Source organism: Petaurus breviceps, unplaced genomic scaffold (assembly GCF_028583685.1).
Source record: "Petaurus breviceps papuanus isolate PSGF00001 unplaced genomic scaffold, PetGlider_PUasm1.0 174, whole genome shotgun sequence".
NCBI classification, from domain to species: Eukaryota; Metazoa; Chordata; class Mammalia; order Diprotodontia; family Petauridae; genus Petaurus; species Petaurus breviceps.
The window spans coordinates 62,792,207-62,917,896 of NW_027185761.1; the positions used below are offsets into that span (position 1 = coordinate 62,792,207).

Sequence of the window (125,690 nt, forward strand, 5' to 3'; positions counted from 1 at the left end):
GAAACTTATCAAAGATGAACTACATTTACATTTCTACATGGAAAAACAATAATTGTAACTTATGAAACTTTTCTCAGTATGAGAATAGTTAAAGGGAATATAAATGTGTGTATATATATGTGTGTGTGTATACATACATGTATGTCTATATAGGAGGGTATATGGGGGTGTGAATATATATGTGAGTGTGTGTATATATGTTTACAGGTATGCATAGACAGAGGGCACGGGACCAAGTTAACAGGAAGGGATGATAATTATGAGGTGTAACTGAGAGGTGAGAGGAATATAATGAGAGGAGATGGGGTAAATGATCTCATATAGAAGAGGCAAGGGAAAACTGTTACAATGGAGGGGAAGAACAGGAAGGCAAAGGGGAATGAGTCAACCTCACTCTCACTGAATTTGGCTTAGGGAGGGAATGACATACACACTAAATAGGGTATCTCACCCTACAGGAGAGTAGGGGGGAAGGGGATGAGAGGGGGGATGATGGAAGGGAGGGCAGGCTGGGGAGGGAGGGAAGTTGGAAGCACCCACTTTTGAAAAGGGACAGGGTCAAAGCAGAGAACAGAACAAGTGCGGGGTGGGATAGGATGAAGGGAAATATAGTCAGTCTTTTACAACATATCCACTATGGAAATGTTTTGCATAGCTACACATGTTCAACCTATATTGAATTGCTTATCTTCCCAGTAAGGGTGGGTAATGAGGGAGGAAGGGAAAGAATCTGGAATTCAAAGTTTTTAAAATCAAATGTTTAAAATATATATATATAATTATTATTATTATTTTTTACCTTCAACTGAGAAATAAGATATACAGGCACTGGGGCATAGAGATCCATCTTGCCCTACTGGAAAGTCGAAGGGGGGATGGGTGAGGATATAGGAGAGTGCAGATTGGGGGAGGGGGTATACATTGGGATCACTGTTTTGGGGTGGTGGGCGGGGGGAGAAATGGGGAGAAAATTAGTAAGTCAAAATCTTGTGGAAATGAATGATGTAAACTAAAAATAAAAATAAAATTTAATTGAAAAAAAAAAAAAAGAAATACTTGTGACTGACTACCTGACTGATTTACTTGCTTAGAACCAGACTTTCAATCCACTTTAGGGACACCATCTCCAAACCATGGTACCATATTCCCCTCTCCCTTTCCAGGTCCCCTTTATATATTGTCTCCTCCCATCAGAATGTAGGATCTATAAAGGCAAGGAAGGACTGTTGTGCTTTCTTGTAATATAGCCCCAGTACGGTGAGCTCAGTGCCTGGCATACAAAAAGTATTTAATAAATGCTTTCCCATTCATTCATTCAACTATAGATGGTAGGGGGAGGGACAGCACTGTAATTCCAGTGATGTGGGAACTCCTTTTACTGATGCAGATATACAACTTATGGTTTTGAACCTTAAAATCTGGGAGAGTTTATTAGTCAAGTGACTTTCCCTGAGGCAGACAGCCTATAGGCATCAGAATCGGGATGTAAACAAACATTTTCTAGATTCAGAGGCTGGCCCTCCATCCAATATGCTACACTCACTCAACTGCCACCATATAAGAGAAGAGAATGAGAATGAAGGGACAAAGAATTCCTCTGCCAACCCGGCAGATGTAACTAAAAAATCATGAGAACACCGTATGTATTGAAATTAAGTATTTTACTGCAGTTACTGAGAAATTCAGCTCACTGTTTTTACACAATAAATATTGTTTTTATTAAAATGCATTGGTTTTATAAGACATTTAGATTTTTACCAAAAGAAGAAAGAGAAATTCTGTCTTACTTGCACAGCACCTACTTGCTCAAGGATTTCAAGGGTTTACAGTGACTTCATCGGTCTCAATCACTGTTTTTCTTTTAAAACTCTGGGACCACAGGCACATTCCAACAGCCATTTTACAGTATCATTACAATGTTTTGCACACTTGTTTGTAATTACAGTTTCCCATTTTGTTCCACTTCATTCATTCACCTTCTTAGCCCTTGGAAGGAAAACAAAAATCCAGATCATTAAACAAATTCAATTCAATAAACATTTATTGAAATGTACCAAACACTGTGCTGGCCCCTATGGGAAATAGGCTATGTAAAGGCACCAATGGGCAAAGTCAGTGACCGGCAATTAGGCTGATCTGGTATAAAATGCATCTGAAAAAACAAGGCTGGAGCCAGATGGGGAAGGACTGGAAACACCAGAAGTGAGTTTAACTTTTATCTCAGAGGCAACAGGGAGCCCCTGAAGATTTCTGAGCAAGGTAGCAATGTGGTCAGACCTGGGCCTTAACAGAATTGTTTTGGCAGCTCTGTGGAGGGCACATTAGTGGTAGAATCCACAGAAGTGGTATGCATGAACTCAGCATCTCCTTCCCCCACTTCACAGCCCAGGCAATCAATTAGGAAGCATTTATTAAGCACCTACTCCATGCCAGGCATTGGGCCAGGATCAGAGGATACAAAGATAAAAATGAAACCCTCCCTGCCCTCAAGCAGCTGACATTCTAGAAGTAATTCACACATTTCCTAGTCTTCCAATCAGTATCTTCCTGACTCCTTTGCCTGACAGCAACTACTTGGCAGCAAGTACCCATTCCCCCCTTGCCCCTTTTGCCAAAGCTCAGGCAGACTGTATTTATCATACCCACCCCACCACAAGGCTGCCTTTCTTCTCTTTAGTGATCTTGATTTGCCCCCAGTTTATGCATGGACTCCTCCCACAATGAGACAACACTGGGTTCCAAATGCATTTTTTCAGCTCTAACCTATTACAAAAAGAGATGAAAAGGTCTCTTTATTTTTTTAAACTTGTGCTCGATTTCTAAACAGTGCTATCAGTTGGACCCTAGGATCTGAGGTTATCTGACCCTGGGGTTCTCTGACTGAAACGGATGTTCAGTTACCACCAAATGGGGTCTCCACCCAAAGGATGAGATAGTTCAATGAGACCTGGATTGAAGTCCTGCCTCCAAAACATTTTCCAACATCTATTTCACTGCCCTTCTCTGCAACCACCTTTTAAATAATAAATCGTTCAAGAGAGAAGTAGAAAAAAATAACAGAATGGCTATAGGATGCAGCCAGAATGGTTCTCAAAAACAAATCTATATCGAGAAGAGATAAAATGAGAAACTAAATTAATCAGGTCTGATCTCAAATACATTAGAAGAGGAACAAAGAAATAAGTCAAATGAAAAGAGTAGATAAAAGAAGAGGAAATATAAGTAGAAAAACAAATCAATTTCTAAAGTTAAATTATCAAACAGAATCAGTTACTTTTGCAAAGACTGAGAAAACTGGAAAAATATTAAGTGTAATCATAAAAATAAAAATCATGAAAAACAGAAATTTTAAGTGATATGACAAAACAAAACCATCATCAGGAAACATTATATTCCACTATTACATTTGAAAACAGTCATTCTAAAAGTGTGGTCTCCTGACCCCTGTAGAGGTCCCAGAGATACTTTTGTGGCATCCATGAGGGCAAAACTATTTTCAAAATAGGAAGATTTTAATTTCTAATATGGTAAATGTCTATTGACATAACCCACACAAAGAAAGGCCCTTTGGGGTGCCCTCAATAATTTTTTAGGAGATAAGGGGCCCTAAAACCAAGGTGCTGAAGAACCAATATGCTAATGAATTTGGAAAAGAAGCATTTACTTGAGTAAGTGAATGTGGATGAACCTTAGCCCAAGGGGTAGGAATACACACAGAAACCAGCACTTTGACCTACTCCTTCCAAAGTCCCTCTTGTTTTCTGGAGGCCTATCGCTTGTTCAGCAGGGGCCCTGGGCAGATGAAAAGGGACAGAGCATCACTTATCTCCCCAGGCTCACAGAGGCATCTCAGCTGGAGGTGCTGACTCACGGGGCCAAGCGAAGGAGGGCATGAGCTGAAGCCAGGGACAAGAAAGGGGTGAATGGAAGTTGGCCATCCTACTGCACTGTAAAGGAGTAAAGGCTGGGGACCTTCAATGGTAAGGTCGAGAGTAACCAAAAGGCCTCAAACGTATTGATGAGTCGGGGGGTGTCTACCCCAAGCATGTGAAGACTTCACCCTATGGAATAAGGAGATGAGAACAATGTGCTCCCACGGCCATGAAGCAGGCACTGTGGGGCACTTAGAGCTCGGTCAGACGTCAAGGACACCAAGGCCATCCGCTGCTTCCCAGGACATCACCAGTTGTCCTGACTCTTGTCTGGCCACTAGGCTTTGATGACTCTGGGAGAGAGTGAGGCTGATTGATGATCTTGCGCAGTTTTGCCTCACTGAAGTACAATTCACACTAAAGTCAAGACATCCCCCAGTGGTGCCACTAGTCCCCTTCAAAACCAAAGAGCAATGCCAGAAACAACTACCAGCCAAGCACTCGGTTGCAGGCTCCAGAGAGAAAGTACCCCGGATGTCAAACCCAAGCTTGACCTCTGGCACAGCAAACTAGCAGTAAGAGAGGGCATTTTCAGGAGAAGGATAAAGTTGGAAGCCAGATTCCAACAGATTGAGAATTGATCCAGAGATGAGGAAGGAAACCCCCTGCCACCTTCTTGATAACCTGTCTGCTACAGTGCCCATCCTCCCCAAACCTCACCCTCTGTTCTCTACATCTTGCTCTGGGAACAATTACCAAATCAACACTACCAATGTTTTTCTGAAAAAAGCACATCAATCAATTCCTCTAGGGCTCCACTCTCCACTCAACATCCCTGCAACTGGACAGACTCAAACAGGCCACTCTGGCAACCTCTCCCTTACACATGTGGGTCCTCCTTTTAGAATGGGAACTCTTTAGGGCAAAGTCTATCTCACTTTTATACTTCTATATGTAGGATTTAGCACAGTGCTTGGTCTCTAGTAAATGTTTAATAAACGCTTTTCATTCATACATGCATTCAAAACAAAGATATCCCACTTTGATTATGTAGTGTTCCAACTCTCAGAGTTGGAAGGGACCATTCATTCCAACTCCTCTCTGACAAGAAATAACCCCCCAACAACTCATCCTACACTTTGTCATCATGACTTTTCTTGAAGACCTCTAGAGAACAGAAAGCTATTAGCACCCAAAGCAGCCTTTCTGAGTAACTAATTTAGGGAGTTTTTCTCATATCAAACATAAATTTGCCTCCCTGCAATTTCTCCTTGCTTAGTCTAGGTCTGGCTTCTGAGATCAAACAGAGAAAGCAAGCTCCACTTCCACCAATATCCTCCAAATAAATAAATCTCCAGTTCCTTCCTTTAACCTGTTATTATCTGATAAGCACCTCTTGGGTTTTAGTATTAAGACAGGGTTAACATTTTAAGCCTTGAAAGCTCTGATTGTTAGGAAGTTTTTCCTTACGTTGGCTGTGGTATCAAATATGCCAACAGTTGTAAGACTGGAAAAAATAAGAAGTTAGAGAAACTAACAAAATGCTTTAATTTGTAGATGTCATAACTATTTCCCTAGAAAATCTATCTGGTAATATCAGTACTCAGATTAACGCAGGGACCAACCATGACCTCAGAGAACACATGATATGGCATATTACCCATCTCTTGCTGGTGTTTCAAAGGTGCAGAAAGAGACATCATTCTTTGGACGTGGCCAATCTAAGGACCTTTTCTGCTTAACCATGCATATCTGATAAAAAGGTTTTGTTTTTGTTTTTTTCTTTTTTTTCAAAGGGAGAAAAGCAAAGTGGGAGGCAGGGAAAATAAATGCTTGTGAATTGAAAAAATAAAGTTCAAATAAATAAATGAATAAATAGTTTTCCTGGTTGTAGCTACTTTATTTTGCGTAAGTTCCTAAGCCATCCCAAGTTTCTCTGAATCTGTCATAATCATTTTTTTATATGGCACAATAATACTTCATTACATTTATCACAATTTGTTAAGCCATTCCCCACTTGATGGGCACCAACTGCATCGTCAATTCTTCACTACAATAAAAATGCTGCTATAAATACTCTGGTGCTGAGATCTTTCCCTCTATCCTTGGCTTCTTTGGACTATGTGACTAATAATAGTATTTTAAATTAAAATAGCACTTTATTTTTTCCATTTACATGTAGAAACTTTTCAGTAATCATTTTTTAAAATTCTGAGTTCCAAATTCTCTTCCTCACTCCCTCTCCTCCCTCCTTCCTGAGACTGCTAACAATTTGATACATGTAATACATGTGAAATCATGAAAAACATATTTCCACATTAGACATGCTGTGAAAGAAAACAAACAAAAAAACACACAAAAAGTGAAAAATAGTTTGCTTCCATCTGCTCTCAGACTCTATCAGTTCTCTTTTTGGAGGTGGATAGCATTTTTCATCATGAGTCCTTGGGAATTGTCTTAGATTACTGTATTGCTGAGAAAAGCTAAGTCTTTCACAATTGAGCACCATTACAATGTTGCTATTACTGTATACCATGTTCTCTGGTTCTGCTCACTTCATTTTTGTATCAGTTATGTGTCTTTCCAGGTTTTTGTAAAAATCACCCTGCTCATCATTTCTCATAGCTTAGTAATATTCCCTCACAAGCATATGCTACAACGTGTTCAGCCATCTCCAATTAATGGGCATCCCCTCAATTTCCAATTCTTTGCCACAACAAAAAGAGCTGTTATAAATATTTTTAAACAAACAGTGACTTTTCCATTTTTTGATCTCTATGGGATACAGACCAACTAGTGGTATTGTTGGATCAAAAAGTATGCACAGTTTTATAGCCCTTTGAGAATAGTTCCCAATTGTACTCCAGAATGACTGGATCAGTTCACATCTCCACTGTCCCAATTTTCCCACATCCCCTTCAACAATTATTAGTTTCCTTTTCTTGGGTCAGCTAGGTGGTACAGTGAATAGAGCACTGGCCCTGGAGTCAGGAGGACCTGGGTTCAAGTCCGGCCTCAAACACTTAACACATACACACAAAAAAAAAACTAGCCGTGTGACCTTGGGCAAGTCGTTTAACCCCAATTGCTCTCCAAAAAAAAAAAAAGTTTCCTTTTCTTCCATATTAGTCAATCTGTTAGGTTGAGGTGGGACCTCAGAGTTGTTTTAACTTGAATTTCTCTAATCAATAGTGATTTAGAGCATTTTCATATGTCTACAGATAGCTTTAATTTCATCTGAAAACTGCTTGTTCATATCCTTTGATTATTTCGTATTTGGCCCTTTTTTTATAAATTCAACTCAATTCTATATATATTTGAGTAATAAGGCTTTTACAGAGACAAGGCATCTATTCTAATTTTATCCAGGTTTCAGCAAAAAAAAAAAAATTCCCAGCTTTCTGCTTTCTTCCTAATCTTGGCTACATTGGTTTTGTTTATGCAAAAACTTCCTAATACCAACATTATCCATTTTTCATCATGTAATGCTCTCTATCTCTTGTTTGGTCATAAATTCTTCATTTATCCATAGATCTGACAGGTTAAGCATTTCATGTTCCTCTATAACCCTTTATGTCTAAATCAGGTACCCATTTTGACTTTATCTTAGTAAATGGAGCGAGATAGTGGCCCATACGTAGTTGCTGCCAAACTGTTTTCCAGTCTTCCCAGTAGTTTTTGTTAGTGAGCTCTTGTCCCAAAAGCTTAGATCTTTGGATTTATCAAACACTAGATTACTATGGTCATTTATTACTACTATATGTTGTATACCTCATCTATTCACTGATCTACCACTCTATTTCTTATCCAGCACCAGATTATTTTGACGACTACTTTATAATGCAGTTTGAGATCTAGTATGACTAGGCTATCTTCCTTCACATTGTTTTTTCATGAATTCCCTTGATACTCCTGACCTTTTGTTCTTCTAGAAGAATTTTGTTATGATTTTTTCTAGCTCTATAAACTAATTTTTGGTAGTTTGATTGGTATGGCACTTAATAAGTAAATTAATTTAGATAATGTTGTCGTTTTTATTATATTGGCTCAGTCTACCCATGAGCAATCAATATTTTTCCAATTGTTTAGCTCTGACTTTATTTGCACAAAAAAGCATTTTGTAATTATGGTCATATAGTTCTTAGGTTTGTCTGGGCTGGTAGATTTCCAAGTATTTTATATTGTCTACAATTATTTTAAGCAGAATTTCTCTATCTCTTGCTACTGGACTTAGAAATACATAAAAATGCTGATGATTTATGTGGGTTTATTTTATATCCTGCAACTTTGCTAAAGTTGTTATTTATTTCAAGTAGTTTTTTAGTTGATTCTCTAGGATTATCTAAGTATAGCATGCTATGATCTGCAAAGTTTTGTTTCCTCATTGACTAATAACAGTATTCCTTGGAGAAAGAGTATATATGTACAGTTTAATGACTTTTTGGTAAAATACTGAATTGCTTTCCAGAACAGTTAGAGTGACACACAGCTCCACCGTGTATCTGCCTGTTCTCTCTCTCCTCCAGCATTGTCATTTTTAATTTTCTCATCTTTACCAATCTGATAGAAATCTCAGAATTTGTAAAGTTTTCATTTTTCTAATTATTAGTGACTGAGCATTTTTTCACATGATTAGTGGTACCTTTCATTTCTTCATTTGGAAACTGTTTATATCCACTGGCCACTTAACTATTGATAAACTTATCTTTTATGTATTTGCATGCATTTCTTATACATCTTGGATACCAGGAATAAATTAGAGAAATTTTTAACAAAGATTTTTTCCTAATTGTTTTCCTTCTAATTTTATCTGAGTTGATTTTTTTGTGCAAAAGTTTTTCAATTTAATGTAACTGAAATTGCCCATTTTATCTTGTATGATCACCTTTATCCTTTGTTTCATTGAGATCTTCCTCCCAACTTCATCCCCATTTCTTTCTTTTAAAAAAAAATAATATAACCTTTTATACTTAAGTCTTGTATTCATTTGGAACTTGACTATATGGTATAAGATCTTGAACTAAACCAAATTTCTGCCAGAGCACTTTCCATTTTTCCTTATAGGTTTTGTAGAATATGAAGTCTTTACCCTAGTAACTTGGCACCCCTGTTTTGCTGAACACTATGCAGCACCACATTCAACTTTTTTTTTTCTTACGTTTACCTCATCTGATCCAGTTTTCCTATTTTTTAACTGTTACCAAAGAGTTTTGATGATTATTGCTCTATAGCATAGTTTGAGATATGGTTACTTCCTCCTTCATTCCTACTTTTTTCATGAGGCTGGGGATTCTATGCCTGGGCTCCCCACTGTAACCCGCCCAACAGATGGGTATTTTAAAACAATTTCATCCACACTCTGCAGAACATTTGGCATCAATTTTGTTACTGAAAAAGTAATCATCAAACATCTTCCATGCAACAGTCAAGGGATGTGGGAGTGAGCCAACACAGACCATCAAAGAAAGCATTAGAACACAGGGAAGGGACACTGCTTTGCATTTCCATAGTCACACTATCATTCATTTAAGGATAACACCAGTACTTTCTAAAATTCATACCTTTTCTAGGGTTTTGAGTGTTCTCAGAAGGCGCATAGACATGGAAACACTTTGATGCGTTAGACAGAACAGCAGGCTCCAATCACATTCTACTGATCATCTTCCAATACCCTTGGCAACATCAGGAACATAAGCATTAAGTGCCCAAGGACGGCTTCCCAATGCCAAAAAGCAGCTCAGTCATCAAAAATGACACAGAACTAAAGGAGGGAGCCATTTGATAAGAAGAGTGGAAGGATACTCGTTAAACTGGCAAAGAAGATGAATAATGGAAAGTCGATGTTGGTGTAGGAAGAAAGCAACAGTAAGCAATATATTCTTGGTTGAGCTATGGATTGGCCAAATTGTTCTGGAAAACCATTGCAAATATGGGAGAAAAGTCCCTAAAGTTCATATCCTTTGACCAGGGGATTACTATTAGATACATACCCAAAGGAGGTCAATGACTAGGAGAAAGACTACATAGTACACGTACACACACACATACACATGCATATGTGTGTGTGTGTGTGTGTGTATACACACACACACACAAATATTTATCCTGGCATTTTTGTAACAATAAATAACTGAACAGTGGGTACCCATCAACTGGGGAACAGGTGAACAAATTTTGGCATATGAATGCAGAGGAAAATTACTGTCAATCAATCAACAAGAATTTATTAAATCTATTATATGCCAAGTACCATATACTGGGTGCTGATGTTACAGAGAGATAAATAAAATGGTCCCTATTCTCAAGATGTTTATAGTATATCAGAGAAAAGAACATATAAACATATAAGTAAACACAAATGTATACAAAGTAAATATAATGTAATCTGGAAGAAGGAAGTACTAAGGGTTAAAGTAAATGAGGAAAGATCCCATGTAGCAGATAGAGTCTAAGCCAAGGTTTGAAGAAAGCTAGTAATTCTAAGAAACCGAGGTAAGGAAGGAATCCATGACAGGCAAGGGTGGGGGCAATGGTGCAAAGGTTTGGTGATCACAGAGGGAATGATGTGTAACAGGTAAAGCAAGAAGGCCAGTTTGGCTGGACTGTAGAGTGTGTGAATGGAGATGATACCTTATATGCTCAGAAAGGTAAAGTGGGGCCACACTATGATGGGCTATAAGGGTCCTAAGAATGTGCTCCAAGAAAGGATGAATATGAAAAATTCAAAGAAATAAGGGAAGACATTTGAACAGATGTCAACTGAAGAAAGAAGAGCAGAGAGAATAAACACAGGGACTATGAGCATGTGAATGGAAACAAGGCTCAAAGGAGGTTGAACTCAAGCTCCAGGATCATGACGCATCCATTGCAAGGACTCACCTCTGGGCAGATAAACAGATTTCCACATCCTGCCTCAATCTCTCTCTAGAGCTCCAGTCACATCAACGGCTGAGGATGTGCTGAACGAGACGCCCCAGAGTCATCTCTGACTCAACCCCAGAAACAAAACTAAACCCACCCCTTTACTGCACTTTCCTATCTGTCAAGGGCACCATGATTTTTCGAACTGAAAGATTACAAACTATACACCAGGCACTGCGCTAACATATTGGGGACACAAAGAAAAACAAACATAGAGTCTGTCCTCAGGGGCCACACGTTCTAACAAGGGAGATGAGAGATAGATCAGACAGATAGGTGGGTAGATATGCAGACAGACACATCTCTTGTCACCCCCATTAGAAGTTTTAAATACATATATGCATATATATACACACACAGAGTATAGATGGAAAGACTTCCAAAGTGGAATTGAAGCTGAGGACTGAAGAAAGCCAGGGAAGCTAAGAGGCAGAGGGGAAGGGAAGGAGTACTCCAGGCCTGGGGAGTCAGGAGATGGAGTGTCCTCTGCAAGGAACCAGGAGGCCAGCACTGCTGGACCACAAAGAATATGGAGGGGAGTATAGTGTAAGGAGACTAGAAAGGTGGAAGGGGGCCAGGTGGTGAAGGGCTTCAAATGCTAAGAAAAGGACTTCATGTTGTCCCTCAAAGGTAACCAGGAGCCACTGGAATTTCTTAAGCAGGTGGGAAGGTGACATGGTCAGCCCTGTGCATTAGGAAGGTGACTTTGGCAGCTGAGTGGAGGGCAGAGTGCAGTGGGGAGAGACTGAGGCAGGAAGCCCTGCCAAAGGGCTACTGCATAGTCCAGACATGGACATGACGCAACGAGGATCTACCCTGAGAGCAGTTGTGTGACTACAGACAGGAGAAGATGTACAAGACATATTGGGAAGATAGAAACGACATCTGACAACAGACTGGCCAGATGAAGTGGGTATGAATGAGAGGCTGAGGAGTGAAGACAGGTACCTAGATGACAAGCCTGGTGACCAGAAGGAGGTTATGTCCTGGACAGTAATAAGGAAGCTCAGAAGCTTCAGAGGGTAAATAACAGTTCTTCTTTGGAAATGTTGAGTTTGAGAGGTCTATCAGACATCCAAGCTCAAGAAGGTCAATAAACGTCCAAGAGGCAACATAAGACCAGAGGTCGGGAGAGAGGTTAGGGTTGGAAAAATTGACCTAAGAATCACTGGTACAGAGATTAATTGAACCCACAAGACCTGATGAAATTACCAGGCAAGACAATAGAGAACAGAATAGACCCTTGAGAAACACCCAAGGAATAGGCATGCACCCATAAATCTAATCAGCTGCCAAATAGTGCTGCTTCTACCTCCACAACTCTGATTCAGTCACAAAAAAAAACTCTGAACACTGCCCACGGCCCAGCACCCAGCACACCTTGGAAAAGCTCCCTCCAGGACAAGCTTGATGGCCCTCCTCCTAGGCCCCCAGGCTCACAAACTGAGCATTAGCCTTGCACCCTCATTCCCAAAGATCCGCCACATGTCCAGTCAGTTGTCACATCTTATCACTGCTACCTCAACATCTCTCCTGTACATATTCCCTATGCTCACACAGCCACCATCTTCGTTCTGACCCTCTTTCCCTCTCACCTGGACAGTGGCCTCCCTACTGGGCACTCTACGTCAAGTCCATCCTCCACTCAGATGCCAAATGATCTTCCTAAAATGTAAGTCTGATCACGTCTTCCCTTCACCCAATAACCTCCAGCGGGACCCTAGAATAAAACATAAACTTTCTTTTGAAAGGGGTTTCCAATCTCGGTATTCAATGTTTCTTGCTATTCTCAGAACTCACAGAACTCCATTTCCCATCCTCAGGCCTTTGCCCTGGCTACATCCCATGCCTAGAATGCTCTCCCTCCTCATCACTGGTTCCTAGAATCCCCTCATTTCCTTCAAGACATAGCTCAAGCAGCTTCAACACAGCCTTTCCTGATTTCTGCCGCTAGTGGCCTTCCTCCCAAATCACCTGGGTTTAGTTTGCCTACATTCTGCATAAATTTATCCTGCGCATACTCACAGGTGTATGTGTTTCAGTATGAAACAAGCCTTTGGGGGGATTAGAAGTTGTTCCCCTTTTTCTCTTCTTGCTCCTTAATATTCAGCACAGCGCCTGAGACAGGGTGACTTCATTCATCTGTGGCCCTCCCAGATGAAGAACTCCCTCCACCAAGGCAGTGAGCAGCTTCTCATGGTTTAGTCTTCACTGCTCAGAGCACTGAGTCAGTCTGTGTCAGAGATCAGACTCAAACACAGGCTTTTTGACTGAGAAGTCAGTTCTCTGTCTAGTACGCCACACTGCCTCTTCCTGGAACACAGTAGGTATTTCATGAATGCTTGATGACTGATCTCATGCCAAGAACAAAGCATTTAACATACATCTCTCAGCTCGGCTGAAAGGCTGGAGGGTTATGGGCATGGAGCATACCGTGTATCAGTAGGCCTGGTTTTGTCATTCCCTCATGCTTAACTGTTTTTCCTTGTTAGGGGGTGGGAGAAGGTCCAGAGGGGCAGAGTATGTCAGTATATTGGTTTGCAACTATAATATAAAAAAGGCATCAATTTTTAAATAGGGGGAAAAGACTGGAAGGAGACTGGTGAACCAATCAATAACCAGATGCGTCAAGTACCTACCATGTGCCAGACACTGTGCCAGGCACTGGAGTTCCAAAGATTCAAGTGAAACAAGCCCTCCCCTCGAGGAGCTCACATCTTAACAAGGGAGACCATCTTTGTCCTGGTCGACAGCCAGATAGAGAGGAGCACACAAGGTGGGCCTGCCAATCCGTGAAACTAAATCATTGCTCCTGCATAGTAACTCAATGCAGAGTACTGAGCCTGCCGTCCGAGGGCCTGGGTTCAAATCCTTACTCTGGAGGTTCCTCACTCCCAGCCCCTTCCAGCTCCAAATCCGTGGTCCTAGGTGCTGAATGTTGTTGGTCTCGGCAGCCAGGGGCCCCAGCCCCATCCAGGCCAACTCCATCATTTTACAGCTGAGAACTAAGGCCCAGAGAGACTCAAGCACTTGTCCCCGGTCATGTAAGCGGAGTGCGTCAGGGGCAGGATCTGAAGCCGGGCCCTTTGATGGCAGTCACCATGCAAGGCTGCTCCTCTTTCCGCCATGCTGCCCTCGCTCCATATGTTCCTGTGCTACTTTGGCACTGCCCTCAGAGCTGGCTCAGGAGTCACCTCAGAAAGCCCATCTCCAAGAGTCTGAAGTGATGCCTTAGAGTGTTAGGAAGATGACGCATCACCCACCCAAGACGCTATTTTCCATTTCATCTCATCTCTTCTGGACAAATTCCCTGTAGATGGGGAGGTTCTTCAGGTGCTCCTGTCTGTGGGTGACATCATACCAAATGCAGTAAGTCCCAGAACCTTACAGAGCCTCCCAGAGTACAATCCATGTGGACTAGAGAGTGGTCAAGTGATCCAGAGAAAAACCAAAATGGATGAACAGCGCCTATTGTCTCGACTATGACATGCAGATGGGTGGGTGGGTGGGCCATGAAGTTAATACATCAGGACATAGACCCGGGAGGCCACTCTGCATGAGCACTGACTTGAGCCCAGAATTAAAAATGAATAAGAGGGAGCTGGATCACATTTGGAAAACAGTCTAAGGCTCCCATGAATTCCCAAGCAGCACAACGGCTCCAAGATCCATCTTGTCAAACACAAATATTGTCCAGGAATGCAGTGCAGGGGTAGGTCAAAGACCACTGTAATCACTGAAGAACCCAAGTTGCTGGTGCCACTGGTGAACAGAGAAAGTCATGGTGGGCTCTGGCAGGCTGTGACACATTTCCAATGATGACCTACAAGAAGAGTTGTCAGGGTCATCATGAGAAAAATAAAGGATCAGAAAAGGCGGGTTGGTCATGGAGCAAGGGGGTGAAGGGTGACAGCCCAAATGCTATACCAGCATCAACAAAAATATGAGAAGTCCAAGGAAGAGCGGCAGTGGCGGTGTGGTGGAAAGTAAACAGGGCCTGCAGGCAGGAAGACCCCAGTTCAAATCCAGGCTCAGACATTTACTAGCTGGTAACCTTAGACGTCCCATCACCTGTTTGCTTCAGTTTCTTCAACTGTAAAACGGGGATAGGAACAGCATCTACCCTCCAAGGTTGCTAGTGCCCGACACAGAGTGTTGTATCAGTGCTAGTTGTTAGGACATCAGGTAAGTCTCTTTTGTTTTTGTATCCTTGGTGCCTGGTACCTCACACAATGGATGTTCAATACATGGTTGTTAATGGAAGAATCCCACAAGATGAGAAAGCACAGAGCAACTGAATTATTAATAGAAGCAGAATTTTGGAATAATGCAGGAAGCAAACAGACTGTGTCAGTGGACCTGGGTTCAAATCCAGCCTAGGCCATTTCTGCCTAGGTGACCTTGGCCCAACAACATCACTCCTCTGGACCTGTTTCCTGCTATAAAAATAAAGGACTAGAAGACTTCTCTGCACAGATGATGCTATGATCCTCTGCTGGCTCATTTTCCTCCCAACCTCCCTCCTTGCACCATCTCTTGGCAAGTCGTTGCTCTACTCAGGCTCTCGCCAAGGAGGGCCAGGCCAAGTGGGAGGTGGGTAACCACCTAGCACATGCAACATAGCATGGCAGAAGGGACACTCCTCTGATCTATAAATTCACTTAGCACATCTTTACTTTGTGAGGTCTTCACATGGGCTACAGTGAAGGCTTCAAGCCTTTAGACTCCGATGGTGCTGGGAGGCCAACACCAGCCCAAACTAAGCAGCAGATGCAAAGGCTTGATCAAAATGTTTTTTTCGTGTAGCAAGAAAAAGGATGACAGAGGAGTATTAGGGGAACAGGCCACATTATCAATGATCATAATAAAGCAAATTTAAAGTCTCATAAAATTTGATGATGAATTATAGTTAAAAATAACAAATTACATCAATAAGCCTATTTTTTTTAATTAAATGTGCTTTTTAACCATTTAAACTCAAGAGAAACTAATTTCAACATGTGAAATGTTATTACACCTCAACCACCTCCTCCAAATCTCCATCAGATTCCATGCTTGGCCCCTCGTTCTTATCAGTGAATGGGAGGGTCAGCAGGGTGTGGAGGGCGGGCAGTAACACTAGGCAGAGAAGGCCTGCTGGCAAGTACTGCCTCTGACAAGGCCCAGCTGTGTGACCCTCACTAAGTCACTCACCCACTCACTGCTGAGCTGCAGAGATAATGTTGGAAAAGTCTCCTGACTGAGGAGTTCTCTGTGGTACCGTAATTCCCTCCTCCCTACGGCTGATGTACTTTTTGATTTACACTCTTTCCCAAAGACGTTAAAGCTTCTTAAAAACATTCTTCCAATTTGTCAGTGATAATTATATCAGTTATTATATGAAGGTACCACAAGTTATTTAATCATTCCCCTATCACTGCTTCTACTTTTTTTTTTTAAAGCAATCGGGGTTAAGTAACTTGCTCAAGATTACACGGCCAGTTATTTCTGGATGTGGTGCTAAGTATCTGAACCCGGGATTCGATTCCAAGGTCATCCCGACACTGGGGCCGGTGGTCTTACTCATTGAGCCACCTGGCCGCCCCTACACAATTGGGGTTAAGTAACTTGCTCGTTACACGGACAGTTATTTCTGGGTGTAGTGCTGAGTTTCTGAGTCCAGATTTGATCCCCAGGTCATCCCGACACTGGAGCCAGTGCTCTTACTCGCTGAGCCACCTGGCCACCCCTGCTTCTACTTTTTTGAAATTAAAAATAAATGCTGCTATGAAACTCCTTTAATAGCTTTTCTATTGGTTTTGGTAAGAATCAGGTTGTATTCCTAATAATAGAATGATTGGGTCAAAAAGCACAATTTGTATTTAACTCTATGCTAACACCAGGTGACTCACCAAGAAAAAAAAATCACATCTGTAATTTCACCAGCAAAGAATGTGTGTATACTTGTCTCATTAACAACATTAACAACATTAATAACCTCATTAACAAATTAAGGCAATTCTGAGGTTTCATCTCCTACCTAACAGAACAGACCAAAACAACCCCCCATGTCCACCCCAAACACGTGGAAACAAACACATATACACCATTGGTACAGCCACAGCAGGGCCTATCCTGTTCACAGTTCGACCCAAGAATCCTATCATTGGACATACACTCCAAAGAGATCTAAGTCAGAAACAAAGGTCAATATATAGAAAAGTATCTATGACACCGGTTCTAATAACAAAGATTTGGAAGCAAAGTGGAGGCCCTTCAGCTGGGGAAACTACAAGCGGGAATGTAATGGAGCTTCATTCATGGGATCACAGACTGAGAGCCAGAAGGAAACTCGGCTTGATAGGCCGAGATATTCCTTTTTACAAATGAGAAAACTAAAGTTCCAAAGGAAGAAGGCATCCAACCAAGGTCCAGCCACTAAACGTCTGAAGTACAATCTGATCTCAGGCCTTCCCAACTCCACATACCCAGATGCCCCTATTGTACCACAAGAAATGACAAAAATATGAGTAACTCAGAGAACATGGGAAGAAGCACAGGAATTATTTATTGTACAGTGATATTAGCAGAACCAAAAGAATATGCTCAGTAGATAAGAAATTTTATTTTATTTAAAAAAAAAAAGAATTCCCCTAGTAATTGAAAAACTAAGAACGGTGCTGAAGAACAAATAAGGAACCTATCACCTCTTCTTGGCAAAGAGACAGGATTCTGCAAGCATAATCCTGCACATGCTGTAGATGTAATCATTACATCAGTCATTTCTGCTTCACTGTTTTCTTTGTCATAAGGTAAAGCTCAGTCTTGGCAGGGGAGAGGACAGAGGTTTCCAGGAATGCTATGTACAAAAAGCAGATAAATTTTTTTCAGACAACATGATGTTCAGTACATAGCCTTACTTATAGAGGGTACTAATTATTTTTAAGAGAATTTCAACTTAGAAACACGGAAAACCAGTGATGAAAAATGCCAGAGAGGCAATGAAATAAATATGAAGAAGGAAACAAATATTTTTGCAAATGGTCAATATGGGGATTTGTTTTGCTTGACTATTCGTATCTGTTATATAAGGATTGATTTCCTTTCTTTACAGAAGGGGAGGGTAGAGAGAGAAAGGGAGCAAGAAAACAAATACTTGATCACAAAATAGAATTTTTTTAAAGAAACACAAACAGGGGGTGGAGCCAAGATGGCAGAGTAAAAGCAGAAATTTGGTTGAGCCCTGGCTCCAAACACCTCCAATACCTGTAAAATATGACTGAACAAATTTTAGAGCTACGGAACCCACAAAATGACAGAGAGAAACAAATCTCCCGCTGAAGGCAGGCCAACAGGAAGGGTCTATCACACCAGGCTGGGAGCAGAGCAGTCCCGCATGAGCAGCATGGGCCCAGACATGGGGCGGCCGGGACCAGCGGCACAGACCAGCCAGAGCAGACTTGGAGAATGAATCATTTGCAGCTGCGGTGGTTTCCAGACTTCTCAACCCATAAACACCAAAAAGAAAGTAAAAGGTCAGTGGGGATCTCTGTTGGAATTGGGTGAGGGAAGAGTGCAGTCCAGCCCCCTGCGGGGCACCCCCCCAAGGGGTGGAGGTGGCACAGCAGCTGCCTCCAGAGCTCCTGGACTGCAGATCACAGGCGGACCAAGAAAGCATTCAGAGGGTAATTGCTCTTGCTTTGACCTGCCAGTATCTGGGTCATAGTTTTGGGTGGTGACCCTGGGGTGAGGAAGCCAGGGTGCCAAAGCTTATGGTAGCTGTAGAGAGGGTGCTCTCCTCTTAACTCTGACAGCAGCTGCGCAAACCCCAGCAATTTGCGACAAAGCTCTCTCCATTCTGGAAGCAGAGTTCTACTGTGTCAAAGAGCTCAAAAGTCAAGTAATGGGCAGGCAATATGAGCAAACAGAGAAAACACCATCAAACCATAGAATCCTTTTTTTGGGAACAAAAAGGATCAAAACATGGAACCAGAAGAAGTCAATGAAGTCAAAACTCCTGCATCAAATGCTTCCAAGAAAAATACCAACTGGTTAAGGAGCTCAAGAAGGATTTTGAAAATCAAGTAAGAGAAATGGAGGAAAAGTTGGGAAGAGAAATGAGGATGCAAGAAAATCATGAAAAGTGAGTCAACAGCCTGCTAAAGGAGATCCAAAAAAATACTGAAGAGAGTAACACCTTAAAAAATAGACTAACTAAAATGGCAAAAGAGGCCCAAAAAGCCAACAAGGAGAATGCCTTAAAAAGTCAAATTGCCCAGATGGAAAAGGAATTTCAAAAATTCACTGGATAGAATAATTCCTTCAAAATGAGACTGGAGCAAATGGAAGCTCACGACTTTATGCGAAATCAAGACACTAAAAAACAATCCAAACAAATGAAAAAATAGAAGGCAATATGAAATATCTCACCGGAAAAACCACTAACCTGGAAAATAGATCCAGGAGAGCCAATTTAAAAATTATTGGACTACCTGAAAGCCATGATCAAAAAAAGAGCCTAGAAATCATCCTTCAAGGAAAATTGCCCTGATATTCTAGAAGCAGAGGGCTAAAGAGAAATTGAAAGAATTCACCGATCCCCTCTTGAAAAAGATGCCCAAAAGAAAACTCCTAGGAATATCATAGCCAAATTCCAGAGTCCCCAGGTCAAGGAGAAAATATTACAAGCTGTGAGAAGAAACATAAATTGTGGAAACAAAATCAGGATAATACAAGATCTAGGAGCTTCTACATTAAGGGATCAAAGGGATTGGAATCTGATATTCCAGAGGTCAAAGAGATAGGATTAAAACCAAGAATCACCTACCCAGCAAAACTGAGTATAATGCTTCAGGGGAAAATATGGTCATTCAATGAAATAAAAGACTTTCAAGTATTCTTGATGAAAAAACCAGAGCGGAACAGAAAATCTGACTTTCAAATACAAGAAGCAAGAGAAGCACGAAAAAGTAAACAGGAAAGAGAAATCATAAGGAACTTATTAAAGTTGAACTATTTACATTCCTACATGGAAAAACGACAACTGTAATTCATGAGACTTTTCTCAGTATAAGGATAGTTGAAGGGAATATATGTGTGTGCATATGTATACACACATATATATGTATGGGGGTGTATGTACGTATAAATACATATGTGTGTATATGTATGTACATGTATACATAGACAAGAGGGCACAGGATCAGTTGAATAGGAAGGGATGATATCTAAAAAAATTAAATTAAGAGGTGAGAGAGTAATATAATGGGAGGAGAAAGGGATAGATAGAATATGGTAAATTATCTCATATAAAAGAGGCAAGAGAAAACTGTTACAATGGAGGGGAAGAGCAGGAAGGTGAAAGGGAATGGGTCAACCTTGCTCTCACTGAATTTGGCTTAAGGATTGGGTATATTACCCTATAGGAAAGTAGGGGGGAAGGGGATAAGAGAGGGAATGATAGAAGAGAGGGCAAATTAGGGGAAAGGGTAGTCAGGAGCAAATACTTTTGAAAAGGGACAGGGTCAAAGGAGAAAATAGAATAAGTGGAGGGCGGGATAGGATGGAGGGAAATATAGTCTTTCACAATATAACTACTATGGAAACATTTTGCTTAACTACATGTATAACGTGTATAACCTATATTGAATTGCTTACCTTCCCAGTGGTAGTGGGTGATAAGGGAAGAAGGGAAAGAATCTGGAAATGAACATTTTAAAAATAAATGTTTAGGGGTGGCTAGGTGGCGCAGTGACTAAAAGCGCTGGCCCCGGAGTCGGGAGGACCAGGGATCGGTTCTAGCCTCAGATACTTAAAACCCACATTAAAAAAACATAAAAAAGCTGGCCTGTAACCTTGGGCAAGTTACTTAACCCCAATTGTTTTAAAAAAACAAACGTTTTTAAAAAAATTTGTTTTTTACATGCAACTTAGAAATAAGAACAGGGACTGGGGTAGAGAAATCCATCTTGCCCTACTAGAAAGTTAGAGGGAGGATATAACAGAGAACAGATTGGGAGAAAGGGTATTCAGTAGGCTCACTATTTGGGGGTGGGGGGTAGGGGAAAGACGGGGAGAAAATTTGTAACTCAAAATCTTGTGGAAATGAATGTTGAAAACTAAAAATAAATAAAAGATTAACTAAAAAAAAAAAAACCATAATAAAAAAAAACCACACACTGAGTTTTATAGAGTAAATAAAATTTTATTTTTTTTCTCTGTTCATCCTAGATTGACATTGCCAACAGTCACAGATCAGCATATGGTACAATTATGTATTAACTATTTACAATTTACAGTATTTTTTTTCCTGGAAAATATAAAAGCGAAGTAAACAAATGAGGTACTGCCATTTGGATTCATCAGAAGCAAAAGCTTAAAGAACTAGTCTTTAGCAAAAACAAAAAAATCAACAAATCAAATTTGGATAATATCGTCAAATTCCTCCAATTCATCAGGAAAAACATCTATCAAATTCCACCTCAAAAACGTATTGCACAAGTCATTTAAAATAAAACAGAACCCCCCCCCAAAAAAAAACCAAAATCACCCTAAAATAAATAAAGAGGCAAACCATCAAGTTCAAATCTTAAAAGGAGGGAGGAAAAAGGGATCAGAGTACTCATGGGCTCATCTCCGGGACGCGTTGGTTCATTAGTCAGTACGTAGTATGCCAGCCCCTCCAAAAGAGCCGCCCCACAGCTGAAGGCAGGAACGAGCTCTCCCTAGCTCGCCCCTCCCTCAGCAGCGCTAGCGGTCTTCATGATCCAGTGTCATCTCGGGCCTCTGCACCGCCTCCCTCTCTAGGGCCCTGAAAAGCAGCTCATCATCCGTCCGCCATGCCTTTTCTCAGAGAAAAACAGAGATGTGGACAGTTTTTTAAGCAGCACGATCAAGGAACATTCTTCCTCCCAATTCAAGATGACAATCGTAGCCATGACTGGAAAAGGATAAAAGGAAAGAAGTAAAATTTTCTGTTAACTTTTGGGACTAAAAAAGAACAAAACATTTTCTAACAGTAGAATTCAAATTATGATATAAAGTCTAGTAATTAGCATAAAGGTCTAGAAAGATTTCAAAGTTAAATCCCACAAATCTTCTAATATTTCTCGTACTCTAAACTCTATAATCTTCCAAAACTATTTGTTCTCTCTCTTTTTTTTTTTTGCTCTTTGGAAAGCAACTGGGGTTAGGTGACTTGCCCAAGGTCACATGGTTAGTTTTTGTGTTAAGTGTCTGAGGCCAAATTTGAACTCAGGTCCTCCTGACTCCAGGGCCGGCGCTCTATTCACTGCGCCACCTCGCCGCCCCTATTTGTTCTCTTTTTGGGAAAAAAAAAATGGATGATCCAAAATTGAAACCAAACACTGTTAAACAAAAAAGATATCAAAAATAATTACTTTTTCTAGCTCCACCACCCAAAAGGTGTTTAATAATGGACCTACTGGGAGGCTAAGTGGTGCAGTGAATAGAGAGCACCAGCCCTGGAGTCAGGAAGACCTGAGTTCAAATGTGGCCTCAGACACTTAACACTTACTAGCCGTGTGGCCTTGGTCAAGTCACTTAACCCCAATCGCCTAGCCTTCCCCACTCCAAAAAGCAAAAATAATTAAATAGAGAATTTTGGACCTATTAACAAGCAAAAAGCCCTTATTTTCCATAGCAAAAGGAGGCCAACAAATCTTTACAATGGCCATTCTCACTCAGTAAATACTGCTTGGCACTTCAGAATTTGAAAAGTTAAATTCTATTTGAAACTAGTGGTCTAGTTTTTAAACCCTTGTGAGAAGAAAAACTAAAACTGAAGCCAATACTCCCCTCACAAGGGCTTCCCAGATTAAAATTATCAAGGAAGTGGATCAGACAGATAAATTTCTAGGCTAAAAAAACTACTGGAGATAAACAACCAAATGAGATTAAGAAATCAAAGGGAAACTTCAAAGACACCAGTCCCAGCGGTCCATCCCCCTCTCCCACCACACTGTACATAATGTAAAATTTAAGAGAAGAGGAAATAATGAAAGAGTTTGTGAAATCACAAAAGAAATGAGCTGATTTTCTAAACCTATTTGCAAAGTGAAAAATATATCCCATACATATATAATTGGCCTTTTCCTTATTACAACTGTATATTCATTATGAAGTTAGGTTAATGATCACATTGGTGTTAAATTAGAAATACTGTCCTACCTTTTCTGCCAACATAAACTGCTCTGACAAAGCTTGGGGACAGCAAGTGTGGAATGATTTTTACAGCCATCCATTTGCTCGCTAAAATTACCTAATAAGAACTTTCTGAAGTTCTTCATTTTACTTCTTATTTGCATAGATATACTATGGACCCCGGGAGGGGGCGGGGAAGAGGGCATGCTGCCTTAGGTTTGCCTTTGCAGTCCCCCCTCCCCCATGCATAAGCAAAGTGTCCACCACATGACAGGTGCTCAAGAAAAAAGACTATTGAACTGAATTGTCAAATTACTGTATTCAAATGAGAATGTCAGTGCCTACAGTAAATAGATTTAATTTTTTTTATTAGAATCTTGTGGGTTATTCACAGGCTATTAAAACTTTTTAAAAGAAAGGCTCGATAAGTAGGAATGATATACATCAAATACAAGAAGAGGGTCAAACATAATCATAGTTATCTTTAAATCAAAAAAGTTTGAAAATGAAAATGTTATGAAAACTCACCAGGATCAAGGTAACACTTGTAACTATAAATACACTTCAATCACTGGTTACTGCCATTAATTCAGACTTTGTGAAAATTCACACATAGATCAGGCTGAACTTTTCAGGGGGGTGGGGGGGGAGAGAGTCTGTCAAGGACTTCAATAGAATGAACAAAATTACAAAGGGAATTTTTAGATACTATAAGAGAACCCACTGGACTAACAAAACATTAAAATAGGTTCTGTCGGGGCAGCCAGGTAGCACAGCAAGTAAGAGCACCGGCTCCAGTGTTGAGAAGACCTGGAGATCGAATCCTGGGCTCAGACACTTAGCACCCACCCAGAAACACCTGGCCGTGTAACCTTGAGCAAGTTACTTAACCCCAATTGCTTAAAAAAAAAAAAAATAGGTTCTGTCAAGTCTCTGATTGGGCAGAATTTGAAGCACATTTAGTATTATTAAAGGTAAAAAGAAAATAGTTCTCAACAAATATTTTGAACATTTTCTCTAATTCAGAATTGACGCCTACAACTATGGGCACATTTTATCAAGTTAAATTTCAGATCTGTGATATTTATAATGTTAATACTCATTTGCCATTTGCTTGGCATTTTTCTCTATTATTATTGTTTCAAAAACACCCTGGGAATTTGGTTGGTGTTGCTGCCATCTTTGAAAGGAGGGAGGGGAGGGGGGCTGGACATTTTTTTACTCCTGTCCTTAAAGGTTTCCAAGAGCACCTTAAAACATCCAATGAGTACCTGAAGTGTTAATGTTTCAGAAAATCAAGTCAATTTAACCAATGTAAAAATGCAGGCCTAAAATCAAGAGGTCTTTCTTAAGATCAGTTCATGATCAAAGGTTTTCATTGGAGAGGAGAGAGTTCCAGGGAAGGGTTCATCTCATGCAGGCCAATCAATGTGGTATAAAAGATTCAGCGTAGAGGGGTCTTCACTCACCCACATGCTAACTATGCACAGACTGACGGCTTATTCAGAAGATACCACTGCGAGCTGAAGCAAACTACAAAGTCAGGAAGAAAAAAGCGCATTGAACGACTTTTAAGAATGAACATTATAAAACACACCTGAGACACACATATAATGTTAACAGGTTGAAATAGCATTCTATTTAACTTAGTCTTCCCCATAAGGAAGTTTAGGCCAATGAGGAACGATTTAAAGCTCCCTATGACTCTCCTGTCCTCGGCACACACCACTGTTTGATTTCTTAGATTCCCTTTACAAATTGTACAGAAAGTTTAACATCCTGATAATGAATATCTATACCAGGGAAGGAGGGCAGTGTAATTCATTTTAAGCAAACCCAAAATACCAAAATTCAGAATTATAAATCAAATCAGATGAATATTTGCTATGCAAAAAAAAATTTCCTTTCTAAGAGTTTTTAAATAGAAGCTCTGCCAGTGCATTTAAAATATGATTTGATTTACAAAATAAAAAATTGCAAAAATTCAATTACAACTCTTTTTTAGAAAACCACAATTTTATAAATTAAGATACATCCCTATTTTGAGATTTCAATGGCACAAATCACATTTAAATTACTATTAGATGAATGTCTTGTATTTAGGGACAAGACAAATGAAACAAAATGAAGTTTTGTCTGAAATAGTTATTAGAAGTGAAATTTCAATTTAATCTCTTGATTTAAAGCCTTAGAATCAAAGAAACATGCCCAGATCACAATACAGTGCTGTACTAAAGTAAACTTGTCTGAATGCAATGCATGTGCTGCATATTCGGGAAGTATCCTAAGTACTGTGTAATTTTACACTTCCAAGTTAGTTTAAAAAGCTGTACATAAACTGTTAATAAAAGTCAAACCCAAGCACTGAAGTGAGTTCAATTCAAGAAGCTTCATTCGATTTACATTCAAATTCAATGGGAGAACTTGGGATGCTCTCAAACCCTTGGATTTAGTGAATGTCAGTAGCAGAGGTTATCACTCCTTCATCCGCTGAGAATACCGATTTTCCTAACCTACAGTCCATGGGCCTAGGCTTCAATTCCCTAGGAGGAATAAAGGCTGATCCTGTCCATTAGGAATCCTTCTATGCAAAAAGGGGCATATCCAACCATCCTGAAAGCCCATGCAGAAGGTTCTACTAAAACAAGGTGAAGGTGCTTTTGTACAAGAGAAAAGGGACAAAGAGGAGGAAGAGCAGCTGCCACATTTTTAAACCTTAAGAGTTTGAAAGTTAGAAATAAAAGTGGATGATTTATTTGTATACAACAAGAAACAGTCTACTGAGAAGTATGCCAATCAACAAAGTAAGAAAGTTATAAACCAAGCTAGGCTTTTCAAACAGGCCTGGACAATGAAAAGTGACAGAGGTTAGACTTCCATTCTTTTATAAAGTTAAATTCTGGCCATCCAAGAATTTGTGAATTTCAATACATGCTATTTTATAGTAGCTAGAAGGATGAACCCAGGGGCCAGAAAATCTGAGTTTGAATCCATCCTCAAACATTTACGAGCTGGGTGAGCCCAGGCAAGTCACTTTGCCTCTGCCTATTTCTTGGTCTGTGAGCTGATGAAGCCAATAGCATCTTCCTCCCAGAGTTGTTGTAAGGATCAGATAAGACCTTATTTCAAAAGTTCTATACAAATGCTAGCTACTGTTATGATTATTAGCTATTATGTTAAAAAAGGATTTTGTATATGAAGAGTACATGTGGTACGGGGCAAAGTCTGAGCTCTGATCCTAACTGGAAAGCTTGTTTTGTAGAACTGAGCTGCAGGATCCTCATCTTTAAAATCAGGTGAGTGGAAAGAACAATTCTGATCATGACAGCTGCTAAGGGTTAGGTTTGTCTGTGGGCTCTCTGGGTGTTCTTGAAGCAACAGAAACATTTTATACCTGCTTGATATTCCTTGAATAGATTGCTCCTTTTTCTTTAACCTGACTAGAGGAAGAGGACGGTGACCAGTGAATTAGGAATTAATTCCTAATCCTTCATCTGCTGAGTGAAGCATCCAACATGCCAGTGACTGACTAGCCGAGGGAGGCTGGTCTGGGGTTCAGAAACTTAGCTGATGCCAGTCTCATGTCTGGGAGAGGAAAGTCTTCTGAGGACCAAGAGCCATTCTTATACAGGACCAAAGCTGATGCAGGTGTCTGAAGATGGACCCCCAGGACCCACACAAATCATGGTAAGCTAAGGATTCAGCCCAAGGATTCTTAGTGGACTACATCAGTTTAGGAGGTGAGAAACAGCTACCTTTTGTAGGGTAGATTTCTTCTCTTCAGGCATTTGTAAAGACTATCAGCTTTACCACTAATATTTCTATATACTACTCTTTTCCTCTGTGAATAAGCCTTGGGAAACCCAATTTATGGTCTGAATGTGCAGTAGAGAGATCAAAAGAGCAGTGGATTAAGAGCCAACAAACAGCCTCTTTACCAATTTTCAGAATTCCACAGAACCTCAAAAGTTGGAAGGGATCACAGAGGATAATCAACCAGTGCAGGCAGGGTTTTTGGCAGATTACAGTACAAAGGAATCCCATGACCAATGTCTGGGGACTGGGGCGGGGGGAAGGATGAAGGTAGTAACGATGACAATAAAAACAGACATTTATGTAGCACTGAAGATTTACAATCACCTTCTAAGCATAAGCTCATTTTATCCTAACAACTCACCAAAGCAGATGCTATGAATATCATCACACCCATTCTACAGATGAGGAAATTGAAGCAGATAAGGAATATGGATGCTAAGGGACTTGCAGCAGGATGCATGCATGTGCACACACGCGGCGCACACGTGCACACACACGGCGCACACATGCACACACACATGCACCCCCCCGCCCCCCAGGTGTCAGCAGCATCTCTTTCCTCCAGGGCCAGGGGTCTCCTGGGTCCCTGCAATGATGGGTTCCTGGCCAGGATATTCCATACAAAGCTCGTAAAGTTTGCAGCTTTAATGTATATAAAAGCATTAGGAAACTTTAAAGGGCTATAAATGAAAACTGGTATTTTCATCATAACAAAGCTACGTCCTAACACAATATCTCCTACATCCATTTTGTGACTTTGCATGACACATTTTCACTGGCTTCCAAGGAAGGACCGGCCCCCACAGCTCTGGAGAAGTGAGGCCTCTGGCAAGCTGCAGGTTAAGTGACCTGCCAAAGGCAAGGCGTCCACTGGGAAATATGCTTCTTCCAGCTGTTGGGTGGAGGGATGGGGGCTGCATTTAGCCAAAGAAAGGATCTAGAAGTTTTCAAAGTAGATGAAAATGAAATAATTTTTGTGGAAAACGAGGTAGACCCACTCCTGAACTCCTTGGCCTTTCTGTGAGGGACAGGATACCCCAGAACATGCTGACCTGGTCTGAGCAATGGCAAGGGAAAAGGCTGAGATGGCAACAGTAGCGCAGCAGGAAAGTCAGGAAAGCACCTGATAAAAATGGAAGCGAACATGGCAACATCCAAGACGTGCAGTCTTGGGAAGGACACAGGATTAACAGGTATCTGAGGTCGGGTCTGAATTCACGCCTTCCTGACCCAGGACAAAGAATCACTCTACCCACCACACCCCCTAGCTGCCCATCAGTGCCCAAGTATAAAAAGTTCTATTAAAGAGACAGGTCCATCAGCTAAAATTTCCCCCACGTAACTAGTCACTGTACATCTAAACAGTACACACAAGACTGACCAGGTCCAAGGTCTCCAAGTTTGCAAAGCAGGCTACAGACAAAGCTGGTGGGCAGGACTGACTGCCACTGCTCTTTAGCCATCAGAGGAAGCCCCATTCATCAGGGGGCCCAGATTCAAGTCCTGTTCTTCCCTTTACCAGCCGATTCACCTCTGAGCCTCAGTTTCCTCCTCTGTTAAGATGGTAAGAATAATGCTTGTACTATCAACCCACAGGGACTGAACAAGCTAACAGTGGCAAAAGCACCATGTAGGTATCAACTAAAGAGGCATGATGGGAAAGAGCACTTGAGACCTGGGTTCAGATCCCCCCTCAGACATCTGACCAACTGTGTCCTCTGAGAATCTCATTTCCTCATGGGCAGGATAGAGCTGCCAACTGGCAGCCACACTGTGATGCAGAAGGCTTATGGGCGGGAGCGGGAGCCACTTCAAACCCCAAATGACAGCTAAGTTTTCAGTGTGAGCATTTACACCCTGGGATTCAGCAAACACCAGTCATAATTTATTGTTTTTCTAGACTTAAGAAAGTGACAGAGCTAAGACCTCAAATTAAACTTAAAAATGTGTCCAGAGGGCTAGTTGCTAGAAAATTACCAGCACATCCTTGGCATATTCTGATCAGGAATATGACCTCGATGATCCAATCATCAACAAGATGAAACAAGGCCCCAAAACAGCTGGCCTAGCACAGGAAAACAGAGGCACAGAGGAGGTTAAGAGTGGCTTTGCTCCACATCCCCAATTTCCACTTGAAATGTCTCTAAACTAATTTTTTCAACATTAGTAGAATTTTAGTCCCAGTCTGACGATGTCAGTGTTGGAAGAGGCCCTGAATGTTCCACTACAGTGAAGTATGGGATAGAAGAGGCATCAGACTGCCTACTCAAATGAAGATCTACAGAGAGCCACTGTGCTGAACTCAGTGTGTGTGCCTGTGAAACCTGGACAGGCTACCGGAGCCAGGCCAGGAGACTGAACCGCTTCCATCTGAATTGTCTTGGGAAGATTCTGAAGATCCCCTGGCAGGTTAAGGTTCCAGACACTAAGGTCCTTACTCGAAATAAACTGCCAAACATTCAAACACTGCTTCAGAGAGCGCAGCTCCCATGGGCTGGCCACGTTGTTCAAATGCAAAATGTACACTTGCCAAAAAGACTGTTTTATGTAGAGCTCACACAGGGTGAGCGTTCACACGGTGGTCAGAAGAGGCAACACAAAGACTCAATCAAGGTCTCTCTCGAGGACTTTGGAATCCACGGTGTGACATGGCAGACAGTGGCACAGGGTTGCTCAGCACGTGTGCCCACATCGGAGAAGGTGCTGTTCTCTAGGAGCAAAGCAGAACTGAAACAGCTCAAAGGAAACGCAGAATGTGCAGATTTAGAGATTGCACCCCAAATGTTCACATAGGCTGTTTGTGCCCAGTCTATGGTAGAGTCTTCTGAGGTTATACTGGTCTGATCGGTCACAGTCAGACACATTAGAACTTGGACTCTAGCACAGTGGTATCATCTGGGTCCTCTCTGAGAATGAAGGACAACAAGCAACCAAGCTCTAACATTGATTACAACTTCCTTGAGGGGAGGCCCTGTGTGCTTTTCAGGATTTCGATTTCATGTATGGTTGTGTTTTCATTTAGTACATACCGTGTTTCCCCGATAATAAGACCTAGCCCTCCCCTTACTGTGTAAGATTCCTCTAAAATAAGCCCTCCCCCCAAAATAAGCCCTATTGAGATTGCTATTGTAGTGAAGGTGATCCCCTGCGCTACACGCTACATTACGGTACCCTCTGTATACAGCGCCACCCCCCCCCGGTGAAACGCACGCCGCGCTCCGAGCTAGCTGCATCCAATCAGAGCTACAGCAGTGAGCGCATCATCCTGTTCTTCCCCAGTGATTTGCTTGCTGGCGCCATTGAGAGCAGTGCCGCGGAGGAGAGCTGAGGCAGGACAACATAATAAGCCCTCCCCTGAAAATAAGCCCTCTGGGGTTTTTCTTTCCAAAAAATTAATAAGACAGTGTCTTATTATCGGGGAAACACGGTATTTACAAAGGCCTTCGTGCAAGGCACTGGGATGAAAACGTGAAGAGGACCCGCCCTATTCTCCACTGAGACACAATCAACAAGCATCTGTGCCAAGCCAAGTGCCAGGCATGGGGATTCAGAGACAACAAAGAAATAATCTCTGCCCTTGACAAACACCCATTCCCCTGGGAGGACCCAGCCACCAGAGAGGCAGCCAGGCACTGGGCCAGAGCATTTGAGCACTGCCCAAGTCCTCCGAGAGAGGATGAACCCCTGTGACCTCTGACAGCACAGAGAGGATTTCCAACCCTTGCCTTCCTCCTTTTGTAGAAGGAGGCTGGCCTCGGGGACTGCCTGGTGCCCGCCTCCCCTGGAGCCCCTGAAGAGAGCACAGATGACAACGCCCATCAGAGAAGGACAGAGACACAAGAGGAAACTACGAGGTCCGGCTCTGGGCCAGGACTGGGGACAGGACCTGGAAGGAAAGGTAGGAGGCAGCAACAAGAGCTTTCTCTAAGAGGGCAAGCAGCATGAGTAAAGAAAGCTTCACGAGTAAAGTCACTTTTTAAAGCCTTTTTTCCAAATAAAAAAATTTTTAATTTCTGAGCGTCAAACATTTTCTTCCTTAATTACATTTAGCAGATAACAGTTCTTTCAGCTATGGAATACACTACCAGAAATGAGTTAAGCTACAAAATTACTTATTAAAAACCAATTTTTTAATATTACAATTAAATTTCTCCAGAGCATAAGATTACATTTACAGGGGATGGGAAGGAAGGAATAGCAGAACTATCTCACAAGCACAAATGGAAAACTTTTCATCAATGCAACAGCACAAAAGTAAACATGCAATTATCAAGGTCATAAAGGCAAGTTTCCAGAATGTATTGCTGCCCAGTAAATAATGCAAGCCCCATTAAAACTTTATTGTCTGCACACTGCACAAGCCAGTCATCGACTACTGATGGAGAGAACAGCTGGCTCCAGGATGTGTCTGGGCTTTCTGGACTATTAGACTAAAATAAGAAGATTGGAGAGGAACAAAGGCCAAGCATTTCTGCCTGACCTTCCCAATCTGCTCATTTTTCCCCTATAGCCTGACACACAGTAGGCACATAAAAAATGTTTATTAACTAACTTTTCAAAATGAGGAATGGCAGACTTATTGAAAACCTAGCTAAAGAACAAGTTAGCCTTCAAAATTCTCTAAAAGACTAAGCATAGGCAATGTCCTTCTGTCAGGGATGCCCCAGAGGGAATTGCTATTCAGGGAGATGCTGGACCACATGGCCTTGAGGAGGAAAAGATAAGAAAAAAAGAGGTGACAGAGAGGCAGAAGATGATGGGCCAAGCCTTCAACTGCATCTAAGGGCTGCCCTGTTGCCTTCACTGATCAGGCACAAAGAAAACGTCTATACTGGTCTTCTTCTCTGACAGCTACGAAGAGAGGCAGCTGAGCTTGGCATGACTTAGGGGGAACTGTTTTTTCCCAACCAGCTGATTTTATATGAAGATTTGTCCAATGATAAGTGGCTACATCTTTCTCCCCTGTAGAGGGTATCCAAAGGCTTGGTAATGTCTGAATTCTATGATCAAGAATTAGTAAACCTTCAAATTGTTTGCTTCTGAATTAGGAAGCATAATCTCTAAAACATTATTTGTACCAGGCTCAAAAGATTACTAATTATACCAGAAAAAATGTCATCCATCCTTTAACTATCCTATTTGTGCTTACACATAACTAAGTATCTAGTCCCAGAAGGAAATATTTTGTCTTCTAAAATACCCACTGACAGCATCTTAGCTCAACCTCCTCAGGGTAAAATCCTTGGCAGTTTTTAGACTTTTGAACAAGAAGGACCAAGGCAAAGTTCACTTATTTGTAACTTAATGAAGTCATTTGCAAAGCCTACCAGTGGTCGGGCATCTTCTCGTTCTAAGATTTTCTGAGTCTGATCAGCAGGAAACTTCAGGACTGTGGTTATGACTTTTGCCATTGTCTAAAAGAAAAATTGAAGAGGATCAATGATAATCATCATAGTAAACAAAGCCCGACAACAACAATTTGATATGCACCAGCTAGAAGTCTGTTAACCAAGCTAAGAGTATTATTCTTTAGAAATCTCAAAGAAAGCCATGACAAATGAAGTATGATGTGAAGATTATCAATCAAGGAAATGAGATACAAAACTGAATAATACATTATTCCAATCAGACGGCAATCCTGAAGTCTTTTGGTCGATCTCATAACAAAAGGGAGCTTCCCGAGAGCAGAAGCTACCTGGCACTACCACATTCAAATACTCTTAGCCCTCTTCATCTTGTTAAGATGAACTTAGGAAAACCACAATAAATGGCTCACCAATTAGTAAGGCCTTTTCCTTTGGAACAATCTATCTGAGAACTGATGCAATGACAAAATATATGTTCAAAGTAATCAGAAACGGATGGTCACCCCAAGCCCAACCGAGACTCTATCACATCATAGATCTCACAAACACTGGCTACTGCATGGACATGAACATGCTCAAGAGGGTTTGGGATTTTTTTTCCCAATACATGCAGCACATCAGCCTACTGGAAATACAACTTAGATTTTTAAATAAACACGGGATGTATTGCTTTGCAGAAGACAGATGAATCAAAACATTATACATGGCAGCTTGCAAAACAAGATCCTAAGTTGTGCAGATCTGAATAAATATACCATAAGTCAGACTGTTACCCATAAGCTCCTGGAAAATTCTCCTCAAAGGATGAAACTTTCCCTATTTGGTTCTCAAGGTGAGGAGTTTTGAGGGAAACAGAGAGGAAAGAAGACACCACTTATGAAAATAAAATAACAAATTCAGTGCTTAAATATAAAATCATGCCCAGCTATCAGGGATGCTATAGAAATTCTTTTTATATTATGCGGGAAGTTGGGAGAACCTTATGAGCATTTTTCCTTTGCCAACTTGCACTTTTGCACATGCAGAGTACATCTCCATGAGTATGTGTTTTGCTGTGTGTGTCCATCTGTGTATGGGGTAGGGGAATGTTTGAAATGAAATGCCGTCTGTCATTAGCTAATTACTTTGGTCACATGTGACAAAAATCAATGCCATAATTCTTTCCCAGTTTAAAAGTTTGTCATCAGAATGCCAGTTTTTACTTACTGTAGAGTCAACATAAGGCCCAGGTACACTAAGAACGTCCCATAAACCAGGAACTAATATCATAAACCATAAATTTTGGTTTTTCCAATTCTCACATCCCTCAAGACTACCATGACAGGCTGGAAAGTAAGACTCAAAAATTATAATTCAGTTCTCAAAAGATTTTTAGAAGCAACTTAGAGAAAGTCTTTATTTTAGCTCTCACCTTACTAATTAGGAGGGCACAGCCCTGCACTAAGTCTAAAATTCAAACATATTAGTTGGTGTCTTAAATATGCCCAAATCAATATTTCATCCTAATTATTTCAGAGTTCATTGCCTAGCATGGTCAAACAAGGTCAACATTCTTAAGAGACCTTAAAGATCCATCTTAAGAAAGATGCTTAAAAAGAGAATTGGTTTGGATGCACTTGACAGGTTGTTCAAGGTCATAGAAATCTACTTGTGCTACTTAAATATAACAAACAGTTTATAAACATGCAACATTAAAGGGCTAGCTAACCTGTTAGGAAGGCACATACTGGACACATGTGTATCCAAAAATCTGTTTGAATAAATGAAATGTAATTAACTATTCTACCATTTGTCAATTTGCTAAACAATTTATTAGACACCACGTGAATAGGAAAAAAAAGCAACATTCACTTCATCAGACTTTTTTTTAATGTACAGTTGGTTAATTCACTATGATGTCCCCTTTTAAAGTTATAGGCTTTGCTGACTGCCCAGTTAGGCAGCCTAAACTCCTGCCAAGAATGACAGAAGATACCATCTTAACAGAGATGCCCAGGCCCACTGCCACAGAACACTGTTCTGACAACACACTCCAGGTACAGTGGGGGAGAAATGGAAAGCTAAAATGGAAGAAACTGTTGCTGATCTCCCTTTCCATTAGGAGAGGTCATTACACAACAGCTGACAGCAGGAAATGCTTTTTTTTAACCCAAATGGGGCAAAGGGAAAGACTTTCTCTATTGACAATAGCTCAGATACTCAGAACTTAAACAAAAAGGAAAGTGAAGGAAGGCACTTTGGATGCTGCTCTCTGTGGCAAACATTTGACTCTTAAAATCACCTACCATAAAAATGAAGGCCATCGCAAGCAATAGCAATAGCAGATGAAGCAACACAGGTCAAGGAAAACGTGCATCCTGCAAAACGTGGCAGAGCCGCGGGCGACGATGACGTCATAAAGGGACAACGCTCCTGGGCGCCAGCATTGGGAATCCTCAGCTAGTGTCTACCAAGTCTGTCAGCACGGTCTGCCGTCTCTCAATACCAACTTGAGGACATTACAGAATTACAACAGATCACCTTTCACTCGTAGTAGCTAGAAAACCATAATAATTAAGCGGAAAAAAAACAGACTTCTTCCTCAACCTCGGGCAGATCGCGAATCAATAAGCTTTCAGAAGAAAGCTCTGCTCATGCAATTCTTGCATCTGCTACAGGGGCTACTGCTCAATGGTACCACATCTTAGACCTTCTCTGTTCATCCTCACACTCCCCATGCTCCCCTTCCCCTCAGGAGGCTGAGGCTCAATCCATCCTGCACAGCAGCAAACTGAGCCAGATCAAGGGGAACCTATGTGTCCAAGCACCAGATTAAACCACAGCCTGCCCTGGGGCACAAACAAGAACTGAGGAGGGGAAGTCAAGGTCTGATGAGAGAGCAGAAGAAAGGCCTGCAAGATAATGAGAGTGGGCACTGGGCAGGGGAGACTGCAGCTTTCTAATATGCAGTCTTCCATCTGTGTCCACGATTGGTAACCGGTGATCCCACAGAGAACTGTGGTGGATCATGGGTCCTACACTGCCGAGCTGTCAAGAGAGGGAAGAGGCTGGGGCGACATGGAGTCCTGGAATCTTGACTGCACTGACCAGCTGCAGTGCTAATCTGAGTTTCATTCCAAGTGTTCCTGTAGGCTGTGTTCTTTTATTTCCAGGTCTCATTAGAGACCAAAACCATGATTTGCCTGAACACCCTGTCCTCTCCTCTTCGAGCTACGTGGCTGAATTCAGGCACAGGGGGAGGAGCATACGCACCCCAAATTTAAAGCATTCAAGCACTTCTCCACATGCCACAGACACGTTATGTGTTCTTCCATTCCTATGACGTGAAACTGTATGTGAGAGGCTGCTCTCAGGAGAAGCCCCCGCCAGCAGTGGCTCTGGACACGTGGACACATGTACACGTGGATGGGCCAGGCCATTCTAAGGTGACATCACCAGTTAATATTCCTGGACACTGGGGATGATTTTTTCTCTTAACCAAAGTAAAAGGTTAGGTTTTCCTAAATGTGTATTCTTTATTCTGGAGCATTTAAAATACTGCTACAATAACCAAAGAAATGGAAAAAAAACATTTTTGTATCTTTAGAAGATCTGAAGTCAAAAAATAAATTATTCATGGCATAATTCAACATAAGTATAACTTCTAGTAATCAGCATTACCAATGGTAATCATAAAAATAATATTTACAGATGTAATGAATCTAAGCAAGATCTGCAAATGTGTTCTGTGCACCAGGAGTGAAATCCTGTATCAAATAATCATCTATGGCCTACAAAGAGCACAGTATGGGATACACCAAAGGAAGCACCATGGTGAGGGCACATGGGCAACACTCTCTTCTAAACTAAAGCACACGATACATCACCAGAAATAGGGTTTCTTCCATACCTTCGTTTCACGACCCATCATGTATTCAAAGAGCACTTTTCTCAAGTACTCAAACTCAGTTGGCTCTCCGAACAGAGAGACATCAGCATGGCACAGATTCCCCCCTGTTGAGAAACAGATCAAGAACAAATGATAAAGAAAATCATGTAAATAAACCGCTTACCACTTAAAAGATTAGCAGACTAAAAACAATCAAGACAATAAAGGAAACAGTAATTTTTGCCTAATGTATTCATGTGGATAAAATCTAGCCAGAGGGTTGGCCTGCCTCTGCTTTATATCAATACTTTTCCTAAAGTTCAGGTTTTCTGGCATGGATTCTCACTTTGGTGCAGAAAGCCTGAGCACTGTGCCTTTTACTTAAAAAAAGACAAAGAATGCCTAGGAGGGCTGCAGTAATTCTCCAAAACTGCTGTTTCTCATTTATTTAATTCATTCTCTTAGCATAGTTTATCTAGCCTAAATGTGTTTGTAGGACCATGACATCAGGAAAACCATGACATGACTTGCAGGTGACTTGGATTTAAGGGAGGGAGGGCTGTGCAGGGTCACCAGCCTCATTTCCTCCTCCAGAGCCATCTGGGGCCAGTGGCCAAATACAGATCAGGATGGTTGGAGATGGCCCTGCACCAGAACTGCAAACCTGGCTGAACAGGAGAGCAAGAGCTTCAACATGAACGGAGAGCTGCAGAATGATTCTCCTTTACCAATCTGTCAGGACTCTTTTTGCCTATGTAATAGTCTAGAATGACAGTCTTTTTACAATAACTTTTTACAAGTTAATAGCTTTCAATTCACAATGACTTCATTTCAAAATATGGGAGAGAATGGAGTTAAGTTTACTGCAATAGCAAATGAACTTTTCTCTTTTACTCAGGTTTTAAACAGGAAATACTGCAGGCTAGACTGAACAAAAAAAACTGCTGACAAAAAATTGTTTATAGATTCTGTGTCATCAAAACTGTATTCTGAATTTGAAACATACAAGAACAAACATCCCAAATACAAAATAAAGAAATCAGCTTTTATCTGGGAACACAAATGTCTATTCACACTGTGGAAATCACCAGGGCCCTTAGTGAAGTGTATCCAATGGAATTCGGTTTCCAGAAAACATGCTTTCCAAAGAAGCGCTTCGACCTGCTCTTTTACAGAATTTTTCCCCATGTGTTGCCTGGGGTTACTGTGTATTTAAAATCTCTTTTACTGCAGTATATGAAAGCTAAAGTTTCAAGTCAGCAAGCATTTGTTAAGTTCTTACGATGGGACAGAAATGCTCACTCTATCGATCTCTCTTGTGTCTGGGTCTCAGCTTTAAGGAACCATCGTGCAAATTATACTCACACAAATAAACATGGTTTGTCAAGAGGCAGCATGACATGACATGCAAAACGCTGTGCCTAAAATAAGCAAAACCTTGGCTCAAATCTTGCCACTAACAATTAGTAGCTGTCCCATAATTATTCCTGGGCTCAGACAACGCCCTAGATCTACTAAACCCATAAAGAGGTTAGGATCTATAGTGTCTCCTCTAATGAAATCACCAAGCCTGTTATTCTTTTCAAGTGTTTAGTCACGAAAAGCCCATCCGCTGCTTCAGATAATTTGAGAATCTCAGAAGTGAAGCAGAAGACTTTAGATCTAATCCATGCCTGAATAAGAATTCCTTATACAATCAACCAAGAAGCATTAATCATTATTCACTGTGTGGTGGGTACTGCTTTAAGTGCTGGGATAACATCCCCCCCACAAGAAGCTGAGATTTGAAGGTAGAAATCAACATGTACAAATGACACACTGAGTAGATTCGGGGTAATAACTTCAGAAGCTGGAAAAAGAATGGTTACCTATGAAAGATGGGGCTTGAGCCAAGCCTCCTGAGATCTGGAGCTGGAGGGGCAGCCAGTGAGTACACAGAGGCACAGGGCTGGGAGCCAACCACTGCAGGAGGAAGAGCAGCTCAGCCACTGTGGCTGGACTACAGAGGGGAGGCAAAAGCCAGAAAGAGGAGAGAGCCCCAGGTGGTGAAGGGCTTGAAATGCCAAAAAGAAGCACTCAGTATTTAACCCTCAAGACAGTGACCTGGGAGCCACCAGCTTCCTGAGTAGGAAGGTGACACTGTCAGACCTGCACTTTAGGAAAGTCACAGATGAGAACCAATTAGAGGCAAGAGACTGATCAGAAGATTACTGCAATGGTCCCTGCTGAGGACTTAAGCTAGGGTGGTGCCTGTAAGCATAAAGAGAAGATGACGAGAGAGAGAAGCTGGAGTAGAAATGACAAGACATGCCAAATGCCTGGAGATCTGGAGACTGGAAATTGTGTGTGTGGTTCATCCTTCATTCCTGAAGAGAACCAAGGCATCAGGAAGGTGGATGCCATGACATGCAAGTGAATTAAATTTGAGCAAAGTCAACAACTGAGTCAACAACTTTCTCCTCCCAGGCCATATGAATCTAGTGGCCAGCTATGGATCAGGATAATGGAAGACAGCCCAGCACCAACACTGTAAACCTGGGTGAGTAAGAGGACAGCGATAGCTTCCACATGAATGGAGGAAATTCTTAAGAAGGGTATGTGGGCAGTGGGGATGATAAGTTCTGTTCTACAGCCAAGAACTGGAAATTAAGGAGAGGTTCATCATTTGGGGAATGGCTGAACAAGTCATAGCATATGAATGTAATATGACGCTGCTATGCCACAAAATGACAAAGGGAACAATTTCAGAGAAACTCGGGAGGACCTGTATGAACTAAAGTGAGCAGAAGCAGAAACTATTTACAAAACAATAACCATGTTAAACCAAGCAACTTTGAAAGCAGTAATGAAACAGCTATCCCTGAATCCAGAGGCCTGATACTGAAGTATGCTACAATGGATTCAGAGTGTCAGATAAGACAGACAGACACACATAAATATATTTTTTGACATGGTCAATGAAAGATTCTGTTTTGCTTGAGTCACCCTAGTCTGTAGATAGACCAGATTTTAAAAAAGTCTACTTGGAGATTCTATCCCAGCAAAGCCTTGATTACCCCATCTGACTGCATAACCTTCGAGACATCTCAGTCTCAGACTGCCTGCCTCAGTTCCCTCATCTGCAAAATGAAGATAACAGCATGCACCTCCCAGGGTTGTTGAGGATGAATCTCAAGTAATATCTGTAAAGTGCTCTGCAAACCACAGCACACTACACAAATGCTGGTTATCATCATTATTGTGCCAAGAAGACCTTCCTTCCTTGTGGCTCTAACACTGCTTGGCTTCCCTCTTGGGTCAGGTCAGGTGCCAGTTCCTACAGGAAGCCTTGCCTGACCCTGCTAGGTGGCAGGCAATTCAACAAGTATTCACTGAGCACCCAATAAACACCAGGCCTGAGTGATGTGCTGAGAATACAAAGAAATGCAAAAAACAGGAGAAAACACACAAACGACTATGTGAAAAAAACAGATCTACAAAAAAATTATCTATAAACAAGAGCCAAGCATAAGAAGGAAGCCTCCCGGGCACAGGGCAAAAGCCAGCACCAATGCCTGGAGTCCAGAGACGAAGGCTGTGTGAGGTCTAGGCACAGGCTCCTATTACCTATGCCAATTTCTGTTGAGTAAAACTAATTTGGGGCCTAGATTTTTGCCTTAATAAATGAAAACTGGGCAAGGAAGGAGAACTTGTCAAAACTGGTGACTACAAATAAGTCAATGTCATAAAGTGTTTTAATGGCTCTTTAAACAAAAACCAATAGAACTAACAGTGTCCCTTGAAATCCTTGAGTGATACACATAAAAAACAAAAGCAATGTCTGTCCTCAACGTGTTTACATTTTTAAAAAATATTCTATTTTTCCCCAATTATATGTTAAAACAATTTTAACATTTTTAAAAAGTGCTGAGCTCCATATTCTATCCCTCTCCTCCCCTCTCCCTGAGCAATCTGATGCAGGTAATATACCTGCAATCATGAAAAACATCACCATATTGTTCATTCGGTACAAGACTCGAACAAAAAAGAGAAAAGCAAACCGCAGTATGCGTCAGTCTGTGTTAAGACAGCATCAGCATCGGTTCCTCCTCTGGAGGCGGAGAGCGTGTGTCCCAAGATGCTTATATTCTGATTCAGGGAACAATGTGGCATGTACTCCACACACACAAAGCACGTCCCACAGGTGATCTGAGAGGGAAGGCACCAGCCAAGGCAACTGCTGAAGAGTCTAAAACAGCAAGTCAGCCAGAGCCTAACCATGTGGAGGGAACAATATGCACGAAGCCTGGGAGGTAAGCGAGGGACAGGTTGTGTGGGTCTCTAAAGGCAAGGGTGACAGCAAGTCAATGCAGTCCTCTGACTGGGGGGTGGTATGGCCATGTCAAAAGCTGGAATGAGTGCAGAGTCCTGAGGCCTGCAGCCCCACCAGCAGGCTACTGTTAGACTTCTGGGCAAGAGGTGAGGAAGGACAGAACAACAGAGATGGCTCCGTGAGTGGAGAGAACAGAGTTTAACTGAAATGATTCAGCTCTTTTTTCTCTTATTCTCAAATCAGAAGGGACTGTGGTGCTTTCAAAACCACAGAAGAATGCTAAGTATCTGTGACTGATGTCACAAAATATTATATTTGAGGAAACAAAAAGGTTGGGGTTTTTTTTAACCTTTTCAGCTACTTTTCATGAAGTCTAGGAATTAAAAAAATCAACTAGAGCTTCCACTGGACCTACAGCAATCTGACTCAAAAGAAAATACTATTTCCAGATCGTAGCAGATTGAATTTAAGGATTACTTTAAGAAACTGCTTTTATTTAATACCTAGTAAAAAATGTTTTTTATTTAATGCCTAATAAAAAATGAGTAATTATCCTCACCTTGGTAAGGCATCCCCCCTGTTGTAACATACATGTTCTTCTCATACTTCTTTAACCGGTCTTCTAACGTATGGATCTAAAAATAACCAACAAAACAGATGAAAAATCTATGGAGAAAAATGAGAGATCTGTCTAAAAGGTCCTAGTGGCTATACAAAGGATTATAAAGAGACTGCCAAGGTAGAAGTCCATGAAAGTTAACGTTACAACAACCTACAACAGACAAGGTGTAAGGACTGGAGACTAAAAGGAGAAGAGTATTCAAAAAGTGCTCCTCCGAACAGAGGTCCAGTGGCACAGAGTCATTAGAAGGCCAAAGACACTGTGGAATCCACACACAGAGAGAGCAATAGGTAATGCCAATGAGAACAGAAGAAACTAACAGAGAGGAGGGAACAAGCAAATCTCTGCAAGTGTCTGCTGAAAACTCAAGTCAATGAACTTGAGGGGAAGCTTCCAAAGACTTTGATGGAATGAAGGTTAAGGCACAGCTGCTCACCCTGGAGCTTTCTTTGGCTACGCTCAAGTCTTAATACTTAGCACATATATATACAAAATGAATTCACCAAGAGAAAAATTAACTTCAATTGATTCATCATTTTTTACTTTATGGGTCAAAAAAAAAAGATTCTTCTGAGAAATGAACCTATAAGCTCAATATTTTATCCAAAGATAAATTATTTTCAAGCACTAAAAACATGTTCTCATCAGTTATATGTAATTAAAGGACCAAACAGGAGATCTAAAAATTATCTTAATCTCAAAATTAAGACACTAAATTTATATTAATCATAGAAAATTATTTTTTTAATTAAAAATGTAATCATTCTGACTTAGAAATAAAATCCATACTACAGTTCAAAAAAATTTCAAGGCCAATTGTTAAGCAGCAAAATTAAAGTCTAGCTAAATGAAAGCCAAGCTCAGATGTTCAATATTCAAAATAAGAAACATAATAGATACCCTTTCCCCTCTTTGTGGAGACAGGTCTCCATACCTTACTCAAGCTAACAGAACATCAACCATGCCTGGGCTGATCCCACCACTGAACTAGCTGGAGGCTTTAAGCCTAGGCCCCTTTGTCCCTCCTTAGGCAGCCAAAAGTCCCTACCCTCCACCATCCCTGATCCCTCAAGTTCACCATACAGTGTGATATTAGTGTGGACACATCAAGGGAGCCACCTGCCTCTGCCTGCCTGGCAGCAGGGATTCCAGGTGGGAATGATTGTGTTCGCCTGTACAATAGACACCCTGCTATGCATTCCTCTTACAGAAATCCAAATCTTCCTCACCTGCTCTCTGAACTCCTGCTCTTTCAACTTGGAATCATTGACTAGAGTAGTTTTCTGGGCCAGCTGGGTCTGAAATAAAAAAGGGACTTTTCAAACAAACATACTGATTGTTAAAACAAGAACACATTTGTGCTGGGGAACATTTTCTTGTTAATAGCCGTCTCTTCCTGGCTCAATTATAACACAAAATTCTCCTAATCTAAAAATCTCTCTAACCTAAGCCAATGAAATTCAGGACTTACCTGGAGATCCATTATTGTTACCTGAAAAATGGAAAAAAGGAAAAATGGTAACGTTCCTGCTTGAAACAAACATCAAAAATGGTAGATGAAAAATGCCAAGAATTAACAAGCCAAGATTCTAGTTATTCAATTAGTCCTCAATTTGTGAGGAAATCAATGTTTAAAAAACTTTCTTAAATTTTCTTCAAAATGCTTATTTCTGTACAAATATTCAGGTGCTCTAAGAATTTTTAAGGCAATATTTCTGCTTATTCTAATTGCCTCTCAAACTTCTCAATGACAGCAAGTAAAATAACTTTTTTTTAATGTCCTGCATTTGAATCAAGGTACAACTAGGCCAAGAATAAATGTCAACAGCTGGAGGAGGGATGAGATTTGGAGGTGAACAAATCTAAAAAGTAAAGAAATAAAACAATTCTAAATGTCACAGATTATGACCAAAAAGGCAGTTGGTGGCACAGTGGATAAGAGGACTAGGTCTGGAGTCAGGAAAACCTAAGTTCAAATCCAGTCTCAGACAATTCCTAGCTGTGTGACCCTGGGTTAGTCACTTCACCCTGTTTGCTTCAGTTTCCTCAACTGTAAAATGAGCTGGAGAAGAAAATAGCAAACCCCTCCAGTATCTTTGCCAAGAGAACCCCAAAATGGGGTCACAAAGAGGCAGCCACAATTGAAACTCCTGAACAACAAAAAAAGACTAAAAAAAACTACAGACAAAATACTCAACTTTATCTATAATAGAATTAAAGTCTAAAATTAAGCCCCGAAAAAGTCTCAGGTAGCGAGAAAACCATCTCAATGTCCAATATTCACTATACCCTCGAGAGAAAGCTTGAGGGTCATGCTATCCTTGCGGACAAGATGAAGAAATATGGGCTGCAAGACAGTACAGTTAAGTAAATACAAAACTGGTGATTGACTGGCTTGAAATAGGTCTTAATCAACTGGAAGGGAGATCTCTAATAGAGAAATCCAAGGAAATGCTGCTGAGTCGGTGCTTTCAACACTTTTATCATGACATGAATGTAGGCCAAAATGGCATGCTTATGAAATCTGCAGAGGACATGAAGCTGAGAGGAAAGCTAATAACAGCAGCTCTTAATCATTTTTTGAGTCATGGGCTCTGGCAGTCTAGGGAAAACTACTGAACCCCTTCTCTAAGTAATTTCTTTAAGTAGTGAAAATAAAATACATAGGATCCAAAGGAAACCAATCATAAAGACACATAAAAATAAACAAACATCACAGACCTTGGTTAAAAACTCCCAGCTAGCAAAAAAAAGCTATTTACCTAGTGATGTCACTACTAGGTCTACACCCCAAAGTGGCCCAAAAAAAAAAAGGAAAAGGAACCATATATACCAAAAAACTTATTGTCGCTCTCTGTGGTGGCAAAGAGTTGGAAACTGAGGAGCTGCCCATCAACTGGGGGATGGCTGAATACGTCATGGCATGTGAACGTGATGGAATACTATTGTGCTATAAGAAATTAGAAGGGAGTGGTTTCAGAAAAACTTGGGAGGACTTGTGTGAACTCATGCAACAGCAAGTAAGCAGATGCAGGAAAATCACTTAGGCAGTAACAACATATGATAAAGACAAACCACTCTAAAAACTTTGGGGCTCTGACTGACACAACAACCGGCCATAACTCCGGAAGACGGTGATGAAGCATGCTACCCACCTCCTGACAGAGGTGAAGTACTCAGAGCATAGACTGAGACAGGGATTGTTCCTGCATGGGGTCAATGTGGGTGTTTGTTTTGCTTTAGTATCTATGTTTGTAACAGGTTTTGTTTTTCTTGATTTCTCAAAGACCGACTGAAGGAAGGTGGAAGGGAGAGAATATGAACCTGAAAATCAAATAAAATAGAATAAAAAAAAATTTCTGATAAAAATGGGGGGAAATCCTTCACTAGAACATTGGGCCAAATCAAATTTTAAAGGAACAAGTATAGTCTCACACTTTGGTTCAAAAATAAAAAATCAACTGTAAAGTACAGGATCAGGAAGGCCTAGATCACAGTTCATGAAAAACAAAACAAAAACACAAAAGTCTAGAGACCTAGTAGGCTAAAAGCTCAATATAAACAGTGGTCACCTGGTGGCAGAGTAGGGAAGAGTGTAAGAGCCTGGGCAAGTCAATTAACCTCTGTCTCCCTCAGTCTGCTCATCTATAAAATGGGGAGATTAACAGCAACTACTTCTCAAATGAGATCTTCTTCTAAGTGTTTAGCGCAGTGCCTGGCACAAGGCAAACATTCACTAAAGGCTCATCCCACCCCTCACACCCCTGCATGTGAGTCAGAAGCGTGGCACGTCACCAGCAAAGAGAACTAATGGGATCTCGGCTTGCAACGAGACACCTCCTATCTAGAATGAAGGAGGCGAGAGCCTTATTCTGCCCTTCCCTAGGCAGGAGCTGCCCAGGAGAGCCAGGCTCCCTTCCACACTCACACAAGTGTTCTCCCAGGGCGCTGGCTCCCATTCTTCCTCATCGAACCCACACACTGGCCCCTGCCCTGCCCCGCCCTGGCACTTTTCACAGAGCAGACTCAGGAAATGGAGGCATTCTCACTTTCTCACTGCTCAGATTCTCCTCCTCTTCTTCCTGGAGTCGATGTTGGCGTTCCTTCTGCAGTTCTTCCAACTGGGTCTGTAGTTCAATGACTTTAGCAGTCATTTCTTCTTCTCGTGCCTTTGAGGTAAGAAAAGCTAATTAACAAGATGTATCAAATAACACATGACTATCTGAGCATGTGGTAATCCTAGATGAGCAAAATGGTCACAATCAGACTGCTGTTCTGCTAACTCCTATGGCAACTTGGCTCAGAATCCTTCTGCTCAAGAAATCTGAAGATACATCCTACTTAACAAATCAGGAAACTGAGGCCCAGACCTGGCCTGATCTGATTCAGGTATTCCTGCACCTGGCTCGGGCTTGGCCCACAGCCTAAAACACATGCTCAGCTGCTTTAAAAATGCTCAATGAGTGATGCAGGCTCCTTAGCAGGCTGAAGCCACGGAAGAATCTAACCAAAATTGTGGAATCTGTCTTGTACAAGTCTCCATTTGGATAGTCAATGGAACCAATGAATATTAGAAAGTGACCCCATAACTTCATCTCTGATTGGGAGGAAATAAACTTAAGCTAAAAGAAACAAACAAAAACAGGGTTACATCAAGGATTTCTTCATATCTTCTGGCTGTTCTTTTTAAATCTTCTTCTTTATCAGCAAGTCTTTTATGCAGATGGTTTGTTTCTGCCTGGTGGCTTTCTAAGAGCTCCGCCTCCACTTCTTGGGCCTTACCTGACAAACACAAGAGAAGGAGTAAGATGAGGAGAGATGGCTCTAGGCCGGCTGCAGGGGAAGGGCCTTCTACTGGCATCACATGGAAGGAGCAGCATTTGTACACACGCACCACTTGTGTATAGAATGATATCCATGTGCAAGGCCACACACACATGCACACACATACACACACAGGTAACATAACGGCTCATTTGTTAACCGTCACAAGGAAAAACAACAGAACACGACACTATGCACTGCCTACAGTCCAACTGCTGAATACACATCAACTTCAGTTTTATTTTCCCTACCTCTGACTCTTACAAAGGCTTGTGGGAATTTTAACTCACACACACACACACACACACACACACAGATACACACACTCACACACATACACAGAGATACACACACTCACACACACAGAGGGGCAGAACAAGGCTCTAGCCTCCTCACACACACACACACACACACACACACACACACACACACACACTCACACACACACACACAGAGATACACACTTTTAATCACCAGAGATTTCCAACCCGAAATCCAGGGCCTTTCCTCACTCAACCACTGTCAGATGACAAGCTTAAAGAGTGTCCTTCTCTCCTAACTATAAAGAGAGCCCAGTTCCCAGGCCACACCACTTCTACCATACAATATCCTAGGGAAAGAACGTTTGGGGTTGTGACTGGGGGCAGTTCGGTTTAGGCAAAGTGCTTCCCATGGTGACAAGAGGACTGGAGCTGAAATTACAAAGGCATTAGGACTCGGGTTTCTCTGGTGACGAGTTTGTAACTTTACTTACTGATGGTTTCTTTGATTGTTGCTTCCAGTTCTTGCTCCTTCTGAGCCAGCTGAGTATTAAACTCCCTCATGAGCTGTTTTAACTTGGAGTTATGCTTGAGCTCGCTGTCTTCCTGTTCCAGTCTATGCAGCAAAATTTAAAAATCAAACATCTCCACATGAAGCAAACAATGTCATTTAACTAACCATCACCTTACGTGAAAGAGAAATGTCATTTTCCCTCAAACGTGAAACATTCCTTAAATTTCTACTTTGCAACTCTTAATATGGCACTTTTAAACTAGAGATAAGAGCCTATCACGTTCGCCGCACTGGCAGCTGCCTTCGACTAGAACGTTCTCTCCCAGGCGGTCGTCGCCTTCTCCCCAATCCCACTGCAGCTCCCCTCTGCTCTGGACTCTTGCCTACGCCCGTGCCCACCACCACCACCACATTGTAAGGGTTATGGGATTTAAAGATCTTCCATGCCCTGTTGGACTTGCTGATGTAGCAGGAAGGGGCGGAGCAAGAGGAAGCGGAAGCCAAGCTAGCGTTCCTGCGTTGGCTGGCGGTGGTGGTGACGGCGGCAGCAGCAGAGGCAGTGGCAGCGCAAAGCCCTTTTTGAGTTAGGACTGCTAAGGACTTTCTGCTAAGGACTCCTGCTGAGGACTGCCAGGGGCCGGAGCTGCTGGGAGCGCGCTTCCAGGACGCTGGGTGGTTGCTGTGAGTGGGGAGAGGAGGACCTTTGCCTGAGGTAGCCTGTTCTGTTTTAAAGGCTTGAGAATGTGGGTGCTTTCTACTTTATCTACCTGTGCCAATATCATAACTACTCTGATGGCTTTCACTTTCTGGTTTTGGGACTCAGTCTTTTGGTATCTTAATAAATTTTCTAGTTTATTTCCTCATATGGCAAACATGACGTATTTTGTAATGGATAATTATATCAGCATATTTGTAATCTCTATAGGCATTGTGAATATGGCATTGCTGATACACACATCTTCTCTCCGGGGTCTCTGCTCTGCTTCACTATCCACAGAGCAGCCACATGCACATCTGTTCCTCAAACACAAGCCTGCCCACATCACTTCCCCATTCAACAGCTCCCTCCTGCCCCTAGGTTAAAATAAGAACAACGGGAGGGACAGTGTTTGAGACCTCGCAGGTTGGTTCCACTGACCTTTCAGTGGGCTGGCCACTTCCCTTTTCCAATCCTCTCCTGGGACCCTCCTGGCTACTACCATCTCTCTGTTTGCTGATTACTCTTGGGGACACTCATGTCTAGCAGGGTCTCTGCACCCAGGAGGCGTGTCATGTTTGCTGACTTTAAGGCATGAACAAAACTTACTTCATTTTCTTTTCCATTTCTTCTTCACATTCCTTCTTGGTTATTTCCAATTCTTGCTGATGCTCCTTCCTCAGAGTCCGCAAATCCCTCTGCAAGCAATTCACTTCCTTGCGCAGCCGCTGTCTGTCCCGCTCGGCCTCCTCTAGCTCAGACCTCAGGTCCTCGCGCTGGCTCTGTGTGCTAGGGCGCACTTGGGCCTGGGCTTCACGAAGCTCCATGCTGCTTCCACCACCATCCCCTACAACTTCCCCAGGCTCCTCTTTCTCCTCCGACTGCTGCTGGGAAGCCTTGATGGGTCCGGGGCTGGATGTCAGCAGCTCTGCCCTCTCCTTTCTCTCTTCTTCTACAAGCTGGTTTGTCTCACCCTTCTCCAGGAGGCTCTCCTGGGCCACTCCGACGTCAGTCTCGCCCTGTTCCGACCCTCTCAAACGCTCCTGCACCTCGGCCAGAGGTGCTTCCTCGATGCCAGTATCCCTGTCTGCTGCCCGTCCCGGGGGCTCTGTGGAGGTGGCCGCCACGGCCGTGGCCTCTCCTTCCTGCTCCAGGGCCCGCTTGCCCACAGACCTGAGCTGCTCCCGAAGCTGCTGAGCCTGGCGCTCTCGCTCCTGCAGCTGCCGGGCCATCACCGTCACCCGGCTGTCTGCTTCTCTCCTGTGCTGCTCCTCCTTTTCTTCCATTTGGGACAGTAGCTGCTTCTTGATGGTGGCGATTTTTTGTTCCGCCTTCTTCTTCAATTCTGCCAACTTGGCAGCATTTTCTGCATCCAGGCGCTCCTGCAGCGCCTTTAACGCGTCTGCTTTGCTTTTGTCGCTGGAAGTGACGGCGCGCTCGGTCTCCCTCTGCTGAGCCTCCAGAGCGGCCTTCATGGAGTCCAGCTGCTTCTGAAGCTGCAGCCGCTGCTCCTCGCCCTGCTCTTGGGTGCGCTGGAGCCGCTCCTCACTTCCACAGAGCCGCTTAAGGTCTTCTGCTAAGCACACGTTTTCTGCTGTTTTCTGGCTAACGTGTTCCTCTAACTCGGCAATTCTTGCCAACCGGACGTTTAACTCAGCTAGTAAGTCACACTCACGTTTCTCCTTCTTGCTCTCTCTTTCTTCACATTCACTCTTCCAACTTTTAAAACTTTCTTTTTCCTGATCAAGGTTCTCTTTTAATGAATTTATCTGCTCATCTTTTTCACTAGATTCCTTTGTTTTTAGCTCCAATTGCATCTGTAAGTCTTTAATAGAATTCTGATTCTGCGTAATCTTCGACTGCGCTTTCTTCTTCCACTCAGAGAATTTATTCATCCAGTGATCTACCTGCTCCAGAGCTGACGCTTTCTCCTTGTTCAAGGTATCGACTGTCACGGATAAGTCTTGGACTTGGGCGAGCAGTTCCCGTTGGGCCTCTTTATGCTGTTTCTTTACCAGAGACACAGCCTCCTCTTTTTCTGTCAGGCTAATACTGTTCTCAAGCTGAACATTCAGATCCCTCACACGTTCGTGAAGGCTGCCAATTTCAGATTTCTTTTCTTGAAGCTCCTCCTTCATCAGGGTGACAGCATTGATGTTTTCGGCTAACTCTTTCTTTAGCTGAGTGATACAAGATTCCTTTTCAGAGGCAGCCTGCTGCTGATGTCCTCCTTCTTTCTGCAACGCTTCTTTTTCTGTGACGAGGCCTTCGATGTCAGTTCTCATGCTCTTAATTTGATTTTCTTTTTCTTCCAACTTATGAACTGAATTCTGTAAAGAGTCACTTAATACATTATGCTGTTCTGTTGCCTGTCTAAGCTTCGCTTCTAGCTCAGGGATTTTATGATTTTGAATTAATATTGCTTCTTTCACTCTGGCTGTCTGAAGCTGGCAATAAGAAACCCGAGACAGAGCAGCCTCAATCTTCTCCATCAGCTCACTGGTTCGGGTCTGCAGCAGGGCTCCGGCCTCCTGGCAGCACATGTGCAGCTGTGCTGCCAGCTTCTCAGAGAGTTGTTGAAAGTGCAAGTGGTTGGCCTCTGCTTTCTTCTCATATCCTTCACATGAAGATTTCAAAGCCTGGAGCTGCTCTTCAGTAGTTTTCAACTGCTCAGTCACATCCAAAAACCTCTGCTTATCTTTCTCTCCCAGTGTCTTCAGCTCAGTTATCTGTTCGTGAAGAGAAGCTCTTTCAGCCTGCAGCGTTTCGAGCTGAGCTCTGGTGTCCGTTCCATCCTGGGTCAGCGCTGCTACCTGTGCGGATTTCTGCTTCAGCTGCTCCTCTAACTGCTCCAGCCGTGCGCCCTGCTCCGCGCCCACTTCCTTCAGCGAGGCCACTTCTCTGCTGGCCTTTTCTCTGACGGCCACCATCTCCTGCCTGAGCTCGGCCACTTCCTGCTCCTTCTCCTGGAGCTCCTCGGCTTGCTGGCTGACCTTCTTTTCCCAGTTTAACACGATGTCGTTCAGTTCTCGCTGATGTGCCGCCGTGAGGCTTTCCACTTGCTCCTGCTGGTTCTTCCTCAGTTCTGAAATGGCATCGTTCATCCCAGCAGAACTAGCCTGGGCCATCTCCATCATTTTGGTATTAAGCTCTTTCTCTTTCTGGCTGAACTCTAAATGTGTGTTTTCAAGTTCTTTCTTCAGCTTAGCTTCCTGATCTGACAGTTTCTTCTTGAAGGTTTCTTGCACTTCCTTTGCTTTCTGTTTAATTTTTTCCATCTTGATTTCTTGATTCTTCAACTTGCTTTCATATTCTTTTTCCAAAGTCTTCATGCTTTCTTCTTGGGCTAACAGTCTCTGCCTGATCCTGTCTATTTCCTGGTTCTGCAGCTCTTTCATGTGTAGCATTTCATTTTCCCTTTCAGTCAAGTTCTGCTTGGTCTGTTCTCGTTCGGTGCTGAGCTCTCTCAGCTGGGACTCGTACTGGTCAGTCAGAGAACGCAGCTTCTGATCCGTCTCATCACTGCGCTGCTCCAGCTGCAGCATTAAGTCCTGCACCCGGGTTCTGTAAGAGCCCAGCTCGGCTTGGAGATGACTCTTCTGTGCCTCAGCTTCTGCCGCTTGCTTCCCAAGATGCTCCTTCTCAGCTTCCACAGCAGCCCATTTCTGGTGCAGTTCGGTCAGCTGCCTTTCATAGGCTTTAACCTGCTCATTCGAGTTATTCTGGTGCGACTGAAACACGTCGATCTTCTCTGACGCTTGCTTCAGCTCGGTCTCGGCCTTCTTCACAGACTCCTCCAATCTCTGCTGCTGCGCCTGCCGCTCTTCCAAACGCCGCTCCTTTTCCTTCAGCAGGAGCCCCATGCGGCTGAGCTCCTCTCTCATCGCCTCCTCGACATCCCGGGCAGACCGCCTGTGCTCTTCTATGACTGCGTCCATGTGCTGCTGGTGCTGAGCTCTCTCTGCATCCAGCTTTGCCTCAAGCTCCCGCATTACCTGCTCCTTCTCAATCTTTAAGGACGAGAGCTCTCGTTCCAGATTCTGGCGACTCTTTGTTATTTCGGACAACTCCGAAGACAGTGCCTCTAGCTCCGTCTGCTTCACATCAAGCTTTTCCAGCGTCTTCTCGTTCATCTCTTCTATGTGCCCACGGAACACGGCCTCCTTCTCTCTCAGCAGCGCCTCCTCTTCCTGTTCATGTTTCTCTCTGAGACTCTCAATTTCTGTCTGGTGCTGCTGCTTCAGGCCCTGAAGCCTCTCCGTCCAAAGCTGCTCCTGCTGTCTCTGCAAACTTTCTAATTCTGCTTTATGCTTTTCAGCCATGAGTGTGATTTCTGTATTGTGCTTGTTTCTCTCAGATTCCATTTGAAAGGACATCTCTTCTACCCGATTCTTGCTATCTTGAGAGCACTTTACCAGGGAGCTTTCCAACTCCAGGATTCTCTATAAGTGAGAGAACACATGTATTTTAATTGAGACACATATTGGCTAGTATGACTAATACTGACGTGCTATTTACAAACTGCTTAGACAAAACAGACTGACAAGAAAAGAGCCATTTTGAATATCAAACCAGATACCAGGAAGGATGTTATACACCTTCACTACGAATTTTATAAGGAAGTCACAAAACAAAAAGGCAAAAAGCTTCTTCCCTAAATCTAATTCATAAAATTTATCAAGACATGGGAGAAAGCTACTACCATAACTATTCAGACATAGACACTTTAAAAGGAATGTGTCTGACTTTTTTATGAAAGCAAAGACATAAAGGAAATATAGTGATGAGAAGTAATAAATATGCAACAATTTGGTTTAAACAGAGACGTGTTAGATAGTGTGTAAGGGCAGTCATTAAGACATACATAGAACAGAAAATACAACTAACTACTGATGAATTAGTCTTTTCAGTCACACCCACATCAGATAATGGAATTATATCAACTTTTGAAAACAAATAGTGATATTAAATTCACATCAAATGAAACACATTCACTAAAAAGTTAGTGAAAAAATTTGTTTCTATTTTAACAATGTATGAATGGATACACGGCACTAGAACTGTATTTGAGAGGTAGGAGGAAGTGTAACCCAGGCTTTAGTAAACTAGGGCTCACAGGACAACCAATCTCCTTTCGTTTATCTGCAGAGTTAAGGATAATTTTTACATTTTTTTAAATAAAAAAAAAAGGTGCTGGGGCCCGGTGTGGCCCACAGGTTGTAGTGTACCAACCCCTACCACAGCCATTACTCAGAACAACACTCTCATCTTACATACTGAGGCCCAGAAACACTGAAGTAACTTACCCGAAGACACATTCCTAGCACTTTTTTTTAACTTACAGTTCTATAGGTCTCTGCTTCTTCTTGTAGGCCCCGAAGCTTATTCTCACTTTCTAACAGTAAAGCTTTTTTCTGCAATTCTAATTCTTCAAGAGCTAAGGATTCTTGCTGCTCCTTTTCTCGAGTGTTCTTCAAATACTCCGTTTGATTATTTTCCTGTGATAAAAAAAACAAAAAGATCAAGTCATACTTCATCATGGTCATGACAAGCACAAGTTAGAATAAAAAAATAAAATCTCATTAACGTGGAAGACAATCATTTGGCTGAGCTGTAGAAATTATGCAGTACAGAATATTTTGAAACAAATACAATTACTTTAATCAGAATTGGTCTGACCAAGAGCTTCAATAACATGAAACATTTACACACATCCAGTATAATAAGGGCTGTGCTTTCAATTTATACTTACATTGCTTATACATAAATAGTCACCACTATGGTGCTGGAAAACAATTTTCCTAAATAGGCTGACACTTCCTTGTGCTCCTGGTCCAAACTGCTAACTGGGGTACTAAGTACCTTTCATTTGCTTAGTAAGGCCTTTTTTCCATTAGGAATCAGAAACTTAAGCTAGATACTGTCCCAATTATCCCAGATTCCAAATTAGTGAAATCCAAATTAATGAGGGTTTAAAGCATAGCAAAATAACTACCAATTAAGAGAGAAGAAATAATGGCACATACATCAAGTACTTTTTAAGAACCCAATAACTGCCGACAATGAAAAAAAGAATGAAGACCTGATAAACAATACACAGAAAAATTAAATTACTTTTCCTTCCACATTCTATTTTGCTGAAACAAGAAAACAGAGCCTTCCCAGTCTATTTCAGCTAATCTTTGTCTAGCAGAATCACTATTAACATGAAGATGACCACCATAGCCCTAAAATAATGGCTTGTTCATAAATTCTCCACACTAGCATAGTTGCTGCCCAATAAATTAAATGGTTTTCAAAAATAGGTCAATGGAAATGTAAGCTCAGTAAGAAGGACACTCCTTGCAAAAGGAGTCACAACACACTGATGGCCTTGTCATCCCAGGTGACTCATCTCCTTTCTTCTGCAGATCACAGAGAATCCACCAAACTGTCGAAAGCTTCCTCTAACCTTCTTAAACACCAAAGCGCCAATGAAGCATCGGGCCATCCCTCTACTATCCCTCATTTACATGATGGAACAGTCTCCTTTACCTGTCATACCTCCTTCCTGAAGAATATCCCCAACACCATTTCTTAAGCATTGGTCATCCTAGAGACACACCAGATTTCACTCCCATCATCATCTTTCCACTGTTTTCTAGACTATCTACAACTTTAATCCCTTAGGGATTGTGATTTTCCAAGATATGCAACAGTAGAAGGTTGCTGAAAGAATATTTATATTGAAAAAGATGGAAGACTGCACCAGGAAGTACACCTTGGGATCATTAAATGATCTCAAAGTCCACTTGGGCACCATGCTGCTTCTTGAAAGCCACATGGTGTTTTAGAGAAAGTGGCAGAGCTAGGTGAAATCGAGTTTTGAATAGTGCATCTGACATTTACTAGCTGTGTAACCTTTGGCAGGTAACTAAGACACTCTGGGCCTCCGTTTCCTCATCTGTACAATAAAATGGTTGAACTAGATAAAATCCAAGGTCCCACTGAGTTCTGAATCCATGGTCTATGACCCTTTCTTCACTGAAAGAGAAAACACAAATTTACAATAGAGATACAAATACAAGGAAATGGAAAGCCTGAAAGGAAGGTTCACAAGTCCAGCCTAAGAGAGGCGTGTTTACATAGCAGCTTTCTAAAAAGATCTGAGGGCTTTAGCAGAATGCAAATTCAAGCAGCTAGGAGTGTGAAGTGGGCCCCCAAAACAAACGTTACCTTAGCACAGGAATTACAGGAATTAAAGCAAGGATATTCTGGCTGTACGTGGCCTTGGTCTGACCACATCTGGAGTCAGGCATTCATGTCTAGATGCTGGAGAGCATCCCACAGAGTGGCAAAAGGCCCTTGAGACCATGCCACATGAACACCAATGGGAAGAAATGGGAATATTTAGCCTAAAGAAGAAGCCTGCAGGGGGCCATGAGAGCTGAGTCCAAGTGTTTGAAGGGCTATCACATAGAGGAGGGACTGGTCTTTTTCTGCTTGGCCCAAGAAGGCAGGGCTACAGGAAGTTACAAAATCACCAACTGAGGCCCAAGTGCCTGACAAGAATATCTGTAAGAAACAGAATGAACCATCTCAAGAAGTGATGGGCTCCCCTTCACTGAAGGTCTTCAAACAGAGGCTAGGATAACCTCCAGTCGAGTATGTCTGTTCCCTTCAGATATGGGACGGCACAGACGGTGTCGAGGACCCTTCCAACTCTCTAATTCTGAGTCTATGACTGAAATGCAGGCTGCCCATAAACAGAAGACACCCTGAGAATCAGAGCTCTCTGAGGGACTCACCAACAGGAATTATGCCTAATTATCACATAAAACACATCTATTTGGGGGAAAGCTGCTATTTTCAATGAAACGATTTTACATGTATAGAAGATGAAGAGTCCCACTGGCAAGTGCTCTGCAGCTTTTCTTTCACCACCTTTCCTGCTGCCCTGAACATCCCCTCCAGAATAGAGATAAAACTGTAGAACATCAAGAGAAGGCAGGGACGTTTACTTTATGTAAAGAACGGTTGTCAGCACTTGCCACCATCCTCCTCCTCCCATGGTCTCTAGACACCTCAGTGACGAAACAGGAGGCAGGGAATTCTCTGTCCTACACCTTTCCATCATCTCTTCATAGTTCCAAAGTCTCCTTTCACTATGTGGCCCAGATCAAAGAAGGCTCCTGACTTTCTCTCCCACACACAAATGATCAAAAAGCTACCCACTGATACTGTTTTAGAAATGGAGGACATTCAGACAGGCATTCACCCCTAGAGCATTTCCTCACTAAATTACAAAGCTCCGATGCCCCAGTACTGAACAGTATCCAACACCACCAGTTCCTCCATCACCTCCACTTGACATCACACTCCATGGAAGCCCCTGTCCAGCAATAAGGAGCTGCCCTGTCCTCATAAATCTATACAAAAAAGAAGTTGAGGCCAGATTGGTCCCTGGCCTCTCAGAGAGACTGCTCCATTTGTCTACAAGCTAAGTTGGGGATAAAAGCGTGGCCAATATCCAACTAATAAGGAAACTGATTCTAATTATCAAATCTATTTGGACTAGTGTTCATTTTTGGTACTGCCTTATTACGTAAAAAATTATTCTATTCTATCTTGTTAACTGAACATTTTAATCTTATCTCTTACTTTTCTCCCTTAAAATTAAGAAAACAGAACTATTACAAGTTCATGAAACATTTAAATAATTTATGCAGAATATTCCATATAAAATAGCTAGCTCATTTATCTAAAATTATTAAGAAATGGAATATTCTACATAAATTAATTTTCTAGATAACTTTACCTTTCTAAGGATTAGGCTTGATTTTAAGCATTTTAAAAATTAAAATTCTTCTAAAATACATCACATACTTCTTGGCTTTATTAAATAATACATCAAAACTAGTTAAAGAAATAGGGGATGATACATCAATTTATCACTGTTCTGATAATTCAGTCTTAATGAATTTATGAAGGAAGGGCTATTTGTCCTTAAATTAAGAAGTCTCAGGTTGCTAACAAAAATTGGAATGTTGCTCGGTCTCTCTCAAAGTCTATTATCACCCATCTCTTTTTTTTTTATAGTATTTTACTCCTTCCCCAATTACATGTAAAAAAAATTTTTTTAACATTCATTTAACAATTTTGAGTTCCAAATTTTCTCCCTCCCTCACTCCTTCCCTAAGACAGTAAGCAATTTGCTAATAGATTACATATGTTCAATCATGTAAAATATTTTCATATTAGTCATGTTAAGAAAGAGGAACAGCCCAAAAGAAAAAACACACGCACAAAAAATTCAGAGAGCAAAAACCAGTCTGCTTCCATCTACATTCAGACCTCATCAGTTCTTCCTCTGGAAGTCTAGAGCATTTTCAATCACAATTCCTTTGGAATTGTCTAGGATCATTGTATCATGGAGAATATACACTATCATTTCTAAGGAGTAAGAGTCCACTGGCACTCTTATGGTAATCTGTTCTCCACTGTGTTAAAAATTATAAAACTTCAGGGAAAATCAAGTAACATAACTTGTAAAATATTGAACTAATTTCCAGACAATTTAAACGAACAGCCTCGGACCTGAGGGCAGAGTTCTGTGAGTTATTCCTGGAGCTCACAGGCTTATTCATTTCCTTCCAGTTCTAGGTGAGGATAAAAAAAGTCTGATTTCTGGATCTGTGATTTCACAGTGTTTTGCAAAACAACCCAAACAAAAAACACGGATGCTATTACACTTAATCAGAAAAACCAACACATCCAAGGCTTACGAGAGCTGCTCTCAGCTGCCTCTGGAGCTCTTCTTCCCGGGCCTGAAACTTCTCGCTGAGCTCCTTCTCCTTGTCAGATAGCTCCCGAGCATACGTCTGCTGCAGCTGAGCAATCCTCTCTTCAGACGTTTTCTGAAAATTCAGTGACATGGGCACAGGTAAGGCCTGGGAAGTAGCATCCGTCGTGTTCAACTACAGCTCCACCAGATGACCCACAAGTCACCAAAGCCCATCAATCACTTCCCACGTCCCTCATGCTATAATCTGCTAAGCAGTGCTGAGCACGTGCTCATGAAAGCTAACCCACGTTTCTATTACACCTCAGCAAATGGTGTAATATATTTTTAAATAGAGGTTACTATTCATTTAAATGTATTAACAATTGATAGTGAGACTCTTCTCAATTTCCCAATTCTTTAACATTACCCCCATGCAACTCTCTCCAGTGGTGACTTAGAAACCACTGAAGTCTTGCTTCTAGGCCCAGACTGCAATCACTACTTCAACAAAGGTGGCTACCGCATTTGGCACATCTCTAAGCCACAGCATGAGCATAAGATGGTGCCACAGAGAGAATTCCAAACATTTTCACAAGTACAAGATAGGAAAGTCCTGGTTAAAAGAGAAGTTTATCATATAAGACACAAAACAGGGGGTTTGTGCACTGCAATCTCCATACCAATCAACATCATGGGAGTCACAAAAGCAGTTACAAACTTGGGCCACACTGAGCAGCAGGGCTTCCAAAAGTAACTGTCCCACTGTCCTCTGTGCCAGTCCTCAGACTGACCTCTCAAGAAGTGTACTCAGCTCTGGGCACTCCATCTTAAAAAGGGCACTGATAAGCTAGAAAGTGTCCAAAGGAGGGCAATCGAGAAGGTAAAGGTCATCATGAGAACTGGTTAAAGAAACAGGGGATGATACATCACGTCCGCAAGCATTTTATTGAGCACTCACACTGTGCCAGGCACTGGACTCAGTGATCACTGCCCTCAAGGGGCACAGAACACATAAAAGGGAGCCTCCCCCTGCTCCTGGGGGCTGTCCTCCTCCTCCACCTCCTCTGCTCAGCTGTCAAACTGATCTTCCTAAAGTACAGGCAGGTCTGACTGTGTCATTCCTCTGACAAACCCCACATTCTATCAACTCCTACGGGTCAAATATAAAACCTTTTGTCTTTTAAAGCCCTCTATAACCTGGACTTCTCCTACCTTACCAGTCTTTCATTTTCCTTCTATTCTAATGTACTCTTTAATGCAATGACACAGCATCCTTACGGCTCCTCAGACTAGACACTTGATTTCCCAACCCCATTCATTTTCTTTTTTTAAAATAATATTCAACTATATTTTTCAATATGCAAAAATCTCCCTTCCCTCTCCCTCTCTGTGGCCAATGAAAGCAAAAAGAAAAACCAGAATCCCTCTTTTGAACATGTATAGTCAAGCAGAACACATTTCAGCACCGGCCTTGTCCAAAAGAGAAAGAGAACGTGTCCCGTTCCGCACCGTGTTCCCCCTCTCTGTCAGGAGGGACAGCCCATTTCCTTACTCGTCCTCTCTCATCGGGGCTGGCATCACACTGAGCAGAACTCTCAATTCTTTCAAAGCTGCCACTGTCATTGGACATAAAATGCTCTCCGGGTTCTGCTCACTTCACACTACATCAGTTCATGTAAGAGTTCCGAAACTTCTCTGAAATCACCTGCTTCATCATTTCTTATAGCACAATATTATTCCATCACATTTATATAGTCTAACTTGTTCAGTCATTCCCCAGTTTATGGGCATACCCTCAGATTTCCATTCTGTGCAAACTCAAAAAGAGCTAGAATTTTTTTTTTTTTACATCTTTAAGAGCTTGTTTTGCTTAGGACTAATTTTTCTCTCAAATGCCCTCTAAATATCCCTTCTTCCCATTCCTATTTTCTCCTAGAGGAAAATGTATTTCCATATTGTGTGTGTGTGTGTGTGTATGTTCTTCTCCCTTTTGACCAGTTCAAATGACAATTATCAGTCACTTACCCAACCCCCACCTCTCTCCCTCTTTTGTAGAGATTTCTACTTGCACACCTTAATCATGAGACATAATTTTCCCTTCCCCATCGCTCTTCACCTGGCCCATGTGTTCCTCTTTCCACTCTTAAGATCAAGACAACAGAGCCACACCCAGGCCTCAAGATCCTGATGATGCCTACAGGGGCACACATTTATCATTCCCCCATATTTGAACGTCCAAGGCTCTGGCCTTCCCATCAGGAATGTTTGGAAGTACTCTATGTCATTAAAGATCCATTTCTAACCCACTATCATTATATTCAGTTTTGCTGGGTAAGTTATTCCTTGCTTTCCAGAATATCCCACTGCCTCCACACTAGGGGCTGCTATGGCTCGCTGGTACTTGAATTCCTTCTGGCTGCTTGCAGTATGCTCTGGATTTTGGTCATGACGTTACTGGGAGTTTTCATTTTGGGGTTTCTTTCAGAAGGCAACCGGTAGATTCTATTTCCACTTTGCCCTCTGGTTCTTAAAGATCTGGACAATTTTCTTTCAAAATTTCTTGAAATATCTTTTGGTCACAATATTCAGGTAATCCAGTAACTCTTAATTTTTTTCTTTTCAATCTGTATTCCAGACAACTTACAACTTCTCATATTTTTGCAGTCTTCTGACTCTTACTATTTCTGATCTCAGAGTCACTGGTCTCTATTGAGCCCATTCCCTTTTCAGGGAGTTGGTGCTGAGGCAAGGCTCTGTACCTATTGGGCCAAGCTATTACTTCCCTTTTTGATTCTTTATCCCACAGCTCTCAGTTCTTCTCCAATTTTTCACACAAGCACTTTAATTTCATTGTTAAAAATTTTTTATGAATTCTGCTTTTAGCACTCACTTTTATCTCCTCTAGAAATTCTCGTTTGGCTGGTGACGAAGCTGTGTTTTTCTCCAAGGCTTCATATGCTGATGTTTCAGATTCTCATCTAGTTTTGTGTCCCCACCCAGTGTTCCTTTCACCAACAGCAGCTTTTAATACTGAGACTCCTTTGTTTGCTCATTCAGACATGATACTAGGGTCAGGTTCTGTACACTTCTGGGGGGAAGGTCTAGACTAGTCCTGCTGTTGCTAGCTTGAGATATTAAGTATCTTGCTCTTCCAGGAGCTCAAAGACAGCCGAGGCTGGGTCCCTACAAGCTTTCAGTGCTCCCAGAGGTCTGATCAGTGCCCCCCCCCCCTTTTCTCCCCAGTCTGAGCTCTGCAAGTTTCTAACTTGGGTTTGGGTTTGAGTCTGAGCAACAGTCAACTGTCGCTAGACTCAGCCTCTCGTGGCCAGCTGGGAAGCTCTGCTGGTTCAAAACGACAGAACTGCAGCCCTTCCTTTGCTCTGAGATTTCTGCCCTAAATGCATACCAGGCTAGAAGCTGGCATCGAGATGCTGCTGCTGTTTCCCTGGGATGTGAGCCATCCCGTTGTTATCTGCTTCTGAATTTCCTTCCTTCTCTGTACACGGCCTCAGTCAGCCCACCATCAGTCTGCCTTGGGCCTATGACCCAGAACAACAGCTGCTGGCCATGTGGTCTGCTAGCATTCACTACCACTGAGGTGGCCAGGTTTGGTTCTGAGACTTTCTCTTACCCTGGGCTGCTGCTCAGCCTCGGCTGAGGTCCTGGCAGGCTCTGGAAAGCTCTTCTTGGCCAGACCTTATGCAGAACACTCACAGATCTGTCCATCAGTCTTTGTATGTCTATCCTGGATGTCCTGATCAGATTTGGGACTAGTGTGTTTCTTAGGTCTGTCTGGAGGACGTCTGAGCATCTTCCTCATGCTCTGCCGTCCTGGCTCTACGTAACTGTGTGTGCTTGCATTGGCTGTGTCTCCCCCCATCTCCACCTCCTGGCTTCTCTTGGTTTCCCCTTCAAGCGTCAGCCAAGGCTGCTGTGCAGCAAGCATTTTCTGACCCTCTTCATCACGGTACCATCGCTCTCCTGACCACCTCCCCTTTGTCCCATCTGTCTCATCTGTACACAGCTGTCTGCATGCTGTTTCCCACACCAGGCCATAAGCTCCTGACGAGCAGGGGCCGAGACACTCCAAGTGGCTAAGAACAATGACTCATCAATGCCCTGCAACACAGGCACAAACAGCACCAAGTTGTTTCCATAAACTACAAGGAGGTAATCACAGGGGGCGCCGTTGGGGAGCACCGCAGGGGACAGAGCCCTGGGCCTCCTGAGTTCAAATCCGACCTCAGACACTTACCAGCTGTGTGATCCTGAGAAAGTCACTTCACCCTGTTTGCCTCAGTTTCCTCATCTGTAAAATGAGAAGGAAATGGCAAACCACCCTAGTATCTCTGCCAGGAAAAGCCCAGAGTCACAGAGTCAGACACAACTGAGCAACAACACTATGATACAATGAAAATATAGCTGGACAGAGAAACCAAGTTACATTCTCCAGCCCTGCCATTTACTTCAACCTCTCTGAATCTTAGTTTCTCCATCTGTAAAATCACCAAATTACATTAGAAGGGGACTTTTAAAATCTCCTTCCAGCTCTAAATGTACAGTATCTCCAACACTGTGTCATCAAAACCAGTAACTGTCATTTTTAAATGGCACTTGCTAGCTTACATAAGTTTGTCTAAGCCTACTATAGGACATATCAAAACAATGTAACTAAACCATTCTGGAGAACAACTTGGAATTATGTAAACAAAGACAGAGCCACACCCTCTGACTGATAGCACTGCTAGGCCTACAGGGCCCAAAGAGACAGGTGACAAAAAAGCTTCAAAAGCACCACCATTTTCATGGGGAGACTATTTGTGGTTGTAAAGCGCTAGAAACAAAGTAAATATCCTTCAGTCACAGAATGGCTGCACCAACTGTGGCACATGACCATAATGAATGCTGTGTGAGAAACGCTGAGCATGATGACGCCTGGGAGACTTACAGGACTTCTGGCCCTCCCATGAACGAGGCACTGCCTCTCTTGCCTCCCAAGCACTCTCTCCAGCAGTCCCCTATACCTGGAATGCTCTCTGTCCTCATCTCTGCCTCCTGACTTCCTTTAAAGTCCCAACTGAGGGGACTCACTTTGAGAAGTGTTCTGTGATTTGATCTGAATTCTGGGAAGCCGTTGTTGAGAGTCCCCTGGCTTTGAAAAACCCAGATGTGGAAACCCAGATGTTGACTGGGTATGGATGTAATGGTTGGACAGTTTGGAAAGCTGTCTACTTGATCTGTTAATGTCTTGATAATTCTGTCTGTATATTTTGAAGTTTGGGGTGCTGACCTTTTTCCCCTGAACAAGGTAAACGATATATGTCTGACTGATTAAAGTAAGCTTGTTAACCCATTTTGAGTTGCTTTCCTTTAACAAAGCAGATCCAAGAACCTGCATGGGCAGCAAACCCTGAGGACGTGCTTGGGGTGCTTGCTGCTACAAAATGATCTCGCGAACAGGATCTGCAGAGTAAAAGGAAAGTATGGGGGCTGGGATAACTGTATGTTTCCCAGTTGTGGTAGCTGTGATTCTGTGGAGCCGTGGAGCAGGACAGAAGAATGGCCTGCATGTGGACTTCACTGAGCTGAGAGCAGGAATGGTGAGCTGTCTGCGGGAGGAGAAGGAACCCAGGAGTTCGGAATTCAGCCACAGGAAAAGATAAGAACTGAGCAGCAAAGCAGGGGCACTGAGTGTGTTTCCTGGCTGCATCCCACAGTTTGGGACCCAGGGGGAGGATAGACTTGTGACTATGGTGGGTGGGATGAAGTGCCTTGGATCCCCAGGGACCCCACCTTGTTGGTTTTGTTGCCCAGCCCCCTCTCTGTGCTTGGAGGCAGGGGCTGGAGCTGTGTGAGGGGAAGGACACCCCCCTCCTCCCCCAGAGAGCTTTGTTTGAACTCGTTTTGAATTGAAGTGATAATGCTATCTATGTACTTTGTGTTTGTTTAAGGGCCAGTGGCCACTTTGGCAACTTTAGTTCTGTACTTTGAAAATGTGACCTAAGAAATGTTCAGAGCTAATTCAAAAGTAAATTGTCTATACTATGGGCATGAAAGATCTTGGGGCCGAATGTAATGGGAATGCAAATTTGGAAGATCTTCCCTGCCCCTAGGCTGGGGTGCACCTGAGGCCTGGGGAGGGAGGCTTGTTTTTCAGTGGATACTTCTTGATTGGCCAGTGAGTCAATAGGGCTGGTTGCATTCTCTCAGCCAGGAGGGAGCTATATGGGCCCTGATGTGTAGCTTTGTTTTGGGACTCACTTTGAGAAGTGTTCTGTGGTTTGTTCTGAATTCTGGGAGGCCGTTGTTGGGAGTCCCCCGGCTTTGAGGGGCCCAGATGTGGAGGCCCAGATGTTGGCTGGGTATGGATGTGATGGTTGGACAGTTTGGGGAGCCGTCTACTTGATCTGTTGATGTCTTGGTAGTTCTGTCTGTGTATTTTGGGGTTTGGGGTGCTGACCTTTTCCCCCTGAACAAGGTAAACGATGTAAGTCTGACTGATTGAAGTAAGCTTGTTAACCCAAAAAAAAAAAAATAAATAAAGTCCCAACTGAAATGCCAGCCTTTACAGGAAGGTCTTCCTTCTCTTGGATATAGCTTGCTTTCTATTTATTTGTTCACCTGCTGTCTTCCCCAATTAGACTGCAAGCTTCCTGAGGGGGCACTATCTTTTGCCTCTTTGTATAATAATCCCAGAGCCTACCACAGAGCCTGGCACATAATAGGCACTTAACTAATGTTTATCAATTGATCACGATGATTAAAACAACATAATGGGGAACAAAAAACACAAAACAACTGAAAATAAATGTTGCTAAAATTTAAAAAAAAAAAAAGAAATGTAAGAAAAAGCTCTACTTCACTGCTTTGTGGAAGTCAGGGTAAACAGGGGTGCAAGATTACAGATTTTTTTCCAAAGAGCTGATCAGTTTTGCTGATACTTCTTCCTCTTACTCTCCTTTTTTTGTTTCTACTTTATTTAAGTTTTTTAATTATAAGGGATAGCTTTCAAGGGAGGAGAAATGGAGAGGAATAGGGGGGAATCTAGAACACGTAAGAACAAAAAGATATTAACAAAAGCTATTTTTAAAACCACATAAAAAATGTTTGAATGTAATCATAAACCTAGAATACATTATAGGGCTAGTTAGTGATAAGTTGCCATTAATTTCTCTCTCATGCATTTGTTTTGCTGGTTAAATACAAAATAAAAAAAATTTTAAACCACCAGTTTTGATTTCAAAGTTTAACAGAATTTCCTTTTTACCTTCATGATGTCTACAACTTCCTGCTTTACCCGACTTAGCTCCTGCTGTAGATTTATGCGTTCTTCCTCACTTGTTTTTTCAATTGCTTTGATCTGTTCATCCATTTCTGCTTTCATTTTTTTCCGGGCTTCTTCAGTTTTTTGTGCTGTGCTCAAAGCTTTTTCAAGTTCCTCAAAAGCTAGAACAAAAAAAAGAAAACAGCTGGGTTACCACTGAAGTTTGGTGTGTCACTGACTCATGGGGAAGAGAGAAGCAGCAACAAGACAGGGGACAACGGTCATGGTTTTTGGCTAAGGTAACAACTCTTCTTGGAGCTGGACAAAACTGGACGCTGACTACTTCTTGTCTGTCTCTTGCTCTACATGAATAAACTATGAAATAACTATCTTTATGTCTTCTATGAGCATAAACCTACAAATATTTGTACCTAAGATTCTCTCTCATTCATTTCCTTTCATTCGGGTGTTCTCCCATTATCAATAACAGTGCCAAGAAGACAGAACCAATGGAGTCCAAATTATTCCAACTCTGACTTCCAGTTGCTGATAAGGAATCCATTTCCTCAGCTCCCTAAAACCTTCTCAGACACTTGCTCTGTGTAGGGCAGCTCACTCGCTGCTGGGGAAATGGATAAAACTGGGGGCCATCCCTGTACTGCAGGAGCTTCCAGTCCCCTGGGCATGATCGTAAACAATCTCTGCCTATGACACAGTGCCTGCTGCTCAGACTGGTATAAAAAAGCTCGGATTCAAGAAGGAAAAAAGAAAATGCCAGTGGGGTTGAGGGACTTGCCACTGGCACCTGGCGATGTAGCCTACTTAACATGGACTATGCTACACAGATGATGAGAAACCTTTTACAACAGCATCTGCGTCACACACTGGAAATGGAGTAAGAGAGGGACAGTGAAGCCTACCCAGCAAAATCATGACAGCTTGGGACAACATGCTTTTGTTTGGGGGAAAAAACAGGTATTCTCAATATTAATTGAATTTTTTCCCCTGCATACACTCTGAAAATCTCAGAACCTAGAGCAATTTAAAAGTAAAAAGTTGCCCCTTTGCTGCATATCCAATCCTCTCCTGGCAAGAAGTACTATGGTATGATCAACTTGAACCCAAAAGGATATAAACTTCTTGAAGAGGATAGTTTCATTTTTGCCTTTCTACCCTCCAAACTGAAATGTTTCCTTGAAGTATGATTCTTCCTTTCTATATTATTTCAATCAAATCTAATCTGTCTGTCTCAGATAATGTAAATTTTAAAGCTAAAAGGAAATTTAGTCAAGCATAAATGTATTACTTTACAAATAAGGCATCTATAGCATGCCCTTTGGTAACTGATGACAATTTTTCCTTTTAAAATGAAGGTCTTCTGTTCTTTAAGTAATTTAAGAAAAATTACTTCTCACCCAGCAATATTGTAAAACACAAAATGAACGCTGATGAAGGGGTTAAGTAGAACAGAACCCCCCACCTTACCGTATCAACCATTTCTAGGCCGTGTCTGACACCCACCAAAACATAATGTTATCGGCCGAGCCTGGCACATAGAATCTCACTTTGTTCTGTCTCCCTCCTGCTTTTTAACAGAAGTTTAACTACAAAGAAGCATTTTAAAAAATGAACTCTGTGAGTATGTGTGTATAAAAACATATCATTCAAAATTTATTTTGAACTCTATATTCTGCCCCAAATTAGGTTGCTTCCCCAAGAAAATACCTACACAAAGCTTGAGATCCAATTTTAATTTAAATGTTTAGCATAGTACCTGGTACATGGTAGGTGCTTAATAAATGTTTACTGACTGTCTATATACTGACAGCTTTTCATTATCAAGAAATATTTCACCTCATAACTTTAAAATTTTTAGATTAGTAGAATAAAAGTCATTTTTCTTCTAATCAGTTCATGTTTTGTAGTATTTTTTTTTTGGAGGGCATTTGGGGCTAAGTGACTTGCCCAAGGTCACACAGCTAGCTTTGTGTTAAGTGTCTGAGGCCGTGTTTTGCTGTATTCTACAACTCTCGACAATTCTATATCTAGCTGTCTTAATAACTGTTTCCATCCCCAGTGAGATGTGCCTATCTAAGCACTGACTATAAAGCAGCATTTCCTGAATTTTAATACAATTAGCCTGTTAGGTATAAAAAGAAGAGTAGGGTAGGGAGAGAAGAAAAGTGCAAGAGCCCCCATCGCCACAGGCCCACCAACATGCAGAAGGACCAGCTGACTCACCACAATCCCAGCACAACACCAGCAGGAAAGCTAAGTATGACTAGCAGAAGGTCACAAGAATGCATTTTTTTTCTTTCAAAGTAAAATTTTATGTATCTCAGGCAATCACTATTTTTAAAAGAACATTAACAAGAAAATTTGCAGAAGAAAACTAATTATCTTAGGTAATAAATAAATCTTGTGAAAATTTAAATTAGTTGCCAGCCAGTTATATAGAAAGTAGAATTTTTATTACTCCTAAAGCCTCACTTTCCTCTAATTACAACTCTTTAAGGTAGGATTTATTTAAGAATACAGGAATAATAAAACCTATAAGGACTCAAGATAAGCTTAAAAGAGCCAGACAGTCCTGCAGCATGCACACCCCTAAGGGGGAACCTGTGAAAGAAACCACTTTTAGTCAGACTAGAGCCATGGAAACAGAGGAAGCCAAAGGAAGTCAGGTCAGTCCTGGGTAATAAGGCCAAGTTTGTCTCTGCTACCTTTAAAACATTCTCAATTAGAGTTCTTCCACCTACTATGTCCTAGGACTTGTCATAGGAGATTGATAATTAAGGATGATAAAGGCTTCACAGGTGCAGAAACCATCTTGATGAAGGTGGGGAGGGTTCCTACAGCCCACTCTCTTATTTGCCCAACACTGTTTCTCTCCTAAGCCTACCAGGATCCTGGGACTCAAGGCAGAAAGTCCCAGACTGGATCTGGAATTCAGCGGGCGAGGACAGGGAGGAATGAAGGTTCAAATGCTGTGCTAATGTGCATGGTGTCAGACCACACCAACAAGGCTGTGCCTCAACAACACCAGAGAAGCAGCACTAAACAAAATCACAGTAAAGAGGAAAAACGAAAATAAACATGGTACTTCATTCCATATAGTCATATAGGACTTTGCATTCTAAGAAAATGCCTTCATATTTTATTTAAGCTGGTCTTTAAAACAACCCTGTGAGCCAAAAGTAAGGATCCTTGGATATTCCTTCAGTCAGACCTGCTCAGGAATCACTTCTTGAGTAAAAGATGATGAAGCCAGCTGACTTCAATGAAAACAAAGCAATGCTACCATCCAGGGGTAAAAACTGGATAATGCAACACAAATAAAATTAGGGCCTCCAAATTGGTACCGAAAATTTGGAAGTAACAATGAAATTTTCCCCCCAGTAAAGTCTCCTTCCCAAATACCTCCAGGGCAGAATATTCCTATTAAAATTCCGCACCTAAAAACATTCTTCAAAATGAATGCACATGTATAATATTTCTATGGACTAGACTTTGATTTCCTATGCAAATTAGTCTTTAATTCAAAGCCCAGAAAAATAAAAACGAGATCTTTTAAAAAAAAAAAAAAGTAGGCTGCCTGATAAGGGATAAACTGAAGTCATGACTTGTTCAGAACTTTTTTTTACTACTACTGTTTACTCCTAGCAGATTAATCATTCAAATGAAACTAAGTGTGAAAATGATCAGTGAAAATGTCACCATCACTATATTTGCAACTTGTCATTTTAGGTGGGAGAAAAATTATCAAATTAACAAAGCATATTTATACCACACTAGATGGTTTGAAATTTTTAAATTAAAGGTACTCACCTAACATAAATCAAAACTACAGAAATATGGTCAATTGAGAGGGAATAAAATGTAATTCATCTAGAAAAAAAGACTGTATATCGATATACTACTAGCCACCGTATCAAAACACTCTGTAAGCACCTCCCCCTCTGTGTGGGGGTGCTAGTCTGAGCACACTCACTAGGAGTGATCAAGTATGTATTAACTGAAATTTTAAGCAAGCATTCATCATGATTTAAAACAAGTAAATATTTCTTAGTTTAAACAAGTGATTTTTTATATCACTTCAATTTATATTTTGTATTGCCTGAGAAGCATAGAATTTTCTTCATAAAGTCTATTCCAAGCACCCGGCATAAGAAAAATTAGCCCTTACCCCAGTCCTGTTCATACAAGGCTTGGGAAAGGCACCATGATTCACTTATTGGCATGTTTGGATGCACAAAAATAAGATGAATGGAGAGATTTAAGGCTACAAAAAATACAAATTGGCTGCTAATCACATAATTAACAAAATTTATAAATATTTATACATGCACAAAAACTATACATTACTTTAACATTAATGAGTATAAACTATATTTTCATTTAAAATGCCATTGTTCATTCCTCTCCAGCTCTAAATCTTATATTGAGTCAAACATGGATACACTGACGTTAAAAAAACCATAAAAAGTATACCACAGGACTTCCCTCATTGTTCTATAAGGTTTACATCAAATAAATAAAGACATAAACTTAATTACAACAAGCACACAGAATGAGCTAACACTAGAAGTTTAACATTCAGCCCAGACAGCTCTTAGCATGGAAGGAGTCTAATAGGAAGAGAAGTTGTAAGTTACAAATAACTGGAACCCTTGCAAAACTTCAATCAACCAGGTTATGTTCCTCACTGAAAAGGAGAATTTTGCATAATCATTATAACCCATGGAAACTAATTACATGGTCAATATTACACTATAATGAATCAGAGTTAAGAGTAACAACCATAAGGACTAAGATTCAATTTTTAAAATATACACTGGGAATAACTGTGGTTTTGAATGAATTCTCGAGTTATGGCAACATGATTTCTTGCTGGTGGGAGTCTGGGGGTATAATGTCCTAACAAGCCTGCTAATTAACAGATGCCACAACTATGCTACTCTGTACTCCTATAAAACACATTTAATGCTTCCTTCCTATACTTTTACAACTTCTTGGCAGACCCACTGACTTTTAAAAAGACCACATCAAAAAGATGGAACTCAAAAAAATGAAATACATGGCAGTTTTCCAGTTTCAAAGCTGCACTGAGTTCTCAACATATCCATTTACACAATTCTGTATTTTCTCAGCCCAAAGAAATATGGTAACAATGACAGATGGGCTCTACTTCAAAGGGCTTGTCAATTATTTTCCAGGAGGGAGAAGAATCTTCCAAATCGGGAAAATTGGCCTAAGGAGACAATACAGAAGCTGGCCTGCCAGGGTTAACATAGCCACCACATTCCCAAGCGTTCATGGGAAAGAAATGTCATGAAACTATGCCATGCACAAATGGAGAAAGTGGAAGTTCTTACCCTCCTCAAATATAAGGCATTTCTAACAACTCACCTAGAAATACAAAGCCTAGAAGACTTTATTTTCTATTGAAAGTAAGCAAGGAAAAAGCAAAAGCCAATTTTTTGGTTCTGACTCCGTGACAAAAAGAAGGTCATTATTTGTGAACACCCACCATATAAGGACATGATCATTAATTGCTTTCACCTTTCTTTTCAGACACAAAATTAAATCTTTCACAGTTGAAAAAACATTGAATGCTGATTTCCTGATGACAAGTTTACTCTTAAAAGGTTTAAGGGCTGTAAGCTTTAAAAAATGCTTAATGCTTTCTTTAAAAATATACTTTCTATATGGCTAGTCTATGAATTTTAAATCAGAGGACAAAAAATATTTTAGAGTAACTAACTTCTTCAAAGCCCCAATGTTGCCTCTTTTTACCAGTTCTCCAAATGTTCACGAGCAGATTTATGGAATCCTATTTACTCTGGCTGACCTGTTCTTGCTCTGCTCAGTACTTAAATGGATCCTTCCATCACTATACAGACATATATATACAGTATAACTGCAAAAGAACATGTTTCACTTTGGAACATTCTGTCCAAATGGATCTTCTAGGATCAGATGAAATGCAATTACTAAGCAACCCTACTTCAATGAATATTTAAAATGTAACTTCTGCAATAAGCAAATTAAATGCTATGCAGCCAGTCTAACAGTAACCACTTTTAGTCAACAGTCTTCAAAAATTGTGAATTCAAAAGGGAGGTTTTTTAATTGTATGCAAAGACACTTACAGCTGTGTGGCACAAAGGCTTTCCAAAAGTGAGCAAATGTTTTAAAACATGCATACTAATTCTGTCTTAGAGTACATTTGCTTCATTACCCAATTCCTTTAAAAGGTACATTTACACAGTTCGATTACCAGACAAAATCATCTGACAAAGTAAATATTTATGGGAATACATTTTATACAAACCATCACTGAAAGAAAAAACACGGCTAAGCTTCTGTCTGTGTTTTGCCCAGGCAGAATAAACCTATGGAGTGGGCTGACTCTGATTGATATTAGAACTCACCTGGGATGGCAATCTCCAAGTGAGACGGTGATCCCCAAGTGCAACAGCGATCCCCAAGTGTGACAGCATCCTATTCAGTGTGGCCCTTTTTTTGATCTGCCCCCTCATATCCTGCCCCTTTTAAACCCCAATCTATTCTGTACTTAAGACATTCTTAAAGGCATCACATTTTCCACCTTGGAAGAATGCCATTTTTGCTTCTCAATACTAGCTTTCCTGTGCCTGACCACAACCACCGTCAGCAGTAACAGTGTTAAGCCTGTGAAAAAGGCCTGGCAAGAGAAGGAGAGAAGAAGGAATTTCACAAGGAATTTCCTTGTGGTGCTTTAAGTAAAAATGTGCTTAACCCCTTCTCCTATCCCTTAAGCCATCCTTGGGACCCATTCTGAGACCACCCTGAAAGAGGCTGTCTGTAACCAATGGCCACCGTTAGCCCTGCCAGAAGTAACATCTAGTTCTGGGCTATAACAGCAGAGGCTGACAGTTCCTCTGCTCACCCTGGGAGACCATCAGCCCTATTCTACCCTTCAGGATCTATGGCTCCATTTCCTTCTATCCACTCCCCTTTTCTCCCTGGTAACCTTGCCTTTTGCCACCAACTGATGTCTTAAAAGTTATTGGTACTTTTTACTCTCTAAAACCTGTGGTTCTCAAGAAAGTGCCTTTCCTCTGACAGTCAGGATCTATACAGGAACACCAATGAAATTCACTTTGATTCCCAGTCTTTTGTCCCTATCTTAGTCTTAATGGACAGTTAGTTCTTTGTTTTCTATTTACCAATGACTATATGAATTCTTGAGTATTTATCACCTTTCATAATCGTAAATGACTTCCAAATACACAACTCCAACCCAGTCTCTCACACAAGCTCTAATACTTACTCCACAATCACTTCAAACTCACATGCCTCATCTCTTCCTTCCTCCCTTTCCCAAAAGCATTCTTTCTTTTTGGTGGTGCTCTTACTCTCCCAAGCATAAAGCCTGAAGTTACCTCTCACCATGAAGCCCCTTTTGCCTATTTCAGTCAACAAGTCCCACTGAGTCCAGCTTCCCCCCAAACCCCATGTTCCTTCTATCAGCATCCTCACCTTGGCCCTCATCATCTCATGCTAGAATTTCAGAATTACTGCGATCCCATCTTGTCTCATCTCCCTTCCTCCATTCTCTCCTGTTTTTAATTCAAAAATCAGACCATCCATGCATTTAATAAACATTTAGTAATGACCTACAATGGATGTTCAAAGAGATACCTTCTTGGAATTTACACGCCAGCAAGGAGACAAAACAAACAACTTTTTAAAAAATTACATATTAAGTGCATTGAAAGAAATAAAATGTCTGAGTAAGTCAAGGGGACCCGAATGGCTTGGTAAAAGAGGTGGTGTCAGAGTCAGGCTTAAGAGGACGTCTATGAGTGAATCTGTTTGGCTTGACTATACTCATTGCGGGGAAGGGGATGGTTTTCACTTTTCTTTGTTTTCAATAAAGGGGGTGGGGAAGAAGAGGCATTAGAAGAAATGCTTGATAATTGGAGGAAAAAAACAAAATGTGATTGGAACTCAAGAGGCAAATGGGAAAGGTACCCCAACCATTAGAAGAAGCATGAGCAAAAATACAAGGTAGCCATAAAAATGCTGCATGTTTGGGACAACTGAAATTGGCTCAAGCTTATTAGAATATGGGGAAAGAGCCAAAAGCCGAGGAGCAGAAGCACAAGCTTGGTATGGCCTCCTGCTCCAATCACTTCCAATACATGTAAAGAATGACTCTAAACAAACTTTAGAGCTACAGAGCCCACAAAGTGACAGAGAGAAACAAATCTCCCGCTGAAGGAAGCCCAGCAAGCAGACAGGAAGGGTCTATCGAATCAAGCTGGGAGCCAAGCGCAGTCTGGCATGGGCCGTGGGGTTCCAGCCCCAGTGCAGCCCTGACCAGCAGCCATGGAAGCAAACAGGTTCTAGACTTGTCAACACATAAACACGAAAGACAAAGTAAAAGGTCACTGTGGAACTTTGTTGGAACAGGTGGACTGAAGAACGTGGTCCGGCCCCTGGCCCTGGGGAGAGAAGTGGTTCGGGCACAGCAGCTCTAACAGCCTCAGCCTTGGCTGTCTCAGGAGCTCCTGGCCTGCAAATCACAGGGGGACCAAGCAACCATTCAGAGGGTAACTGCTCTTGCTTTAACCTGCTTGGATCTGGATTGTGGTCTTGGGTGGAGGTCCTGGGGTGTGCGACCACGGGGCTGTAGAGAGGGCACCCAACTAATAGCTCCGGCAGCTGTGAAAACCCCAGCGATTTGGGACAAAGCTCTCCTCTCTGGAAGCAGAGTTCTACTGTGGCAAAGAGCTCAAAAGTCAAGTAATTGGCTGGCAATATGAGCAAGCAATGGAAGGACAAACAGACCATACAATTCTTTTTTGGGGGACAAAAAGGATCAAGGCATGGAGTGGGAGGAAGACTGTGAAGTCAGAACTCCTGCATCAAAAGCCTCCAAGAAAAATATGAAGTGGTCTCAGGCCATGGAGGAGCTCAAAAAGGATTCTGAAAATCAAATAAGAGAAGTGGAGGAAAAATTGGCAAGAGAAATGAGGGTGCAAGAAAATCATGAAAAGACAGTCAACAGCCTGCTAAAGGAGACCCAAAAATACACTGAAGAAAAAAAACACCTTAAAAACTAGACTAACTCAAATGGCAAAAGAGGCCCAAAAAGCCAATGAGGAGAAGAATGCCTTAAAAAGAATGGAATAAGGCTGGAAAGGCAGGATGGACTACAAAGAACCTTCTATGGTAGAACATCAAACAAGTCTGAGGAAATAAACAACATGAACAGATCTACAATCATTCTAGCAGCAACAAGGAGGAAGTAACGAAGACCTGCTAGGGAAATTCTAATAGTCATCTGGGTGGGCACAATGAAAGCCAAGGGCCAAGGGCCAAAGCCAGGAACATCACATTTGAGAGGCAAAGAACAGAGAAAAGGCCAAGGGAAGCCCAGAAGCCAGGCAGGGTGAATGGCAGTACTGCAGACAGAACAAGAGAAACCAAAAAGCAGCAAGGACGTAGTGAGCAGGAGACCAGACAGAACTTAGTCTGACAAGTCACGGAAACCTGCAGGTGGAAATGTCCTCAGGGAGGCAAAGACATGAGGCTGAAGCACAAGACAAGTCAGCCCTGGAGAAAGAGAGTTAAGTCTTCTGACTAGATACTGCAAGGAGAGAATGTACACAGAGAGAAGAGAAAAAGGCCAACCCTGGAGCCCCACATTAAGGATGAGAAGAAAGTTCTAAGGAGCCAGGAGAGGGGACAGAGAAAAAGCCATAAGAGAAAGAGGCAACAAGAGGTTGGCATGTCCAAAGTCAAGGGTGGAGAGAATAACCAGCAGTAGAAACCAATCAACAGTGTCAAAAGCTACAGAAATGTCAGAGGAGGGGCGGCCAGGTGGCGCAATGAGTAAGAGCACCGGCCCCAGAGTCAGGAGACGCGGGATCGGTTCCAGCCTCAGATACTTGGCACCCACACAAAATAACTGGCGGTGTAACCTTGAGCAAGTTACTTAACCCCAACTGCTTAAAAAAAAATGTCAGAGGAAAAGCACTTTCTTGAGAACCACAGGTTTTAGAAAGTAAAGAGTACCAATGACTTTTAAGAGGTCAGTTGGTGGCAAAAGACAGACTACAAGGGAGAAAAAGAGAGTGGATAGAGGGAAATGGAGATATCAGCCAAGATTCCTTTTTTTAAAAAAGTTTAACAATGAATGGGAGGAAAGAAAGTAATGGTGGCTTCCTTTGAGACCCCAACTTTCCTACAAGACTAAGCCAGGGGATCCCTCCCTTCGCAAAATTCCTCTCTCAACATCTATACCCCCCACAAAGAGCTCTCTAGAACACTCCTGAATGCAGCACTTCCCTACAGTACAGGATGCTACCCTGCTCACCATTCCTAGGCACCTGTCTTGTCTTCCCACCCGGACAGTAGGTTCCTTGGAGGTGAGGCCCATGCTTTATAAGCTCCTAAGACCCTATAATACCTTGCCAATGCCAGGCACTCATCAGACCTGCAAGAACACTTTCTGATTAATTACAGAAATTCAGAGACAAGGTGATCATCTAAAGACCCTCTTTTTCTGGAGATTTTTGTCAAGGGAGCATGCATGATGAGGTTCCCCCAGCTGGGCATTTCATACAACTATATTAAATGGTTTTTGGCTCCAACACTAAACTGGCAGCCCCCAAGAATGCTTACCAGCTTTTTCACATTTCTCTTTCTGCTCTCGGAGCTCCTCTCCCTGGGTGGTCATCTGCTTGATTCGACTACGAAGCTGAGCAATTTCTTCTTCTTTCATTTCCAGTGTTTCGTGCATTTGACGTTTGGTCTCTGCTATTACCATTCCCTGTGGAGAAGCATTTGAGCCCTTGTGATATGAACACCAGCATCAAAGGCATGAGAGACGTAGAAGGGTCTTCAATACAGAAGAAATCAAAAACAGTTAAAATATCACACCTTAGAATGGTACTTCTAAGTACTTGGGCAAACAGGACAGAACTATAGCTCACTCAGTGATCTACCACCATCCTGAGGGGTTCATAATATATGTTTTTCTAGAAAAGCTTTTTTCAAACTTTTATATTTCAAGTATGATGGAAGTCTTTCTAAAAGTCACACTGAAAACCATTACCCTTTCCTAAATAACTCAAGATGATTCAGAACATCAATTAACATCCCAACATTCTATTATACCCTCAGGTCTACAGAATGATGAATGGCTGTTTTGTCCTTGTATTAATTCCTATTAAGCACTTGCTATGTGCAGAACACTGTGTAAAGTGCTAAGAGAGATAGATAAAAAGCCAAGGGAAAGCAGTCCCTGCCTCAGTGGGCCTGACCATCAAGTAGGGGAATAATCCAGTTAACCACACTACACAGTATTACATTTTAGAGCCTTTAGAGAAATGTCTAAGGAGGAGGATGGGATTCTACTTACTAAATGAAATGTTATTTACAGAGGATTTAGGTATATTTTTGTTTATTCCCAATGTATATAAAAACAGCTAATGTAGCATTTTTCAAGTTTCTAGACCTCTGACAGTTACATAAACAGCGTATCACTACACATAGGGGATAACTCTTCATAAAGGCTAACGTCTGCAATTTAGCAAAGGGAAGCTATACACACACAAGAGCATTCACACAATTCTCTTCATCCATAATGGCCTTCACCACAAACCATGACTTTCCCTTAATTAATAAGGCTTTTATGTGGGAATACTCTGCAAATACGTGCCCCAGCCAAAGCTGTCTAAAAACAACATTACTGTTACTTTATCATTAACCTCCTACCTTCATACCCGCAAACCCTCTGTAACAGACATCTCCCTATAGCTCACCAGGCCGCACCTGCACTCTTCCCAGGACACATTCTCTTCTTGCATGCTCACTACGGCTGTGCTGCCGCCCCCCCCCCCCACCCCCCAAACCGCACCCCGAACCTGGCTCTGCCCAGCTCTTCCCACCACCAGGACTCTCCTGCTCCAAGCGTTCACTCTACCTCCATTCCTCGGGCTTCGTTAAGTTCATTCCAGTATTTTACAGAGTCCTAACCCCAACTGTGCCCAGGGTAATCACCCCAGCTGTATTATACACACACATCACCGATCTTATTCCATCATATATCCCTTCTCCCATGAATCTTCACAGAATCTCAGGGCTGGAAGGAACGTCAGAGGCCAGCATCTAGTCCGGTCCTCCATTACCAACAATCCCCTCTACATCACTGCTAAGGAGTGGTCAGCCAGCCTCTGTCTAAAGATCTCTACTTTCCAAGTCAGTTCATCTACTTCTGAAGAGCTTTCACAGCTACAGAGTTTGTCCTTCCACCAGGCCTAACCCTGACCTTTTATAAATGCCCCCAGTGGCTTCTGGTTCCCCCGCTATTGCCAATAAAAATAAATCTAACCCATCCTGCCACTGGACAATCCTTTAAATACTTGGGGAAAAAAAATGATCCTATCCCTGCTTCAATCGTCCCTTTCCTAGGCTAACCATTCCCAATCTTCAGCTCTCCATCAGTCCCTAGTCGGTACTTTTCACTCGCCAGCTAATGAGATCACACTGAGAGCAGAGCCAGGGTCAAGGGAGAACAGCTTCCTTTCTTTTTTTCCAAAATACAGAGACGACTCATCATATCACCTCCTCCCTCCCCCTTCTGTACCAGACTCCTAAAAAGAGTAAATCAGACTCATTGGCTTCATTTCCTTAACACATATTGCCCATTCAAGTACCAAATCCTCAAAGCTTTAAAGCACACATTTCAAAGAAATATTAAATAACATGCTAGTATTACAAATGTCTCTTGTCACAAAAATGTGACTGACAATTCAGTGCTGACCTGAAGTCGAGAAAAGACTGATTATCAGATTTCCAAAAAAAACCACTAGGGCTAAAGTTGATCTAACTGTAGAAAATGAAATAAAAATATATTTACATTCTGAGTACTTTTAAGCTATTCAAAACACAAATCTAAGAGTCAGACTACCCTTCCTTAATTACCTTATCTTGTTCAAGCTGCTCAATCAAGTTCTTTGCATCCCGAAGCTGAGTAATCAATTTTGTTTTCTCAGCCATGTGAAGTTCCTAGGAGATAAAAATGATTCCATTCCATCTGATCATTTAGAACTTAAGGATTTTATATAAATAAAGAACTTATAATTCTCACATATTATAATCTATTTAGAAGGACAGAACCTAAAGAGTTGGAAAGGTCCTGAAGTTTTGATTCAGTGGTTCCCAATCTTCTAAGTCTGAGGACCCTTCTTCTTAGACAGTCCATAACAGTATCTGCACTATTAGTATCTACTAACAGAGAAAACAGATAATTCCTTTTTTTTATATTTTTTTCTAATTACATATAAAAACAATTTTTGACATTCCTTTTTAAAATAATTTTGTTCCAAATTCTCTCACTCTCTCCTTTCCCTCTTCCCACTTTACAAGGCTAGATGTGCATTCATGTAAAGCATTTCCATTTCCATATTTGTCATGCTGTGAAAGAAAACCCCAGACTCCCCCTAATAGAAAAGCATGAAAAAAAGTAAAAAAAAAAAGTGTTTGCTTCGATCTGTAGTCAGACTCTATCAATTCTTTCTCTGGAAGTGCAGAGCATTTTTCATTAAAATTTCTTCAGAATTGTCCTAGACCTTCATATTGCTGAGGATAGACATTAGTCACAGCTGATTATCCCACAATACTGCTGTGCTGTGACCGTGTACAGTGCTCCCCTGGTTCTGCTCACTTTATTCTGCAGCAGCTCATATAGTAAGTCTTTACAGGTTTTTCTGAAATCTGTCTGCTCATCATTTCTTACAGGACAATAGCATTCCATCATAATCAAATACAATTTGTCCAGTCATTTCCCAGTTAATGGGCATTCCCTCAATTGTCACTTCTTTGCCGCCGCCACCACACACACACACACAATTTTGATAAATGTTTCTGTACATATAGGTCCTTTTCCTTTTTGGGGAGGGTGGGGGGGAGGTGGGAGAGGTGTGTGAATTGCTCTGAGCTACAGACCTAAAAGTGCTATTGCTGGGTCAAAGGGTATGCACAGTTTTATAGCCCTTTGGGCATAGTTCCAAATTGCTCTCCAGAATGGTTGGGTCACTTCATAACTTAAAAACAGATAATTCTTTTAAAAACAGTTACTATTAATTCAATTAGGAGAAGTAGGCTGATCTAGTGGAGAGAGGACTATTCTTGAATTACATGTAAGCTACATGACAATGGGCAAGTCATTTCAGATTTCCATGTTCTAAGCAATTCTGTAAAACTCTATGTTACAGCCAAGGTGCCAATTTCTATCAGTAGAATGAGATTCCACATTGGGAGTCCACTATTACAGCTAAAATCTTAGAACTACCCTCCCAAAAAAGATTAATTCACTAAGTTAAAAGAATTTTCATTTTATAAAACAGCATTAACATACATCTGAAAAATAGATACATTTGGATGTGATATATATATATATATATATAATGCCAGTGATTATTACACTGAGTCAGTTAATCAATTAAACAATTAAAAAGCACTTATTAAGCACCCACTATGTGCCAGACATTTAAGAATACCCATGTAATAAACCTCCAATAAGTAGCCATTTATTCTCTATCTAATGAACTCAGTGACAGGGAATTCACTACTCCTAAAACAGCCTATTTCATCTTTGACAAAAAGAAATTATTAAGAAATCTTTTAGGGGCGGCTAGGTGGAGCATTGAATAGAGCACCGGCCCTGGAGTCAGGAGGACCTGAGTTCAAATCCAGCCTCAGACACTTGACACACTTACTAGCCATGTGACTTTGGGCAAGTCACTTAACCCCCCAAAAAGAAATCTTTCATTCCACTGAATGGAAAACAATATCCCTATAACTTTCACCCACAGGTGCTAGGCAGCAAAGTGGTGCCACAGCCAACAGGGCACAGGACTTGAAATCAGGAAAATCTGAAGTCAAGCCCTCCCTGCCTCAGCTCCTGCCTCCATGAAACAGATCTTGCCGAGCCTCATGAGAGAGCACAGGCCCACTGCGAGGCGTCTGCTTCACAATCCCAAAAGTGTGGTCAGACAGGCAGCTTGCTGTTACTCAGAAGTTCTGCCAGGTAAGCCCAGTGGTTTGATTACTCGGCTATTCCAAAAATGCTAGCTGTCTACATACTTTCAAGTCCCCAAGCCCCCAGCTACCCCTTCCCACGACCTCCCACAAGGCTCCTCCTCCACTCTTTAAAAGTTAAAATCCAACAAGTATTTGTTAAAAGTTCAAGGTACATACAACATTTTCAAGATGAAAACAAAATAGTTGCTGCCTTCAAGGAAGTTAAATCATCTTCTCCATTCTCTCCTCCTTTACTCTGGTCACTTTACCTGAGCTTATCTTCTCTCACATCTACAATCTTGTTTCATCATTTGTCTCTTCTCTTTCAGATGCCTTTAATCTCTCTCTCGCCATGAGGCTTCACCTCATCTGAGAAATGCTCAAGTCTCTCCAACCCTCAAAAAGCCTTTCCTCTACCCTCCTACTCCCTTTAATTCTAGGTCCATCACTTCAGGGTTAAAATTCCACAAAAGGTTTTCCCCTAATGCCACCATATCATCCCCATCAATTACTTGCCCAAAACCTTTGCCATCTCTACTGTTCCAAAACTACTCAAAGTGCTTGCTCAAAGGTCACCAGTGACTGAATCACCAGTGAGTGACCTCTTCTCAGTCCTCATTCTCCCTGATTTAACCCCTCTCATGAACTGCTATTCCTACAGGAAACATGCATAGAGATGTCCCTGTAAGCAAACTCAAATTCAACATGCAAAACTACTTTACCTCAAAAACTCATTCATTCTCCCCTATTTCTGCTGGTCACACAGCTTCTCTTCTACCCATTCTGTTCCCTCTCCCCCATCCCTCAAAGACAAAGTCTTGTCTGTCCTCCCTGCACAACATCCCTCACATGAGTCAGTTTCAAAGTCTTCAATACTCAAAACAGCAGCTAACCTATTCCAGACTTTTACAGCCTCTCAATTAGAAGGTTTCACAATGTTCACAGCTTCCAGAAAAATGCTGACTAATTACACTTCACACCTCTCACACTTAGAAAACTAATCTTTTTTAGCCCAAGATTCAATCCTGTTAAGATCTTTGGGGATCCTTACTCTTGTCCAGTGAAATGGTCAGACCAGATTATGTGCCATCTAAAAATCATATGAATCTTTAAGTCAGTAAAACTATAAAGGTGTGCCTTTATCAAAGTGCTGATACAAAATGGAACTAGGATGGGGCTGGAGATCTCCTTCCAAGTTGTTATTGAACTTCAAGTAGTTCCGAGTTCAACTAACTGCAATGTTTTCTAGCCTGTATTTCTAAAATATTAGTACAAAATACTTAATCAACTATTTCACTGGAATACTGACAATGCCTATGTACATCTCTCCCAGCACGTCGATATCACTGTCATCAGCCCAACACGCCCTGTTCCAGATGAAGTCCTCACACCTCCTATTACAGATGTCTGCTTTGTTGTTGATCTTTTTCAGTGGTGTCTGGCTCTTCATGACCCCATCTGGGGTTTTCTTGGCAGAGACATTGGAGTGGTCTGCCATGTCTTTCTCCAGTTCATTTTACAGATGAGGAATCTGAGACAAACAGGGTCAAGTGCCCAGGGTCTCATGGCTACAAAGTGTCTGAGGCCGGAATTGAACTCAGGTCTTCCTGACTCCAGGCTCAAGACTCTATTAGCTGTGCCTAGGTGAGAGATTAGGGGTGGTTATATACATCTAGCAGAGGATACAAAGAGATGATAATGGAATTATGAGAGAAACAAGACTGAGGATGTAGAGAGAAAAGGAACCCCAGGACACTCAGGGTCAGGGTACAGGAGATGGATAAGGAGAAGAAAGAGTAGGCAGACAGGAAAGGAATGAGCAGAGATCTGTGTCACGGAGGGGACAGGCAGCTCCCAATGTCAGAAGCCACAAAGAGGGTGAAAAGGATGAGGTCACTGGACACAGCAATGAAGAATCACTGCTAACACTGGAGACAGCAAACACACTCAGCTGGTCGCTATGACTCTGCAAGCAGCTGAGAAGTGGGAAGCAGTGAGTACAAACAGAGTTCTAAGAATCTATTTAGGAAAGGAGAGCGATCAGACGATGATTCTGATAGTGCCTGGAGGAGTCAGGAGAGCCAAGTGAAGGCCTGTTTAAGGCAAGAGACACAGAGGCAGTGATGGAAGAGGCAAACTCTCTCTAATCAGCCAAGTCCAGAGTGATCTCTGCTAAAGACCTAGAACCTATATATTGTTCTGGATCCTTATCTTTCCAAAAGAAGGAGGGCGGGAGACTGAGGGAAGACTAGGAAAGTGGGGGGGCCAGGTCACACTGAGCTTTAAGACAAGAGGATTGAAAAGGTACAGGTATGTACAAAAGTATTTATAGCAGCTCTTTTTGTGGTGGCCAAGACCTGGAAATCAAGGGGATGTCCATGAACTGGGGCATGGCTAAACAAGTTGTGGTAATGAATGTAATGGAATAATATTGTGCTACGTGAAAAAAGGAGCAGAAGGACTTCATCATAACCCGAGGGAGGGGAGCAGAACCAGAACTCTGTACACTATCACAGATACACGTATCTGTGACGACTGACTCTGACAGGCTGGGCTCCTCTCAGCAATGCAAGCCTGTAAGACAACTCCCAAAGACTCAGGATGACCAGAGAAAGAGCTAGAGTCTGACTGCAGACTAAAGCAAAGTACTTGCTCTCTCTTCTGTGTTTTGTCTCTTTTTTCTCGTTTACTCCATGGGTTATAATCCTCCTTTACAACTTGACTAATGTTAATGTGAAGGTATTTGTAGAGCCTATATTTAATTGCCTGCCGCCATGGGGAGGAAGAGGGGAGAAGAGGGAGGGAGAGAAAATTTAGAACTCAAGGGATTGTGGAACTGAGTGTTGTAAACTAAAAGTAAATAAATAAATATTTAAAAAAAATAAATTTAAAAAAAAGGCAAGATTTCATTAATCCCAGTCCCTGAATTGAATCAAATGGAATTTCTGTCTTTGGGGTAGGGGGTGGAGTTAGAGAAGGGTGAGCATGGTCTCCTTTATAATAATGAGCATAAAGCTCAGAATGAATGCCGCCTGGCCCTTTCTAACATTCTCCAGCCTTCCACCATGGCAGGATCCTGAAGCAGCATGGTTACGAAGAGCAGCACCAAGAGGCAGAGGAACAGGGAGGAAGGCCTGGGTGCTGAGGAAGAGGGCTCTCCTGTCTGAGGGTCAGCTTCTCCATCTGTGAAGGGGGTCTTTGTCAAGGGGTCACCACAAGGACTAACAAGGTGCATGGGACTCTGCCCGACAACATCAGGGTTTTCTTGGCAGATATTGCAGAGGTTTGCCATGCCATTTCAGCTACAGACAAGATGGACACTAAAGGGTCTTTCAAACCATGAAATTCTGTAATTCTGTAAATACCATAGTTTACAGACAGTAACTTCCTAGAAAATAACTGTTTAACACAAAAGCTTCTATTTTAATCACAATTAGGGGAATCTTTCTAAAATGTACTTTACTGCCACCCTTTCCTTGACGACTCTGAGGCGGCCGTGCTGCTTGTCTCTGTATTCAGCGGCTCCAGAGAGCTGGGCTCTTCCAATTCTCAGGTCTGCCTTTGCCAGCTCCCCATCACCACCCTACCCACTGGCTGCCGCCTCTGGCCTCTGCTGATGAGTGCCAATGTTCCTCCCTGCCTGGAGGAAGGCCTACGACTGGCTCAAGCAAGTGGATCTGTGAACGCTAATCTTCTTCCTACATTATTTTTTGGCTTGCTTCTCACTTCATAACCAAACAGATAAGGTTGCCATACTAAGTGTGGCCTAGTAGAGCTTGCCATAATCTCAAGAGACAAAAATTTAGACAAAAAAAAAAAAGCCAATGGAACTAATTCTACATAAAACTTCAATTAAGAGGATGTCAAAAATAAAGTATACAAAGTTGAAGCTGTGCAAGAAGAGCAGTGCAAAGGGAAAAAGGGGATATTTGGAGTCAGGGGACCCAGGTTCAAATTCAGGTTCTATGGCTGATGCCTGTATGACCTTGAGCAAATCATTTCCCCTGTGGTCCTGAGTTTCCTCCTCTGTAAAATGAGGCTCTGTCCCAAGTGGCCTCCAAGGCTCCTTCTAGCTCTGTGCCTATGATCCTAGTGTTTTCTTGGGTACTTGAGCCATCATGTTCCTCTTCAGTCTAGCTTATGAAAGAATAAAGAAAATCACAGAACAAGAGAGAGTCCTGGGCTAGAAGGAAGGAAAACTAGCTACTGAAGCCTGCTGTTCTGTGGAGAAACAGGGCTCACGCTAACAGCGCTACTGCAAGTACATTCAGCTGTGAGAGACTTGGTGCCTCTGGATCAATACAATGATTCAGGACAACTCAAAGGACTCATGATGAACAAGCTGTCCCCTCCAGAGAGAGAAGTGAGGAGCTCCTGGGAGTGCATGTGGAAACAGACTGGTTTTCACTTTCTTTATTCTTCATGCTGCTTTTTTCTCACAACATAGCTAATGTGGAAATATTTTGCGTCACTTCATATGTATCACGGGTTATCATTTTTCTTGTCTTATCAATGGGCTGAGGAGGGACGGAGTAAGAGAATTTGGTACTGAAAAAAAAGATTTTAAAAACAAGAAGTCTTCACTAAATACCTGAATATCTCCCTCTTCATCCCTCCTAAAATCTAGAATACTTATTCTATGGAGCCACTATACTCAATCTTAACACCTTCCTCATTTTTATGTTTTAGAAATAATTAAAGAAAATTGTTTTTGAAAAACATTTTAAGCCTCCTTTTGTGTAGTACTCCCTTAAGTCTTAGGAGACCAACTTTAGACAAATCACTACCCCACCTCTGTCCAGTTTCCTTGTCTGTGAAATAAGGGTAAACCCCTAGATGCCTAGATGATCTCATGTAAGGCCCCATTCTATGACACCTACGGAAATGACAGCTGAATCCTGAAAGCCACTGAGGCATGAAAGCCAGGAGAGCACCACAAGGTCCTGTGTCCAGAAGGCATCAGCTGCCTCTTCCCCAGGCAGCGCTTGGACCCGAGCCGCAGACAATCAGAACGGAGCGTGGGTGATTTTTACCTTCATTTTCTCCAGCTCCTGAAGCCTCTCATCAAGCTGCTCCTGAAGGGCTTCCTTCTCGTTGGTCAGAAGGGTAGCTCGTTCCTTGTGCGACTTAATTATTTCTTTACACCGCTGAAGGAGATTCTCTTGTCGTTTAACCCTTTGCTGAAGAGTTTCTAAAGTCTTGGCAGCATCTCCATCTCCCTCTGTTGACACTGAAATGGAATAACCATGGAGGGGTCAGGCAGGCAGGAAGCCTCTGAGCTCAAGGAGCATTCACTATGGGGAGGAAGATGTGATGCAGCAAATATTTTGTATTACAAGTTTCTCAAAGTCTCTTCATTACAAATATCAGGAAGTAAGTGGGAGAATAAATGAGCACTATGTATCCCAAACACACACACACATACAACAGAATGAAAAGAAAGCATGGACCAAATTCTGCTACTTTGTGAACAGGTCAAGGCATTATGAAAATACCTACCAAACATACATGAAATTTAGGAAACCTGAACACAGTACATTTAATAACCTTGGATAGAATTTTCCACTTGATACCAAATTTAAGCCATTTACAATACTTAAGCAGTATAAAAGTCATAATAATTTCAAGGGTGCAATAAAAAATGCCACTACTGATAAAGAAAGACAAGATACAACCCTCAGAATCTAGTCTACCAAAGCAAATACACTTTTTAAGCAAGGAATACTCAAAGACACATGACACTTATGGGTCACCCCACTTCAGTAAATTCATCTCCCAAAAAAGTTTTATTTCTACCACATCTAAAAAAAGATCTAAGTAGGATATTCTGGAGATTTCAAGCCTGGATCAGGGCACTGACCACTTCAGCTGGGCCTGCTGACACCCCTTCTCTCAACAGCTACTTGGAATAACTGAATTAAAAGACTTGACAAGAGTCAAGTCAACTCACCTCCATGGTCCAGATCATTCTGTGCATCGTCTTCGTTGGTTTCTTTGGGGAGGTTTTCAGGTTTAGACAACTCCACAGTCATCTGGCCGCTTTGCAAGCGATGCTTCAGCAGCGAAACCTAAATAAAATGTTCTCATTAGAAAAATTAAGGTTGGGGGGAGAGTATGGGCTTATTCAGGGGGTCTGGACAAAATTAACATCACCTTATTAAGAGAGAAAAAAATCCTATCAACAAGCAAAAAACTTTCCACATCTATAGATAGCTAGCCAAAGAGCTTTCTATATGATGTAAAAGGACAATAAGGGATCAGACGATTGGAAAACTATTCAAGACAACGTCTCTTCTTTTGTTCTTCACTCAAAAATGGTAAGGTATTTACCTGAGTCTGCAGAACACTGATGTACTGGTCCTTCTCCTCGAGGGATGCATCAAACTCTTCTTGGAGATGTTTCTTAGCCTGTTGGTCCATCTGAAGCTCCTAAACAAGAGAGGTCTTTACAGGTGTATTCACAATAAAATAAAAAGTTTTACAGAGGAAGCTAGATTTTCACAAATCATAAGACACACTAGATTACCATTTTTCTGAAATTCAACTTCTGAATGAATTTTCTATTTACACAAGGGACTTTGGGTTCTGGAAGGCTACGACCACAGAGCAACTTTTGGCAGGCCTTCAAAGACGGGGACCCAGTGACCAACAGTCTGTCACCAAAGGAGCAGCAAAACTCATGATCACGAAACAAAATGCCACACAATGAATTTTTATTGTATGGCAAGAAATGGAGACTGTTTACTAAGGTATAAAGAAACTGCAATCTGCATCAGAGAAGGAAGTACCCATGTGGATGAAATCAAAGATCTTGAAATAAGTTTCAAGGAAGGTATATTTAAAATCATCTAGAATAGTAAGTAACAAATCACGAATTTTTAAACAGCAGGCATTACACTAATTGTCTCTCACACTTGGTCATATCCTGCACACTTCAGTAACTCTGAATCCCTGTCAGTCATCCTACAAACCCCATTCGCCATTCCTCATTACCCAATTCCTTATTCCCACCCCCCTCAATCCTCTAACCCCCAAATCTTAACCAAATATTACTCACTCCTTACACTACGCGCTCCCTGGAATGCCTGTTCCACGGGCAATAACCTGTCTTCATCTTAAATCTTTTTTTCTGATCAAGGAGGGGGGAGTTAAAATATTCCTTTCTCTCCACTGCTAATTCTAGGTTCTCTCCCTACTACCATCACTCAATAACCTTTTCCCCACCAGGTTCATAAGACAGACATCTTTAACCCAACCAAAATCCTGTTAGTGATACATTGTCTACAAAGTTCCAGAATACTCTCCCTTCTACCCTCAACAAGTCTGCTACAGAGCTCACAGTCTTTCTCTTCTCCCCAACTCTTGCCCTCATATTAGGGGACATCAACATCCATACCGATACTCCCTCAAACACCATAACTGTTTAGTTCCTTAACCTATTCACTTCCCATGACCACCTCCTCTACCTCACCTCAACCACCAAGATGGTCGTACCCCTGGATCCTGACGTTACCCACAAATCTACCATCTCCTCCATGTTCAAGAATTCAGACATTTCCTTATCTGACCACAATCTACTCACTTTCCAACTCTTCCTGTGCCTCTGAGTTATCTCCCAGACCATCACTCCTGCATTAGCCACTCTCTCTAATTTTTCCCTACCTTGACCCTTTGGTGAACCAATTCAACTCTAGACTGTCCTCCTCTCTTGAATCCATGGCTCTCTCAACATTTCACCAATTGTACCTGCCAAGTTTAAGCTTTAGATAATTCCCACCACCCAGTGTCTTCATTCCCACACAAGTACTGCTGAACAAGGGTGGAAAAAAATCATGCAACCATACTGAACGGGTCCACTACAATTTTATGTTACACAACCTCAACTGGGCCCTAACTGCTGCAAGGCAATCCCTCTACTCCTCCCTTATAAATGTCACTAGCCCTGTCTCCACAGTGGCTCTTCCCAAACCTTTGCACCCCTCCTCAAACCCTCCCACCCTTTCACCCAAGAACTTTAGCTCACATTTTACAGAAAAAAAACTGAGGCCATTCATATGAGCTCCCTCTTCTCCCTTCCTCCTCATCTGCTATCACTAGGATGTCTTCTAGCATTACCTCACAGGAAGAGCTGGCCTCACACTCCTCTATCTACTCAAGTGATCCTATTCCATCCCATTTCCTCCCAAACACTGCCCCTCTGTCATCCCCATTCAATCCCCCATCTTCAGTCTCTCCCTCTATACTGGCTCCTTTCCTGCTGCTAAAAACATATTCATGTCTCCAATCTTCAAAAAAATGCTCTCCTCATTCTTCCGTCCTCACTAACTATAGCACTACATGTCTTCTGCTAGAATCTCTTGGAGAAGGCTGTCTATGACAGGCACCTTCGCTTCCTTCCTCTTACTCTCTTAATTTCCCTACAATCCAGCTTCCAACCTCCTCATCTACCGAAAATGCTCTGTCCAAAGTAGCTAATGATATTCTCATCGCCAAATGTGCAGCAAAAAAGGAAAAAAAGATGAACAGAAACCAAACCAGAATGGAAAAGATTCAAAGCCACACAAAAGGTCAGGAGGCTTTCAAAAAGCAAAACACAAGACTAGACTCCAAAGGACCCAGTTCTATAGAAAATATTAAGTAAAAATGCAGGCGCACAGTTCTTGAAACAGGGGGCGTGGTCACAACCTCACAGAGAATGCTTCTGGATGTCTGATCAGGAAGCTACAGAAGAAATATCCCGGATACATTGGTTTGAGTTTTGCTTCTTATTCCTGTAACAGCTGCTATCTGGCTATCCTTTATGCTGAAAGCTTTCCCCACCACGTCTAATTCCATCTTTCACTTCCTTTAAGGGCGTGTGAAATGGTGCGAGAGAACAGAGTAGGAGTGGTGGGGAGACAAGGTATAAGCAAGAAATAAATTCAATACCTGAATAAAGTTAAAAAGAAGCAGAAAGACAAGCATCTGTGAGCAGCTGGGGGGGGGGGGTCTTTTAAGAATACCGGTACCACTAGCATCTGGCTATCTTGCTTCTATTCCAAGGCTGGCACGAGCTTCTTGGGGAGAACTAGTATGTATCATTTCTGTACTGGTTTCAAAAGAATTTGGGCTCCCTGGGAAAGAGAAGTTCTGAGAGTAGAAAGCGACATTACTGCCGTGATTCTGTGCAGTGTACATTTCTTTGATATCATGCAGAATAATCAAACCCACTCAATGGTGCAGTCACTTAATAAACTCAACTCAATTTCAAATCCGACCTTGGACACTTGGCACTTACCGGTCATGTGACCCTGGGCAACTCACTTAATCCCAACTGCCTTGCCCTCCCCACTCCAAAAAGATAAGTAAACAAATAAATGAACTCAACTCAAAACAATGGAAAGTTTTTCCAAGTACGCAAAACTGCAAGTCAGAAGTTTATCCAACTGAGAAGAGAGTGTTGTAATTGACAATTTCTAAAGCTATCTGCAGAATTGCAAAACTATCATAGACTTCAAAAGTCTTCTTTTAAAACATGCATGATTAATTATGTATATTCCCATTATTCCTTTAAAATTATTCTTATATAAAGATATTAGCAATTCTTTTAATGATTTACATTACTATAACTTCTGGTTGCTTCTACCTTCCTAGAAATGTACTGACTCCAAAATAAAACAAATCCTGAATTTCTGAATGTACTAGAATAGAGCACATGATATCAAAATTAAAGAAAAAAAAAGCAAGCAGGAAAAACATACTTCAACAGTAAAGATGCTGCCCAAATATGTAAATGACAGCTGTGCATTACAAAGTGTGATAGTGATGATCTTCAATCTCTAGGTGGGTCAATCAGTTTTACACTATACCATGGACACAAATTACAGCAATTTTATAGATTCATGTCTTTTGTCAAAAAGAACATTAGGCAAGATGTGTGAATAGTTCACTTAAAATCCTCTCCTTGAAAACAGTCCAAAGCAGCTATCAAACTGACAAAGGGTTGGCTATTGTCTTCTTTACAAAGACCAGCAGACTGTTGTTATTCCGTCTAAGGGGACAGATATATATGGTACCTGATACAACGCCAGCCAAACCTACATGGATCTCTCTCTCCCTTCATACCCAAGGGCCAATCTAGTGTATGCCCAGTCCTGGAGTTTGCAAGACTAGACCAGGGTAGACCTGAAAGATCTACTACAAGGAAAGTAGAAACCAGCTTTGGGCCATCACCAATCTCAAAGGTCCTTTAGAGAATAAGATAATTCAAGACACACCCGACCTCATCTACAGAAAAGAAACTAGCCATTGTAACAGGTCAGCACAGGCTTATTCTGAAGCAAACCAGAACTGGTCAGCCAATCAGACATAGTTCAGTTTTCCAAGGGTCATTCACAACAAAGAGGAGAGAAGTCAGGACCAACTGTCACTGGTCTGCAGAGACCCAGGGACAGAATGAATGAGGATGAATTCTGCTGAATAATTATTTAAATCCAGGTAGGAAAACGAGGTCTGTTTTGGAAGGAGCACTGGACTTGGAATAAGAAGACTGAGTCCAAGTCACTGCTCCAACACTTACCATACTGTTACATTCCATACTGTACCTCCCCTAGTTCCTAGCACTAGAGCACAAAACAGGAACTTGAGAAATATTTGTCAAATTAACACCAAATTTACTTCCCAAAGATATCAAAGTAAAGGAAAAAGGACCTACATGTATAAAAATATTTATAGCAGCCCTTTTGGAAGTGGCAAAGAATTAGAAATTGAGGGGATGTCCATCAATCTCAGAATACGTGAACAAGTTGTGGTATATGACTGAGATGAAATACTATTGTGCTAAAAGAAGTGACAAGCAGGATGGTTTCACAAAAACTCGCAAAGACTCAAATGAATTGATGTGAAATGAACAGAACCAAGAAAACACTATGCACAGTAACAGCCATATTGTCAAGGTGATCAACTGTGAAAGACTTAGCTGCTCTGATCAAGAACACTGCAAAGGCCCCATGATGAAAAATGCCATTCACCTCTAGAGACTGATGAACTGAGGGCAGATTGAAGCAGACTTGTTTTCCTTTATCTTTCTTGTTTTATTTTTTGCCTGCATTTCCTTTTGAAATAGGACTAATGTGGCATGACTTTATATGCATAATCGATATCAAATTACTTGCCTCCTCAAGGAGGGATGGAGAGAATTTAGAGCTCAAAATTTTAAAAATGATTGTCGAAAAAAATTTTTTACATGTAATTGAGAAATATTTAATGAAATAAATAAAAAAAATTTTAAGTGAACTAATAATACTTACTTAGCTGAGTGACCCCAAATAAGTTGCAATCTCTCACTTATAAAAGGGTAATGTTTGTACGACCTATCTTCAGAGTTATTGTGAGGCCAGGTACATTATAAACCATAAATAACTATATCAGAGTGAGTTATTGCTATTACCTATTCATTTTTATAACACTGAATTTTCCCAGAAAATCTGGGGCTGCTTCTTTTTTTTTAAGAGAAAAAAAAGGGTCCTAGTAAATGTTCTGTAGCCTAGGCCAGCAGAACTTCTTAACCTATGGATCGCAATGGTCACAACTCACAGTTTAAGAAGTGATGAAGGGGTTCTGAATGGAAAAAGTTTAAGAAGCACTGGTCTGGGGTAGTTATTTTTCAGGAGAATTAGGGAATATGCATATAAAACCACTTTAGCACTAAAACATTCATTCTGATCTGATATTATGGATATTTTAATTATTCTTTTCAAAATACTAACATTACGAAACTCACCTCTCGTAATTCTCCAATTCTCCTGAGGGCTTTATCTTGACTCTGGCTCAAAAGACCCTTTAAAAAAAATAGTTGGTTCAAAACTGGCATAATATGTCAATGCAAAACAATTCAACCCAAAAGCATTATTCACACAGAACAGGTATTTGTAACTACTACCTAAAAAGTTGTGGAGACAGAACAAAAAGCAGTCAAGATGTGATCATTCCGAAAATTAGTTCCATGCTAAACCAAACTCCAAACTAAGTCTCTTCTTCCATTACAACAAAGTACAACCCACCTCTGAAGCCTTGTGACTTATTTTACCAATTAAAATACATTGAAGTGAATTTTTAAATGTACAATTTATAAATGCACAAAATTTTTTATTTTACATTTTTATTCAAATAAGAAAGTCAAAGACTGCATGTGAAATAAAAATGAATATGATACAAACAGGAAGCAATGTTAGGAAAACAGATCATTACTCTCAAGAACTTTTCTGAAGATTTTCATTAATTTTCTCACAATTAATGAAATCACTGCATTTCTCATATGGTTATAAAACTGAATTCCATCTTCCCACTAATCTTCAAAACAATTTAAAATATATTTTTAGGAAAATATTGCAAACACAACCAATTTTGCTTCCTGTCAAAAAACATACTCTCAAGTTGTTTAAACCAAAACATTTTGAGGACAGATGACATCAGGAAAATAGATACTAGTTCTGGCTGAAGGAAAAAGTGAATATGTAAAAGCTAATTCACATAAATGAGAAAAGGATTTGTTTTTCCAAAATGTATTTAACAAACAACATTTTCAGGAAAATACTTATTTCGATAGTTCAGATTCTATGGATCTATGATCTCTAAATGTATATATTCCCACCAACAGTACAGATTGTAACCCATCGTTTCCCTCCTCATGAACCAGAAGATAGCATAGGAGAAATAGCTCTGGAGCTAGAGTCAGGGGGATTAGAAATCCTGCTGCCCATAATGACCATATGTATGACACTGGATAATGTATATAACCTACATAAGCCTACTTCCAAAGTTATAAAATGAGGTAACTGCCCCTGAGGGGTCTCTTCCTATTCTGGACAGATGACCTTATGACCCTATGTAATGGTTATGGGATCTGAAGATCTTCCATGCCTCTTAACTTGCTGATGTAGCAGGAAGGGGTGGGACAGGAGGAAGGCCTGAGTCAAGAGCTGGAGCCACTGCGGTGAATGGAAGCATGGCGGCAGCGGCACAGCAGCAGCGGTGGCATCAACTCCTTTTTTTTTTGAGCCAGCCAAAATTTCTGCTAAGGACTCCTGCTGAGGAATGCCAGGGATGGGACCTGCAGGGGGGGCAGAGCTTCTGGGGGCGAGCTGCGTGGACGCTGAGCAATTGCCATGAATGAGGAAAGGCGGACCTTTGCCTGAGGTAGCCTATTCTGTTTTGAAGGCTTGAAAACATTTTACTGCATTGACTACATGTGCCAACTCTATAGCTGCTATGATGGCTTTGACTTTCTAGTTTTGGGACCCAGTTTTCTGGTATTTGAATAAATGTTCTAGCTCTGTCCCCCATGTAGAGAACCTGTTATATTTTGTGATTAATAACCATATCAGCATATTTATAGTTACCGTAGGCATTGTGAATACTGCATTGTTGATACACCCTGTGCTACTCCTCTGTGTCCTTCTATAAATTCTCCTCCCCACTCTTGGGGGAGGAGAGTTTGGGGGGGAGTGATCCCCGATAATCTTTTGCTGGATGAAGGCTTTCCTCTACATTTCCAGAAATGACATGGATATCAACGTAGCCCATGGGTGCTATTGGCCATCCCTACCATAATCAGCCAAAGATCTATAACCAATTCAAATAAATCTTCTCTTTTAGCCAAAAAAAAAAAAAAACAAAAAACCGCAGCTAAAGTGAAACTTCTTTTACTTTACAGAACAAATCCTTAACTTCTGAATAGCACCAAAAATTAGCAGCTTGTTCATCTTTATTATTTATAGACTAGGTCCCTGGGATTAAGGTGCACTGAATGTTTTCCTCCAGATCTGGCAGGAAAACTGGAACCCCTGTGAAACCAGACCGGACACTACCGTGGGCCTGTCATGCCCCATCCCTCCCAATTCTACTGTGGCTTCCAAAAGCACTGCTACATAGACAACTCTAAGGGCTTTTCTCTGAACACACGTCAGTTTGACAAGCAGAAACCTCAGGGGAGCAGGTCCTTCAATGCAGAGAGAATATGGAGAGAGGACCGTAGCTATACCTCGTACTGGACTGTCCACTCCATGCCACAGGCCTCTATGTGTGTGTGTGTGTGTGTGTACACACACACACACACATATACATATAGGTTGTTTAAAATATCAAAGGTAAATATCTGTGTAGGCTAAATATTCCCTCAGAGCTGTTGTGTGGCATAGAACATAAGGAATGGATGATGATGATTGTCCTCCCTTTCCTAACATTACATGCGGTAGGAGGACATTCCCCAGGCCCCAAATCCCATTCAGGTCAGTGAATTAACAGAATCCCCCCGGGGGGGGGGGGAGGGGGAGAGAGAGAGAGAGAGAGAGAGAGAGAGAGAGAGAGAGAATGACTTAGAGAATCCCTAGGTAATCTCTAGGCACTATCTGTCAACTATAAAATTCTATGACTGCATTGTAGCTAAGAAATAACTTACCTGTAGCTTTTTCTTTTCTCTCTGGACAGTTTGATAGGCCGTAACAAGCTGAAATATGCAAAAAAAAAATCATTTACCTGGCAATAAATAAATTTCTTAAAGAATACTAGCTATTCTAAAACATTTTCAAAGTTCTAGGTTGATCAAAAGTGGTCTACACATTAAAGAAAGCTTGTTTCTAATAGATCCAGGCATATGTTGCCAAATACTAATTAAGCTGAACAGTGGAGACCCTGATACCATGAAAGGAGAATTAAGTATAAAGGGCAAGTTCTTTCTTCTCTAAAAGCTTCATTTATCAAGTGGGGTTAAGACCTAATCTATGTAGAATGGGGCTATGCCAAGTGATTTCCTGAGGTCCTTTTCAGTTCTATCATCTATGACCAAAATTCTAAGAAAAAATCTAGGTAATTAGGACTTGCAAATAAGATTTGGGAACCATATTTCATTTCAATCAATCAAACACTAAACATGTATTAAGAACTATGTAGCAGGCACTGTTCTAAGCAACAACAAAGAGAAAAAAAGAGGCAAAAGACAATCCCAGCCCTCAAGGAGCTTTCCATCTAATGGGAGAGACAGCAAACACACAACCATAAGCTAATACAAGATAAAGAAGAAATCATCAACAGAGAGAAGGCAATCGAATTAAGAGGAGTTGGGGAAGGCTTCCTATATTAGGCGGGACATTGGCTGGATCTTCAGGGAAGCCTGGAGGCAGAAAGGAGCAGGGAGAGCAGAGAAAATGCCCAGAGTCAGAGTGCCTTGCTCATGGGACAGCCGGGAGGCCAGTATCACAGGATCGAAGAGTATGTGACAGAGAGAAAGATGCAAGAAGACTGGAAAGGGAGGAGGGAGTGACTAGGTCATGAAGGGTTTTGAAAGTATTTTATATTTCATCCTGGAAGCAATAGGGAGCCACTGGTATTTACTAAGTAAGTGGTGGGGGGGTGCCTTTTGGGAGCTGTGATGTTGTTATCAGATAGGACTGGGGAGAGACTCAAGGAAGGCAGATCAACCAGAAGCAACTTCAACCATCTAGATGTAAGTCAATGAGCGCCTGCACCAGGATGAGGGCAGCGTCAGAGGAGAGAAGGGGATGTATTCAAGAGATGCGGCAGAGGTGAAATGGACAAGAGGCATTGTCAAGGTGAAATGGAGGGACCTTGGCCACAGACTGGATCTAGGGAGGGTGACAGAGAAGAAGGAGGCCAGGATGATTCCTAGCTTGTAATTAAGCCTGAGGGCCTGAGAGAATGGTGTGCTCAATTTCGGGCATACTGAGTTGAAGATGTCTACTGGGATCCAGGTTAAGACTTCTGAAAGGCAAGTTGGAGATGTGTGACTTGAGATCAGCAAAGAAGTTAAGACAGGAAAGGCAGATTTGAGAATCACCAGCACAGAGATGGTAATTAAATCCAAGGGAGCTGATGAGCTCACCAAGTGAAAGAGTCTAGAAGGAGAAGAGAATAGGGCCCAGGACAGAACCCTGAGAGATTCATAAAGTGAGAGGGTACGATCTGAAGGAGACACAGAGAGACAGGAGGAGAAGCAGGAGAGAAACGTGTCAAGAAAACCCAGAAAAAAGACAGCATTTATCAGATGATCATCTGGCTTTCATCCAGGGGTATGAGAAATCTCCAAAGAAGCAATCTAAGGCTCGAAGAAGTTGCTTCCAATTTCTCTTGGCAGGGTTTTAGGAAAACTCAATCTTTGCTTTAAAAAAGCTCCACTAGATGGCAGGAGAGTCAAAGGAACAAGCCAAGAGGAGGAAAGGAACAAAGATGTCGAAGGTAAATACAAATGAATTTCCAGGGACCTTGTAAATGTATCTGAAGCCAATACCTTCCCTTCCCTGCCTCCGAAAGACAAGAAAGCAACTTTGGGAAAAAAAAAACCGATGGCCCTGAGGAAGATGAGCCCCATACCTCATTATGTTCTCACTGTTCTGTCCTTGACAAACTGGAGTAACAAGAAGAGAGGCGAGGGGTTTGAGTGAGCTCCCTAATTCTAGGAAATGGACTTTCCATTTAACAAGGACTAAAAGTGTCTTCTGTCCCTTCAAGCCCCTACCTGACTGTATCTGAAAAGCTTCTACGTGGCAGGTTCCAGAAATGGACTCAAATTTAGGTAGGTGTGACAAACTGAAGATAAAGGAGAGAAGGGAGATTATGGCTAGGTGACTCATGGAATAAGCAGTCAGTAAAGAGAATGAGAGGTTACGTGATCTTACACACCAGAAATGACACATCTCTATAAAAGAATTTGTTTCAACAAGTTTTTTGAAAACACAGACTTAACTGAGAGTTATAAAAACTGGAGTTTTGATTGGGGCAAGGGAACAGGGAGAAAAAAGATGTCAATTTGCAGTAGGAGGTACCTAAGGAAGAACAGTTCTGGGTGAGATGCCACAATGGGAGGCAGGACACAAGCAGAGTCCCTGGGGAGCAGGGACAGAAAGGGTGATGGGGAGGATGAAAAGAAACTTGACCAGCTTCCCAAGGTGACCTTGGGCCCTGGTCAACTGCTTTACTGTCCTCTTCAGCACACTGCCCCCAAATGGGATAACTAGCATGCCACAGAAATGTGAAACAGGACAAAAACAAGACATGTTTATTAAACATGTAGTACAGACAAAGCTTTCTGCAAAGAGCCCGTGACTCACTCGTACCTCTGAGTACTTGCCCCTGTAACTATTTAAGCTCCGCTCCATCCTCCGCACCCGCTGACAGAGCTGCTCCTTACTGAGACTGTCCGCATTTCCCATGGCCTCCTCGGCCTCACTTTCAACATCAGATGGGGGATCCAACGTGGCGATCGAGTCAAGATCAAGGCGATTCAGGGATTCTCTCGAGGAACTTCGTACCAGAGATTCTTTTGAAGAAGAACGGAACAAGGATTCCTTGATTGGACTTCGAAATAAAGACTCCACTGATGGAACCCGGAGCTGGAGTTTCTGTGCAAAAGACTGCGTCTCACCCAGCTGCAGGGCCAAATGAGAAGATTTTCATATGCACATGGCCACTTCTGTTCAGTTATAACACTGTCAACAATATACTGTGAACTCTAGAATCTACTCACATTCTTAACACTTTATAAACATTCTATTAGCAAACAATGTAAGGGTGCCATGCTACAAGTGGTAAAAAGAACAGTAGAAAGAACACAGAACTCCAAATCAAAGGACGCAAGTGCGAGTTCTGACTCTACCACTCACTGGCTTTGGGGCCTTAAGCGAATCACTGGAGCTCTCCTCCAGATCATACCCTCTCACCTTATTTGGAAAAGCAGTGAAAGAATATTATCCTCCCAACTTCTCTAGCAAGTTTTAGGTATTTTCCCCAAAGAAGGTTGCAGAACTCTGTATTTAACTTATTTCTGTTGTCTCATTTTAGTCTCATCTGACTCCTTGTGACCCCTTTTGGCATTTTCTTGACAAAGCTACCAGAGTGGTTTGCAATTTCCTTCTCCAGTCCATTTTACAGATGAGGAAACAGGCAAATAGGATGAAGTGACTTGACCAGGGTCATCCAACCAGTAATTATCTGAGGCCAGATTTGAGCTCAGAAAGATGAGTTTTCCTTTCTGGAGGCCCAGGCCTCTAGCCACTGGGCCACAGAGCCATATTTAATTAACAGATGATTACCTAGAAATTCATTCTTAGTGCTAAACAGTGTCACTTGTAAAGTCTCACAGAAATCTTGAGGGAAAAGCTCAGCAGAGGTTGAAGTCAAGTATGACAGGAAAACAAAGAGATTCACTGAAGATAAAATTTTTAAAATAAAGCTTTTATGAATGGATTCTAGAGACCAAATAATGGAATGGAACAAGACAGGGAGGAAAAGTAAGAAATCCCTTAAAAATGGATTAGCACCAGATCAGTGTATCAATTTCCAAACCTAACCATGAAAAGTTGTGAACACACATGGCACTGCCATCAGGAATGCAAAGAAGACTTTGAAGAACTGACAAGAACCCACGTCTGCCTACCACTCACTCCTGGTTTGGAAGGCAGCAACGAGGAGCTCAATGGGTATGACAATCCAACAAACATCAATGCTATTGAGAAGTATTGTGGTCAAGTGGAGAGAGGACTGAATGAGGCATGAGGAAGCTTGGAGGTTCAAGCCCACCCCCAATCCTGACCCTCTCTGAGCCTTTGTTTCTTCCTCAGTAAAGTACAGATAACAATGGTCAAAGTAGCCATCTCTGAGAGGTGTTGTAAGGAAGGCTCATGGCCAACTTTCTGGTCTCCTCTAAGTACTGGGTATATAACTATCACTGTGAATAACCTACCAGAAGAAGGTCTGCTTAAACCAAGTGATCATTTCTGAATAGCCTCTACAGGCAGAAGGACAAACCCACACTGTACTAAATGCTAAGTTTGAGAGTCAAGCTGCTTTTATCCCCCCCCCTCCAAAAAAAAAAGGAACATAAAAAGTCAGAACTGAGCAAGTGGTGCTTTCATCCATAAAAATGTGACACAAGAGCTAACAGGACAAATAAATTCTTTTAAGAATCATTTCAAAACTAAAACTTTTTTCCAAAACCTAAAAATTAATTTATTTTTTAAAAAACAATGGAATACGTGTATGTGTGTATATATCTGAAGAATATAAACATATAATCTCAGCAAAACCTGTATGCATTGAAAAGCTGACTTTTGTATTTTTATTTGTTGTATAAATGCAATGGATGGATTATGATGGAGGGAAATATCCATGGGAATAGAAAAAAATACAAAATAATATCAAAACAAACCTCCAAAATAATTAGGAATGGGATTAAAAAAAAAAGCAGACTGTAAAATTTCAGTGAAAAAATAAAGATGTATTAAAAAAAAAAAAACCCTGTTTTAGAGTCTCCACTGTTAACACCCAGAATTTTCCCCAATAAACATTTTGAGTCAAAAAAAAATCATTTTAGAACAGACACTACAAACTGGTTCTGAGAGCCCAGAGGGAAAGAATCACTGGCAGTGGTTCTGGCCTCAGCCTGGGCAGCAGCTGATTAGAATAGTGACTGAGACAGGGCCCCCAACGCTCTCCCAACCAACTCCTACCTGAACAGGTAATTCCCCTCTACAACATCCTCAATACGTGGCCAGCAGGCTCACTTGGAGATCACAGAGTATAGATCTGAAAAAGCAGTGCCAGCAGCACTAGAATACAGGTCTTCCCAGTTAGACCAAAAGAAGAAATACAGAAACCGAGAACATTACTTTTATCAGTGGAAAGGAACATTGTGTGTCCACACTAAGGCTTTTATCTGGATGAAAAGCAAATGTAACCATTCCACTGAGGCTAAATGGTAAAAGGAAGAAACTTTTAACAATTTTCTACTTTAAATTTGGTATTTCATACTTAATATGAAAATGACAATTTTTTGTGTGATCTTCTAGACAACTAACTTGCTACACTCAAGGAGAAAAGGTCCTGGAGTTTTGGAGACCAGTTAATAGTAAGTAAGACTGAATAGTGCATTTAAAGCATTAAAAAAAAATCATCAAGATCTCATTCTGATGCCCCTGGTTCTCCCCAAAGAATTTTCTCCTATTTTGCAAAGACTGAATTAAGTTTAACATACAGACATTCACAAGCCAGCATAAGCAAGTCATTTTCAAATATCTGAGCTCTCCCAAGGTCTATGTGTAATATGAACTTGAGATATCAGAACCACTTAAAGAATCAACCATGCTGAGAAGTCAATTTGTTCCCAAAGGGCTCATCCCCTCAAATAGGGCTTCTTAAACTTTTTCCACTCAAGACCCACAGTTTAAGAAGCCCTGCAAAGTGTCAATTTCCTTTTTTGCTATAATTTGTTTTATTTTAACCATTTTTATGGAAATTTTTTCATCCACATTTCCCTGAACCTTTAAAAGCTGCTGAACACAGCATTTCTGTAATAATAGCAAGAAATGCGAACAAAGTCGAGCTCTGTCAACTGGAAAATGGTCAACAAGTAGTAGAACAGGCAGGTAATGCCATATTCCTGTATAATGAGAAATAACTAACATGAAAAACAGAAACTTGGGGAAATGTATATGATCTGATGAAAACCGAAGCAAAGAGAACCAGGAAAAACAATAAACGACGTGAACAGAATAACCAAGACTGGCCCCAAAGCAGAGACGACAAAGTACATTCCCTTTGTAACCCTGACCCCCTCTTCTTTACAGGGTATAGGAAAACTACACACACAGAGTGAGGCTTTTTTGACACTGCTTAGCTTGGCTGCACTTTTTTTCCCTTTTTATTCTCTGTTAAAAAGGGGTGGCTCTCTGGGAAGGGAAGAAAGGAGGAATGCACTGGGAAATGTAGGTGATATAAAGCCAAAAGAGATCAATAAAAAATGTAGAGGTTTTTTTGTTTTTCCCAAAAAGCTACTGAACATAATTTAGCCTTTGTCTGCTTGATTCAGATCAATATACCGCAAGCATCATCACTGCCCTAGGTGATCCCACAGTAGTGCCCCCAGTGAAGGCTGGCAGGCCATCTGCCCCTCACACGAATCCGAGATTACTGGACTTTAAAGTTATGTCTTGTTAGTGGTTTTGCAGTTTCATCTCTTAATGTCTGTCAACAATCACTTTTCAATATTATTTCTGCCTGCCTATGGGAAACACTTCCCAACTCTCATCTGTAGCTTTGAATCTGTTATATTTTATCTGTTATACTGTTGCCAATATGGGCATAGTAAGAGCCCACAAGCACTGGGTACCTGAGTACTATAGAGTCTTTGTGACAGATTTGGGCTGTTCGGGAACAGCTGATTTCTGGAAAAACGTGGTTTTATTAGTTATATTAAAAACCATCTTTGTTCACTTCAACAATATCTCTTCTAAACAAATACAATATTACTGGCTGGGGCTGCCTTGTATTTATTTGAGGCTAATTATTATTCAAGATCTTTTGAATCTTATCGTTCAAGTTCTTTTCTACCTTGTCATTTTATCCACAGGACAATCAATCAGTAAACATTAAGCACCTACTATGGGCCAGGCAAACTATGAGGTAGCCCAGTCTTCTTTAGCTAAATGAGTTCAGGTAAATGGATAACTGAGAAATGTTCTTCTACATTACAACACTTCCCCCCACAAAAACCAACATCCAAGTGCATATGAGGGTGAACATACTGCTTCTCCCCATCATATGATGGGAGATTATCACCCAAAGAAAACAACTGCCAAAAATCTTATGCCCTTTTGGAAAAAAAAATTAAAATGAGGAATCAGAATATTGGAGAGCAAAGGAGCAGCTTCTGGCAAGGGGAGGGGAGGGAGTAGGGAACAGAAAATAAATGGGCTGAAAATGGCTGAATTAAACTTTCTAATTTTTTTTTAATCAAAATCAAAGAAATAATAATTTCCTTTGGTTTTAAAATATATCCTCACTAAGATGTCTTATTTTCTAATGTCTTTTAAGAGAAATCCCATTGTTCTTATAGCTTTCTCCAAGAAAACATGTTGATGCCCCCTCCTCTTCCACAGTCACATTCAAGTCCACGTGAGCTGTGGCTGGCTCTCCTGGTAGCCCTGGTAACCACTGCAGAGGCTCATAATGACAGATGATTGGAGCTTTTACTTTCATATCCATCAGTGATTCAGAACATAATGTGTCTCAAAGTACATGTGGAGGCCATTATTTGACCACCTTTTTTCTCTACAAAGTGAACCTAGGAAAAAAATCACCAGTGCTCTCTGACTCTGCAGGACAGTGTAAGGAAACAAACCTGAGGAGCTGGTTCATTTCCATTGATGCAGTCAGCTGGCCTCTGAAGCGTGTAACTAGATGCAGTCTGGAAAGACAGGAAAATGGAAAGCTAAGGAAAACAGGAAAAGTATCAAAAAATGTCCACCCTGTTAAAAGCAACAATGTCCAAATTCTACAGCATAACACATATTTAGTAAAAGAAGAAAAATTGTTTTAATTATTATTAATTATGACGCTTTCATGCAAGCCAAAGCTAGTATGGTAAGTACTAAAAAAACTCAGCTTTTAATACAGATTATATAAAACTAAAAGGATTAGTATAGCAATTCATTATCACACAATGGGCATCCTCATTTCTTTGTCAAGGCCATTCCCCCTAAAGAACTTCAAGTTGCAAAAAAAAAATAATTTTGATAGAATACTGTAAAAGATAAATACATATGATAGAAAATACTGGTAATGTCAACATTTACCTATCCTAATACATAATCCAAATTACCTTTCCTTGAGCTGTTAAGTCCACACACAAAAAGAAAGTAAAAAGGAAAAATATTTATACAAATAAGTTTGAAACTGACAGTGTACAAGAAATAGAAATTACTAATGGGGGGGAAAACTATATGTATACAACGCATTTCCACTAACTCACAAAGAAAGCCTTTGTCAGCATCTAGAAGATTTTACAGTTATGACTGAAATTTAACTACTAAATGATCTGCCTCGAGATCAAATAACACTTTAGTAATTGCATTATATTGGCAAATGTCTAAAGAGATCTTTAAAAAAAAAGGAAATTTAAGTACCCCAAATACTGGCAATGAGTCTAAATCAATTATAAAATGGTACCGTTATTAAATGAGTTTTCTTTCTTGTGCTATGTGACCTTGTTCTTTTAGGAAAAAGAGCCAACTTTTCACTAAACTGTATTTTGATTTTGCTTGTTATATTCCAATTTTAGATATGACACATAAACATGTATATTTAAATTAAACAAAATTTTGTCCAAGCTCCACACTAGGCCAGATCATGAAGACAGTCACACAGCACTGTGGTGCTCGGCCTTGAATGTGGTGGGTAATGAACATGAACTGCAATGTTTCAACATTTTACCAAGTAATTTTCCAGCGCTCACTTGTGACGGGTTGATGGGGGAGGAGGACAGTGAAAGGGGCTGAGCACCACACAAAGCATCAGAGAATATCTTAACTCAAATGTCTCCTTCAGAAAGTAGCTAGTAAAGAAAGCTGGAAGGCAGAAAGTATCACGAGAATAAACCTTTATCTTCCTTTGGTCTATGTACCCCATTACCCATGGAAAAAAAGACAAATGAAATGGACGACCATATCATATGGGGAGCACCTACTCCCTATTTGCCACAGTGCCATTTTCCATATACTAAATGTATCCCAACAAATTCAAAATGCCTCATAAGTCAGTAAATTTCCCACTTACTGGATAGTCAGACTCATAAAACTAAAGTGGGTGGGCAATTTAACTCAATAAAAGGAAAATTATCTGTCATGTTAAGAAAAGGTTTCTTTTAACATGACTACATGATGTGACTAACATTGGAGGGGGAAGATGTTTCATGTAAAAGAAATAAAGAAATCTTATATCCAATGCAAAACATGACACCAGAAGAGGCCAGGCAGTATAGCAACAGTAAGATAAGAAGCCGGGGCCAGGGCCAGAGCCCCCTTCCAGTCCTTCCCTCAAGCATCTGTATGACCTTGTTCAGGCCTCTTGAGACTCAATTTCCTTAGGAAAATCAGACCGCTTGACCTCTAAGGATACTGTCGTGTGTTCAGCTGTTCAATTAATACAAAAAAAGACCTTCAAAAGAATTTCCAAAATACTGCTTCATATCATGCAAACCCTAGTCTGAATCTGGGCCCCATTACAAGCTACCAGTCTGACATTTCACTCACAGAGTGAGGGACCTGGATTTCATTCCACAGCAAAGTCTCTTTCAATTACATCTTTTATATAAAATGTGTTTCTAGCTAAAAGGGAAGAATTTATTCAAATATATTTTTCATCATTATTGTGACTCTAATTATAAATTTGGGGGGAAAAAGGTACAAATTCAGTTTCCTTTTTCATCTTTTTTAAACTCTATATTAGATGAAAAGGGGTGACTATTTCCTAACCTGTTACTGGTTTTCTTACTAAGAATATCAAGAACATAATCTGGTTGGCTAAAATGTTCTGATGGTCAGCATCTATAAATGAGCACAGTGACCTCTGTGCACAGATCATCTTCCAAACTCAAGTTTATAGAAAAGTGCTTTTCCAAATCATAAACATTTTGCAAACTCTGCTGGCTAATAAAAGACAGAGTTGTAAATTTCTATATTTGGCTATGCTTGAATTTTTTTTAGAATTGACAGGAAGAAACTTTTGGAGGCTTTCCCATTAATTTTAGAAATCAGAAAAGGTAGCCAAACAGCAAACACAGAGTAAAATACAATTATCCAAACATTAACAGGAGTTGGGCAGATGAGAAGAAGGAATTGGGCCAAATCCATCTTATTTCACATCTGGCTCTGTCCGGATTTTCTAATACTTTAGAGACAAAAAGCTTAAGCCAAAGCTTCTCCTTTCTGTTCTGGGTGGGCAAAGAATTTTCTGGACAAATCAATGACTCAGGCAACACGATGGTGAGGCTAAGTCCCCATTATAAGCCGTTTTCGGACACTCCCCGTATTACCTTAGCAATATCACCTGTATTTTAAAATATGTTCATGACAATTTCTAACCTATTCATGACAGCAAGTCAAGACTTCTGTTTATGAGTTAGGGTTTACTGTCTCTAGATGTGCCTAAAAATAATTACGCTCTATGGGGGGCTGGTGGGGACATGAGCATGAAGGTATCCACTTCTTTAAAACAGTTGGTAATACTTCTCTGGTCTTCATTCCACCACTGATGAACATTAAATTTTCTTTTATTACTGTGCCCCCAAGGAAAAAGAACTTTATCAATCAGTCAAGAGACAACTACTCTAAGCCTCTTAATCTATAAGCAAATCAGGAAATAATCAGGAGAACGGTCCCATGTGTGCTTGACCAAGTCTTGACTGAATAAACTGAAATCAGTAGAGGAATGTCCTAGGATCAGAAGTACTAGTAATTAACAGCAAATCTCCAACTTTAGAACAAGATTACATGACTTTAAACTATTAATGTTAAGTGTTTGTGTCTGTTTACTCTTCAACGGAAAAGAGCTCAATTCTCTATTCTCCCAAACAAGAAAAAAAAGAAAATGTTGTTTTTAATCATTTCTAATCAGACAAAAACATTAAACATCTTCCCTAAATTGTGCTTTTCTGGTAAATTTTAGAACATGGCAGATAATTATGAAAATGTCTAAAAGAAAATCCCTTTTCCTCACTTTAAAATGCTAATGAACCATCACATGGAAACAATAATAAAAAGAAATTTAAGAACTGTAATGTATTTTAAACCCAGAAAGTCAATTATTCCAGTGCTGTTTTGTCTACCACTCTGGTGTTATCTAGATATTAAGACGTAGTGGGCTCCTCCTCCCTAGAGTTCTCCAAGAAGAACCTGGAAGACCTCTTGCCCCAGATGTTATGGAGGGGTTGCACTAAGTGACTGCTGAAGTCCCTCCCAACTTTCAAATTCTGATTCTATGATACATTATCAATTTATACTTAATATTTCACTTTTCCCTTAAAACACAGATCACTTCAGAAAGCATTCTTGAACATCTACATCAAAAACACATAGATTTCAAGCAGTGCATGGTAATTTTAGGTGATGAGCTCACATTGTATATTATGGAAGATGATTTAGAGGTCAAGATAATTGAATTCTAGTCTATAAAATAAAAGCAGTGTTATTTGTTTTAATGTTAAAAGACACCACACAGCCCATGAGCCATAAGCATTCAGCTATTTATTACTCTCTGATCTTTAGTGCATGATTAGCAACCAGTAATTGAGGACACCTCGGAGACGCACTAAGTGACAAGCAGCATTCGTTAGATTTGCCTTCTATTATTACCACACGTTTCTTCTCGCCACAGGAAGTGCTGACAAGGGTGGCAGGACTCACCACACAGCCAATCTGTGGTTTGGGTTGTTTGGAGGAATCCAAAGCAAAGATAGTGTACTCAGAGAGAAAAGCAGGCTCTGCTAAAATCCCAGCTAGAAGCTGTTTCATTCAGTGCAATAAATAAGAACATGAAAACAAAACACATAATGAAAAAACAAATCATAAAGCATAGTGCACAGATGTTCTCCAATTTTCATTAAGCATAACGTTCTTAATTCAACAAACATTATTGAGCACCTACTATATACAGGACTCTGTGCTCTAGAAGACCACCTAGATCCTGCTTTCAAGAAAATTGAAATCTCATCAGTGAAAGACATGTAGACATGCAATATGAATACAACTGTGAATAAATTATAACAGAGAGGTCCAGGAAAAAGTGGAATGAGGACTCTGAGGAGGAGAAAGAAGTAATGTGCAGTCCAAGAAGGCTTCACAAAGGACAAAGAACCTAAAGGGTGGGAGAAATTGCAACCCACAGAGACTGGAAAGGGAGTGGGAAAGATTGCTTAGGGATAGTACAAGCAAGGGCACAGAGATGAGAGGAGAAACACAAACAGGGGATGGAGAACAGGCCAGCTCAGTCAAAAGACTGAAGAGAAAGCTAGAAGAACCATGCTATGGAAAGTCCTGAATGCTAGCACTGGAAGTTGCTAGTTCATTCAGGAAGCAACAGAAACCCACTGAGGGTCTGTGGACAGAGAGGATTACATCAGAAAGAATATGAAAGAGGCCTGCACAACCTGCAGCCCACCAAAGGATTTTAGGCAGCATCATCTACATTTTTCATGGACTGCCCAAAATACTTTAGCATGCCTGCTCTACAATAATCAGAAAAATGGAATGAAAAAAGAATCAGTGGAAAATAAGACACCCAGTTACCCAGGTATTCCAAGAGACTAACAGAAAAGAACTGAACATTTTAAACAGGAGTTGCAGTGAGAGAGAAGAGAACAGATATGACAAACATTTCATGGTAGAAACAACAAGACCTGAAAACTGGCTGTGTGGATGGAGGAAGAAGGAAGCAATGAGGCCTCTAAGTCTTTGTGACTGGAAAGATAGTGGTGGCACACAGAGAAACAGAATGTGAAGGGGAGGATTGGGAGGACCAGTTGGTGGGGGGGGGGGGGGAGGGGGGACGGGGGAATGATTCCATCAACTTCCCTCTGCATCAGCCACTTTGGGAGGCACTGGGGATTCCAGGATAAGCACAAAATCATCCCTGGCTTCAAGGAACCACAGAAAACCTGATCTACTGGCAGGCCTTCCTGCCTTCACTCTGACCTCCAGCCAATCCATCAATCACCCTGACAGAATAATCATTCTTAGGTAGAAAGATCTAGTCCCTATTCAGTTCAAAAATCTAAAACTGCTCCCTATTTCGTCTTGATTAAAATTCAAAGGTCTCAGTCAGAACTCAAGGCCCTCTATAAGCTGACACCATTTCCCCTTCCAGACTTCTTTGCAAACTGCCCCATCAGGCACTCTATGCATGAGGTAAGCCTGTCCCCCAAACGCCACATGCCCCAGGAATGCCCCAACTCTGCTGCACTTCATATGCCTATAACAATGCTCCTTTCCTTTCAAAGGCCATCTCCATCCCTAATCCTCCCCAGGGCTATTAGTAAACTTGGTCCCTCAGGTAGCCATCGCACTTTGTTTTATAACTCACCAATATATTTAGCATGTAATATTACGCATTATGGTGAACTATATTGGGGTCTTTTAGAGTGGAGGCCCCAGGAAGACAAGGATTGCATCCTGCTCTATTTTGGCTATCCTCCACTGTTTAGCACAGTACTTTGCACAAGAGGGCTTACTGAATATTTGTTACGTGAATGAATGAGCCTGGAAGAGACAATGGAGGTGAAACACAGACTTTGAGAGTGATCTGCAATGAGAAGATAATGAAAATCACAGGGGGAGAAAAGATTATAAAGGGAGAAAAAGAACCTAGAGGGGTTCACATATAAGAGGCAGGAGGAAAATGAAGGGCCAGGAAAAGACACAGAGAAGGAAAAGTCTAAGAGGGAGGAGAAGCACATGTGCAGGGTGACAAAAGCCAAGGGAAAACAAGGGGAACAGCACCCAGGGGGTGGTAGAAAAACTAACCAAGGAACCAACACTAGACTAGAGTTAGCAGGAAGGAAGCCATCAGGTGAAGTTTTAAGTCTAGCAGCAGAGTAAAAAAATAGTTTAGAAAGCATTGAGAACTGATGTGACCTCCTCTCTTTTTTAGATCTCAGGATACATAGCAATATTGATAGAAAATCAATTTTATTTAATCAGCAATACTGAAGCAATAAGGAAGAGAAGACAGGGAGAAGTATGAGATGTCACAGCTTTTCTAGTATACAACTTTAAATGGTATATTGGTAAAAATCTATAAAAGCATCAGCAGAATAGCACACAAGTACCGTACTAAACAGTTTCATCTAAGAACCCACACCCACAAAGGCAAACATACCACAGGAACAGTGAGAAGTGGTGAATGGTCCATGCTGATGTATATAGACAGATATGCAGAGAGGGATAATCCCTGCGCACACACACAAAATCCCTCTGCCCATGAACTTCCATGTTCTCATACACAGTAAGGTTTTGGGCCTAAATCCATGCAAGGCAGGCAGCACGCCTGCCCAGCTGTCTGACTTTTCCTGGCCCGCTATGCCCTGCAAGTTCCTTCCACCTTCACTATAGCTCCCCTGTGACTGACTAGCTGGTTCTTTCCAGAGCCTCCACTGGAAAAGGAAGCCCCAGGCCAGCACATCTTCCTTCCTCTCTCTCAAGGCTAGGCTACATTCCCAACTCTTCAGGGATTGCTCTGCCACGGCCCCACAGCAAGTGCCTTCAACTTCCCCCTCAGCCTGGTCAGTCCCTTTGATGTGTGGTCTCCCCCCAGCTCCCAGAGGGCAGCGCTCCATTTTTTTCAACTTGGATTTTTATTCCCAGAGGCTAGCAGTGTCCAGCATACAGTAAGTGCTTAATAAATGCTTGGGGTCATTTGACTTGACATGGCATTGTGGATAAGCACTAGGCTGGTAATCGGGAAACCCCTGCAGAGCCTTCCTGTAATAAATCAATGCAGGACGCTCAGTAAGTCATCAGCTCCTCAGAAGCTTCTCTGCCAAGGGAGGGGAGAACGGACACCAGGACTTCCCTGCAGACTTATAAAGCCTTCTGGCTTCCAGCATTTAAAAAGAAAACCCAACTACTTCTGGATTATCACGAATCACAAATGTTAAACTCACATTTTATTCAGGATCCTACTTGCTAGGGCTCCCTGTTGGGAATATTTCTATTGCTTTTTGATACTTTAGTTATGCTGGAGAAAATTCTGTAAGATACCAAAATATTATTATATATGCAAAAATAAATTTATTTACAAAGAGTAACATGAATCTTTTAAAGTATCAGACGACCAGTTTGGTTGGGTTTTTTTTAATAGGAGTGGGGATAGACTTCTACTGTTACTGGTGGTGGTGGGGCTCCCAGATGAGTAAATTCCCTCTTACAAGGCAGGCTGTCGGGATCTCTGCAACTTAAGTAGCCTAGAAAGCTGCCCTTTAAAAAAAAAAGCCAAATAATAAACAATTCATCATGTAATGGAAAGCACACGCACACACACACATACACAGGAACTCATCTCATTCATAATTTCATCAACTTGTAAATATTCAAAGTTCTGAGACCAGACCATTAGCATAAAGCACATCTGGTCAATCAGTAACTCAGGTAGAGTCCAAGAATTCATTTTAGAGATTTCTAGTTTAAGCTTGAGGGCCCTCATAAGTCAGTTCGCCCGATCCCTTTAAGTTTATAGCTGAGTCCCCAGGACAGGACCTGCTTGTCCAAGGTGACACAAAACACTTTAGAGCTGGGCCTATGGCCAGGTCTTCTGACTCAAAGGCCTCTGCCCTTTCCACACTCCCAAATGCCACCTCTAAATTCCAGGCAAAAGTGAAGATTAAGAGGAAACCTAGCCACTGTGTGGACGTGCCTTTCATGTATAACCTCTAACTGTGGAGGGAGGCAGTCCTAACCTCTCAGGAGAAAATAGGAAAGGAATTTTCAGGCTTTTAGCTCAGGGCTGGGGCAGAAGGCCAGCTGCCAGCCTTCTATCATCAAACCTTTCTATACTTAGCTAGTCACCAAGCTTAGACTTACTGCTCTTCCAGGCTGGCAGAATTTGCCCAGAGTTTGTGCTCTGGTGGCACAGACACTAGAGAACCCACGGTTGTCTCCTCTGATGGACTGTGTGTCTTCTGCCCTTCTTCGTATCTTCAACACTGAGCACTGTGCCAATGAAGCAAAACTAGAGTCCAGCACCCAAAAACATAGCAAATGCCATGACTAATGGTCAAAAGCATAAGCTGTGAAACTAACATTCCCTCAAAATGGCAAAGTCATAGCTAAGAAACATTTCAAGTCAATCAATCCACCAAGGGGCAAGACATCTAGCATTTTAAGTACAGTTCTAAGCATCTCAAAAACACATGTTTGACTCACATATACTATAAACACTACAGAACATCCATGTATATTTATCAAGATCTGAGGATGCCAAGCATTTATATCTCAGACTCTCTCACATAATAATATGAACTAATCTACTTGGAAGCAATAAAGACAACAGAAATTACTGCACATTGTATGCTACATTTTTAAAAGACATCACAGATGAAGCCACACAACCAGTGTCTTGGAGCTGGCAAATATATTCTTAAGCCACTGTCAATCAAACACCCTGAAGGTCACTGACTAACCTGTCCTTTGAATCCTCACCCCTCTTTCCTAAATCCACTTCATCAGTTTCTATCAGACATCAAAATTTAAAACCTTTGCATATAAATAATGTTCTCAAGGAAACAAGCTCCTAGCCAAGCAAATACCATTGAGTAAAGTGAAAAATATTCCCCTAAAAAAGTCCCTCTCAGTGTAAAAAAAAGATAAAGGCAAGAACAATGCAATTTATCCTGATACATATGCATATTATGTGTCATAAGAAAGAAATCAGCCTTTACACCTGGACCCAGAGATATGAGGATGCAGAGGTCAGGGGCTCTGTTGGGCATGGCTAATGGGCTGATTAGTTCTGCTGAAATGCTTTTCCCCTGATCTTTCTTATCCTTTGTTATAAGGAACAGCTTTTTGGGTGAAGAAGAGGGAGGGAGATATTGATAAATGAAAATAATGTTTAAAAAAAAGCTATCTTCCCCAATAGACAAGAGGTCAAAAGATAGGAAGAAAACAGTTCTCGAAAGAATTGCAATATATTAACAACGATGAAAGAATGCACCAAATCACCAGTAATAAGAGAAATACAAATCAAAACAACCCTGAGGTTTCACCTCCCCATTCTTCAAATTGTCAAAAATGACCAAAAATAGCAATAGTCAACGTGGAAAGGGTCGTGGGATGGCAGGCACAATGATGCGTTGTTGATGGAGCTGGAAAGTGGTACAACCATTCTGGAAAGCAATTTGGATACAGGCAAATTAAGTGACTCATATGTCCATATCCTTTTTGACCCAGAGTTTCCATTACTTGGCTTGTACTACACCCCAAGGAAGTCATTGATAAGAAGAAAATTCCTATATATACCGAATTGACATAGCAGCACTTTTTGTGACAGCAAAGAATTGGAAACAATATAGATACTCATCAACTGGGGAATGGTTAAACACACTGTGGTACATGAATATGATACAGTATTACTATGCTGTAAGTAATGATGTGTATGATGAATCCAGAGAAGTCTGTAAAGATTTCTATGTACTGACACAGAGGGAAGCAAACAGAGACAAGGAAACACCATATACCGTGACTACAACAATGTAAATGGACAGAACAATATACAAAAATCAAAAGTGAATGTTGCAGAAGTATAAAGCTCAAGCAGAGGTAAGAGACAGAAGCAAGGTGATACGCAGCTCCAAACCATCCTCTCATGAAGTTAGAAACACCATCGAACTTACACATTGCAAATATTTTCAGATTTTTTCAATGTGTTGAGAGGTTGTGCTGATTTCTTCTTTTTCTTTTTTTTTTTGTCTTTAAAAACATACTATTTATTATATAGAATGACTCTGGGATGGGGAAGAAGAGAAATACTGAGGAAAACTATGATGATTTAAAAAACAAAAGACATCAATAAAAACCTATTTTTTAACAATATGTCAATTTTTTTAAAGAAAGTTAAACTACAAAATGTGGTATTTTGTTATAATAAAGCCTAAGAACTAACTGGAATTTTTGCTACAATCTGCTTTTAGAAGAAAAAAATGGTAAATTACTGAAATACCATTATTTAAGAGGAAAAAAACAAGGGCCCAGAAATGACAGCAGATATGAGGCACCAATACAGTCAGAGAGAGGACTTGAGGCACTCATATGATTCCCCTCCCATTCCCAAAGCCAATTTGCTAAGACTGCTCCTTTGCTGTTTTGTTTTCCCCTTCAAAGGTTCTATTAGTATATATCTTACCCTTATTTTTTCCAGATAAAAATGTTCAGGGAGTGGAAGAAAGGAAAGAGAAAAGGCAGACAACATCATCTTTCAAGTTTTATTAACCCAAGGAATGAGGTTGAGCTGCAGACTCTCCTGCAGATAGAGAACCTTCCTCCTAAGGAACTTCCAGGGACCAGTACTCCCTCCCTCTCATTTACCTTCCCAATGTACAATTCTCTGTAATTCACATTCCTGTCTGTAATAACCCTAATAGTAGTAATCATTGAAAAGATCCAGTTTGCTTCATCATAATATATTTCTCAAAGCATAAAACTAAACTCCATTTTACCAAGATTTAAGGAGTGCTGGAACAAAAATTTCAGATTAACCTTCAGTTAAAAAGACTAACTTCTCCACAGCACTCAGTTTCTCAAGGATCTCGGTTAACATAAGAAACATTACTCTTCTCCTTCTCCCGTACTTCTCAAATTCAGCATTGTTGCACTAATTCCAGAGGAAAGTAAAAAGGATGGCAGACAGACTGAAATCCATGTTTGTTTAGATATGTATGCACATCTGTGTGTGTGTCTGTGTGTGCATGAAAATATACATATATACTTTTGAGGAGGAACAGGATAAAGAGAAAAAGACAAATAGGAGAGGATATGATGGAGGGAAATACAGAATTAATAAACATAACTGTGAAAGGCATGAACTAACTCAAAACAAGCAAACAGCAGAATGGATTTGCAACTAGAATCCAATAATAGGTTGTATACAAGAGACACACATGAAACAGAAAGGTACACACAGGATTAGAATACTACGTGTTAGCCAAAGCAAAAAAAAGGCAGGGGTAGCAACCACAATCTCAGACAAAGCAAAAGCAAAACCAAATCTAATTAAAAGAGACAATCCAGGGAAATTACACTTTACTAAAAGGTACCACAGACAACAAAGTAACATCAAAAAATTTTCTAGCAAGTTTCTCTAATAAAGGCCTCATTTCTAAAATACATAGGGAACTGAGTCAAATTTGTAAAAATAAGTCATTCCCTGATTGATAAATGGTCAAGGGATATGAAGAGGCAGTAGCTATCTAGTCACATGAAAAAATGGTCAGTGGAGCAATGAGCTGGGCCAACCACTGTTGAGCAGAGAACAACGTGGAACTATGCAGAAAAGGCTGTAAAACTGTGCAGACACACCCTTTGATCTAGCTATATCTGTACACCAAAGATAAATTTTCTAACACTACTCTCCTCCACAAATTCAAATGTACAGCTAAATGGACTCTATCACTTGCCATACACATCCCACATTATCCTATCGAGCACCTTTGCTTAAACCTAACCTGGAACACTTTCTTCTCCAGCTAGGCAATTCCTAACTCAACCTCTAAAGCCAAAAATCTCCAGGAAGCTTTCCACCACTCCCAACATGGGCTAGACTCTCCCTTCACCCCAATCAAATAGGACCTCACTTAGCACTTTGCTCACACTTTAGTGCGCACTTAGATTATTTTGTACTGTTATCTGTGCATGTCACGTCCCCCAAAAGGCTGTCATCTTCAAAAGGGCAAGGCTCACATCTTTTTCTAAATTCTGTGGGTCACCGAGCATTTACATTGAGTTCTGTCCATAGGAGACGCTTGATAATGTTTGTAAAACCGAACTATACTGTGCCTATAAATTGTGACTGAAAGACAACCAATTTTATGCATTGAATTAATACATAAATCAATTTCTACTTTAAAGGAAGAAGACAGTAGCATTCTGAGACTCAAAAAAAATCAGTATCCCTGACAATATAAGGCTCATGTATCAAAAGTAAAAAGCCAGAAAGAAATGGCTACATAGATTCTCCCTATAAAAATGTACTTTTAGTTAAATATACTGCTAGAAACTAACTTAAAAAATAAAAGTCCAGGCCTAGGACTGAAAATTTCATTCAAGTTTAAGAACTAGTTTGTTATCAAGAGCTCTCTAACAACACAGAAAATGCTCAGCAGGCAGATATGGTGGTTTGATGACAGTTGTCTATCTTGTAGAACAATGAATTACCCTGTGCAGAGGCTTTCGAACTGGCCCAATGAAGTACAAGGTCACTGAGCAATGAACAGAAAGCATCATGGGGGAAAGGCCAAGAATAAAGGAGCTTCTGGTTTCCCTGGGTCAGCCTGATAGCAAGTCTCAGGCCTTTATAAAGAACTGCCTCAAGGAGGGGTGCATTCCCACCTACATGGAAAAGAACAATTTGAGCATGTTTACTTTATAAACACTTAAAATTCATTTAAAAAGCAATCACATAGCAAAATCTTTTAAAATGTTATGGAAGCATTGGTAGCAGTCGTTCCACTTTCCTCTTAATTAGTTAGGTCTGTGAATAAACATTAAAATAATATCACAACATTCACCCTGAAAACAAAGTTTTAAAAATATGAATTTACTATGTGAGTTAAGAATTGAAAGAAAACATTAGTGTCGCTTTTAAAATTACAACTGACAACATTTAAAGATTTAGTATAATGCTTAAAAAACAAATGCTGGATAGATTTTTATGATTCAGTTTCCTCATCTGTCAGATGGAGATAAGACTAAGTGGAATTCTATATTTAATGGCAAGATTGTTCTGAGGGTCCCACAAGAACACATGGGAAATGTCTACGACTAAAGAGCCTAGTTAAAATAACCCCCAGTTCTCAGTCTAGTTGCTTGAACAATGGTTGCAGAGAATCAGTATGTCTGATCTAAATCTCCTCCTTTCTAAAATGAGTTTTCTTTCCTTCCCCCACAGCTGTTGGAGAAGTTAAAGGCACCACATCTGGGATCACAAAACCAGGGTTCAAATCCTAGCCCTGCTGCTTATTACATGGATGACCATGAGCATGGTACTTTATCTCTCCATCCTCAGTTTCTCCTATATAACTGAGATAGCTGATCTAAGTAACTTCAAACGTCACGATCAGTTCTAACTCTATGATCTTATGAATTCAACTTAAACATCATGTAAGAAATGTTATTCTTGGATATAATGAAAAATGTTCAAAGAAAGCCAATTTTCCCAGAATAATGGTTTATGTTGATTATCTGTACAGCCAGTGATCTCTCCGTGTTTTTGGCAATGAACCTTTGCAGAGAAGGTGCTGATTTGCACTGGCACAAGTATTCTCATGTCACAGTCCCCTGTACAGCCTCCCTATCCCTTCCCTACTTGTAGAGATAATATGGTCTGTGTTACTATTTCCAACACCCAGCAATGACATTCCACATCTCTCACACCTAACACCTCGGCCTCCTGAGTCACAACAGCAGCCCTGCATATCTAACTCCCATGCCTCCTTTGAGAAATGATAAGAAAACCAATTCTACACTGACCTCTCTGTTGGGAGTACCATCATCATGCTGTTCGGTAAAAGAAGATGTCCGGCTCCTGGTCCCTGCTGGGGCAGGTGAACTGCAAGGAACCTATGAAGGAAAATTATTAAAATCAGGAGTGCTGTGACATCTAGTGCCACGTTCTGTCAGAAGCCACGCTAGATCCTCCCAGACACCACGAAAAGGAAGGAGAGTCCACATGGGGTTGTCGAAAAGGTCCCATACTAGGAGTTAGAGAAGACATGCCCCCTCAACAGGCTATGTAAATTCAAGCAGATCCTTAAACCTCTTAGACTCTCAAGTTTCCTTCACCTGCAAAATGAAGCAGAAGTAAATTCCCTCTCCAGCCCCACCCTTCCTCTCTTCTCACTCTGGGGAATCTGGCTTACACTTACAATGCTCTCTCCAGTTACCAATAATCTCTGAAGGCCTTTCCTCAATGCTCATCCTTCTGACCTCTGGGCAGCACTGAATTCTGGACCCCTTCTCCTCCAGGAAGTTTTCTCCTCTCTGGCTTTTCTTGGTTTTCTTTTGTGACATCACTCTCCCTTGGTTCTCCTCATACTGTCTGACGGCTCCTTCTCAGCTGCTAGATCTTCATCCACGTCACAGCCATTAGCTGGGAGGGTGTCCCAAGGTTCTGTCCTGTGCCCTCTTCCTTTCTCCATCCTCTCATCAATTCCCAAGGGTTCAATTAATATCTATACACTTAGGATTCACAGAGCCCTGGTCTCTGTGTTGAGTTCCAAATCCCCCACTAACAACTGCCTTTTTAATGATTTCAGCCTGGATGTCCTTCAGACATCACAAATGCAATAAATCCAAAGCAGAATTCCTCATCTCCCCCAAACCCACCTCTCTTCAGAACTATGCTATTATGAAAAAGGGCACCGCCATCCCTGACATGAACCAGGCTCCTGGCCTTGGGGTCATCCTCCATTCCTCATATTCACTCACCCCATATACACAAATCAGGTAGTGATGCAGTACAGACTGCAAGGCCTGGAGTCAAATCCTGCCCCAGACACTCCCTAGCTATGTAACTGTGGGCACCACAGAGGCTCTTCCAAACCTTTTCACCCCTCCTCAGACTTTCATCTCAACTGGAAAACTTGCTTCAAATTTTCCTGAAAAAAATGAGGTTATTCACCAAAAGAGCTCTCTTCTCCCTCCTCCTCCTTCTGCATCATCAAGATGCCTCTGCCATCATCCCCTCACTGAATGAGGCAGCCCCTCTCCTTGCCAAGGCAAATCCTTCTATACGTGTAAGGAGAATTGACAAAGAAAGCTGCCTTTGAGTTGCAACTAAAATCCCTTCTTTTACTGGAAGCCTCCCCCCCGCCTTCATTCCAGTGCCTTCCCTCTGCTGAGCATTCCCTGTTTATCCTGCCTAGAGTCTGCTCTGTATAGATTTGTTCCCATGCTGCCTCCCCCACTAGACTGTAAACTCCTTGAGGGGAGGGGCTGTCTTTTACCTCTTTTTGTATCACCAGCATTTACCACAGTGCTAGGTACATGGTGAACATAATGCATATAATGGTGGCAGCCAGGTGGCTCAGTAGTTAGAGGGCTGGACCTGGAGTCAGGAAGACCTGAGTTCAAATCCAGCCTCAGACATGCACTAGTTATGTGACCCTGGGCAAGTCATTCAACCTGTTTGCCTTAATCCACTGGAGAAAGAAATGGCAAACCACTCCAGTATCCTGGCCAAGAAAAGTCCATATGGGGTCACAAAAACTGGGATAGGACTAAATGACTGAAAAGCAACTATTACTACTACATAGTTATGGAGGTAGCTGTGTGGCATAGAGTATAAAGACCTGGGCCTGGAATTAGGAAGACCTGAGTTCAAACAGATACTAGCTGTGTAACCCTAGGCAAGTCACTTCACCTGTTTGCCTTAATCTCCTGGAGAAGGGGGTGGCTAGGTGGTGCAGCGAATAGAGTACTGGCCCTGGAGTCAGCAGGACCTAAGTTCAAATCCAGCCTCAGGCACTTAACACTAGTCAGTCGTGTGACCTTGGGCAAGTCACTTAACCCCAAGTGCTCTGCCTTCCCCCCTCCAAAAAGAAAAAAAAGTCTCCTGGAAAAGGAACCAACCATCAGGTACCTATCTGGGAGGACAGCTAGGTGGCACAGCAGATGGAGTGCTAGACCTGGAGGCAGGAAGACCTGAGTTCAAATCTGACCATACCATATCTGATACATACCAGCTGGGCAGCCCTGGGATAGTCACTTTATCCTGTCTGCCTCTGTTCCCTTATTTATAAGATGAGCTGGAGAAGGAAATGGCAAGCCACTCTAGGATTTCTGCCAAGAAAATCTCAAATGGGGTCACAGAGAGTCAGACGTGACTGAAACACCTAACCACCACAGGCACACAGTAGGTGCTTGACAAATGCTTACTGCTGGATCCCAGCTCATCTTCTCCAGCAGACTCTTCCCTCTCTTCCTCACCCTCTCACTTATCTTTAATCTGTCCCTGTCTATCGGCTGCTTCCTCACTGTCTATAGATGTGTCCATACCAACCCCACCTTCCAAAAAGCCTCCACCTGACTCCTCTCTGCCCACTGGCATGCTTCAACCTGTCATCTTTATGGAATGATCCTCAAATCTACTGCTGCAGCTCTAACTTCTCTGCTGACCCTCCAGGCTCAAATCTGTGACTGCCTGTTGGACATTTGGAAACAGATATTCCACAAACATGTTAAAATTCATTATGTCCAAAATGGAACTAATTATTTTCCCCAAAACCCTTCCAGTCCTCACTACTATTGTGGGTGGCGCCATTGTCCCTACGGCCCAGGCTCATAGTCTGGGAAGTGCTCAGCTCTCTGCTCTCAGCCCTCAGCCCGACCGCTCCGTGTGCCCTGCTCTCCCCTGACACTGCGCGGCCCTGCTGGTGCCTGACCTGGGCATGACCTTTGTGGCCTCTCAGCTGCACCCTCCTGTCTCCGCCCAAGTGCAGGCGCCTTCCAGCTGTCCAGTCTCACACTGCCACACCCCACCCTCTCCTGGGTTTCCAAAGTGATTTTCCTAAAGCCCCCTTCCCCACTCCGGGCAGCAGGGAAGGCTCTTCAGGCCCTGGCCCTGTCACACACGAGCCCCGGAATGCAGCTCCGCGGGGCTGGGCCTATTCCCAAACACAACAGTCCCTCCTCCCTCCTCCCCCGTGCCTGGGGCTCCTTCAAGACTCAGATCGCCATCCACGCCACCCCGGGTCTTTAATGATTCCCGTTCCTTCGTGTCCCTGAGCTGTCAGCACAGTGCCAGGCGCGGGTCAATGCCTAACGAACGTCTGCTGCCAGGCTCGCCTCCCCACCCAGGGGAGGCCTGAAGCCTTGGCTAGGAGCGGCTGGGTGGCACAGTGGGCGCAGCGCCGGCCCTAGAGGCAGAAGGGCCTCAGACCCTGAGGAGCGGGGTGATCCTGGACACGTAACTTAACCCCAATTACCTTCAAACGTCAAGGCTAGAAGCTGAACCGGCGCTCCCTGGCGCCCCGCGGCGGGTTCCCGAGGATGGGGCTCCCTCCGAGCTCCTGACGCCAGCCTGCGGGACGCAATCCGCGTCCGACGTCCAGGGGCCGAGGGCGGCAGGACGGGGCGACCCCGCAGCGGCCCCTCCCCCTTCCTCCTCGGCCCCCGGGCTCGGACGAGGCTTGGAAGCTCCAGGAGAGCGCCGGGGGCCGGGAAGGCGGCACCTCCGGCTCGCCCTGTGCACGGCCCAGACAAAGTCCTCTCCCCTCCCCCGAGGGGGCCCCAGGAGGGCTCGAGGACGCCCCCCGACTCGGCGCCCCGGCGGAGCCTCCAAGTTCCCATCAGTAGAGTGAGCTGGACTAGAACGAGGCCGAGCCTCCGGCGTCTTGGCCAGAAAACCCAGCGGGGTCACCTTCCCGCTGGCGCGCTGGGCTCTGAGTTCGAGTGAAGCCCGACCGCCTCTAGGACACCTGCCCACGCGCCTCGGGTGAGGCCCAAAGGGCGAGGCCCAGCGCCGGGCACAGGGCGGGGAGGCCTGGCCCGCCCGGGCGGAGCCCCCACCTCCGGCCCGGAGCAGGACCGGCTAAAGTTGGGGGCGGGGCACAAAGTTCCGGGAGCACGTGACCGCACCTGCCGGAGGCCTCGCGAGCCCCGCCCCCGTCACCAGGGGAGAGGCCCAAGGACCCTGGGGGGGCGGGGCTTACAAAAGAGGACACAGAGGGCCCCAGGGCCGGCGCGGTCGCAGGGGGTCGGGGGTCCCGGCCCCTTCTCGGGCCTCGGTGCGCGTGGTTCGCCTAACCCTCCCCCCGTGCCTCAGTTTCCCTAGGATACCTGGGCCGCCGCCTGCTGCTGCTCCTCGCTGATCTTCTGCTTCAGCTTCTTGAACATGGTGCGGTGTCCTCGGGCCTCTGGCCTCAGGCCGGGCCCTGCTGAGGCCTCACGGACGCGGCGGCGGCTTCGCTCCCCTCAGCCTCGGGCCGCGTCCCCCGCAGCCGCGGCCGCTGCTGCTCCCGGCTCTGGCACCGGCTCCGCTCCCCACCCTCCCCGCCTCGCCTCGGCCCGACCCCCGCGCCCCCATCCATCCAGCCGCGCTGGCGGCGGCGGCGGCGGCGACGACGACGACGACGACGACAGGGAAGGCGACGACGGAGGCCCGGCAGGAGTGCTACGCTTCCCGTGCGCATGCGCAGCCAACGTGGACTACGGAGGCTGGCGGGGCTCAAACGCCGGCCTTCGGAGGGCGGGGGAGAAGGAGCGGGTCCTCCAGGCCTGCACGTGCGCAGTCGGGAGCCGCCCCGCCCCCTCCCTCCCTCTCTCCCTCTGATTTCCCGCGGCCCCCACCCTCCCGCGGGCAACCCTGGGAAGAGACCAGGAAGGCGGAGGGAGAGGCTGAGGCTCCGCGCCTGCTCTCTAGCGGTTACCATGGTTACGAAGGCTCTGGCCGACCCCCGCTCTTTTATTTTTTTTTTTGCTTTTTGGAGGGGCAGGGCAGGACAATTGGGGTTAAGTGACTTGCCCGAGGTCACACGGCTAGTGTTAAGTGTCTGAGGGCGGATTTGAACTCGGGTCTTCCTGACTCCAGGGCCAGTGCTCTATTCACTATGTCACCTCGCAGCCCCAAACCCCCTCCTTTTCTGAGCGCTAGAGAAAGCCGCCCGGGTCCGGGCTCCAGCCTCCACTTGTAACCCTGCCCCCTGCGGTCTCTGGGGGCTTTGGTCAGCGAATGCCCCCAAACAGATGGCCCCCATGAGGGCGTGGCTGCCACCCCCTGTGCACGAAGCGGTGATCTTTATTAGGCGCCTGTGGTGTGCAGCAGACATCCCTGCCCTCGGGGAGCTTACAGTCCTACGGGGAGACCGAGCAAACAAGCAGGCTATAGGCAATAGGAAATAATTAAAAAGAGGGGTTTGGGAGGCTGGGGAGCCATCCTTAGCGCAGGCTACCCTCCTGCAGGCCCCGTGCACGGTCCTGCCCCTGGACATCCCCAAGCACCCACTGCCACCTCGGGGCCTTTGCCCCAGGCAGTACCGGAGGACCGCGGTGCCCCCACTGCTCAGCTCCAGCCGCGCCCTTCCAGACCCCGTGCAGACCCCTCCTAGGACTGGCCCACCTTCCAGACCCCGTGCAGACCCCTCCTAGGCCTGGCCCACCTTCCTAGGACTGGCCCACCTTCCAGACCCCGTGCAGACCTAGGACTGGCCCACCTTCCAGACCCCGTGCAGACCTAGGACTGGCCCACCTTCCAGACCCCCGTGCAGACCTAGGACTGGCCCACCTTCCAGACCCCGTGCAGACCCCTCCTAGGACTGGCCCACCTTCCTAGGACTGGCCCACGGGTGAGGGCTGTGCCTGGCTCAGCTCACCCCTTCTGGTTGATGACTGACTGATGAAACTGATCAAAATGAGGGATTTCACCTGAAATTGACCCAGTGCACTGGCTTCCTGCCAGCCACTTGCCTTCCAGTGGGTGCTGGCACAGGCCTGGGCCCGCTGGACTGCCCTCTGGGGCATCTCCTTCCCTTGGACACCCAAAGTCCTTAGGAAATCCTCAGCTGCCCACTTAGGGGTGAAGACTTCCCTGCTACTTTGGGGAATTGGGGCGAGCCCCCAAAACAGTAATGGGCTTGGAAATATGGAGGAATGCTTCCCTGGAGGACCAGTCCTCCCCATCTATGGCCTGGAAATTCTCCAGTGCCTTCTCTCCCATGTTTCCTAGTTACCCTCTATGTGGCCTGTTTGTACAGATTTGTCGGCTTTTCTCCCCGTTAGATTGTGAGCTCCTGGAGGCCAGGGATTGTCTTTTGCCTTAGCACACAGTCTGTCACACATTAGGGGCTAGATAAATGTTTATTGACTGAACTGAACTATTTGTTGAATAGATGGAGTGACTTGAGCTAAGTGCTCACACAATTCCATTTCCAGCAAGGGCCACACCCATCAGGGACCAGCTGGACCACAAGGGCTCACCTCCTTTCCAGGGCTTGGGTTGGGGGTAGTGGTGCCAGAGGCATGCCAGGCACTGACATCCAGCACGACTCTTTCACCTTTACTAGAGCCTACTGGACTCCACTATAGACAGAGCCCAGTTCACTAAAGTTGCTGTAAATAAAGGAGTCAAAGTTAGGGGAGGAGAGTGGTGAGGTTGGTAGTACCCCCCAGGCAATTCTCTAAAGCCATTAAGAACATTTTCTGATTTGCCTTGCTAAGTGGTGGGTCCCCTTCAAAGTTCCCTCCACCCAGGAAGTCTAAGGTCTGGTTGGGGAAGGGCCATTCTTCTCTAGCAGAATTCCTCACTTGGTAAAAAGGTTCCCCCCACCCCCCCAGGGTCTTCTTGTAGATGAAGCTTGGGTTTATAAACACACCAGGAGAACCACAAATCTTTTCATCTAGTATTGGTGTAGAGGGGTTTTCTGTGCCTCACATTTTGGGGGCACCCCAAAGATAAGCAAACTCAGGAGGTCCTGACTGACCAGGACCCGTTGGGCAGCTGCCAAGGCCCTAAGAGATCTCAGGAGTCCATACCACTGTGACCCAGAACTGTAATTTTTCCTTCTCCCAATCTGTCAGGGAAAGGGGGTCCAGTGGTCAGGCTGATGCTTTTATTTTATTTATTATATATATAATTTTATTTTATAAATTAATCTTTGGAATAAGAGTCATTTTCTCCCCACAGGTTCTGTCAGGCTCACTAGAAGGAACCTGTGGCCTCCAGATGGAAGTATTCAAAACACTAGGCATTCTGTGTTCTTTTCTCCCTCATCGGGACCTCCAGATGCCACTGTCCTGCCCTCTGGGCACTCCCACCCACCCCCATGTCAGACGGAAGCACCGCGAAGGGGAAGCCTCTGCTTCAGTTTTCTGTGCTACCTTATTCTTCTTTCTGTTTCCCTTTACCCTTCTCTCACCTCCTTTATTCCCCACTTCAGATGATCAAAGCTCTGATTTATTTAGAGTCGCAGGGTCTGGCTATTATTTGCTACCTCTAGACTTCGGTTTCCTTCTCTGTAAAAAGCCAGTTTGGACTCGTGATTCCTATGATCCCTTCCAGACATACTTCTACAGGAGAATAATCATTCAATCAATAAGCATTTATTAAAGACCTACTTTGTGCCAAGCACTGTATCAGGTACTGAGGATAGGAACAGAACAGTACCCGGCCTCAGGGAGCTTACCTTGTACTTGGGAAAAGCAGTCCATACTCAGTAAATACACAGGGACATAACTGAGTCTGCAGGAACACCAAGTAAGGCCTCCCTTTGGAAAGGCCACGTGGGCTGAGCTTTGAAGGCTGAGGTAAGGGGAGACAGGACCCCAGGCGGGCATGGAGGCAGCCAGTTAGGGGCAAGAAAAATAGTCAACTGGAAAAGGTAGGTTGGTACCACTTGGTGAGAGTGACTAACTCAATGACTAACAAAAGTTTGTTTGGAAGCCCTTAGGAGGGACTGAGGTGGGCTGCTGGGGAGCTGGAGTGATCCCCACTAACTGCCACCCCTTTATAACTGAGCAAGGGGTATTTGAGAATTACTGGGTCTGAAAAATGAGTCATCCTGCCTGTGGCCCCTTGGTCATGGACTAACGCACCAACGCATCGCATCTCGAGGATTAGACACACTGCTGCAATCACTGGGCCCATCAAAGCCCTGAACTTATTGGGCCCTCCCAAAGCTTGGACTCCTCGGCCCTGTAAAACTAAGAGTCATTTCCACCCCACAATTGGGAAGTGGAAGAAGACTTTAATGGAGGTAAAGCTCAAAGGAAAACATGAGCTAGGCCCCTTGTGCTCCTCTTAAATTCAGTCTCTTTCCGTATATTTTTATCTGTGTAGAGGGCATGAATGAGTGAATGAATGAAATAGCCTTGATTAAGAGGATACAGCCAGAATGTAAGATCTGCTTATTCTCCAGTTCACACCTCTGGGAGAGTGGAACCCTGGGCTAAGGGAGGGTGCCTCTGAGGAGGAGATAAGCCTGTTTGTTTTCCCTTTATCAGAGGACCCAGACCCCTCCAGTTGTCTCCCTGGGGAGGGAGAGGCCAACTAGAAAGGGAAGCAGCCTGGCCAAATTGTTTATTGGCTGGGAACACCACCATTCCTTTTTATAACATATATGGCAGGAAGCTAAAAAACCTAGTCTTGGTTAATGGGTGGTGGGGAGGGGAATAACGATGGGGGAGTTTTAGGTCTTATTTGGGACGTTGTTCAGTCTTTTCCAACTTTTTGTGACCCCCTTTGGGGTTTTCTTGGCAGAGATACTGGAGTGGTCTGCTCTTTCCTTCTGCAGCTCATTTGACAGATGAAGAAACAGGCAAACGGGGTTAAGTGACTTGCCCAGGGTGACACAGCAAGGAAGTGTCGGAGCAGATTTGAACTCAGGAAGAGGAATCTTCCTAACTCCAGACCCTGGCACTCAATGCACTATGGGCCCATCTTGATGCCCCCTATTTGGGATATTTCTTTGGAATTAAAGAACCTGGGTTCAAATCCTACCTCTGTCATTTACTAGCAATGTGACCTTAAGTAAACCACGTAACTTCCCTCAGCTTCAGGTCTTTCATCTGTAAGATGAGGGACGGTCCCACATGGACCCAAAGACCCTCCTCTCTCTAAATCTATGACCCAGTAATATTGTTAGTCCAGCTAAGGACTTAAGAGCCCTGATGTACCAGTGACATTTCTCATCCTGCACACCCCCTCCCTTGGCCCTGAGGAGTTCATGCTTAAAGGGCTTTGAGAGTCTCTGACGTCAAGGTCTAGGAAGCAGAGACTTTTCTTGGAGCATGACTCATCCTCTCTCTGAGATGATTTTTCAGTCCCTGGCATGGGGGCTTTTGCTCCACCTCTGTCTTTATTATTTTGTTCCCACACTAGGCCAACGGAGGCACTGGGGGGCCTGCAGGGTTAAGCAACCAATAACTTACCCATGGCCTGTAAGGTGAGCAACAGAGCTGGGAAAACAACCCAGGCCTCTTTACTCTCTAGTCCTTATCTCTCTATAATAAGGTTAACTCTTCCCTCCCTCCCTCCCTTCCCAACAGACACTGACAGTCTGCAGCTCCCACTGCTGCATACCTTGGAATCTGCTGACATGATATATTCTGCATCCATTTCTAGAGTCAGTGACCCACTAAGTGCTATTCCATGAAAAGTGTAATTTGAAGGGGAAAAAAAGAGACAAACCAGAACCCCTAAGTTGTAGTATCTGCCCCACAGGGGACCCAACTGGTCACTTCTAGTTGGACGCCCCCCCTCCCACCCTCTCCTTTCTTCTCTCCTCCCTTCCTTCCCTCTTTCCCTCCTCCCTCCCTCCCTCCCTCCCTTCCTTCCTCCCTCCATTCCTTCCTCCCTCCCTCCCTTCCTTCTTTCCTTCCTCCCTCCCTCCCTTCCTTCCTTTCTCCCTGCCTTCCTCCCTCCCTCTCTTCCTCCCTTCCTTCCTCCCTCCCTTCCTCCCTTCCTCCTTCCCTCCCTCCCTCCCTTCTTTCTCCTTTTGTCCTTCATCCCCACCCCCCCTTCCCAGAAGGCATGACAGTTTACAGCACACACTGCAGCATGGCTTGGGATCTGTTCACATGACATGTTCTACATATACTTCGAGAGTCACTGACCCACGCAATTCTGTTCCATGAAAAGTGTAATTTGAAGTGGAGAAAAGAGCCAAACAACAAACCCTAAGTTGTAGTAGCTGCCCCACTGGGGATCCACTTGGTCAGTTCTAGTTGGACACCCACCCTCCCTCCCACTCCTTCCTTCTCTCCCTTCCTCACTTCTTTTTTGTTTCCCTTCCTTCCTTTCTTCCTTTCTCTCTTCATCCCTCCTTCCTTCCTTTCTTCATTCTTTC

General features: G+C 42.4%; 1 protein-coding gene across 9 annotated transcripts; it reads right to left on the reverse strand.

Moving 5' to 3' along the window:
* Positions 1 to 20,955: 20,955 nt before the first annotated feature.
* GOLGA4 (golgin A4) lies at positions 20,956 to 119,880 on the reverse strand. 9 transcript variants are annotated; one of them, XM_069084306.1, is made up of 27 exons: positions 119,689 to 119,880; positions 115,381 to 115,470; positions 105,550 to 105,648; positions 101,490 to 101,555; positions 96,430 to 96,741; positions 93,759 to 93,806; positions 91,083 to 91,139; positions 85,652 to 85,750; positions 85,272 to 85,389; positions 84,355 to 84,551; positions 77,222 to 77,305; positions 74,918 to 75,065; positions 64,244 to 64,422; positions 56,978 to 57,109; positions 52,556 to 52,711; positions 47,823 to 51,655; positions 46,497 to 46,618; positions 45,570 to 45,700; positions 44,968 to 45,087; positions 43,752 to 43,868; positions 42,390 to 42,410; positions 42,148 to 42,216; positions 40,856 to 40,931; positions 36,006 to 36,109; positions 32,078 to 32,164; positions 24,404 to 24,467; positions 20,956 to 21,711 (listed from the first exon to the last, which is right to left on the reverse strand). In XM_069084306.1, exons 1-26 carry the CDS (start codon positions 119,743 to 119,745, stop codon positions 24,438 to 24,440), a joined length of 6,552 nt encoding a protein of 2,183 aa, XP_068940407.1. In that variant the 5' UTR covers positions 119,746 to 119,880; the 3' UTR covers positions 20,956 to 21,711; positions 24,404 to 24,437. The 9 variants fall into 9 exon arrangements, with proteins under 9 accessions (XP_068940407.1, XP_068940410.1, XP_068940409.1 ...); XM_069084309.1 differs by lacking the exon at positions 105,550 to 105,648; XM_069084308.1 differs by lacking the exon at positions 77,222 to 77,305.
* Between the last annotated feature and the right edge of the window lie 5,810 nt (positions 119,881 to 125,690).

Excerpts from the sequence above, each read along its gene's own strand:
- GOLGA4 (XM_069084306.1), bottom strand. The coding sequence starts at position 119,745 with ATGTTCAAGAAGCTGAAGCAGAAGATCAGCGAGGAGCAGCAGCAGGCG. Across the intron at positions 45,701-46,496 it reads AACAATCAAAGAAACCATCA|GTAAGGCCCAAGAAGTGGAG; the intron begins GTAAGTAAAGTT and ends TGTGTTTGTCAG. Across the intron at positions 40,932-42,147 it reads AGCAGGAGTTCAGAGAGCAG|ATCCATACGTTAGAAGACCG; the intron begins GTGAGGAAGATT and ends GGTTATTTTTAG.